This window comes from Oryctolagus cuniculus, chromosome 3 (assembly GCF_964237555.1).
Source record: "Oryctolagus cuniculus chromosome 3, mOryCun1.1, whole genome shotgun sequence".
NCBI classification, from domain to species: Eukaryota; Metazoa; Chordata; class Mammalia; order Lagomorpha; family Leporidae; genus Oryctolagus; species Oryctolagus cuniculus.
The window spans coordinates 178,350,209-178,494,387 of NC_091434.1; the positions used below are offsets into that span (position 1 = coordinate 178,350,209).

The 144,179-nt window shown below is 38.4% G+C and overlaps 1 pseudogene; it reads right to left on the reverse strand.

The window, feature by feature from the left end:
• Positions 1-26,524: 26,524 nt before the first annotated feature.
• LOC100355287 (septin-7-like) lies at positions 26,525-118,958 on the reverse strand (annotated as a pseudogene).
• Positions 118,959-144,179: the final 25,221 nt, after the last annotated feature.

Genomic DNA, 144,179 nt, shown 5'->3' on the forward strand with positions numbered 1-144,179 from the left:
CAATGGCCACACCAGTTTATAGTCTCACCAACAGTGAGTTAGGGTACCTTTTCTCCACATCCTCACCAGCATTTATTGTTTGTTGATTGCTGTATGAAAGCCATTCTAACTGGAGTGTGGTGAAACTTAATTGTGATTTTGATTTGCATTTCCCTGGTGACTAGTGATGCTGAGCATATTCTCAAGTGTCTGTTGGCCATTTGAATTTCCTCTTTTGCAAAATGCCTTTTCAAGTCCTTTGCCCATTACTTAACTGGATTTTTTGTTTTGTTATTGAATTTCTTGAGCTCTTTATAGATTCTTTATCAGTTGCATATATATATATATATTCTTTTTGAAACATTAATGGATATTGGTAATTGTCCAACATCTGAATCTATGAATTTATTGAGAAAAGGGTTCACATCATAATGCAGAGGCTAAAATAAGCAGTGAGTCTCCCTCTGTTTGCTTGTAGTAGTGGGGGTCCAGGACCTGAAATCACGCAACCTACCCAAACTAGGATTAAGTCTGGAGGATATCGAAGAATGATGCAGAAGTGTTCTTCCCGACTACCTCTTAAGGATTATCCATCCTTGGTTTGTCCCTACCTACTTTTGATGCAGGTTTCTTCTCCAGATTTCTGAAAGCTACAAAATATCTTTTCAGTGAATTAAATTATGTGAAACTTTCTTTGATTCAAATTTCTTTTTTCAATAAAGAACTGTAGCTGATTCAGGAACTGTAGAACATTAAAATGAAACAAAAATGAGCAATTATTTCTGTATTTGTACCAGAAGTCTAGTAATAAATATACAGTGATATATTTATATATATATTTATATATATATATGTACAGTTAGTACAGTTTCTCAGGGACATGGTTTCCCAGACTGTGTACAGTGGCCACTAATTTCTTTCCTATTTCTGGCTGAGGAAATTCAACAACTGTAGTTTCTGTAGGCTTTTTGTACTGAGAATCTGGGTCTCTTCTAGGCTAATCCTTGATCCTTCTAAATATGACCTAGATAACCACTTCAGTTCTGAGTTTCACTATGCTTTCTGGTTTTTTTTTTTTTTAAGATTTTATTTATTTATTTGACAGGTAGAGTTACAGACAGTGAGAAAGAGAGACAGAGAGAAAGGTCTTCCTTCTGTTGGTTCACTCCCCAAATGGCTGCAACAGCCAGAGCTGTGCCGATCCTGGTCTCCCATGTGGGTGCAGGGGCCAAAAGCACTTGGGCCATCCTCCACTGCTTTCCCAGACCACAGCAGAGAACTGGACTGGAATAGGAGCAACCGGGACTAGAACTGGTGCCCATATGGCATGCGGGTGCCGCAGGCGGAAGATTAACCTAGTGCGCCACAGCGCCGGGACCTCACTATGCTTTTTGAAATCTCTTGCTCTATCTAAAGGGATAAAGACACTTGGAGTCTCTTTAAAAAAAATCTAGTCCCCAAATATCAGTATTTTACCTCATACCACTTTATATTAAAATGAATTGTTTGGCATAGCATGTAGGACTCCACTTGGGACAATCACGTGCTGTATTAGAATGTCTGATTTGAGACTCTGATTTGAGTCCTGTCTACTCCACTTCTGATCCAGCTTCCTGATACCATGCACCTAGGAGGCAGTGGTGGTTTTGATTAGTTGGGCCACTGTTATCTACATGGGTGACCTGGAGTGTGTTCCTGACACCTGCTTACTGTCTGGCCCAGGCCTGGCTGTTGCTGGCAGTTGGGTAATGAACCAATGGATGAAACGTCTCCCTCTGTCTGTCTCTCTGCCCTTCAAATAAAATGAAAACAAAATTCAAAAACACATTCTGAATTTCCTAATTCTTTTCTGAATTATATCACTTCCCAGGCCTTGAGAAATTTAGTTTTCATTATCCAAATTGATTCTATATTTTCAGAGTTGTTTCATCTTGTTTAATCTCAGTTTAAGTCGTTTGATAGTTGATGATGGACACCAAGTTTCCAGAGGCCTTTACAAGAGGAAAACAAGATCTTTCAAACCTTGTGTTTAAGTCTTCAGTATATTCTGAGTTGGTTTTTGGGAATGAAGTAAGAAAAGTGCCTATTTTATTCAACTGTATATGGATTTTCAGTTTTCCAAACACTGTTTATTGAATAAATTATCTTTTCCCATTGTACAGTCTCGGCACTCTGGCCGAAGATCATTTGGCATTATGTATGAGAATTTATTTCTGGACTCTAAGTTCTGTTCCATTGGTCCATGTGTCTGTCTTTATGTAAATGCAATACTGATTTAGTTATTGTATCTGTATAATATGCTGTATTAACAGGAAATGGAAACATATAGTTTTATTCTTTTTTTAAAAAAATTATTTTTAACTTTTATTTAGTAAATATAAATTTCCAAAGTGCAGTTTATGGATTACAATGGCTTTTTCCCCCTCATAACTTCCCTCCAACCCTCAACCCTCACATCTCCCGCTCCCTCTCCCATTCCATTCACATCAAGATTCACTTTTCAATTATCTTTATATACAGAAGATCAATTTAGCATATATTAAGTAAAGCTTTCAACAGTTTGCACCCACACAGAAACACAAAGTGAAAAATACTGTTTGAGTACTAGTTATAGCATTAATTCACGTTGAACAACACATTAAAGACAGAGATCCTGCATGAGGAGTAAGTGCACAGTGACTCCTGTTATTGACTTAACAAATTGACACTCTTGTTTATGGCCTCAGTAATCACCCTAGGCTCTAGTCATGAGTTGCCAAGGCTATGGAAGCCCCCTGAGTTCACCGACTCTGATCATATTTAGACAAGGTCATGGTCAAAGTGGAAGTTCCCTCCTCCCTTCAGAGAAAGATACCTCCTTCTTTGATGGCCCATTCACTCTACTGTACTGGGATCTCACTCCCAGAGATCTTTATTTAGGTCATGTTTTGTTGTTGTTGTTTTGTTGTTGTTGTTGTTGTTTTGTTTGTTTGTTTGTTTGTTTTGCCAGAGTGTCTTGGCTTTCCATGCCCAAAATACTCTCATGGGCTTTTTAGCCAGATCCAAATGCCTTAAGGGCTGATTCTGAGGCCAGAGTGCTGTTTAGGACATCTGCAATCTATTTATTTATTTATTTATTTGAAAGTCAGTTAAAAAGAGAGAGAAGGAGAGGCAGAAAGATAGAGAGAGGTCTTCCATCCACTGATTCACTCCAAAATTGGCCACAATGGCTGGAGCTGTGCCAATCCAAAGCCAGAAGCCAGGAGCTTTTTCTGGGTCTCCCATGTGGGTGCAGGGAGCCCAAGTAGTTGGGTGATCTCTTGCTTTCCCAGGCGATAGCAGAGAACTGTATTGAAAGTAGAGCAGCCAGGACTCGAACCGACACCCATATGAGATGGTGGCACTGCAGGCGGAGGCTTTACCTGCTACACCACAACACTGGCCCCTAGTTTTATTCTTTTTCAAGATTGTTTTAGCTATTGGGAGTCACTTATAGTTGATATGAATTTTAAGACATTTTCTATTTTGGCAAAAAAAACAATGATTGCATTTAAATAGGAATGGCATTTACTCTGTAAATTATTTTGGGTAGTATGGATGTTCTAGCAATATTAGGTCTTCCAATCCATAAACACAGAATATACTTCCATATGTTGCTATCTTTTTTATTTCCTCTAACAGAGCTTTGTAGCTTTCAGCTTTAAGTCTTTCAGCTCAAGTTAATTCCTAAGTATTTTATTCTTATAGATGCTATTTTAACTGGTATAGGTGTCCTAATTTCCCTTTCAGATAATTTTTTAGATAATTTGTTTTTAATGCATAGAAACAACTAATTTTTGTATGATGACTTTTTATACTGAAATTTTACTGAATATAAGAGTTTTAATGGTTCTTCATAGGGTCTTCAGTGTGTATTACACTTGTCTGGGACAAGAGAGAGTTTTACTTTTTCACCTATGCTTTGGATGCTGTTTGTTCCTGATCTTGGAGGACGAAGCTTTGAGTTTTTCAACATTGAGGATGATGCTAGCTGTGGGGTCATCAGAAATGGCCTTTATTATGTGGAGATAAATTTCTTCTGTATATTGTGTGGGGAGAGTTTTATAATTGAATATGTTGAATTTTGTCAAATTCCTTTTTCTCATATATTGAGTTCATGTGATTTATATTTCCTTCTGTTAATGAGGTATATGACTTTTTTGATTTTGTGTATTTGAGATTATGCTTGCATCTCAGGTGTAAATCATACTTTTTCATGATACATTAGCTTTTTAATACGATGTTGGGTCCATTTTAGTAGTATCCTTTTAGGATTTTTATATCTTTATCCATCAGGGTTATTGGCCTGCAGTTATTGGTTATTGCAGTTTATTGGTCCAGTTCATTGAATTTTTGTTTGTGCATTTATTGGCATTGGTATCAGAGAAATGCTGGTCTCATAAAATAAGTTTGTAAATGTTTCATCTTTTTCAATTTTTGGAAGGGTTTAAGAAAGATTCCTGTTAAGTGTTGGTAGAGTTCTGCAGGGACGCCATCTGACCATTGACTTTTTTGTTGGAATGCTTAAAGTACTGAGTCACTTTCTTCCTTCATGATTGCTGTATTCAGATTTCTATGGCTTCATGACTCACTCTATAAGTTCTAAGTTTCTAGGAACTTACCCATTTCTTTTAGGCTATATAAGTTGGTTATTTACCATTGTACAGAATCTATATTTTAAGAAATATATGAGATATATGTTTTACAAGTATTTTCTCCTCTTCCTTAGGTCACTTCCCATTCTGTTGCTGGTTTCTTTGCTGTGCAGAAATTCTTTTCACTTTGATGTAGTGCCTTTTGTCTATTTTTGCTTTTTAGTTGTTTAATTTTTTTGCCTGTACTTTTGATATCATATACAAGAAATCATTTGTGAGGTGTGGGGATTGGGGGAAGACAAATGGGAAGTTTCTTTCTTTCTTTTTTTTTTTTTTTTTTTTTGACAGGCAGAGTTAGACAGTGAGAGAGAGAGACAGAGAGAAAGGTCTTCCTTCCATTGGTTCACCACCCCCAAATGGCCGCTACAGCCGGTGCACTGTGGCCGGCACGCTGCACCAATCTGAAACCAGGAGTCAGGCTTTTCCTCCTGGTCTCCCATGTGGTGCAGGGCCCAAGCACTTGGGCCATCCTCCACTGCACTCCCGGACCACAGCAGGGAGCTGGACTGGAAGAGGAGCAACTGGGACAGAATCCGGCGCCCCAACCAGGACTAGAACCCAGGGTGTCGGCACCACAGGCAGAGGATTAGCCAAGTGAGCCGCGGTGCGCCGGCCAGTTTCTTTTTAATAGGTAAAAAGTTTCGGTTATACAAGATGGATAATTCTATTTGCAGCACAATAAAGTATCTATAGTTAATGATAAATTATTGTGCTTTTAAAATTTTCTTAAAAAGATAGTCCTCATGCTACGCATTTTAACCACAAAACTGAATTTCTAAATCAGGCACAAGGAAAGTTTGGAGGTGATGGATGTGCTAATTACCTTGATTGTGGTGATGGTTTCACAGGTATAAGCGTATACCCAAGCTCATCCAATTATATGCATTAGATGTGTACAAGGGTTTTGGTTAATATCAATTAGATCTTAATAAAGCTGTTCAAAAGTAGAAAAGACTTAAAGAAGCAATAGAAAAACTATTGAAGTAGAAAAATAGAAAGACAAATAATAAGAATGACATATATAAAAAACAGCTACAGTGTATTTTTGGCTTCTCTATTAAGTAAAGACAGTTACATCCACTATTAGAAATTCTGTTTATATCTGTAGTAAAATTCTTTTTCTAAATCTGCAGAAGTTTAAAAGATAAGTAGACAAATAGACATGTCTATTCTAAAAACTTCTATTAAGGGGTGGGGAACGTCCAGGCTGCAGGTACTATAAGGCCCATGAACTCACTTGGTCTGGCCCTGCGAAGCCAACCATGGGCATTACTTGAAATTCAATTAATCTAGAGCAGGCTATTTTTTAAGGTGTTAACTTTGAGTGGTCCGCAAATGATATTATAAATACCCAAATGACTCTTGGCAGAAAAAAAGGTTATCCACCCTTGTTTGAAGAAATACACATTTACTTGTTTGTTTGCAGTGCAGAACTGTTTTTTTTTTTAAATATCAAAATGTATTTTATTCTGGACCTCTGTCTGGAATATCTAGGAACCAGCAATCACTACTAAAATGTCCCAAACTGGTATACAGGATATGGACATGGGTTCACACCTAGGCTCTCAATTTGCAGAGTGTGGATAGATCTTGGACTTGTACACAAGGTCTCTCAGTGTGTGGTACAGCAGGGTAAGAGGAAAGACAAGTATGCTGGGGTAGAGAGCCAGGAGCTGAAATCACTGTATTCTGGCACATCATTAAAAGAAACCTCTCTGAGAATTACAGATCTAACGCAGGCCTTTCAAGCTACAGTAGAAGATACTTGCCAAGATAAGAAAATTGTTTAATAACCTTATTTCAATCTTTTTTTTTTTTTTTTTTTTTTACAAAGTTCCATATTGCTACAATGGGAGGATAAAACAGGTAATGCTGGAGCCTGTCGCCCATATATTTTGGCTGCATTACTTGTTTTTTTTTTTTTTTTTAAATCTTTTATTTAATGAATATAAATTTCCAAAGTACGACTCATGTGTTACAATGGCTTCCCCCCCCATGCCGTCCCTCCCACCCACAACCCTCCCCTTTCCCACTCCCTCTCCCCTTCCATTCACATCAAGATTCATTTTCGATTATCTTAATATACAGAAGATCAGCTTAGTATACCTTAAGTAAGTATTTCAACAGTTTGCTCCCACACAGAAACATAAAGTGAAAAATAATAGATGATTTTTTTTAAATGATGATGAAATCAGATCAGACCTATTGTCATGTTTAATCCCAGTGAGAGTCAGTTGGGAATTGATAATTTCTTTATTTCTTTTTTTTTTTTTTTTTTTTTACAGAAGATCAGTTTAGTGTACATTAAGTAAAGATTTCAGTCGTTTGCACCCCCATAGAAACACAAAGTGAAATATACTGTTTGAGTACTCGTTATAGCATTAAGCCTCAGTGTACAGCACGTTAAGGACAGAGATCCTACATGAGGAGTAAGTGCACAGTGACTCCTGTTGTTGACTTTACCAAATTGACACTCCTGTTTATGGCATCAGTAATCTCCCTATGCACCAGTTATGAGTTTCCAAGGCTATGGAAGCCCCTTGAGTTCTCCGACTCTTATCTTGTTTAGACACGGTCATAGTCAAAGTGGAGGTTCTCTCCTCCCTTCAGAGAAAGGCACCTCCCTCTTTGAAGACCTGTTCTTTCCACTGGGATCTCACTCACAGAGATATTTTTGCCAGAGTGTCTTGGCTTTCCATGCCTGAAATACTCTCATGGGCTTTTCAGCCAGATCCGAGTGCCTTTAGGGCTGATTCTGAGGCCAGAGTGCTATTTAGGACATCCGCCATTCTATGAGTCTGCTGAGTATCTCACTTCCCATGTTGGATCAATCTTTAAAAATTCTATACATAAAATATTCACCTATTTGTACCCATGCTCCAGGCAAGTTTGTTGATCCCAGTAAATTCAAATCTGCTCTGGGTAAGTGTTTCAAGTCTTTAAAACATTTATGAAATATGAACTATAGTAGGAATGAATATATATTTTGTAGAAGTTGTACACAAGGATCTTAAGGGAATGATTTCATACATTTTCAAGACTGTCACTAAATTAATTACATTAGGGAAAATTTTCTAAACTTAAAAATAATATTCCGAGATTGTATGGTCTTCTCAGCTTCACATAGAATTTACATTTTTTTGTCATTTCTACCAGTCCCACCAACTTTCATAGTTTTTATCCATTTGCATTTGTTGACATTTCACACACAACATTAAATAAAATAGATGTGTCATGGATATAAACTCTTGTCGTAGGCAAGCAGAGCTGGGGCTGTAACCCAGGGCTTTCATGCAGCTGGTGCTTGGAAAACAGGGACTAGATATTAAAGAAGAATATAGGGGCCGGCTCTGTGGTTTAGCAGGTAAAGGCGCCACCTGCGGTGCTGGCATCCCTTATGGGCGCCAGTTCGAGTCCCGGCTGCTCCACTTCTGATCTAGCTCTCTGCTATGGCTGGGAAAGGCCCATTTCATTGGATCCCTGCACCAGCGTGGGAGACCTGAAAGAACATCTCTCCCTATCCCTCTCTCTCTCCCTCTCCCTGTCCCTCTTCCTCTCCCTCCCCCTCTCTGTAACTCTGACTTTCAAGTAATATAAATAAATATTTTTAAAAAATGAATATAGTTAATCAAAGACTTATGATATAAACTAAAAGACAACCTTAAAATAAAAGAGCTAAAATCAAGATAAGAAACAAAATTTGGCCACAAAATAAACAGGGTGTCACACAGAGGCCAGGAAATATGGAGGAAATACATCTAAAAAGGGGATCTTTATTAAATACAAGATAATAGAACACTTGTATTTGATAGAGGAGAGATGATTCAGGTATTTTAGGTGTGAATTTATATGCATGCAAACACTTCTGAGATGCAATTGCGAATGAGTAATCCAGTTCGTTAAACAGGGATGTGGAAGATGGTACTGTGGGATGGTGATGTTCCGTACAAAATCTTGACATTTAATCCAAAGGAAAGAAGAAGGCAAAGAAAAGGGGGAGAGAGAGAGAAGAAGAAAGGTGAGGAGGAAAAGCAGGGGCACGGGTATTCAAAAGGCAAGCCTGATCAGAACTTTCCTCGTAGACATGAGAACATGGCCAACAGGGGAAATGACACGAATCCCTCAGTTACTTGAAAGATGCAACTGAGCTGTAAAATCATGAAGTAAGGAAGATAAATCAGGTGGTAACGTTTAGGGCAGATTAGAACAGCAGAATGGAGGTGAGAAGAAAATTGGTATAGTCCAATAAACACCCATGTCAGATGGGCCAAGGTGACAGAGTGAGGTTTCAATGAAAGGAAGAAAGAAAAGGCAGAGAAAGAGACAAGGGGAGATCTTCCATCCACTGGTCCACTCCCCAGATGCCCACAACAACCAGGTTTCTGGCCAGGAGCCAGAAACTCCATCTTAATTTCCTACATCAGTGGCGAGAACTCAATTACTCAGGACATCACCAGCTCCCTTGCCAAAGAGCCAAAGGGAGCACACAAACAAGTCTAGTGTCTGCAAATACTAGCTGACAGAATAAAAAAGGGAGAGAACGATCCAACATGGGAAGCGAGATACACAGCAGACCCATAGAATGGCAGATGTCCTAAACAGCACTCTGGCCTCAGAATCAGCCCTTAAGACACGTGGATCTGGCTGAAAAGCCCATGGGAGTATTACAGGCATGGAAAGCCAAAACACTCTGGCAAAACAACAACAACAACAACAACAAACACCTAAATGAAAGATCTCCGTGAGTGAGATCCCAGTGGAAAGAACGGGTCATCAAAGAAGGAGGTACCTTTCTCTGAAGGGAGGAGACAACTTCCACTTTGACTATGATCTTGTCAAATATGATCATAGTCGGTGAACTCAAAAGGTTTCCTTAGCCTTGGCAACTCATGACAAGAGCCTAGGGTGATTACTGATGCCATAAACAAGAGTGTCAATTTGTTAAGTCAACAACAGGAGTCACTGTGCACTTACTCCTCATGTAGGATCTCTGTCCTTAATGTGCTGTACATTGTGATTTAATGCTATAACTAGTACTCAAACAGTATTTTTCACTTTGTGTTTCTATGTGGGTGCAAACTGTTGAAAGCTTTACTTAATGTATGCTAAACTGATCTTCTGTATATAAAGAGAATTGAAAATCTTGATATGAATGGAAGGGGTTGGGGAGGGAAAGGGGAGGTTGCGGGTGGGAAGGAAGCTATGAGGGGGAAAAAGCCATTGTAATCCATAAGCTGTACTTTGGAAATTTATATTCATTAAATAAAAGTTAAAAAAAAAAGGAAGAAAAAAAGGACACAGCATAGAGGTTAACTAAATAAGTGAAATTATCTTGACATGGACATGCACAACATAGTCCTGACATGGATGCTACTGAAATCTGACTGACGAGCAAACTCAGTGATTCAGAGAGTTGAGTGTCTCTTCTTTGCTGCTGCTTGTGCTGGGTGCCACCCAGAAAGTGATGACTATCCCTGACCTCATAGGCATCGTTGTGCCTGGTAACAAAGACTGATGAAAAAACGTTCACAGATGCATACATTAATACAAATTTAGGTGCTCAATTGCTAGTTTTAAAGGATGGAGTTATAAAAATATCTCAACATTAAAATAGAGATTTGGTGATAATCATCTCTGGAAACTAACATATAACATAGCATATGAAACAGAAAGGGAGAATTAGAAAAGCAGTGCAAAGTATGAGGGAGATTTCAAGCAAGAGAAAGAGAGGTCACCCAAAGAGGACTTTTGGGGTCTGAGTAACATCTGCTGGTTTGTATTAAGGACTTAGATTTTATTGTGCAGAACAAATACTCATTCTCAGTACAAATTAAGACCATATCAACATTTTTAAGTGTACAATAAAGATAGCAAATGGATATGTACTTCTAAAAATAAAGACGAGATGTGTTGAATTAAGTGCATTTCAACAACACACAGAGGTTATGAAAAAAAGATATGCACATATCTGAAAGAATATGAATCTTAAGGACACTCAAGTAGAGAAAACAGAAAATGTCAATAAGTAAAGAACATGTGTAACAAACATAAATTTAAGCTGTCCAAGCTCAGATGAAGACAAAAAAAAAAATGAAGATCAACAATAGATGTGACAGAAATGGCTGAAAGTATTAACTCAGAGGGACTATTTAAAAAAAAAAAAAAACTGTGTATAATGTATGAGAACATCAAAGATTCTGCAGTTCTGGATAGTTGTGTGCTTGGTAGTGCCAACTCTCATTCTCCACCGAAAGCTGAGGAGGCCCGGATGTCCCAGCAGATGAAAGCAGGAGATTTGGAAGCCTTCCCAGAGAAATTCTGGCAGCAAACCCTGATGAATTAAATCTAAATAAAATGAGTTTAATTCCACATTTTTGTATGTCAAATGAAACCTAGAATATGGCTTTTTATACTTAACTACTTATATTTTTTACATTAATTCTAATAAGATCTTGAGATATGATAAAGATCATCATTATTGTAATAGAAATTATTCTTACAAATGAGAAATAATGATGGGATATCTGAACTTAGAGTAAAAGACTATTGTCCCATTGCTAAATTCTTTATTCAAAAGAAGGCAGCACATTTCACCTTAGCTTCTCAAGCCTACATTTATTTTCTCATTGCAAGTTACTCCATTAATGTGCAAAAGCAACATGTACATAGGTTTTCAGGGCAGATGCTGTGTTTCTATCCTATCCACACTCTCCATTTGGCAACTTAGATAACATCACTGTGTCTTTTTCTTTAATTATTATTTATTTGACAGAGTTGAGTGTCTTCCTTCCATTAGTTCACCCTTGAAATGTCCACTATGGCCGGCGCTGTGCCAATCCGAAGCCAGGAGCCAGGTGCTACTTCCCGGTCTCCCATGCGGATGCAGGCACCCAAGCACTTGGGCCATCCTCCACTGCCTTCCTGGGCCACAGCAGAGAGCTGGGCTGGAAGAGGAGCAGCCAGGACTAGAACCTGGCACCTATATGGGATGCCGGCACTGTAGGCAGAGCATTAACCAAGTGAGCCATAGCGCCGGCCCAGCTTCACTGTGTCTTACTTCCTTATCCATGAAAGAGTCTACCTGACAGAGTTGCAGGAATTAAATCCTTCAAAATAGTGCCCAGAATACAGCACCAGAGCCAATGGATATTTTCATTCATGAATATCTTTTACATGAGGCCATGAATGTAAAAGCACTTAGAATTATAAGGTATAAGGCAAAGTACAAGGCATTATTAATTTATTAAGTGATATTCTTAGTTTCTGTAGTTCAAAGGGTATTGCAATGGAATGCAGATTTTTATGACATCCTAATATTATAGCTAATCATAACAGTTGCCACATAATATAAAATGAAATATCTGACTGCTTCTCTATGAAAATATGAATAAGCAGTCTGACATGGCTGTGCCCATGTTTCATTTCCCACTGCAGAGCCATTCTCTACCTTCTCCATCCTGCTGTGTGTCTCTGCATAGATCATTTCAACAAGACAACCATGGCCTCTCACTTCCTACTGGGCTCAGACAATGAAGAGTCCTACAACAGTCAGAGGAAAGGAAGGAGAGCAAGATCACTTAATTTCCTACCACACTCTGTTGTCTGCAGTCCAGTATCATTATATCGCAACCCATCTATTCCTCCGATTTGTTTTCCCGGACAGACCTCCTTAGGCGGGCTGTCTCTCTACCTAAGCCACTGCTCCACACAAGATCACCTGCTAAGTGTGACTCTCTTGCTCTAACCCCTTGCTTCTTTGGTCCTAAGGGTGGTAGCAACTGCACTGCTGTTATAGCAAGTTCCTGCATGAATATGGCTCACAAAAACTCTGCTGCACCTCTGTCACAAGATCCATCCCAGATAAGGCTTCCTTAAATGACATCAGTTCAATTCTTACTAGTTGGACTTTGACCAATACAGGGACTTTACCTTCTTCTTAACTTCATTCCATCTTTCACCTCATGCAATATATAAACTATGACACCACACAGCCCAAACAACTCAGTTTTGATCTGATGCTAAAAGTTCTGTAGGCATAGGACTATCCATTTCATAGAGCAGTACTAGGCAGCAGTCCTGATCAGAGGCTGAAACAAGTCTCAGAAAGAAGCCCAAGAGGTTGACCATCTTAACTAGTTAGTGTTGTAGCCTAGGGGCTGTCCTGAGGTACTAAAGGGAAAATTTTAAAACTTTTATTTACTAAATATAAATCTCCAAAGTACAACTTTTGAATTATAGTGGCTCTTCCCTCCCCATAACCTCCTCCCACCCACAACCATCCCATTTCCCACTCCCTCTACCATCCCATTTCTCATCACGATTCATTTTCAACTATTAAAGGGAAAATTTAAAAGAACTTGAGAGGCTGGCGCAGCGGGTTAAAACCCTGACCTGAAGCACTGGCTTCCCAACTGGGTGTCGGTTCTAGTCCGGACTGCTGCTCTTCCGATCCAGCTCTCTGCTGAATCCTGGGAAAGCAGTAGAAGATGGCCCAAGTCCTTGGGCCCCTGCACCCACGTGGGAGATCCAGAAGAAGCCCCTGGCTCCTGGCTTCGGATCGGCACAACTCTGGCCGTTGCGGTCATCTGGGGAGTGATGGAAGACCTCTCTCTCTGTCTCTACCTCTCTCTGTAACTCTGTCTTTCAAATAAAGAAAATCCTTAAAAAAAAAAAAAAAAAAAAAAAAAAAAACTTGAAAAGTAAGGTGTGACACTGTTAAAAAAGGAGTGTTAACTCACTCATATTTGGGCACATATATTATTGTGACTTTATTTGTACTTACAATCTGGTGATGTGTAATTACATTCAAAATAATAAAAATCTGGTAATTTAAAGAGATGAGTATGGAACTATATCCCAAAGTAGAAAATCCTACATAGGGAAATTATTTAAGCAAAATCATAGAAACGGGAATGAGTATCGCATCTGTGAGAGCCTGCAGAGGTATCAGCCCTACTAGAAAACAGGTTGGTTGTTTAGAAAGATAGGAAATAGTATTCAATAGGTAGAGTAGGACTACCCGATATACATTCTGGAATAGATACTGAGAAATTTAGCACTGATAAGAAAGGCAATGTTTGTTATTATGTTTATATAAGTTCTCAGCAGAATGATTTTAAAATATTAGAAATATTCTAACATCTTTTAACACTAAAATATAAAGTTACGAATACTGTTTGTTGGACCACACCCTAAATTGGTGGCACTAATATTGCCCATGGAGAAACAATCATCCAAGGCACATTTTCAGAAATGGTTGACCGCCTAGAGATTTCAGTCCAACCAACTCTTTAAAACAAAAATAAAGAAATCAGTGAAGGAAGGGGGAAAAGAAAGTAGAAGGAAAGAGTGGGGTAAAGGAGAGAGGAGAGGAAAGAAATGGAGAAGAGAGGAGAGAGAAGTGGAGGGGTGAGGAGGTAGGAGCAGGGAGAAAGGGGTAGGGAGAAGAGGAGGAAAAGAGGAGAGGAGAGGATGGGGAGGGGAGGGAGAAGAAGGTAACAGAAAGAGAGAAAAGAGAGATGGGAAGAGAAGAAGGAAACAAAAAGACCTTAACTAAATGGCTAATGAAATGAAGACAGAATCCTAATGACCTTTAAATATCCGAGCATCATCAGCCTAAAGATAATGGTTTGTTCTTCAGAAGAACGAGAGGCAGCATAATCCAAAAGAGTTTAAATTATGACTTAATTACACAAATAGCACATGGAAATTACTCATGCTATTTGACAGCTACTCCTAATAGGATGTGACTGAAGTGAAGGAAGAATTTTCAAGAGATTGCACAAAATGATCAAATGAAGCAGGAGTCAAGCGGTATGGCTTGCATAGAGAGGACTATTGTGTCAAGTTATAAATAAGTACACAGATGTTTTGGTCACTATTATATACAAACATCCAGCATAATGCCAGTAATATAGCAGGTTCTAATTTAATAATTGAGGAAATAAAGTTATTGTAGTGGACTGTAGTGAGCTAAGAAGAAAGGTGCAATGGAAACTTAAACTAACAAAGTAAATGACGCTGCAGTTCAAAGAAAAGGGAATAGTTGTGAGCTGGGTTGGGACAAAATTAGTATCTCAGGCTCTTGCCTTTACTTAGAGAAGAATTCCAAGCACAGGCTCAAGCAAGGCATGCGGCCATGGTAAGGTTTATTTAGAAAGTGAGAATATAGAGGCACATGAGGACTTCATTTAGGGAGAGGGGCCAGGAAAGATAGAAAGCGGATTTCATGCCCTGCTCTGTTCATCCTGGGTCCACAAGGTGAGGAGACAGGAAGAGTGTGCCCTCCCCTTCCCCAGCTTATTAGCTTCAAAAAGGAGAGGTGCTTGCATAGTACTGCCCCCAGGTCTCAGGTAAGGGTAGGTGCATCTTGGGGAGGGGTCATCTGATTGATGATAGGATTACATGTGGTGGGGTAGATATGGCCTCTAGCTCATTAACTTAATCTATCTCCCTGACTTTTAACACTTCATTCCCCACAGAGATTTCTGACCCTTCATCATAAGGGGATGTTGAAGGATATACACTCAACATATCTTCTGTATTTACTTTCTGCTGATCATGGACACACACCCTGCCTGTCTTGGGTCAAGAAATCTCTTCCTCCCGGTTGCCCCTCTTCCAGGCCAGCTCTCTGCTGTGGCCAGGGAGTGCAGTGGAGGATGGCCCAAGTGCTTGGGCCCTGCACCCCATGGGAGACCAGGAGAAGTACCTGACTCCTGCCATCGGATCAGCGCAGTGCGCCGGCCGCGGCGGCCATTGGAGGGTGAACCAACGGCAAAGGAAGAGCTTTCTCTCTGTCTCTCTCTCTCACTGTCCACTCTGCCTGTCCAAAAAAAAAAAAAAAAAAAAAAAAAAAAAAAAAAAAAAAGAAAAGAAAAAAGAAAAGAAAAGAAAAGGAAAAGAAATCTCTTCCTATCTTACCTAATGAGTCGGTTTCATGAGCTAGAGAATTTTCATTCACCACCAATGGCTATGTTCCTCACATTGTCATCATTACTTTCAGAAGCTTGGAATGCCTTTTGCCTTTGGAAGAGGTGTGTAGGATCTTGGACTGGCTCACAGAAGTAGGCAGACGTATCTGTCAAGTGCACCTGCAAAGACTCAATGGGTAGAAGTTTAATTGTTGACAAGTGCACCCAGCTTGGGATGCCCTATAGTGTCACTGGGGGAGGCATGCTCAGCAGCACCTGGCAGGGTACCTTCCATTTAGGCTGCAGCTGGTCTGATGGGGATTCTTCCTTCCAAGTGTTTAATAAAACTAAGTCTCCTGGGGCAATAGGCTGCGTATGAGTTTTAGGAACTGGCACTGGGAGAACTTTATTGTCATACTCTATCAGAGCTTTTGTACCTGGCCCAAATTGATAATATGCTTTATCTGATCTTGAATTTCAGAATCAAAGAGGGTGTCAGAGGTGAGGAAGGACCTACCATGTAGCATCTCATATGAACGCAACTTTAGGGCAATCTTGGGCGCTATTCTCATCCCGAGGAGAGCAGTAGGTAATAGTTTAAACCACAGTTCTGAAGTCCTTTGACAAAGCTTATCTAGAATTTTCTTAAGACTATGATTAGCCTTTTCAACTTTACCTGATGACTGGGGTCCCAAAGAGGCAAGGAGATGGTAAGAAACTCGTAGAGCAGCAGCTACCTGTTGAGTTATTTTAGACACAAATGAAGATCCATTGTCACTCTGGAGTGACTGTGGACATCCAAAGTGTGGTACAATGTCCTTCAGCAAGGCTTTGGTTACCTCTTGTGCCTTTAATGTTCAAACTGGAAAAGCTTGTATGCATCCTGTGAAAGTATCAATCAAACGTAGAAGATATTTGTAGTTATTTGATGAAGGCATACTAGTAAGTTCAATCTGCCAATCTTCACCTGGGTGTGTTCCACTCCTTTGTACAGGAGTTAGCAAAGGAGGTGGCTTAACATGACTACCAGAGTTATTTTGTAGGTGAATGTGATAACCACTACACTATAGAAAATCACTTGTGCTGCTTTATCTGCAAGTGTATTTCTCTTGCTAACGTACTTGTCTTCCTTCTGATGTCCCTTACAGTGAATGGCAGCCACTTCCGAAGGTTCCAATACTGCCTGAAGTAAAGCTAATATCTCCTTTCCATATTTAATGGGGGAATTCTTTGCAGTCAATAAATCTCTTTCTCTCCAAATTGCTGCATGTGCATGTAACACAAGGAAAAAAGCAAAGAGGGGAGGGAGGGAGAGTGTGAGGAAGGTGGAGAGAAAGAGAGAGAGAGAAAGAGAGAAGACATTGTAAACAAATACAGTATATTGCTGGATTGAATCCTGGGGAAAAAAGAATATTCATATAAATTCTGGAGTTCACTTAATAGTAAAAGATCAGTGTCAGTTTCTTGGTTTTGATAAATGAACCACAGTAACAGAAGATATTAACATTGTGAGAATCAGGATGAGGGGTACATGAGAACTCAGTATTATCTTGGCAACATTTTTCTAAGTATAAAATGATTACTCTGAACCAAAAGCTTATATTAAACTATTTTAAATAAAGAAAAAAATAGAGCAGTGCAAATAAATGAGGCAACAAAAGGAGAGAGAGTAATAGGTGTTGTTGAGGTTTTTATCATGGCTTCACAAGTTTGTGACAACCTGGTGACACACAGACTTTTGTGCTCAAATGCTCTCCAGAGTGGTTCAGACCTATTGGGTACTGGCACTAAAACAATCTTAGAGTTCTAATTTATTATTTGTTATGAAAGAAGAAGGAGTAGGAGAAAATTAATGATGTGCTAATCTTAATTATCTCCAAGCAAGTAAATTATAATAGAAATTGAATTTATTGAGCTCCAAAGCTCTCAAAGGCAATCCAGAAAGAATCCCATTTAGCCTTAAGAAAATTCAAAACAAAGATGGCACAAATCCTCTTCTATATTTTCTCAAACAATCTACCATGTTCCCTTTCACATTCTAAAGACATTGAAGTGAGTATTGATGAAGAACTCGTCTATTTCTGGAAACCTAGGTTTGTTGAACAACCTTCTGTAAAAGCTCCTATATTTTAGGGCTATTTCAAGATCTTTAAAAAATATTCAAAAAAAGTTGTGTTTAAAATACTTTTATTCCTTCCAAGCAGATAACTGTGTTCCTACTATGTGCAACAGTGGTTTATATACTAAACATAAAAAACATGAAAAGATATAAGGTGGGATGTGCCTAACATAAAAATATACTACAGTAACATGTTCTAAAGAAAACTATAAATTATTCAAGTCATGAATTCAAGTTTTGAAGAAAACAGTAATTGGCAGATTTACAAATTGTGTTGGAACTGACTCAAACGCCTGAGATAAAAGAAATAGTAAATAGCAAAATTCTGGGTTCTAACAGTGGGAAAATATTGCCAGAATTTATGATTTATGATTCTTGAGGATATGGCCAAAACAGCCCTATATAATACTTTTTTAGTAGTTTCACATTTTCTAAAATGGGACAAGTTCTACTGCACCCTAATTGCATTAAGACTGTAAATGATGTTCTCCATGTCCACAGCAATTGGTTCAAAGAGGGATCCATAAGACAATTAGTGTGGGTTAGAGAAGGTAGAAAAACTGTTTTCATTGATTACTGAAAAAGAATAATTTCCTCATTCACTGACATTACCAAAATAGGCTAGTCTCTTTTTACTTGACTGTGGTGTTTTTCAAGTTTTTATTTGTTTCTGTTTTTAAAAAAATGTGAAGTTTGAATCCCAAGAGAAAACCAAAGCAGGGGCTAATGTCCTCTTAAGGTCTAAATCAGGAATTCCACAAAGTCACTTCTGCTGCACCCTATCAGTCAAAGTCGTAAGACTAGTCCAGATTCAAGAGAATGGGAAATAGAGTTTACCTCTGGATGGGAGAAGTTTCATGCATTGACAGCAATGGGATAATTGTCTTACTTGGAAATAATATGCCACAGTGAAGAACATATTGAATAAAAGTTAGTCATCTATCCAAATAGCTAGAGAGACAGAATTTGAAGCAGAAACAATTTCAAGTTCAAGGAAATTGATAGGATACAAGTCAGTTGTGGTCATTGAAATAATAGGAAACTGGTATGATTGGGCATGCAAATTAGATTAGGTGAGAATGCAGGATTCTAAATTCATGGAGATGTAAGTGGAGAGCAGGGATTCTGTAAAAGGATTTGGTTAATTAAATATCAAAAGTAAACCAAGGTCTATATAGGCCTTGTTTTTCCTTCTGCCCCTCAATATTTTGACAAAGTGCATCTTCAACACATTGCCATTCTGATAAGGGAAAGAAAATCTGATATGTCATTGGAAATTCTAATGAAAATTGAATCTATTGCATCTTAAGAATATATTATTTTATTCAATAATTCATCCTGCTGAGACTCTTATTTCTCCTCTCCTCTCTAAGTACTTTGATTTATGATATCTCATTAATGGCATAGTACTTTAACATCAATAATCATTAAGCATTAGGAAAATGTGGATATTTATTCAGAATGATTTCCAAAAGGTTCATGCCATTAAGGTTTAAGTTTTTGAATGCTTCAAACTAAATAACTTAAGGCTATATTGAGAAAAAACTTTCCAGAGATAAAAAAAAATCACATAAGAGACATAAATAATGCCAACAAGCCTCTTGAGCAGATTTATAGGAAATACAATTGCATTTACAAACAATGGTTGTATTCTAAATATAATGATATTGTTCACCCAGGTGTGTAAAAATAACACCCTATTCAAAGATCATTATTTATTAAGATATTTCAAGCAGACACTGGTCTATGACACAATTTGATTAATTATAAAATAGGCTTATAGTTTTCATTTGTATTCTGTAACACAGAATAAAACAATTAACAAAATAACTTTGAGCTCAGAATTCCACAGTTTATTCAACAGGGATTATTTTGTAGTTGCCTTCTTTTTCAGATTTTTTTTTTTTTATCTTTTATTTAATGAATATAAATTTCCAAAGTACGTCTCATGGGTTACAATGGCTTTCCCCCCCATACCGTCCCTCCCACCCACCACCCTCCCCTTTCCCACTCCCTCTCCCCTTCCATTCACATCAAGATTCATTTTCGATTATCTTAGTATACAGAAGATCAGCTTAGTATACCTTAAGTAAGGATTTCAACAGTTTGTTCCCACACAGAAACATAAAGTGAAAAATAATAGATGATTTTTTTTTAAATGATGATGAAATCAGATCAGACCTATTGTCATGTTTAATCCCAGTGAGAATCAAGTTGGGAATTGATAGTTTGTTTTTTTTTTTTTTTAACAGAAGATCAGTTTAGTGTACATTAAGTAAAGATTTCAACAGTTTGCACCCCCATAGAAACACAAAGTGAAATATACTGTTTGAGTACTCGTTATAGCATTAAGCCTCAGTGTACAGCACATTAAGGACAGAGATCCTACATGAGGAGTAAGTGCACAGTGACTCCTGTTGTTGACTTTACAAATTGACACTCCTGTTTATGGCACCAGTAATCTCCCTATGCACCAGTCATGAGTTTCCAAGGCTATGGAAGCCCCTTGAGTTCTCCGACTCTTATCTTGTTTAGACAAGGTCATAGTCAAAGTGGAGGTTCTCTCCTCCCTTCAGAGAAAGGCACCTCCCTCTTTGAAGACCTGTTCTTTCCACTGGGATCTCACTCACAGAGATCTTTTTGCCAGAGTGTCTTGGCTTTCCATGCCTGAAATACTCTCATGGGCTTTTCAGCCAGATCCGAGTGCCTTTAGGGCTGATTCTGAGGCCAGAGTGCTATTTAGGACATCCGCCATTCTATGAGTCTGCTGAGTATCTCACTTCCCATGTTGGATCACTCTCCCCTTTATTTATTCTATCGGTTAGTGTTAGCAGATACTAGACTTGTTTATGTGCTCCCTTTGACTCTTAGTCCTTTCATTATGATCAATTGTGAACTGAAATTGATCACTTGGAATAGTGAGATGGCATTGGCACATGCCACCTTGATGGGATTGAATTGGAATCCCCTAGTATGTTTCCAACTCTACCAATTGGGGCAAGTCAGCCCGAGCATGCCCCAAATTATACATCTCTTCCCTCTCTTATTCCCACTTTTATGTTTAACAGGGATCACATTTCAGTTAATTTTCAACACTTAAGAATAACTGTGTGATAATTACAGAATTAAACCAGTCATATTAAGTAGAACAGACAAAAAAAAAATACTATGAGGGATAATGTATTAAGTTGTCCATTAGCAGTCAGGGCTATGCTGATCAAGTCACCATTTCTCATAGTGTCCATTTCACTTCAGGAGGTTTCCTTTTTGGTGTTCAGTCAGTTGTCACCGATCAGGGAGAACATATGGTATTTGTCCCTTTGGGACTGGCTTACTTCACTCAGCATGATGTGTTCCAGATTCCTCCATTTTGTTGCAAATGACTGGATTTCGTTGTTTCTTACTGCGGTATAGTATTCTAAAGAATACATATCCCATAATTTCTTTATCCAGTCTACCATTGATGGGCATTTAGGTTGGTTCCAGGTCTTGGCTATTGTGAATTGTGCTGCAATAAACATTAGGGTGCAGACCTCTTTTTTGTTTGCCAATTTAAATTCCTTTGGGTAAATTCCAAGGAGTGGGATGGCTGGGTCGAACGGTAGGGTTATATTCAGGTTTCTGAGGAATCTCCAGACTGATTTCCATAGTGGCTTGACCAGTTTGCATTCCCACCAACAGTGGGTTAGTGTCCCTTTTTCCCCACATCCTCGCCAGCATCTGTTGTTGGTAGATTTCTGTATGTGAGCCATTCTCACCGGGGTGAGGTGAAACCTCATTGTGGTTTTGATTTGCATTTCCCTGATTGCTAGTGACCTTGAACATTTTTTCATGTGCCTGTTGGCCATTTGGATTTCCTCTTTTGAAAAATGTCTATTGAAGTCCTTGGCCCATCTCTTAAGTGGGTTGTTGGTTTTGTTTTTGTGGAGTTTCTTGATCTCTTTGTAGATTCTGGTTATTAACCCTTTATCTGTTGCATAGTTTGCAAATATTTTTTCCCATTCTGTTGGTTGTCTCTTCACTCTCCTGACTGTTTCTTTTGCAGTACAGAAACTTCTCAATTTGATGCAATCCCAATAGTTGATTTTGGCTTTGACTGTCTGTGCCTCCCGGGTCTTTTCCAGAAATTCTTTGCCTGTGCCAATATCTTGAAGGGTTTCTCCAATGTTCTCTAATAACTTAATGGTGTCAGGACGTAGATTTAGGTCTTTAATCCACGTTGAGTGGATTTTTGTGTAAGGTGTAAGGTAGGGGTCTTGCTTCATGCTTCTGCACGTGGAAATCCAGTTTTCCCAGCACCATTTATTGAATAGACTGTCCTTGCTCCAGGAATTAGTTTTAGATCCTTGATCAAATATAAGTTGGCTGTAGATGTTTGGATTGATTTCTGGTGTTTCAATTCTGTTCCATTGGTCTATCCATCTGTTTCTGTACCAGTACCATGCTGTTTTGATTACAACTGCCCTGTAGTATGTCCTGAAATCTGGTATTGTGATGCCTCTGGCTTTGTTTTTGTTGTACAAGATTGCTTTAGCTATTCGAGGTCTCTTGTGCCTCCATATGAATTTCAGCATCATTTTTTCTAGATCTGCGAAGAATGTCTTTGGTATCTTGATTGGGATTGCATTGAATCTATAAATTGCTTTTGGGAGAATGGACATTTTGATGATGTTGATTCTTCCAATCCATGAGCATGGAAGATTTTTCCATTTTTTGGTATCCTCTTCTATTTCTTTCTTTAAGGTTTTGTAATTTTCATCGTAGAGATCTTTAACGTCCTTGGTTAAGTTTATTCCAAGGTATTTGATTGTTTTTGTAGCTATTGTGAATGGGATTGATCTTAGCAGTTCTTTCTCAGTCATGGCATTACTTGTGTATACAAAGGCTGTTGATTTTTGTGCATTGATTTTATATCCTGCCACTTTGCCAAACTCCTCTATGAGTTCCAATAGTCTCTTAGTAGAGTTCTTTGGATCCTCTAAGTACAGAATCATATCGTCTGCAAAGAGGGATAGTTTGACTTCTTCCTTCTTGATTTGTATTCCTTTGATTTCTTTTTCTTGTCTGATGGCTCTGGCTAAAACTTCCAGAACTATGTTAAATAGCAGTGGTGAGAGTGGGCATCCCTGCCTGGTGCCAGATTTCAGTGGAAATGCTTCCAACTTTTCCCCATTCAATAGGATGCTGGCTGTGGGTTTTTTATAAATTGCTTTGATTATATTGAGGAATGTTCCTTCTATACCCAATTTGCTTAGAGTTTTCATCATGAAAGGGTGTTGAATTTTATCAAATGCTTTCTCTGCATCAATTGAGATAATCATATGGTTTTTCTTCTGCAGTCTGTTAATGTGGTGAATCACATTGATTGATTTGCGAATGTTGAACCATCCCTGCATACCAGGGATGAATCCCACTTGGTCTGGGTGGATGATTTTCCTGATGTGTTGTTGTATTCTGTTGGCCAGAATTTTATTGAGGATTTTTGCATCTATGTTCATCAGGGATATTGGTCTGTAATTTTCTTTCAGTGCTGCATCTTTCTCTGGCTTAGGGATTAAGGTGATGCTGGCTTCATAGAAAGAATTTGGGAGGATTCCCTCTTCTTCGATTGTTCTGAATAGTTTGAGAAGAAATGGGATTAGTTCTTCTTTAAATGTCTGGTAGAATTCAGCAGTGAATCCATCTGGTCCTGGGCTTTTCTTTGTTGGGAGGGCCTTTATTACTGTTTCAATTTCTGTTTCAGTTATGGGTCTATTTAGGTTTTCGATGTCTTCATGGTTCAATTTTGGTAGATTGCATGTGTCCAGGAATCTATCCATTTCTGATAGGTTTTCCTGTTTGCAGGCATACAGGTCCTTGTAGTAATTTCTGATGATTCTTTTTATTTCTGTGGTGTCTGTTGTTACGTTTCCTTTTTCATCTCTGATTTTATTGATTTGGGTCTTTTCTCTTCTTTTTTTAGTTAGTTGGGCCAATGGGGTGTCAATTTTGTTTATTTTTTCAAAAAACCAGCTTCTCGCTTGGCTGATTTTTTGTAATGTTTTTTTGGATTCAATCCTGTTAATTTCTTCTCTGGTTTTAATTATTTCTCTTCTCCTACTAGATTTGGGTTTGGTTTGCTGCAGTTTTTCTAGGTCCTTGAGGTGCGCTGAAAGCTCATTTATTTGGTACCTTTCCAATTTCTTGATATAGGCACCTATTGCTATAAATTTGCCTCTCAATACTGCTTTTGCTGTATCCCATAAGTTTTGATATGTTGTGTTGTTGTCTTCATTTACTTCCAGAAAGTTTTTGATTTCTCTTTTGATTTCTTGAATGACCCAGTGTTCATTCAGGAGCATGTTGTTCAGTCTCCATGTGTTTGCATACTTTCTGGGGTTTCCTGAGTTGCTAATTTCCAGCTTCATCCCGCTGTGGTCTGAGAAGCTGCATGGTATGATTCTAATTCTTTTAAATTTGCTGAGACTTGCTTTATGGCCTAGTATGTGATCAATCCTAGAGAAGGTTCCATGCGCTGCTGAGAAGAATGTGAAGTCTGTAGATGTAGGGTTGAAAGTTCTGTAGATATCTGTTAGATCCATTTGGGCAATAGTGTCAATTAAATCTGCTGTTTCCTTGTTGATCTTCTGTCCGGATGATCTGTCTATTTCTGAGAGTGGAGTATTGAAGTCCCCCAGTACTATTGTATTGGAATCTAAATCTCCCTTTAAGTCCCTTAACATATCTTTTAAATAGACCGGTGCCCTGTAATTAGGTGCATATACATTTATAATAGTTACATCTTCCTGTTGAATTGAACCCTTAATCATTATATAGTGTCCCTCTTTGTCTCTCTTAACAGTTTTTGTATTAAAGTTTATTTTGTCTGATATTAATATGGCTACACCTGCTTTTTTTTGGTTTCTGTTGGCATGGAATATCTTTTTCCAACCTTTCACTTTCAGTCTGCATGCCTCTTTGTTAGAGAGATGTGTTTCTTGTAGGCAACAAATAGTTGGGTTGTGTTCTGTGAGCCAGTCAGCTAAACGGTGTCTTTTAACTGAAGAATTCAGACCATTAATGTTCAATGTGACAATTGATACGTAGTGACTTTGCCCTGCCATTTTCCCGGAAATATTTTCTAGTATATGCTTTGAGCTTCCCATGCTCTTTTACTGGTAGGTGTTCTTCCTTTCCCTTCTTTCATATTGATGGCCGTGTTTCTGTGTTTCTGAGTGTAGCACATCTTTAAGTATCTTTTGCAGGGCCGGACGAGTGGCCACAAAGTCTTTCAATTTCTGTTTGCTATGAAAGGTCTTTATTTCACCTTCATTCACAAATGAGAGCTTGGCAGGATATAATATTCTGGGCTGGCAATTTTTCTCTCTTAGCACCTGTGCTATGTCTCGCCATTCCCTCCTAGCTTGTAGGGTTTCTGATGAGAAGTCAGCTGTGAGTCTGATTGGAGATCCTCTGAGAGTAATCTGACGTTTCTCTCTTGCACATTTTAGGATCTTTTCTTTATGTTTCACTGTGGTAAGTTTAATTACCACGTGTCGTGGTGAGGATCTCTTTTGGTCATGTTTATTGGGGGTTCTATGAGCTTCCTGTACTAGGATATCTCTGTCCTTCTCCAAACCTGGAAAGTTCTCTGCTAGTATCTCACTAAAAAGGCCTTCCAATCCTTTCTCTCTCTCCATGCCTTCAGGAACTCCTAGAACTCGAATGTTGGTTTTTTTAATAGTATCCTGTAGATTCCCAACAATATTTTTCAGGTTTCTAATTTCCTCTTCTTTTCTTTGGTTTGACTGTATGTTTTCCTGTGCTCTATCTTCTAAGTCCGATATTCTCTCTTCTGCTTCACCCATTCTGTTTTTAAGGCTTTCTAATGTGTTTGTCATTTGATCTATTGAGCTCTTCATTTCATTTTGATTTCTCTTGACTATTACACTTTCCTGTTCTACTAGTTTCTGAGTTTCATTTTGACTCTTCCTTAAAATTTCATTTTCACGAGAAAGATTTTCAATCCTGTCCAATAAGGATTTCTGTAGTTCAAGGATTTGCTTTTGAAAACTTCTAAATGTTCTTATCATAAATTTTTTGAAATCCGTATCTTGCATTTCTTCTATCTCATCATCTTCATACTCTTGGCTTGGGGTGTTTTGCTTATTTGGAGGCATCATAGTGTCATCGTTGATCTTGCTCCCTCTATTTCTGTGTTTGTTACTCGGCATAGTTAATTCTTCTTGCGTCACTGTGCGCTTTTTTTTTTTCTTTTTTTTTTTTTTTTTTATACTGTGTCCATGTTAAGTGGACTGCCTGCTGTTGGAGGAGCCTTGGAGGCTTGAGATGGGTGGGGCCTGAGAGCTCTGCCTGGTTCTTCCAGGTTAAGGGTGTGCAAAGGTGACACCCTCAGGTTATGCGTGGTAAATCTCTCTCTTTTTATTTATTTATTTATTTTATTTATTCAGGGGGTAAGTAACACTGCAGGGCAGGGCTGTGCAGAATTGATGGTATTTAGCTTCCAGTCTTTGGCTCCTCTGGACTCCCACTGGGTTGCCTAGGCTACTGAATTGTAGTGACTCAGTTCCTTAACTCTCCCCCACTGATATGTAAATCCAAAGAGGAGGCCTGCTCTTTGTCTCTTGGGAATTCTTCAAGTCTTGCAGGCTTGTAACCTTTGCAAGGTTAGGGGGAAGAGAAACCCCAAAGCTTTTTTTTTTCCTTCTTTCCGGTAGTGAGTTTGCTGCACTTTCCGGCCCCCCTCTAGATTCTGACCCCTGTTTCCCCACCAATGTCTCGGGTTATTGAGCTCACCTCCCCTTCCAGCGCTGATGTGTGGACTCGGAGCCCTGAGCGTCTCAAGTCTCCCCGCTGTTTTCTGTGTGGCATGCACTCTCCTTGGAGCACTGTCGCGCAGACCCCGGGGCTTCTGTGGCTGGGTCCCGCGACTTTGCTTCCGTGTGGTGGGCGACCTTGTTCTCCCAGTAGGTCGTCTGATTCACGCCTGCTCCATTCAGAAGGGTTTCCCCTGCAATTTTTGTTTGGTTCTATTTTCTGCGGCTACCGTAACTCCCCTTTTATTAAACTAAATTTTCCCGGACTATCGGTGTGCGCCCTCACTATTCCGCCATCTTGGCTCCGCCCCCCTTCTTTTTCAGATTAATAGGTCCAGTGATACTTTAAAATATATAACAAGCCATGTATATGTTCTTCCAAACTGCTGCTTTCTTGCTAAGACTCTTGGTGCTCAAGGATATTTTGTGTTCTTTGGCATTCTATAGATGTAATTTCCTAAATTCTACTTTCATACTAAATAGCTTAGCTATGCTTACAGTCCAGGTGTTGGAACACTTCGTAATGTAGCCTAATGAAAGCCTGCCACTTCTTCCTTGGTTAAATTCCTTCAGAAGCCAAGAAAATCCTATTTAATACAGAACACTTCAACAGTAAACACTGGTCTAATGAGGTTTCTGTATTTTAAAAAGTCGATTTCACTTCCAGAGTTACTTTATGAGAATCAGGGAGTGGTAGAATTACAATATGAAGCGACTGTGACACAGCATTCTGTGGCAACTCTCTATTGCAATCTTCAAAAGCATTGCATTCATTTAGTTTAATGGTCTCTCACCAGGGGCCTCTGTAGACTGTTAGGCCTTTAATTTATGCTTTTTTATAACATATTAATTTTTCTATTTTTATGTTCCTATTAGTTTTAAGATATTTGCACTTGCTATATTCATCCTTGTGTTGTTTCTGAGTCTTCATATTACTTTATACATGTCAGAAGTTTATGACTGTTCATTTGGGAGTTATCTTTATATCTATACTTAAAACAAAATGCTGTTTGATGAATTGATTTCATACTAAGAGAAAATTGATTGTGGATTACTTTATGAATATCCCATCTTGAAATCCTTTTCCCTAACGTGTGAAGTGTACGTGTTGACGTGACTTTTCTTAATAGGTTTGTAAAATGAGTTGTGAACAATATTTCAGAAATAACAAAGTAGCAACTTCTAAAAATGAAGGAAGGAAAATAAAGAATTCAAGGACAGCTGAAAATACATAAGGCAGAAGAAATGCTGCACATTCAACGAGGACGGTTTACATTTTCCAGAATTAGAAGGAAAACAGACAAGCATAAAGTTTTTTTTTTATTTTCTTATACTTGCTGGAAAAAATGCACTCACAATTTTTCCAGTGATGGATAATTTGATGTGTTATGAAGTCAAGGAAACAACAAAGTGCAATAGAAGGCAGTGGCAAGAAAAAAATGGCTGGCCCAGTTTTCCGCCTCAGAAAAAAATGGCAAAAGATAATAGAGGCAAAGGTTGCTTTCATCACTTTCCTGACATACAGTACATTGTCACTTTCCTATGGGGAGTGTTTTTACTTGCATTAAGCATTACTAGGTGTTAAGTCCAGTTGTATGGAGGTTTTGACTAAGATTTTTTAAGCAAGATAGGTACTGATAAAGCAATATACTGTCCTAGGAGATCCAAGCATCCATGTGAAACTACAAAGGAGATATTGCATCAAGCAGGAAACAAATTTGACTTAGTGTGATCTTATGCAGAGTTTCTCAGGAGTATGCTAATGAGGAAATTTTTGTGAGAAAGCATTTATTCTCATAAAGCTATTGTGAGTACAGCTGTTAAGTGCATTAGCAACACCAATAAAATTAAGATGCTCTCCTCCTTATGTTTAAAAGCTAAAAAATATGCCCACCTGAGTTGGAATCCTAAGCATACAAAGTAAATTCAGTAAGCTACTCTTGTGCAATAATCAAAAATGATGTAATACAAATCATGCTCAGAGGCTGTACTTCTAAGTGCCCATTATAGTTAGTATAGAGCATTAAAAAGCAATGGGGTGTGTAGTACTGGCCCATTTATACTGTATACCCACTGTATACTCATGGTAGGCACCAAGAGTAATCCACCAGAATGCAGTAAGCTTGAGCTGTCACATGAAGGAATGGATGAATTGCAGGGTTTTTAGAACACAAATGGAGCTAGTCATGAGAGCCATAAAAGCAGGCATTGAGACCAAAAATCAATGTAGAGCAAACATTACTAAGTCACATCTAAGGAATCTCCCTGAGATAATTTATTGTTTATTCTCTTCTAGTTTTCTTTTATTTAAATATTGAGTATTGATATCCAAAGCACCACAGCATATCCCACATTTTACCTACTACTTCTGACAGCCATTAAGTCTGCCCTCAACTCTTCCCTCTATAAGATTAAGACTTCAGATAGGTCCAAAAAGATGGTGTCTAAAGGAGCTCAAGCAAACCCTCTATGAGTGTGCTGTGTACTTGACATTGTTTCATCATGGATCTAAAGCAAAAACCAAAATAAAAACCTAGATTGTGGTCCATATTCAAAACGTCCTATCTTCTGGCTGGAATATAATGGTGAGCATCCCTCAACAATTATACTACTTAAAATGCCATTAGGAAAGTGCATTAGATTTCCATGCAATACACCAAGTTTGAAAAGGATCACCAGACATTGGCTTGGACAGAATCAGAGCCTTGCTGTAGAGATAGGGACCCTTGAATTGTGTTGTGAGGATTGAGAGCCTGCCTGGAGCTTGGAGAGTCCATGCTCTCGTCTTCCTGTGTCTAATAATACAATCAAGAGATGTTGATAGAGATGAACCGAAAAGCAGGATGTATTGAAAGGCAGAATTGAACCCATCCAGGTTGGGGTCACCCTTTTGACATGGTAGGAGTGGTATTCTGGCAGGACCTGGTTGATGGTCCACAGGAGGCAGGTTTTCAGGTGGGCTGTGACACATATGGTGGCCTCCAGGAAGATGCCATGGCCTCTGAAGCATGTTGAAAATTGAAGATTAGCTACATGGTAATGAGTGGGCGTGCCACGTCTTCAGCCATGTTGAGTTGGTATGCAAGGTGATGGGATTTGAGCAGTGCCCATGGCTTGTGTGTCAGCAGTCCTTAGTTCCTTGTGACTCACTGAACCCCTGCCTAGCTTATATCATTGCTGCTGGGAAAGGAAGCTGGCAAAAATTCATGGAGTTGTCAAGGGTCCAATCAGGTGAAACTCAAATTCATGAAACTAGAAGTCTGTAGGAAACCATGAAGCAGCCCATAACTGGGAAAACACAGAGACAGCTTGGTAAACATAAGCGGACACAGAAGGTTCCAGAAATTTTTCTCAAATAAATTTCCTAGGGAAGCAAGATGAGTACTTGGCACATTAGTAATGATCATAGGATTCTACTTGTAAATCTGTTGCAGGTAGGCTATAAGGCTAATCCTCTGGAATCAAAATATTTATTCCTATGAACTGACATAAAATTGGGCATACTATCCTCTACTATCTTCTCTCCCTATTGTTAAATTTCCTTAGAAGCAAAACTTAACTATATCCTTCTAAAAAAGTTTTAGGTTGCTTCATTGTATAGGTATTAGAACTGCATTCACTTAAATAATGAATTATTTACTTTATGTATTTATATAAGTGTGGGAGCTCCTATCCACTGGTTCACTCCCAAAAATGCCCACAACAGCTGGGAGAGTAGGAGGCCTAGAGTAAGAGACCTAACCTGAGATCTTTGAACTCCATCAAGGTCTCCCAATGAATGACATGAACCCAACTACTTGAGCCATCACCACTGACTCCCAGAGTCTACATGAGTAAGAGACTGGAATCAGGAGTCAAAGCTGGGTATCAAAACCCAGCACAATAGATACACATTGATTTTATTTTTGAGACAAAAAGATATAGCTTTAAATGTGTGAATTCCCCTGAAGAATACATTCTATGGAAAAGTATATGGGGAAGGGCCCATGCTTCAGAGGTGGAGCTACTTCCATACCTCAACATACACAGACGGAAGTGTGAGCACCCACCTCCTCCAGGTTATCCACCCATTAATATCCATTGAACCTAAAAGCAAACATCTCCATGTTGCATTAGAAGAGAAAAAAAATGAGAGTTTCTGTATTTGGGAACTTCACTACTGTTGATTAGTACGTGAACTTAATAGATTTTTAAATTACTTATTAAAAATAAAAGTGCTTTAGGATACTGAACAATTATATTTGTTGTTACAGCAGTTAATAAAAAAGTAACTATAATTAGCAACAATTGGAGTTTATTTTTAAGTAAGTCAACTACAGTGCAAAGTTTATTTAATTGGAGAAATTTTTCTTTATTAAAAAATTAATTCTGAGGCTGATGCCGTGACATAGCAGGTAAATCCAGCAGCTGCAGCACGGCATCCCATATGAGCACTAGTTCAAGTCCCGGCTACTCTTCTTCTGATCCAGCTCTCTGCTATGGCCTGGGAAAGGAGTGGAAGATGGCCCAAGTGCTTGGATTCCTGCACATGTGTGAGAGACCTGGAAGAGTTCCTGGCTCCTGGCTTCAGATCGGCACAGCTCTGGTCATTGTGGCCATTTGGGGAGTGAACCAGTGGATAAAGATTCTCTCTCTCCCTCTCTCTCCCTCTCTCTCCCTCTCTCTCCCTCTCTCTCCCTCCCTCTCCCTCCCTCCCTCTCCCTCTGCCCCCTTAACTCTTCCTTTCAAATAAATAAATAAATATTTTAAAAATTCTAAAATAAATCAGTAAAGCTAGCATAAAATCTATTTCCTAGCATAAGATGAAACTATTATTTCAGTATCTGAACTGTCTTAGGATAAAATTCATTACTTTGGTGCTGTACAGCGAGCAAGGAAGGCATATTTCTATAAATTGTACTGTTTACCAACAAACTTTATAAATGGCGCATTTATTGTCATAGGCAGTTAGATTGCATCATTTGAACTGACCAAATCATTGTCACTGTATTTTTCATCCACATATCTGATGTCCACTATCATCCATTATATAAAATGAAAGGAGAAACATTAAGTTCAACTGGTCTCCTGGGACTAGCAATTGTAAAGGTGATTTGTCAATTCAGTTTAAAAACTACATAATTCCTAAGAGTAAAATAATGCAGAATGGTATATTTCACAGGATAGTATGTAGTCTCCAAAATATGTTTAAAAAAAGTTTTACATATTCTTCTACAATCAGAAAGTTTAAACTTAAATTTGTGTTCTGGAATTGTTTTTTTAAAAAATATGTCAAATGTACAGTTATCAAGTACATGGTCAAGCATTTGGGGATGCACAATGGTAACCCTAGTTTTAACCAAAGACATGAGGTAGGGCAGGGGCTGGGCTTTATAAGACTAAATATAACTTAACAGAGGAAATCATATTTTTCATAATGCTCCTTGAGAGTATAGAATTGCTATCATTCATTGGTAGGAGAAAAAATATAGCTTTACACAAGGAGAAAAAAAAAACTTAAGCGCTATTTAGGGAAACCATAAGATATGCCATGCATTTATCCAGAATCCATACAATTTTTCTTTCTTGCCTGCGACACTGGTCATTAATCTTTGCAAGCGGCCAAGTGGAAATCTAAGGTGTCATCCATGCATAGCACCATATTCATAGACTACTAGAAACACATTTTAAAGTTCAGCTTATTGAATCATTGAGCAACTTACTTTCTCTGAAAGAATTTCACTTTGATCCATATCTGTCAAACCAGTAATGATCAGAGATCTTTACTGAGTTACTTTTAGCAGCAGCATCATTTTTCAAAGCAAGAAAACACATGCATATGCTTTGATTGCAGCTGAAAATACATTGAAGGGCATCAAATGCGCACAGAAATAGCATCTTAAGTGTAATCAGAGTTTTAGAAAACTCAAGATTCAGCTTCTTTGTAAATCAGTTCCACTTCTTAATTTAGGTGTTGAACTGGTACAGGTCAGTCACCATGACAAAGATATCACAGAATCCCATCAAGTCAGTGGTATTCCAGGATCCTCACACACATTCCACTCCATGTGAAAGGCAAAAGTGCCTGAAGAAAACTTCCCTGAGCTCTACATGGCTTAAATATGTATGAATTATTATGCAAAAATAAACATTACATTATTAGAAACCCTAGGCATAAACTCAATCCCACCTTCTACTAGCTATGTGACCTTGGACTAAGAACAGGACCTCTCAAAACGTAAAGCTATCTACCTAGCAGATTATAATATGACTTGCTGTCACACCAAACCCCCATAAAGTTTGAATGAAATCAGGCATATGAATGTGACATTCAGGTTACAAATGCTATGCAAGAGAAGCCTTGATTATTATACTGCTATATTCGATGTCTTCACCTTCCTCTAGTTTTTTGGGATAAGATGGTCTGTTCACACTCCAGCTCCTGACTCTGTGGTGTGACTCTGTCTTGGTCATGAACTTGGGTGGTAACTCCCACCCAATTTGACCCACACTTCTCAGTGGAGGGGCACACTGTTTTTTCCACTTAGTTGTTCACATACCTAAGGCAAGGCTATGGTATCAGGCACAGGAGTATAGCACCCTGTGGTGGAGGAAATGAGATGCATTTTAAAACTATAGGAAGTTCCTCAGTTATTACAAGTTTACCACACAAACACTGACACACTTTCCTTTGGGTGTTGGCATCCATAGACTTTCCAGGTCAATTCCCACTTTACTTCTCCCTTCTAACGTACATACTCCAAATCCCCACTCAGCTCCTTGCCACCCATCCCAAAGTAAGCACTGAGCTACCTTTGCAGAACCCCTGCCCCTAACAATGAGTGGTAATCATTCAGGTAAAAGAACACCACCCTGTTCCAGACCTGGGCCCTTAACAAGTCATTCAGTTTTAGAAATATTTTTTAAACAGCATTAGTGTGAATGTGTGTTTTGGTGCTTGTTTTACAATCACTAAGGTTTTTTTTTTTTTTTAAGATTTATTTATTTGCAAGTCAGAGTTACACAGAGGGAGGAGAGGGAGGGAGAGAGGGAGGGAGGGAGGGGTCTTCCAACCAGTGGTTCACTCCCCAATTGGCCGCAGTGGCTGGAGCTGTGCCAATCCGAAGCCAGGAGCTAGGAGCCTCTTCTGGGTCTCCCACATGGGTGCAGGGGCTCAAGGACTTGGGCCATCTTCTACTGCTTTCCCAGGCCTTAGCAGAGAGCTGGATTGGAAGTGGAGCATCCGAGTCTCAAACCGGCGCCTATATGGGATGCCAGGGTCAGGCCAGGGCGTTAACCCACTGCGCCACAGCGCTGGCCCCAATCACTAAGGTTTTAAGTGGAGTTCTAATACATACAAAAAAGATGCAAACTAATAATAAACACTAATGCAAAAATACTTAATAAAATCTTACCAATCGAAAGTTATAGCATGTTAAAAGAGTAAAATCATGAATCTTCAGGGTTCATTCCCAGATATCAAGGATGCATCAATATTAGGAAATATATTAGAATTATTAACCATTATAATAAAGTAGATTATATGATTTTATAAATTTTGTAAAAATATTTGAAACGCTTTAAAACCCATTCTCCAAAGAAAGTATTTACTCATATAGGAAAAACTGGACATTTCATATATTTATTGACGTAATTATAAATATATAAATATATAAGTTAAATCATATAAAAAATATAAATATATTATAGATATTGCTATCAAAACCAGAAAAAAATCTCAAGAACTTCTGTAACTGCCTAGAATGTGCAATTAATGCTTTAGTCACAAACCAATACCATTAGAAATAAGAAATCAGTTAGAAATATCTAAATTCAGAAAGTATAATTATGTGGAAAATAAAAGAATACACTGAAAATTATTACTAAATATAAAGAATGCAGTAAATGCTAATACTAGCTGATAGAATCAAAAAGGGAGAGAACAATCCATCATGGGAAGCAGGATACACAGTAGACTCATAGAATGGCAGATGTCCTAAACAGCACTCTGGCCTCAGAATCAGCTCTTAAGGCATTCGGATATGGCTGAAGAGCCCATGAGAGTATTACAGGCATGGAAAGCCAAGACACCCTGGAAAAAAAAAAAAAAGAAGACCTAAATAGAAGATCTCTGTGAGTGAGATCCCAGTGGAAAGAATGGGGCCATCAAAGAAGGAGGTACCTTTCTCTGAAGGGAGGAGAGAATTTCCACTTTGACTATGACCCTGTCAGAATAAGATCGAAGTCGGTGAACTCAAAAGGCTTCCATAGCCTTGGCAACTCATGACTAGAGCCTAGGGAGATTCTGACACCATAAACAAGAGTGTCAATTTGTTAAGTCAACAACAGGAGTCACTGTGTACTTACTTCTCATGTGGGATCTCTGTCCTTAATGTGTTGTCCAATGTGAAGTAATGCTATAAGTAGTACTGAAACAGTTTTTTACACTTTGTGTTTCTGTGTGGGTGCAAACTGATGAAATCTTTACTTAATATATACTGAATTGATCTTCTGTATATAAAGATAATTGAAAATGAATCTTGATGTGAATGGAATGGGAGAGGGAGTGGGAGATGGGAGGGGTGTGAGTGGGAGGGAGATTATGGGAGGGAAGCCATTGTAATCCATTAACTGTACTTTGAAAATTTACATTTACTAAATAAAAAATAAAAAAAGAATGCAGTAAAGAATTTATAAAATTAATGTATAGAAATTAATAGCCCTCATATTAATGTATAAAAAATAAGAAAAAAGACAAAAAAAGACACAAAAGGAGAAAAGATTGCTCATTGCAGCAGCTAAAAACACATAATACAACCAGTAAAAATATTAACATGTTTTTATTTCAACACAGATGGAGACGTTTATTCTAAATTTTATTTATGAGTGTAAAAATACAAGTAAGCCGGTAACTCTGGACAATAAGTAGAGAAACAAGCCATGTCACAGGTTAAAACACATAACAGAATCTCAAAATTATCAATGATGGAATACTGGCATTTCACTAAACATAGTAATAAATAGAAGAGTATAAAAAAAACAGGAATAGAGGCAAATGTATATGATAATTTAGCATATGATTATGATGACATCGCAGATCACCTGCATAAAAATAGATCTGTCAATAAGAAGAGAACAACTGAGTACATGGAGAAAATTGGATTTATATTTCTTACCTTGCCTGAAGGAAGAGTTCCACATGCAACACATATTTAAATATAAAAATGAACAAGAATACATAGTAGTGAGAGCAGCATCAGGAGTACTGCAGACCTGCTCCTCGTGGAACTGATTTATCTATTTTTTTAAGAGCAGCCATTTGAAATCTCTGGAAATGACCCTATGAGATTACAGCAGATCATGAAATATTACAGTGGATCAGCTACAACCTGGGCATAGAAAAGGAAAACCAAGGCCAGAGCTGAGCAAGATGGTCTGGCAATTACCTCCCCAAGGAGACTGCCATCTGAACAATCCATGAACCAAGTCACCTTCACAAGAACTACAGTTGAGAGACCAACAGCTTCCTCCTAGTAGAATAAAGGAAAAGTCACAATGGGGAAAACAGAAAGGAAAGAGCTGCCCATGTCGCCCCTCTCCATGTTCCAACGAGCATATCATACAGAACAGCACTACCTGCTCATGATAGGCAGAAGGAACTGAATCCCAGTTCCAGGCCCACTGAGAAAAAATCAGATGCAGACTGATGATCTTTAGCCTCCATAGCAGGCAACCAGCCTCCACCACTCTCCCAAAAAACTGCTGGTAGAACATGGAACAAGAACGGCCCCTCCACCCCCACCCAGCCATTGCAAAGAGGGCAGGAGATGTGGCTTAATACCACACCTTGAAGCTTAAAGCTCTGCCTTCTCAGAAACCCAATAGCAGATAAAGCAGAAAGGCTTCTACCTGCAATGGGATGACTTAACTCATTTCATCATGTGTCACTGCCAGCCTCTGGTTGCCATGGTGTGCATCCGTGAGAATTTGCGGGGCCCAGCCACTATGAGACTCAGGTATGACGTTGTCTGTTGACAGTCTGAGCCACCAGGGGATTGTCTTTTTCACCTTCCTCCAACTTCAGGCAGATAGCAAAGAGCTATAGGACTGCATCTTGGAACACAGTCCAGGGCTGGTAAAGCTCAATGCTGAGCAGGTCATAATTTTTTCCATCCCTGTGCAAGAGCCAAGGGATGGAGCCTCTGAACTTGCCTAAGTATCAGTCATAGGCCTGTGCCCTGGTGAGATGGACTTGTTCTGGCATACATCACCACCAGTCTCACAAAGGGCCTGCTGTGAACCCTCAAGGTTACACAAGACCTAATGACTATGAGACCTAGCTGTGGCATATCTTGTACACAAGACCTAATGACTATGAGACCTAGCTGTGGCATATCTTGTACAAAGCTGTGCAGCTTTCATGACCTCTGCAACCTTGAATAGACTGCTTTGGAACTCAGTGTCAGACTGATAAAACCAACACTGAGCAGATATTCATTTTATTTGTCTTACGGCCAGTGACCACAGTCTCTGGACCTGCTTCACTGTTAAGTAGAGTTGTCTGGTCACAGTTCATCAGTCTTATGCCTCAGAACCACCAGGGCTGCTGGGAGCAAGACCAAGCAGTGAGTCCACTTTAGCTGCAGAGAGGTCACAGCTTTGGTCTTACCCTCATGCTGTACTGGATCTTGTGGGCAGTGGGTGCCCGGTGTAATCTGGCATCATGGCATGGTCTGGGTGAATACAAAATGAAGAGTCTGAACATACTACCTCCCCAGGAAGAGACTTGTAGTGATGTGTTACTGTTTAGGTACTTTCCTAGCTCATTCTAAACAATACAGAAACTGCAGATTTAGCACAAGTTTTTACATAGACAGTATTTTAGGATTGAGTCAGAAAAAAATACCAATGATTGGCCAAGAGCCGAACTTGACTTAGGGTGCTAGCCATTGCTGAAATGGTAGAAATATCATAGGCTCAGAGAAAATACATGTGTATAATTTCTAGGACATCCACAAATTGGCACAAATGGCATTGTACACCAACAAATGTCCAGAACTTCCAGGGAATGGCCATACCTAAAGAACAGAATAAGGTGCTACAAACAAACCATCTAGGAACTGAGATTTCTAAGTGCTCAGATGCATATTTCAAGACAGTTGTTTGGAAAAGGAGACTTAACAAATTTCAAGAGAACACAGAAAAATGATTTAATATTCTAACAGAGAGAATGGATAGAGAGATGGAAATAATTAACTCAAATTGAAATTCTTCAACTGAAAAATTCACTAAGTGAAATGAAAAATTTGTTAAAGAGAATCAATAGCAGAATACGTCAAACAGAAAAATCAGTGGGTGTGAAGACAGGGTAATTCAAAATATACATTTGGAGGAGAAAAATTAAAGACTACAGAAATTTTTGGATAGAATGTAAAGAAGAAATATCTTATTTAACTATAGTTTAAGAGGGATTTGAGAATTCTAAAGGGTATATATAGAAAGTATATTCAAAGTTATAGTAATACGAGCCGGCGCCGTGGCTCAATAGGCTAATCCTCCACCTTGCGGCGCCGGCACACCGGGTTCTAGTCCCGGTTGGGGCGCCGGATTCTGTCCCGGTTGCCCCTCTTCCAGGCCAGCTCTCTGCTATGGCCAGGGAGTGCAGTGGAGGATGGCCCAGGTGCTTGGGCCCTGCACCCCATGGGAGACCAGGAAAAAGCACCTGGCTCCTGGCTCCTGCCAGGATCAGCGCGGTGCGCCGGCTGCAGCGGCGGCCATTGGAGGGTGAACCAACGGCAAAGGAAGACCTTTCTCTCTCTGTCTCTCTCTCTCACTGTCCACTCTGCCTGTCAAAAAAAAAAAAAAAAAAAAAAAAAAAAAAAAAAAAAAAAAAAAAAAACAAAGTTATAGTAATAGAAAGCTCCCCAAATCTAGAGAACCATGCAATGATCCAGGTAGAAGAAGGTCAGAGATCACCACTTTCAACATAACCATCTCTACTCCAAGACATAGAATTTTAAAAGCTTCAAGAGAGAAGTAGCAAATTGCAAATAAAAGGGTTCCAAGTCACTTGACTACAGACATCTCAGCAGAAATCTTACAGCTTAGGAGGGATTAACAGGAGACTTTTCAGGTACTAAAGGAAAAAAAATGCCAGCTGAGAATACTTTACTCTACAAAGCTATCCTTCAGATATGAGGAAGAAGTAAAGACATTCCTAAACAAAAGATAAGAGTGTATCATCATCAGACCTGTGTTACAAGAAATGCTAAAGAGTTTTTCCAACTGATTCTAAGAAGCAAGAGGGAAATACCAAAAAATAGAAAACTCACTGGTTTGAGTAACTACAAATTCAGAAGGCTACAATATTACAAATATCATGCATAAGCCATACATATCTTTTGTGTGAAGACTAAAAATTTTTATAATTTCTACATTAAAATGTTAAGAGGTAAAAGGGAAAATCAAAAATTAAAAAGGTGTAAGGTATGGAGCAAAGGGTAAAGTTAATTATTCAGATTTCCTATCTCTGCTTTTGTTCATCTCTTTCCCTGTAGTTATAATCAGTGTTAAGTTATTATAATTTCAGGATAACTTATTATATCTAAAAGAATTTTTTTGCAAACCGCATGGTAACCACAAAGCAAAAATCTATAATAGACTTGCCCAAAATAGTATGCAAGAAATCAAAGTATACTACTAGAAAAAAATCACTTAAACATGAATAATAAAATGATATAAAAAAAAGAAAGTCACTACAATAAAAATACAAAACAAGTGTGAAAATGGCAGGAATAACACCTTACCTATCAACAGGGACCATAAATGTAATTGGAGTAAATTTTCCAATTAAAAGACATAGAGTGACTTAATAATCATGAAAACAGTAAGACCCACTATATGCTGCTTGTAAGAAACTGACTTCACCTCTTCACATAGACTGAAACTGAAAGAATAAGATAGTACATGCAAATGGAACCCAAAAGAAACTAGAGTAGCCTTGCTTTTATCAAATAAAGTAGATTTCAGGTTGAAAGCAACATATATAACAGAGTTCATTATATATTGATAAAGGGATCACCCCACTGAGAGGAACTAACAATTGTAAACATATATTGGAGTACCAAAAAATTAATACATTAGTATCAGAACTAAGAAGAGAAATTGACTCTAATATAATAATTATAGGGGATATTAACAACCCATTTTCAGAAATGGATAGATGATAGAGACAGAAAATTAACAAAGAAACAGCAAAGTTAAATTGCACACTAAATCTAGATGAAAATGGAAACATTGCAACTGATCCACAGAAACAGAAAGGAGTATTAGAATTTGTTGTGAATAATTTTACAGCAACAACTTTAATAACCTGGAAGTTAGAGACAAATTCCTGTACACATATGCCTTAACAATATTTGGATTGACTCATGATGGAATAGAATGCCTAAACAAACCGATAACAAGTAATGCAATTGAACCAATAATAAAGATTATCCCATCAGGAAAAAAGTCCAGGACCAGATGGCTTCACTGCTGAATTTTGTCAAACATTTAAAGAAAAATTACAACAATTTTTCCCACTATTTTAAAAATAGAAGGGGAGAGAATTCTTTCAAAATTATTCTATGAAGCTAACATTATATTGATACCAAAAATCAGTAGACACAATGAATAAAGGAAGCTACAGCCAGCCTCGTTAATATACTTGATGAATATATGCAAAAATCTACAGAAAATATTAGCAAATTGAGGGGCCAACATCATGAAAGGGTGAGTTCAGCTGCAGCACCCTTTTTTTGTTAACAGGCAGAGTTAGACAGTGAGAGAGAGACAGAGAGAAAGGTCTTCTCTCCATTGGTTCACCACCCAAATGGCCGCTACTGCTGGCGCGCTGCGCCGATCCGAAGCCAGGAGCCAGGTGCTTCCTCCTGATCTCTCATGTGGGTGCAGAGCCCAAGCACTTGGGCCATCGTCCACTGCACTCCTGGGCCCACCAAAGAGCTGGACTGGAAGAGGAGCAACCAGGACAGAATCTGGCGCCCCAACCAAGACTAGAACCTGGGGTATGCAGCACCCTTCTAATATGCCTAGGAAGACAGCTGAAGAGACCCATGTACCTGGGCTCTTGCCACCCATGTGGGAGACCAGGGTGGCATTTATGACTCCTGGCTTTGGCCTGGTCCAGCCCTTGCCATTGTAGCCATCTGGAAGTGCACTAGCAGATGAAAGATATTTCTTTCTGGTGCACGTTTCTCTCTCTCTCTCTCTCTCTCTCTCTCTCTCCCTCTCTCCCTCTCTCCCTCTCTCCCTCTCTCCCTCTCTCTCTCTCTCACACACATTTCCATGCCTGAAATGCTCTCATGGGCTTTTCATCCAGACCAGGGAACCTTAAGGGCTGATTCTGAGGTCAGAGTGTTACTTAAAGCAATTGTCATTCTATGAGTCAGCTGTGTGGACTGCTTCCCAATGTTGTTGGAACATTCTCTTGTTTTTATTTCTCTCTATTCTTATTACCAAACCCTTGACACTATTTATATTATCACTTTATCAATTAATCCTATCTATATGTTCACTTTAACACTTAATACAATCACTTTAACACTTAAGATGGCATTTTTACCTCCCAGCTAATGGGATTTGGGGTCCCATGATAAGTTTTTAAACTGAACCTTTAGAAGTAAGTCTGTAGGAATATATGTAGAACTATACAGCTTTTCAGTTACAAACTTCATCTTCCCTTTCTTATTCTCACTCTTATTATTTTCTGAGATCCATTCTCAATTGCCTTCATGCACATATGATTAACTCTATGTTAAGTAAAGAGTTCAATACTAGAAAGAAAATAGAAAACACAAACAAAAACAAAAAAATGAAACTGTTCCTCGACAGTTAAGACAAGGACAGCTTAAGTCATCCCTTTTCGAAAGTCAATTTCACTTCTACAGATTTCATTTTAAGTGCTCTATTAGTTATCACAGATCAGGTAGAATATATGGTATTTGTCCCTTTGGGACTGGCTTATTTCACTCAGTGTGATGTTTTCCAGGTTCTTTCATTTTATTTCAAATTACTGAATGTCATTTTTAACAATGTGTAGTATTCCATATAGTACATATCTCTTATTTATTTATCCATTCTTCAGTTGATGGGTTTGTTATAAAATGCCTTGATTGTGTTGAGGAATGTTTTTTCTATACCCAAAATGCTTAGAATTTTCATCATGAAAGGATGTTTTATTTACCAAATGTTTTCTCTGCATCAATTGAGATTATCTTATGGTTTTGTTGTTTGATTTGTAGATGGATGATTTTTCTGATGTGCTGTTGGATTTGATTGGCTAGAATGATGTTGATGATTTTTGTGTCTATGTTCATCAGGGAAATTGGTCTGTAGTTCTTTTTCTGTTGCATCTTTTTCAGGTATAGAAATTAAGATGATGCTGGTTTCATGGAAAGAATTGGAGGTAGTTCTTTAAATGTTGAGCAGAATTCAGCAGTGAAGCCATACAGTCTAGACCCTTTTTTTTGGGGGGGGGGTCTTTATTACTGATTCAATTTCCTTCTTGATTAAGGTTCCAATTAGGTTTCTATTTCTTCATGTTTCAATTTAGGTAGGATTATGTGTCCAGGAATCTATCCATTTCTTCTATGTTTCCCAGTTTGTTGGCATACACTCTTTGTAGTAATTTCTGATGATTCTTTTTATTTCTGTGGTGTCTGTTTACACATTTACTTTTTAATCTCTAATTTTATTGATTTGGGTCTTCTCTATCCTTTTTTTTGTTTAGTTTGGCCAATGGTGTGTCAATTTTGTTTACTATAAAAGAACAGCTCTTCATTTTGCTGATATTTTATATTTTGGGGGTTCAATTTTGTTGATTTATTCTATAATTTTAATTATTTCTTTTCTCCTGCTAGTTTTGGGTTTGGTTTTCTGTTCTTTTTCTAGATTCTTGAGATGCATTGAAACCTCATTTATTTGATGCCTTTCCAATTTCTTGAAGTAGGCACCTATTGCTATGAACGTCCCTCTGAACACTGCTTTTGCTGTATCCCATAAGTTTTGATATGTTGTTTTGTCATCTTCAATTGTTTTAAGAAATTTTTTTATTTCTCTTTTGATTTCTTTTATGACCCACTGTTTATTCAGGAGTGTGTTATTCAGTTTGGGGCCTGGTTTATTTCACTAAGGGTAATTGTCTCCACTTGCATCCATTTTGTTGCAGAAAATAGGATCTCATTCTTTCTTATGGCTGAGTAGAATTCTATCCTATATATATATATATATATATATATATATATATATACATATATATACACATATATATATATATATACACACTAAATTTTCATTATCCAGTTATCAACTGATGGGCATCTGGGTTGATTCCATGTCTTAGGTATTTTGAAATGAGCTTTTACAAAAGTGGGGATACGGGTAGTAATTTCATATGCTGAAATCATTTCCTTTGGGTATATTCCCAGGAGTAGGATGGCTGATCATGTGGTAGATCTATTTTTAGATATCTGTGTGGAATCTATATACTGTCTTCCATAATTGTTGTATTAGTTTACATTTCCACCAACAGTGTATTAGGGTACTTTTTCTCGATATCCTCACTAGCATTTGTTTTTAATTGACCTTTGGATGATAACCACTAACTGGGGTGAAGTAAAATCTCATTGTGGTTTATATTTGCATGTCCTAGATTACTAATGAGCCTGAGCATCTTTTCATGTGCTCATTGACCATTTATATTTCATCTTTGAAAAATGCCTGTTCGTTCCCCTTGCCCATTTCTTAATTGGATTATTTGCTTTATCGTGGTTGAGTTTCATGAAATAAGCCAGTTACAAAAAAAGACAAAAATCATGTTTTCTTTGATTTGTGGTAACTAATATGTAGAGTACAAAAAAAAAAAAAAAACACTCTGAATGTATCTAAGTGAAATTAACTTCTGATTTTATTATTATTTATATAGCCCTTGTCTATACTCCTGTAGAAGAGTGGTATTTTTACATATTATTGGTTGGAAAATATAATTTTTTTGACAGGCAGAGTGGACAGTGAGAGAGAGAGACAGAGAGAAAGGTCTTCCTTTGCCGTTGATTCACCCTCCAATGGCCGCCACGGCCGGTGCACTGCAGCCCGCGCACCACGCTGATCTGATGGCAAGAGCCAGGTACTTATCCTGGTCTCCCATGGGGTGCAGTACCCAAGTACTTGGGCCATCCTCCACTGTACTCCCTGGCCACAGCAGAGAGCTGGCCTGGAAGAGGGGCAACCGGGACAGAATCCGGTGCCCCAACCGGGACTAGAACCCATGTGCCAGCGTTGCAAGGCGGAGGATCAGCCTAGTGAGCCGCGGTGCCGGCCCGGAAAATATAATTATTATGGCAATAAGCCTGTGATTATAAAGTAAATTTAAATTATTGTGTCTCAAATATCAAATAAAAAAGAATTGAAGCAGAGGTAGGGTGATAGAAGTACTTTTATGTTCTTAGTATTCTATCTATGAAATACATGAAATCAATTCTGTTTATGTTAATATGAAATAAAAAAAATAATCTATGTATGGATTCCAAATAATTTTATACCAAATAAATTAACCTTTTGATTTAAAAAAAACACCTTGTTTTGCTTCAACTTTGATATGCTTACAAGTGTACTGGTCGTGATTGCAATAGCATCTTTCTCTTTATCATCATTCTTATGAACGAAACCTCTTCTGAGATAAGTCAAGATCTTCTTTTGACATATTGCAACTTACCTTTAAGGAAATGTGTCTGTGGTATCATGAGATGTTTTAATATTGCAGAATTGCTTATGGTAGCAGGTTATGGGGAACCAATGTCCATCTATATGTTATGATTCAAAACATAACAGAATGTTAACACAATAAGACTATAAAGTTGCAAAAAAATGAGAAATCTATAGGTTGCTATGGAAAAATCTTTAAAATGCATTACAAGGTAAAAAAAGCAAGGGACAGAACTGTTTACAAGATATGTGGTCTTGTGTGAAGAAAAGATTACAGTGATGATATATATTTGTGTTTGCTTATTATTTCAGAAAAGGACTCAGAAACAAAACAAAGTCACTTCAAGTGTAAAGCATAGAATGTAAATGAACAGAAGCCCTATGCTGTTTTTTATGTTGTCTGTATTTATGAACCATATGAATGTATTTCCTGTACTTCTGTTCCGGGAGTGAGCAGAATAGTGGACTGTACAGACCCATTGTTTCTTTGTGTTCCTGTCTTTTGGGTTGGAAGTGCTGGTCTTCTTCTTGAAGTAACAGAGAAACATCACCAGCTATGTACACTCTGCTCCAAATTAGCCATACAGCTCAGTCTTCTAACAGTTCAAAAGTTGGATATAGCATATAGAGAATCACACTTGGAATCACAGAGAACTAGAAGTCCTCAGAGTGAACTTCCGCTGCATTTTCCCACTCTCGTTTAAGCAATATCAATAAATGCAGATAGCATATCTGTGCAGGCTGTCACATGCTGCTTCTCCTACGATCATGTCAGGCAAATGTATATCACCACTTTATCCGAATTGTTGGAGACTCTAGGAGGTGGGAAAAGGAAATGCCCTATCAAAATATTGTTTCCTGTGCATAATTTACCAGAAGCAAAAGCTTACACCAATGAAATACTTATTGATAGGAATCATCCTTTGGTCTTCTTTATGTCTCTATCTCCTAAGATGATGCCTGTCTCATAATAGCATTTATGGAATGATTGATGGATTAATAAGTGGATGAATGATAAGTTATGTCATGTTTTAAAACATTGCAGAAATATCATAGTCTATCTAGCTAATTCTTCTATACCTTGCTTCCTATAAACTTAACTATATTTAAAGCATGAATAATTAGATTTATTATGTGATTCAACTGAATTGAACTCTTTGTCTCTAAATTCATGACGTAAAATTATTATCCCTTATGTTAAAATAGCAATACCAGCTTTTTCATGTCACTATTTGTAGCAAGAGTAATACCAAAAATAGCTTTAATTATATCATTGTTTATTTGTAATATTAATACCAAAAAAACTTTATTTGTGTTTCCATGGGCTTTACCTCAATTTTTCATTATTCATGTAGAACATATTGAATTGAAGCCAGCATCATGGCACAATGGGATAAACTGTCACGTGTCATGTCAGCATCTCATACAAGTGCTATGCATGTCCCACTTCTGATCCAGCTCCTTGATAATGCAAATGGGAAGGCAGTAGAGAATGACCCAAGTATCCTGGCCATTGCCAACCATGTGGGAAATGAGATGGAATCCTATACTCCTGGTCTAGCCTCTCCCAGCCCTAGCCATTGTGCTATTTGGAGAATGAACTAGAAGATCTGTGTGTGTCTGTCTGTCCCTCTATCTCTTTCTCTAACTCTGTCTTTCAAATAAATTTAAAAAATTTAAGAAAACCCATAGATTGAATTGTAAACCACACCTGTTTACATCCCTATAATAATCTCATGGAAATGGAACATGTGAGAGATCTTCAAATTGTTCATGGAAAAAATGTATATTTAAAAATGCATTAATTTCAATTTTTCATCAAAATAAACTTATTTTTAATTCTATATTCCTTGAACTTCTGGAAGTATCCTCATATATCCATGGAAATCACTCCAAAATTTCTGATTTAGTGGGCCTGAGATGGGGCCAGATAATTTATATTTGCAACAAATTACTTGACAATGCTGATGCTTTTGATTTAGATCACAATTTTAGAAACATTGTGTTATGCGTGTTCCTCTTGCAGAAGGCAGAGGCACAAGAAGGCAAGACCTATTATCATGCATGTTTTATGTTTCTGTTTTGCCTTGTGGCTCTCATAAAACTCATTGACCTAAGCAATTCACAGGATGAAGCTGAAAGTCTAGGCAAAGGGGTCTGTAAACACAGCAAGCAATCAGGTGATGTTGAAGCTAGTTCAGAAGCACATTCGGAGTAGCACTTGTTCTATCTCTGACGTTCTCTTTTCAATATCCAGCTTTCAAGTTGATTTTTCCAGATAAATTTTCATTTTTATCTTCCTTGCAGTATCCTCTTCTCTCTTCTTCTATGTTCAACCTGTTGGCAAATATAATTATTACATTTTTAATTTGGGTTATTATGCTATTACCTAAATTCTGTCTGCTATGTCATATTTATAAAATATTATAAATTTATAAAATATATATTATGCAAGTGTTATCTGATATTTATATATTTAAACAGAATAAGCAAATATTTTAAAATTTATATCTGACATTTGTAATGCATGTAGTCTTGCTAATACATATATTGATGATTCTGTTTTTAAATGTAGCTAGTCATTTTTGATTAAGAATCATCGGATTTGATCATATCCTGGGAGCTAGAATGCATGAGCCCTCTTTGAAAAATAATTTACTTGTGTTTTGAGCATGTGCACAAAGTCACTATAAGTTAGAGATCCCCTCAAATAAACTTCACAAGCTGAGATTCCTTTGTCACCCCTGGGTAAGCATATCTAGAGAGAAAAACAATGCAAAGGCAGGTCCTCAGGCACAAATTCTTATTTTCTCCTTTCTGTTTTGTTCTGCCTTGCTCGGAGCCATGATCGGCTTCTCTGAAATTTCAGGATGGTGTGTGAGAAGAGGGGGATTAAATCTAGGACACTATTATTCAACAGGCATGAAACTTAAAGTCCTCATTTTACGGTGAAAAGGGAATCCTGTAGAACTCTCAAACCAGACCAGGTCCCGAGTCTTACCTTCCATCTCTTGGACTGTGTCATGAAGTCAAATCAACGCCCAGGAGAGCTTGATCTGCGAATGTTCCCAAGGTAAAAGTACATTTAGTATTTATATCTCAGACAACATAATTTTTTACAGTTAGTCCTTGGAGTTCCCCCACTGTTTCTCTGACTCCTCATTGGATTATAAGATTTTAAAAAAATTCTTCTCATAATTGTTTTTAGTTGGAAGTTTAATCCAAGTAATCTTATTTTTCTTTACCAATCCATGGAGCTACCCTTCATCTTAAAATATGTGTTTCAGTGAGAATAGAGATAAGGTTGATAGACGCTAGCTTAGAGGATCTGCTAAAGGAACACCTTTTCCCAATCTACCTTAATTGGCTCTTTTCACTTGAATGATAATGACCCAACTGCGAAGCAATTTAGGCTGGCAGTTAGGTGGCTTTGCAATCAGAATTCTTAATTGTACAGTTAGTAAAAGGTTTTTATTCTATTTTATAATTGATGTTTTACTATAAGATTATGACCTTTTACTTACCAGAAACTGCAATAAATATGTTGTAAAAGAAAATCATAATTTCCAGATACTATAAGGGCAAATAAAATTTCCAACGAAGAAGCTTGCAGTGGGCCTACAGCACAGGGATTCAGACACCGCTGGGGTGCCTGATTCCAGTGCTGGATTGTCTGGGTTCAGTTCCTGGCTCTGCTTCTGATTGCAGTTTCCTGCTAATGTGCAGCCTATCATGGCAGATATCCTAGGTGTTGTGCCCCTGCTACCCATATGAGAGTCCTGAACTGAGTTCCAGGCTCCTGGCTTCAGCCTGACTCAGCCCCAGCTATTAAAGGCATTTGATGGCCAGCGCCGTGGCTCAATAGGCTAATCCTCCACCTTGCGGCGCCGGCACACCGGGTTCTAGTCCCGGTCAGGGCGCCGGATTCTGTCCCAGTTGCCCCTCTTCCAGGCCAGCTCTCTGCTATGGCCAGGGAGTGCAGTGGAGGATGGCCCAGGTGCTTGGGCCCTGCACCCCATGGGAGACCAGGAAAAGCACCTGGATCCTGGCTCCTGCCATCGGATCAGCACGGTGCGCCGGCTGCAGCGGCGGCCATTGGAGGGTGAACCAACGGCAAAGGAAGACCTTTCTCTCTGTCTCTCTCTCTCACTGTCCACTCTGCCTGTCAAAAATAAAAAAAAAAAATAAATAAATAAAATAAAAAATAAAGGCATTTGATGAGTGAATCAGTGGATGGAAGATTCATTCTCTCTCTCTCTCTCTCTCTTTCTCTCTCTCTCTCTCTCTCTTCCACTGTGTGGGTGTGTGTATTTGTTCTAACTTTCAAGTAAGCAAATAAAAGGACTTGGGAAACTCTTATTTGAATAATCAAGGAAATACAGTACCCCATCTCTCAGTTTCTAGGAAAAGAAAGGAGCCCAACTTCAGAGGCCTCTCTCCAAATTGCACAACTAGTACTATCCTACAGATATGAAAAGTTTATTTTTTCCTTTACATTGAGCCAGTAAATACAGATGATCACCTCAACTGCCAAGTAAATTTATAAGGAACAAATTATACTGTCAAGGTATTTTATTTGACATCTAGTTACTGTTTATCTCAAGGGCAAGCTCCAATACATGTATCTGCTTGGGTACATAATGGAGCACGATTCTTAACTTTCTTTGCAATCCCCTTAGTGTATTGTTTCTGACACACATCATGTTCTGGTTTCATACTTACTCAGTAGTAAGATTTTCGTTTTTTCTCCTAAGCTTATAGAGAAGTTTCCCAGGTTTATTTCCCCCATTAATGTCAAACTACTTTATTAAACTGCTACTAAGTATATAATAAAATAAATATTGAGAAATCCTTAGAGAAACTAGAACACATAAAAGAAAACTTGGGGGTAAACATTTAGTGTAGCACACAAGTCATCGGTTGGAATGCCTGCATTCCATATCAGAGTGCCTTGGTTTGAATTCGGGCTCTGCCACTGATTCTATTGTCCTGCCAACAAGCATCCTGGGGGCCATGTATGCTGGCTCACGTAACTGAGCTCCTGCCATCCACATGGGAACTGAGTTCCAGGCTTGATCGAGTTCTAGACTCCTGACGTGGGCCAGGTTCAGCCCTTATTTCCAGTATTTGAAGAGTGAACCAACACATGGGGGCTTTCTGTCTCTTTCCCTATTGGTCTCTCCACTGGCCTCTCAAATAAATAAATAATTTTTTAAGAAAACAAAATTTCCATTGACACCTAGCTAGACTACATACAACAATGGATAGACTTAAATATTTTAATCTAACTAGAAATGCTATGTTAGTATTCCTTAATAATAGATATACATTTTGAAATATTTAGAGCAATAATGTAACTACGCTAATAACTATCTATGTTTTATACTTTGAAGCATTGTAATTTATAAACCTGTTTTAGTTTATAATAGACTAACAATTTTAATACATAAAACAATTGATATTTTGTATGTTAAATATTGAATAATTATGTTAGACTCATACATATTCTACCAATTAATATTTAAGGAAAGGATCTGTCACTGTGGCATAGTAGGCTAAGCCTCCACCTGCAGTGCCAGCATCCCATTTGGGCTCTGTTTCATGTCCCAGCTGCTCCTCTTCCAAACCAGCTCCCCACTATGGCCTAGGCAAGCAATGGAGGATGCTTGGGCCCTTGCACCCATGTGGGAAACCCAAAAGAAGTTCCTGATTTCTGGCCTCAGATTGGCTCAGCTCTGGCTGTTACAGCCCTTTGGGAAATGAACCAGTGGATAGAAGACCTCTCTCTGTGTCTCTAGCTCTGTCTGTAACTATGCCTCTGAGATAAATAAATAAATCTTTAAAAAAAATTGAGGTTAAAATATTAGAAAGAGGACTGATTAGTACCATAATGCTAATCGATGACAAAATTAATTATTATTTCCATATACATCCCAACTGGCCATCTCCATTTCCAAAATCCGATTCAGACTCACACCATTCCATTTCTTAATTACTACAATACTTACCTAACCTATAAATATAACAAAAATAAATATTAGTGCCTCTACAAACTATGTGGATAAACTTCGAGCACTGGCAAATGCAGTGTCTGGTGAAGGCCTGTCTTGCCAACATCTGCTTTTTTGTTTTTGATAATAGCCATTATACCTGGGGTGAGGTGATACCTCATTGTGACATTTATTTGCATTTCCCTGATAGCAATCTTGAATATTGTTTCAGGTGTGTGTTAGGCATTTATATTTTATCCTTTGAAAAATATGCATTCCTGGGGCCAGTGCTGTGATGTAGCAGGTAAAGTCACCACCTGCAGTGCCGGCATCCCCTATGGGTGTCAGTTCAAGCCCCAGCTGCTCCTCTTCCAATCCAGTTCTCTGCTATGGCCTGGGAAAGCAGTAGAAGTTGGCCCAAGTCCTTGGGCCCCTGTACCTGCATGGGAGACTGGAGGAAGCTCCTGGCTCCTGGCTTCAGATCGACACAGCTCAATTCTCTTATGAGTTATAATAGTCTCTTTTTAGAGTCTTTTGGTTCTCTTCTATAAATGATCATGAATCTGCAAACAAGGGTAATTTAACTTATTCCTCTTTAATTTATACTCTTTGATTCCTTTTTCTTGCCTAATGGTTCTGACTAAAATTATATTGAATGATAGTGCTGAGAGTGCAATCCTTATTTGTTTCTGGATCTTAGTGGAAATGCTTCCAACTTTTCTCCATTCAATAAGAGGTTGAGACTGACTTTATCAGATTTTGGCTCTAATATTTTGGATATGTTCCTTTTATACCTAACTTTTAAAATATTTTTATCTTAAAGGATAATGTATTTTATCAATTGCTTTCTCTGCATCTATTAAGATAAACATAAGGTATTTATCTTTCATTTTGTTGACGTGATGTATCATATTTATTTACACATGTTGAACTATCCTTGCATCCTTAGCATCCTGAGATGAATCCCACTTGATCTGGATGGGTGACATTTTTTATGTATTATTGGATTAGATTGCTAGTATTCTGCTGAATATTGTATTCAAAGTTTTTCTTTTGTTATATCGTTGTCTGGTTTGGCAATTAAGGTAACACTGGTCTAATGGAATGAGTCTGGATGGGTTTTTCTGCCTTTCAGTTGTTTTGAATACTTTATGATTTAGGTTTAGATATTCCTTAGAAGTTGAGTAGAGTTCAGCAGTGAACACATCTGGTCCTGAACCTTTTCTTTGTTGAAAGGACCTTTATACTGATTCTATCTCTGACTTGGTTATGTCTTTGTGCCTCAGTTTGGTAAATTATATGTGTCCAGAAATGTATCTATTCCCTCTAGATTTTCCCGTTTGTTGGCATATAACTGTTTGTAGTAATTCCTAATGACTGTTTATATTTCTGTGGTATCATATGTACCATCTCCTTTTTCATATCTAATTTTTTTTATTTTTTAAAGATTTATTTACTTATTTGAAAGACTGAGTTACAGAGAGAGAGAGAGAGTAGGTGAGACAGAGAGAAATCTTCCATCTTCTGGTTCACTGCCCAAATGGCTGCAATGGCCGGAGCTGGAACAATCCAAAGCGGGAACCAGGAGCTTCCTCCGGATCTCCTACATGGGTGCAGGGGTCAAGTACTTGGACCATCTTCCACTGCTCTTCGAGGTGCACGAACAGGAAACTGGATCAGATGTGGAACAGCAAGGTCTTGAACTGGCACCCAAATGGGAAGCTGACAATGTCAAAGGTGGCTTAACCCACTATGCCATGGTGCTGGCCCCATCTCTAATTTTGTTAATATGGGTTTTCTCCCTGTTTTTTGCGGGTTGGGCCAATGGTTTCTCAATTTTGTTTATTCTTTTGAAAAAATCAGCTCTTCATTTCACTGATCTTTTGTATAGTTTTTTATTTCTATTTTCTTTATTTCTTATCTAGTTTTTTATTATTTTTTCCTTCTACTAATCTGAGGTTTGGTTTGTTCTTGTTTTTCTAAGATATTCAGGAATTTTGTGAGATCTTTTATTTGGCTCCTTTCCAGTTTTCTTAAGCAGGCACTTATTGCTATAAAATTTCCTCTTAGCAATACTTTTGCTGTCTCCCATAGATTTGTTATGTTTGTTTTCCTTTCCATTCAAGAATTATTTTTATTTCCTTTTGATTTCTCCTATGACCCACTGTGCATTCAGGAGTGTGTTTTTCAGTCTCCATGTGTTTGTATATTTTTCTAAAATTTCTTTCTGTTGCTAATTTCCAACTTCATTCCATTGTATTCAGAAAAGATACATGATGTGATTTCATTTATTTTTAGTTTGTTGAAGCCTGTTTTATAGTCTAGGATATGATGTGTCCTAGAGAACGTTCCATGAACATAAAATAATATGCATTCTGCAGGTGTGGGATGGAATGTTCTGTAGACACCATAGGTCCATTTGGTCCAGAGTGTAGATTAACTCTGTTGTTTCTTTGTTGAATTTATGTCTGGTTTATCTACCCATTGATGAAAGTGAGTTGTTCAAGTTTACCAGTATTATTGTATCGGAGTTTATATCTCTCTTTTTATCAATTAATATTTGTTTTCTAAAACTAGGCACCCTAGCTTTGCATACATATTCATATACATTGCATACATATACTGTATACTATAGTCATGTCTTCTTCTTGAATTAACCCCTTAATCAAAACATAATGACCTTCTCTGTCTCTTTAAAGAGTTTTTGTCTTAAGCTGTATTTTGTCTGATTATAGCTACTCCTGCTCACTTATGATTTCCATTTGCATGAAATATCATTTTTCATTCTTTCGGTTTCCATCTGTGTGTATCTTTATTGGTTAAATGTGTTTCTGTTAGGCAGCATGCAGATGGGTCTTTTTATATCCATTCAGACTGTCTGTATACTTTATTTGTGGAATTTAGTCCACTTATATTAAGGTTACTATTGATGAGTAATGACTTGGCCATGACTTTTTTCCATAAATATTTCTATCGCTTACTTTAAATCTCCTTTGTTCTTTTACTAGCAGGCTTTCTGCTTTCAATTCTTTCACAATGCTGATTATCTTTCTGTGTTTCTGTGTAGTACATCCTTAAGTATCATTCTTTCAATTTTTGCTTGTCTTGGAAAGTCTTTGTTACACCTTCACTTATGAATGAGACCTTCATTGGGTACAGTATTCTGAGTTGAAAGTTTTTTTTTTTTTCTTTTAGAACTTGGACTATAGCTCTACATTCTTTCCAGGTCTTTAGAGTTTCTCTTGAGAAATCTGCTGTTTGATGGGAATTCCTTTAAAAGCGACCTGGTGTTTCTATCTTGCAAATTTTAAGATATTATCTGTATGATTTACTTTGGAAACTTTGACTATCATGTGCTGTGGTAAGGATTTTTCTGATTGTACCATTTTGGGGTTCTATGTGCTTCCTGTATTTTGGATGCCCATATATTTCTGCAAATAGAAATTTTCCAGTTATTTCACTGAATATGTTACCTAAGGCATTCTTTTTCTATTCCTTCAGGAACTTCTAAGACTCATATATTTTGTCATTTGATAGTATCCTAATGATCACAAATACTGTTTTAATTCTAAGTTTCTTAATCTTTTTTCATTGTTACTGAGATATTTCAAAAGATGTGCCTTGTAGATCAGATGTCTGTCTTCTGCCATACAGGTCTGTTAGGATTTTTCTAGTGAATTTTTTATTTGACTTATTGAATACTTCATTTCTTATTTATGTTTGGTTGTTCTTCAATGTCTCTAACTCTTGCTGAATTTCCTTTCAAAGTCATGTATTGATTTACTAATTTTATTTAACACTTTGTATTATTGAGTAACTTTGCAATCATTCTTTTGAATTCTTTTTCAGGCATTTCATCAGTCTTCCTGTCTTCACAGTACAATAATAACTATTTTTTGTTCTGTTAGGGGAGTCTCTTCCTTATTCATTTTTCATTTGTGTGTGTGTTTCTACATTGAGGTTTTTTGTTTGTTTGTTTGCTTTTTGTTTGTTTGTTTGTTTTGACAGGCAGAGTGGACAGTGAGAGAGAGAGAGAAAGGTCTTCCTTTGCCATTGGTTCTACCCACAATGGCCACTGTGGCTGGCGCACCATGCTTATCCGAAGCCAGGAGCCGGGTGCTTCTCCTGGTCTCCCATGCGGGTGCATGGCCCAAGGACTTGGGCCATCCTCCACTGCACTCCCTGGCCACAGCAGAGAGCTGGCCTGGAAGAGTGGCAACCGAGACAGAATCTGGTGCCCCGACCGGGACTAGAACCCGACGTGCTGCCACCACAGGCAGAGGATTAGCCTATTGAGCCATGGCACCAGCCTCTACATTGAGTTTTGTACATCTGGGTGATCTTTTATTTCAAACTCTTTGTGAGAATGATTTTTGTGTGTGTGTTTGTTTTTGTTTTTCAATTGAAGGCTTTACTCTTGAAGTTGTACTCTTGGGATTCGACAGATAATTTAAGACTTACAGTTGAGTTAGAGGACTATGTCCTGGGTGGGGCTGGAGAGCTCCCACCACTATTTGTGGGTAGAGCAAGAATCTGAAGTGATACTCAAGATGGGCATGGCAAAGCACCTCTGGCTACAGACAATGTGGGTAGGATTGTTCAAGGTCCAGCTTTTCTCTGTGCCAGGTAAAACTATCTGATTCACAGCTTGGAGTGAGTTACAGTGCCAGCACACTGCACCCACCCAAGCATGTGCGCCATGCAGAGCAGTGACTTGCGCTATAATGTGTCCCCTGACCCCACCCTGAGATCTGTTCCCAGTGAGCAAGGAACTTTAATTCTCTGCCTACAGCCAGTGTAGGTGCATAGGAACCCAGCTAGAGCACTGTGATTTTTCTTAGCTCGGGGCTTATGCACAGAACTCCCACAGTCATGGGGTGCAGGGAGTCTGCCCTCTCCCTGTAAACTGCCCTGTCTTTGACCCTGCTGGCTTTCTGTAGCAGCACAACTGCTTGCTAATCACTGAGTGAGAACACAGGTCAGCAGCAACTCTACCCCAGAAAACTGAGTCCGGTACTTTGGTAGGGAAAGGGGAGGAAGGCACTGTAGCTGCTCCTTTCAGAGCAAAGCAGTCATTCAGACCACTGCCCGTTCTCCAGACTGGACTTGGGGTCAGGGGGACTGTGGGATTCTTCCTCAGTTAAAGCTTCCGGTGTAGGGGATATGACACACACTACTTACTTGACAAGATGGAATGTTGCGCCCAGGAGCCAGTTGCAGAGATGTGGGGGTGGCTAGCAGCACGGCCTTTGTGGTGACACGTATGTCCTCTCTCAATGCCTCCTGGAGTCTCAGTTCTGTTCTGTCACTCTCCACTGAGTATTCCTCTCAATCAGCCCCATAGGAATGCAGTCCTTCCTTTGTATTCCTGGTATATTTTCCAAGGCTGAGGTCAGTGCAGCTTCCCACTCTTCAGATGTCTTCTGGTGATCTCATGATATATTTAATCCTCCAACTGCACTATCTGGCTATTAGAAAATGTCAGTTCTTCCAGGCTTCCCCACCAACTATTTCCTCAGCTTGGAATGCTCTAATCTGTTTTCTAAGATTTAAACTATTCCTCATTCTGAGCTAAAGAGAGAGAGAGAGGAGAGAGAGAGAAGACAAAAAGAAAAATTCAAGGAATCATGTCAGAAGCAGGACAAATAGGGAAGAAAACCAAGATGATGGGAAGGTTTGCAGGTTCAGTCATGGCTGTTTCCAAGTTTCAAGTCAGCTTCTTTGTTACTGCCTCATCCTTCTATAATTTGGTAAATTACAAATTAACCGCAATTTGTACTATCCTTTGTTCCTCTCCTTGCACAAATATGCTTTACTCTAAGTGTATTTTTTTCTGAAAGGAGCCATATTTTTATTATCAAACATTCAACAATGCTTTTAAATGTACCTACAACACTCCACCCACTTCTTCACCTGAGTATTTCCCACTCAGATGTTGATGGCATGTATTTTTCTCCATGACACCATCTCAGACATCCCATGTGTTGTGTTGGACTTTTCCCATCCAGTTCCAGACTGTTCTAGCAGCACTCAGGAATTCCTCATTTATGATGCTTAATATTGATTGGAATTTCCCTATTAATTGGGGCTCTTTAGAGCCTTAGCATACAATAACATTCATTGAATTAAAGAAGGGATGAATAAATCAGGTGGCTTCCTTGTGATTTGGGGAGGCATATGGGAAAAACAATCCCAAAACAGACACCTACGTTGCAGAGATTGACAAGATGATGGGTTAATGACAGTAAAGTTAAGAGAGTGATTGAGGGATTCTGCTTCCTTTTAAGATGTAGAAATTCACAAAAGAATATCATTCCTATTCTGACAAGAACAAGCTGGATAACATAAAATCATGATTATTTTAAGCTTGTCACAGAGCTGATGTCACAAAATAACCAAATGAACTAAGCTCAAGGAAGGTGACAGCCCAGCCCCTAGAAGGAAAAATGAGACATAAAACTCTCTCACCTTTGGCGAGCTGACAGAGAAGGAAGTCACTAGACAAATAGGTAAAAGAAGAAACTGCTAAACATTTAATGCATGTGTAGAGGCCAGTTGTTACTGTCGCTCCCCGTCTTCGTGGAGGAACGACACAGGACCCTGCATTGTTCTTTCGTCTGCTCGGCCCTCCCCGGGTTTGCTGCTGGTTCTTCCCGGGTTGGCTACCATCCCTTCCACTTCCGTGGAAGGGCGGTTCCCCCTGCCACATTCCCCACTTCCGCGGGGGAGCGGCACACCACCGACCGGCTCTCTCGGGGGCTGCACAGGTGTTCCTTCAGATAGATGTTCTCTTTAGATGTTCCTGGTGCATGTTGTCTCTCTCCTCCTTTATAGTCCTCTTCCGCCAATCCCAACTCGGCTGCCCACACGCCGAGTATGCTGCTCTCCTCCAATCAGGAGCAAGTCCTACAGTTTATTGGTTGAACTGGAGGCAGCTGTGTAGAAGCTGTTTTTCTCCTCTCCCAGCGCCATATTGTGGGAGAGCAGATGCATAGAATAAGTCTTAATTCCAGTAACTTAGTCTAGTCCGGGTTGCTCCCCACAGATCCCCCTTTCTTTTTATTTTTGGCGTTGATACACGCCTGTCTTCGGTGCCCCACGGCACACACTCTGCTCTGCTTGCTAGAGTTGCCCACAGGTGCTTACAAGCCCTATCAATCAGGCAAACCGAATCCGGGTCCTCTCTTCGCCATGTTGTGAGGAGGTTTTTAGGCGCTGATGCGTGCCTGAGTTCGGTGCCCTGCAGTGCATGCTCTGCTCTGCTAGAACTGCCTGCAGGTGCTTACAAGCCCTATCAGGCAAACCGAATCCAAGCCTTCTCATTGCCGTATTGTGGGGAGATTTATTGGTGTTGATTCGTGCCTATCTTTGGTGACCTGCAGCTCATACTCTGGTCGAGCTGCCTGCTGGTGCTTATCGCCTCCCTAATCAGGCAGACCGAATCCAAGCTCTCTCATTGCCATGTTGAGGGGAGGCCTTATTTTTCTCTATTTCTCTATCTCCGGGCATTCCTATCTCTCCCATTTTACTTCTATCTTCCAGCATTCCTATTTCTCTCATTTTACTTCTAAATTTCTGTTTCTCTTATCCCTGCGGCTTCCCAGCGCCTGCCCCGAGGCTGCTTCTTGGCGCCTCGCCCCACGGCGGTGGCTTCCCGGCTCTGAGCTGCTTCAACCCGCGCTTCTCTCATCTGCGCGGCTTCCCGGCTTCGTGCGCCCGCACCACGGCCTCGCACTAGCCCCACGTTCCCTATCTATTCAGGCCCCGTGCTCTCTCTGCACGCGGTAGCTTCCACGAGTCACACAGCGTAGCTTACGTTTCCGCCACCACTGGTATTCAATCTAAGTTCCCCGGGCTAACCTGGAGAATTCAACCTAGCTCACGCATCTGCGCCTTTCAGTCTGGCTTCCCGTCCTTTGCTCCCCGGGCTAATCTGACGGATTCCAACCTGGCAGCCCATGTCTCTGCCTCTGGTTCCAGATTTTCGCCTTTTGCCCCCCGGGCTGACTTAAAGAATTCCAAACTGGCTTACGTTTCCGCCTCGGCCTGCCCCCCGCGGCTTCAATTTCCCTAACATTTTTCTCTACCCTGTATATTTCCCTAAGTTTTCTTCCAACAATATTCCTCCCTCATTTCTCCTGGCCTCTCCCCACAGTCCATATCCAAGTCTGTTTGTTCTAGCTTTCACTTTCGCTTTTGACCTTAGAGATTTCTCCCAGCTTCCCCCCGTAGTCCGTATCCGAGTCTATGCCTAGGCTTTCAATAGCTTCTTCCGGCACCTTTTTCGTCCGGCTTTCCCCTATGCTCTTTGCTAGTCTCTCTCTCCGGTATTTTCCACTTCTTCCCTCCTAGGCTTCCTATCCGAGCCACGGCACCATTATGTCGCTCCCCCTCTTCATGGAGGAACGACACTAAACCCTGCCTAGGCTTCATATCCGAGTCACGGCACCATTATGTCGCTCCCCGTCTTCGTGGAGGAACGACACAGGACCCGGCGCTGTTCTTTTATCTGCTCGGCCCTCCCCGGGTTTGCTGCTGGTTCTTCCCAGGTTGGCTACCGGCCCTTCCACGAAGGGTGGTTCCCCCTAGCCACTTTCCCCACTTCCACAGGGGAGCAGCACACCACCGACTGGCTCTCTCGGGGGCTGCACAGGTGTTCCTTCAGATAGATGTTCTCTTTAGATGTTCCTGGTGCATGTTGTCTCTCTCCTCCTTTATAGTCCTCTTCCGCCAATCCCAACTCGGCTGCCCACACGCCGAGTACGCTGCTCTCCTCCAATCAGGAGCAGGTCCTACAGTTTATTGGTTGAACTGGAGGCAGCTGTGTAGAAGCTGTTTCCTCCTCTCCCAGCGCCATATTGTGGGAGAGCAGATGCATAGAATAAGTCTTAATTCCAGTAACTTAGTCTAGTCCGGGTTGCTCCCCACAGTTACTGTGTCTGGCAGTGGAAAAGACTTAGGAATCCCAGAGAAGTGGGAATCTGCATCTAGCACTGATTTGTTTTTCTCCAAACGCTTCATGGTAAAGGTAGGGGAGAAACTAAAGAAAGATTTTAATGGAGCTACACAGCAATGTGAAGAGTAGTTATTACAAAATCCACCCAGAACTTTCTCCCTTATGAAGTAAAAGGCTCAGTTTACAGCAGAAAGGATATCACCCCAGGGCAGAGGTAAAATTTCATCCCAGCTCATAGAATGAAACTCCTCCAGCCCCAGTCTTCTGTCACACCTGAGGGAACTAAAATCTCCTCATCTCCAGTGGAGAGTACCTCTAGGACAAAGATGGAGATTTCATCAGAACACCAGCCTCGTGCTAACCAGTACAGCTGATAGAACTACATGGAGAGAAATCCGAAGGCAAATGGGGGAGAAGCTCACTGGAGAAATTTGTAGGTTCTGATGCTCACAGCTATAACTTCCTTCACACATAGCATAAATTCTGAGTAAATTAACATATATTGCCATATTAAAGATATACTTACTTAGTGTCTACTTCCCTGAAAATGTCCAACCACATATAATAAGGCACTCAAAAATTAAAAAAAAAAAAGGCAATCTGAAGAGACAAAGCAATCATCAGAACAAAACTCAGATATGGGACCAAGATATCCTAGTGATCAGATATGGAACTTAAGATAGCATGTTAAAAGCTATAATGGAAAAGGTGCACTACATGCAAAATTCTTGAAATTTTCATTAAATGTAATGGAATATTGGTATTCATTGACATTCATTCAACCACATGAGCTGAAGGACTCAAATTTGTATCTTGTTATTTCCTATGCTACTTTCTTTTGAATTCCTACATCATAGTATAGGTCAAAGAAAGATTCCTCCATCACTTCATTTTTTCTTCAAATGTTCAATTTTTAATTCCATTTCTTTCTAGGGAATGTTGTTAGCTAGAGAGTCCCTTTTATAAAAATTCTACAAGACACCATGGCCAGGTCTGGAGTCAAAACAAATCATTCTCCTAAATAAAATAAACAGAATGTGATTCTTCAGAAACACATAAAAAAGAATAGACCACAATTGTGTTTTATGATAAATACTTGTGAATTTTATGTAAATCCTCAAAAAACCCAAAATGACAAATATAATTTAGTAGAAAGTGAGCATGATCTTGATATTTTATTCACACAAAATAGAGTGGATTGACAGGCAATATTTAATTCTTATGATAATGCCTGATAGCTGAAAGTCAGAAATAAATCTGCTAATACTTGATAGTAATAAATAAAAACAGGTTGCAAATCCATCACATTATACAATGAATCTAGCCTTTCAATGAAATATCTCAGTTACTTATCAGAATCCAGGATGAATTACATTTTAAGGTATATTTTCAGCAATTTTTAAAAATTTTAAGATGAACAAATTCCATGCGTTTCATATAAATAGACTTAGGGGCATGGTGATATTTCCCTACTCTCCCTCAAACCACACTCCCATCTTCCACCCCTCCTTCCTTCCTTATTCTTTCTTTTAATTTTTTACAATTATTTATTTCTGTTTACTTGTTAATCATAAGATTAACCCTACACCAATAAAGATTTTAACAAATGGTAAAGAAAAAAATGCTGTTCCTCAACAGTAGAAATCTGGGCTGTAAATAATCATCAGACCTCAAATAGTTAGTTTCACCCATATAGATTACATGTTTTTGGTGATTTTTAGTTACTACAGATCAGAGAAAACATGTGGTATTTGTATTTTGGAGGCTGACATTTCATTAGGTATAACTGTTTCCTGTTGCATCCATTTGTTGCAGAAGACAATATTTCATTCTTTTTGTATGACTGAGTAGTATTTTATACTATATCTATATATATAAATATATATAAATATATAAATATATATATATATATATATCTCACAATTTCTTTAGCCAGTCATCAGCTGATGCACATCTGGGATGAAGGCATGACTTAGCTATTGTGAGTTGAGTTGCAACGAGAATGGGGGTACAGATAATTCTTTCATCTGATTTCATTTTGTTTGGGTAAATTCCCAGGTGTGGGATTGTTGGGTCACATGGTCTATCTATTTTCAGCTTTCTGAAATATCTCCAAACTGTCTTCCACATGGCTGTACTAGTTTACATTACCATCAGCAGTGGATTAGGGAAGCTTTTTCCCCGCATCCTTGCCAGCATTTACTGTTTGTCAATTTTTAACAGCCATTCTAACTGGAGTGAAGTGAAACCTCATTGTAGTTTTAATTTGCATTTTCCTAGTGGTTAGTGATCCTGAGCATTTTGTCATGTGTCTATTGGCCATTTGAATTTCCTCTTTTGAAAAAATGCCTTTTCAAGTCCGTTGCCCATTTCTTAACTGGATTGTTTTGTTGCTGTTGAGTCTCTCGAGCTCTTTATAGATGCCAGATATTAATCCTTTATCAGTTTCATAGTTTGCAAATACTTCATCCCATTCTGTCAGTTGCCTCTTCACTTTCCTGAGTGTTTCTTTTGCAGTCCAGAAGCTTCTCAATTTGATGTAATCTGATTTGCCTATTTTTGCTTTGATTGCCTGTGCTTCTGGGATCTTTTCCAAGGAGTCCTTGTATATGCTAATGTCTTGCCAAGTTTCCCTAATGCTCTCCTCTAGTAATTTGATCGTATCAGGTTGTAGATTTAGACTCTTGATCCATTTTGAGTTGATTTTTATATAAGGTATAAGGTAAGGGTCTTGTTTCATGCTTCTGCAAGAGGAGATCCAATTTTCCCAACACCATTCATTGAAGACACTGTCCTTTCTGCAGGGATTAATTTTTATATCCTGTGTCAAAGATTAGTTGTTTGTAGATTTGTGGATTGATTTTTGTGGTTTCTATTCTATTTCAAGGATCTGCATGTCTATTTTTGTGTCAATTCCAGGTTGTTTTGATTACAACTTCCCTGTAGTATATCTTCAAGTCTGATACTGTGTTGGCTTCAGCCCTGTTTTTGCTGTTTAAGATTGTTTAAATTAGTAAGAATATCCTGTATTTCCACACTCATTTTAGCATCATTGTTTCTAGATCTGAGAAGAATTTCATTGGTATTTTGATGGGGATTTCAATGAATCCATAAGTTGATTTGGGTAGTTTGAATATTTTGATTATATTAATTCTTCCAATCCACAAACATTTTTGTATGTCTGCTTCTATCTTTTTTTTCTTCAATGTTTGTAATTTTCATCATAGTGATTGTTGACATCCTTGGTTAAATTGATTCCAAGGCATTTAAACATTTTGTGGCTATTGTAAATGGAACTGATCTTACAATTTCTTTCTCAGGCATGACATTGTGTATACAAAGGCTGTTGATTTTTAAGTATTAATTTTGTATCCTGCAATTCCACCAAATTCTCTCATGAATTCTTTTTTTAAAAGATTTATTTTATTTATTTGAAAGAGAGAGTTACAGAGAGAGGTCTTCCATCCAGGGGTTCAGTCTCTAGATGGGCACAATGGCTGGAACTGGGCTGATCCGAAGCCAGGAGCCAGGAGCTTCTTCTGGGTCTCCCATGTGGGTGCAGGGACCCAAGGACTTGGGCCATCCTCCACTGCTTTCCTAGACCATAGCAGAGAGCTGGATTGGAAGAGGAGCAGCCGGGAATAGAACCGGAACCCATATGGGATGCCAGTGCTTCAGGCCATGGCTTTAACCCTCTGTGCCACAGCACTGGCCCCCTCTTGTGAATTCTAATAGCCTCCTAGTGTAATCTTTTGGTTTCTTCATATTTAGAATCATGTCATACACCAACAAAGATAACTTGGCTTCCTCCTTTCCAATTTGTATCCCTTTGATTTCTTTTTCTTGCCTAATGGCTCTGGCTAAAGTTACTAGAACTCTTTTGACTAAAAATGACTAAAGTGGGCATCCTTGGTGTCAGCACTTTGGTAGTGTGTAAAGCTGCCATGTGCAGTGCTGGCATCCCATGTGAGCACTGGTTTGAGTCCCAGCTGCTCCATTTCCAAACCAGCTCTCTGCTATGGCTTAGGAAAGCAGTTGAAGATGGCCTGGGTCCTTGGCCCCTGCACCTATGTGGGAGACCCAGAAGTAGCTCTTGGCTCCTAGCTTTGGATTGGGCCACCTCTGGCCATTTTGACCATTTGGGGAGTAAACCAGCAGATGCATAGTTTTTCTCTCTCTCTCTCCCTCCCTACCTCCCTCCCTTTCTATAACTCTGCCTTTCAAAAAAAAATCTTTAAAAAAATAAATTAAAGTGGCAATCCTTGTCTGATTCCAGATCTTAGTTGTAAATGCTTCCAACTTTTTCTCATTCAAAATGATGCTGGCTGTGGGTTTGTCATTTATTGCCTTGATTTGTGGTGAGGAATGTTTTTCCTATACCCAATTAGCTTCATGTTTTAATCATGAAAGGATGCTGTATTTTATCAAATGCTTTATCTACATCTATTTAGATAATCATATGGTTTTTATTCTTCACTTTGTTAATGTGATGTATCACATTTATTAATTTCCCAGTGTTGAATCATCCCTGTACACCAGGTATAAATTCCTCTTGGTCCAGGTGAATGATTGTTCTGGTGTGTTTTAGGGTTCAATTAGTCTAGTATGTTGTTGAGGATTTTTGAATCTATGTTCATCAGTGATATTGAACTACAGTTTTCTCTCTCTCTTTTGTAACTTTTTCTGGTTTTGGAGTTAAGGTGTTGGTGGCCTCATAGAAAAAGTTTTGGAGGATCCCCTCACTTTCAATTGCTTTCTATAGCTTGAGAATTGAAATTAATTCTTCTTTACAGTCTGGTAGAATGTGGAAGTGAAGTATCTGATCCTGGGCTTTTCTTTGTTGGCTGAGTTTTTATTACTGATTAAATTTCCACCTTGACTATTTGCTTAAGTTTTTTATATCTTCATAACTCAGTTTTGGTGAATTCTATGAGTCCAGAAATCTATTCATTTCTTTTAGATTCTCCAATTTGTCAGCATATAGCTGTTTGTAGTAACTTCTAATGATTTTTTTATTTCTTTGGGATTCCCTTGTTACATCTGCCTTTTCATCTCTGATTTTATTAATTTGGATCATCTCCCTCTTTTTTTTAAGATTTATTTACTTGAGCTGCAGAGTTACAGATAGAGAGAGGGAAAGAAACAGAGAGAAGTCTTCCATCTGCTGATTCACTCCCCAAATGGCTGCAACAACTGAGACTAGGCCAGGCCAAAGTTAGGAGACAGGAGCTTCTTCCAGGTTTTCAACATAGGTGCAGGGACTCAAGCACTTGGGACATCCTTCACTAATTTCCTAAGTTCATTATTAGGGAGCTGCATTGGAGTGGAGCAGCTGGGACTCAAGATGGTGCTCATATAAGATGATGGTGCTGTAGGCTGGGACACTAACCCACTGTTCCACAGTGCCAGCCCCTTCTCCCTTTTTTTCTTTCTTTCTTTCTTTTTTTTTTTTTTTTTTGGTTAGTTGGGTCAATGGTGTGTCTATTTTATTTATTTTTTCAAAAAAAACAGCTCTTCATTTCACTGATTTTCTTTTGTATTTTTTTTGTTTACTTTTCAATTTTGTTTATTTCTTCTCTAATTTTAATTATTTCTTTCCTCCTACTAATTTGGGGTTTGGTTTGTTGTTTTTCTAGGTCTTTGAGATGCATTGAAGACTCATTTATTTGGAACCTTTCCAATTTCTTCATGTAGGCACCTATTTCTATAAACTTCCTTCATAAGACTGCTTTTGCATCCATACCTTTTGATAATGAAGTATTGTCATCTTCATTCATTTCCAGGAATTTTTGATTCCTCTTTTGATTTCCTCTATAACACACTGTTCATTCAGAAACATATTGTTTAATATCCATGTGTTTCCATATGATCTAGGGATTCTTGATTGATGGTTTCCAGCTTCTTCCCATTGTGGTCAGAAAAGATGCATGGTCGGATTTTGAATTTTTTGAATTTGCTGAGACTTGGTAAATGGCTTAGCATATGGTCTATCCTAAGGAAAGTTACACACAATGATGAGAAAATGTGTATTCTGTAACTGTGGGCTAAAAAGTTTTGTAGATACCAGTTACATACATTTAGTCCATAGTACTGGTTAACTTTGTTGTTTCTTTGTTGATTTTCTGTCTAGTTGATTTGTCCATTGATGAAAATAGGGTCTTAAAGTCCACTATTATTATTTTATTGGGGTCTGTGTCTCCCTTGAGATCCATTAACATTTGTTTTACATAGCCAAGCACCCTGGCATTGGGTGCATACAAATTTATTATAGTCACGTCTTCCTGTTGAATTGATTTTTAATAATTACATGGTGCCTTTCTTCATTTCATTTAACAGTTTTTGTGTTAAAAGTCTATTTTATCTGAAATTAATATGGCTATACCTGCTCATTTATGCTTTCTGCTGGCATGGAATATATTTTTCCATCCTTTCACTTTCAGTCTGTATGCATCCTTGTTGGGGAGATGTGTTTCTTTAGGCAGAAAATAGATAGGTCTTATTGTTTATTCCATTTCGCCAGTCTGTATCCTTTTTAAAAAAGATTATTTTTTTGAAAGGCAGAGTTACAGAAAGGCAGAAGCAGGGAGATAGAGAGTTCTTCCAGACTCTGATCAGCTTTCCAGGTGGCCACAGTAGCTGGAGCTGTTCGGATCCAAAGCCAGGAGCCAGAAACTTCTTTCAGGTCTCCCACATGGGTGCAGGGACTCAAAGACTTGGGCCATCTTCTACTGCTTTCCCAGTCCATAGCGGAGAGCTGGATCAGCAGTGGAGCAGCCAGGAAACGAACAGCACCCATACTGGATGCAGGCACTGCATGCAGCAGCTTTACACACTGGTCCCCAGTCTGTGTCTTTAATTGGAGAATTTACTCCATTTATACTCAAGGTTTCTATTGATAAGTAACAACTGGAGCTGCCACTTACCTGCCATCCCACAATGCTGGCCCTGACATTTTTTTCAAGACTTGAACTATGTGTCTCCATTCTCTCCAAGCCTTTGTGGTTTTCACTAGCCGTCAGCCGTAAGTCTAATTGAAGATCCTTTGAAAGTAATCTGGCATTTCTCTAGTGCCCATTTGAAAATCTTTTTTTATGTTTTACTGTTGAAAGTTTGACTACAACGTGCCACGGTAATCTGGCATTTATTTAAGGTAAATGTGCAGCATTTAAAGAATATGTTTCAGGACTTCAAGTGAAAAGTAGTCTGTACTTTTCCTAATGCTACTATATCTGTTTATTTTTGTGTTAATGCATAAACCTGAGTTCACATTGTGTTATTACTTGCCTTCAAGTACTTCAACTGGTCTCTTCTGAAAATTAAAATCCTCAATTTGATTCACAGTATCTTTGTGGGTAATGAGCTTTTTCAGAGCAAGGACCTTGCACATATCCTTAAATGCTCACACAGAATAAACTTTACAAATATTCATTAAATTAATTATAAATTCTAGAAGTATTCAACACAACTTTATTGGTCAAATGGAGAACTGAGAACACTTGATTATAGAGAAATCACTCAATTTCATAGCTGTTTGATGGCAAAACTACAACTAATACTCTATTAATCATATTCCCATTTTAATGTGTTTTCAAAAATTCCAAGCTGTGGTATATAAGTTTAATAATAAATTTAACCATAAGTATTGTTAGCACACAAAAGGCATTTGGACAAAAAAACCTGGATGTAACAATAATCCTTGGTTAAGTCAGTTCCATTATTTTTCTCCAATGCAGCCCCTAATTGAGACAAGAGGTAGCATAGAGGGAACATTTTTTAAAAGTCTATACCTGGATTGAATGAAATCCATTTGAATTTTAAGAAACTCATGGCAATGAAGGGACCATGATTTCAGTCATCAGACCTTCAGTGTTAATAGATAATCAGCAAAAATTGATTCTGACTTTTCCTATTCTGGTAGTTGGTTCAGCTAACCATTGGATATTTTCAAATATATTTACAAAACTGAACTACAAATGTACAGCTTCATCTTTTCTGGGATAAAGTTCACATTGTGTTATTACTTGCCTTCAAGTACTTCAACTGGTCTCTTCTGAAAATTAAAATCCTCAATTTGATTCACAGTATCTTTGTGGGTAATGAGCTTTTTCAGAGCAAGGACCTTGCACATATCCTTAAATGCTCACACAGAATAAACTTTACAAATATTCATTAAATTAATTATAAATTCTAGAAGTATCTTTGCTGGAGACATCTGCATGATCAGATCCCAGAGGCATGCTCTTGTTCTTAGGGAGTATATAGAAATACTGAAGATTCAGGAACAATGAGACTTTAAAATCTGGGAATAATCGGGGCCGACACCATGGCTCACTTGGTTAATCCTCCACCTGCAGCACCGGCATCCGATATGGGTGCCAGGTTCTAGTCCCAGATGCTCCTCTTCCAGGCCAGCTCTCTGCTGTGGCCCAGGAAAGCAGTGGAGGATGGCTCAAGTGCTTGGGCCCCTGCACCCACATGGGAGACCAGGAGGAAGAGCCTGGCTCTTGGCTTCGGATCCGCGCAGTGTGCCTGTCACAGTGCACCGGCCATCGCAGCCATTTGGGAGTGAACCAACAGAAGGAAGACCTTTCTCTCTGTCTCTCTCTCTCTCACTGTCTATAACTCTACCTGTCAAATAAAAAAAAAAATCTGGGAATAATCTATGGTTAAAGACAAAAAAAAATATAAGTGTCATGAGAGAGAGAGAGAGAGCTCCTGACTTCACATTTTAGCTCTTATCTAACAGCTCTACCCTTGTTAGATCTCACGATTAGTTATTGCAACATTATCCTCTCCAGGACACTCAGCTCATGCATTCATCTTGTCAACCTACCAGCTAGCTATTTTCACTGCTCTCATTTCTGACTGCTGAGAAGAGATAGAAAAGATAAAAACAAACAAACAAAAAAACCATCAGGACACTCTGAGATACTCCACCACAAATTAGCCCTAAGTTATTTCAATATTTTATCTTTTCAGTCTTTGATTCCTTTATATGTCCTTGTTCTGCAAAAGTGAGCTTGAAATGGGGAATCCCGTTTCAAGATTTATTGGATTTAATGCCTTTAGGAGACAAATAGTGGAAAACAGGATAAAGAAGAGGAAAACATCCAACAAGAATGTGTATGCACCTGCAGGGCAACTTCGGTCTGATCCCACAGCAAAACCAGATTATTAATAGCACCCACAAATTGGTCTCACCTTGAGTCATGGATTATAACAATCTGTTTTTTAGCCTCTGGGGTTATGTAGAACATATGCTATCAAAGATAACTGTGTAAACACCAAATTCAGTCATATTTGCTCAGTTCAAACCTCCTATACAATATTCACCACTGTTGACTAACTCCTTTTCACATTTCTCCTATTGAGTGAAATCTAATGGAGAAAATTATAAATCATCTGATTTAAATTATTATGGAGAAAATGTCATTTCTTTCTGGATTGACCACTTTGATAAACCAATTAACAGCAAAATAGAGTCCTTTTAGGTAGGGGACATTCTGCTAATTGTCAGGGTGTTTGCTGGATTGAAAACTTAGATTCAGTAGGATGCTCATGTTTGGCTCCAGAGCAAGATGCTTCTGCCAAGAGAAGACAGAGAAACCAGCCACATGGACACTGCATGGAATAAGAATGCAAACAATTAGTAGTAGTAGATAAAAATCAGGAAAATTTTAAATGACAATGTTTATGTAGTATTTTTGTGAAATGCTGTATACTCTAGAACCAGATTGCTTTGGCTGACTCCATTAGTCAGAATTATAAAATGTGTGGTAGTTCTCAGTTTCTGATAGAAACAGGAATTTCTTGATGGACAGCAACCAGCACATGTGAGTAGAAAACAGATACAAGGGTTAATCTTGACTTGCGCAGCTCTACACTAGACTCTACTCTTCAATGACATTTACTGGTCATAGTAATAGTAAATACTGATGGTGGTGGCAGTAGTAGATTGACAACCGCAACTGTCATTGGTTACTTACAATTGGACAGGCACTATGAAGAGCATTGTGCATGGATTATCTTACTTAATACTCAGAATCAAGATGGAAGTTGATAATTCACCCTGTTTTTGAATGAACTGAGAGCTATAATTATAAATAACTTGTTGTAAATTTTTCTCTATCCTATGTTCTTTCATATAAGAAACATTCTTATTAGCTAGTTGCTGTATGTTTATTTATCTTTTTATCTCCACTTATCCCAAATATTTCTATAGTTTGCAAAATAGAAACCATATCTGATGTTTCATGGTATCCTTAATGCCTAGCAGAATTTATGAAACTGAGGATAACTATTCAGTACATGCCACTGAAACATAAAAAGTGCTTGAATAGATTCAAGACAAACAGAATAAGAGCTGTAGACTTAGTTTTTAAATGAGTTTTATGACTTTTTATTTAAAAAATTTTTATTGATCTTAAAATAATCCATGGACCATTCATTTAAATAGAAAATCCCTGGGAAAAATCACAGGCACAAACTCTGTGTGGGCAGGAACTATATCCGTTAAGTATATCATTAATTAATATATCCGCTGTCAGTAGTGATACAATTTTGGGTACTGATGAAGCACAACATTAAGACATTAAAACCAGTCAACAGAGATGCTGGAACACACACATGCAAACGTATTTACACACTGCACATGTTCAGTTCATTCAGGCCTAGTGCATGCTTCTCCATATGGGTGTTACTTCATAAACATTGAAATCTTTAAAAAAATAAATAGTGGAAGGAAGGAAGGAAGGAAGGACAGAAGGAAGGCATGTAGGCTTCCATAATTCTAAAATAACTGGCTGATATATAAATGCCCAAAGGAACAAAGCAGATAGCTTCCCTGAGTTTTCTTTTCAGGAATTAAAATATTTATACTGATTGCTATCATCAAAATTCTTGTCAAAAGTAGTTAAATTCTTTATAAAGATGCATACTGTTTCATCTACATTATAGAATTTGAGGTATAGACAGGCTGTTTTGATTTTGACTAAACATTTAGAAACATTGTTCACCCCAGAAGTGATACTTTAAGAGTGCAGATTTAGAAAAATCAGCTTCATCCCCTTTGAACACCCTCATCTGTGCTTCATTGTATATTAATTTCTTCTCTTTTAAGATATTTAAGTCAGTCTTCATTTTAATAATAGCATAACTTTTATCAACTCCTTAGTTAGAAAAATCACACACTCTTATGTATCAAAACTTAACAAATCCTCTGTGGAAGTCATGGTAAAGGACAAACAGACTCCCATAACACCATTTTTACCAACTCCCTTTTATGGTTACAGCTGAGTTTAAAAGGCAACATGACTGTCACTGATCCATCTTGGGATTCTGCCTGATCCTCCACGTAGTCAATCTTGCTGCTTTAAACCATCAGTATCTGTAGTGCAAGGATGTCAAGTCACAGGAATAGGGAGTTCAGCATTTCATTGGCTGTCTAAATCAATCATTTTGAACATGAATAAGTCATGCCTAAATGGATGGCTTCAGCCTACATTAGGAAGCGCTTGTGTGAAGAGAAGGTTGAAAAATAGAATAAATTCAGGTTTGGGAAAGCCACGATGCATCCTCTTCCACCAAAATGATAGATATGCAATCATTTTAATACAAATCCTGCTGAAACTTCATGGAGCAGCTTGTAATATTTTAGCACAGAACTCATCAAGGAAATTCAAGATTCTGAAATCAGAATAGCGTTGCTTCCTTTCAGAATATGAGATGATGGAAACCTCTTGCTATGTGTTTACCAGCAGACAGGTGTATTTCACTCTCTGGATGTTTTTCAGGATTGACTTCTCTCTTTATAATTACATCACCAATCTGTAATTCATTTCAGGCAGTGTTCTTTGCTGGGCATCTGTCTCTGAGTATTTCATCGGTATCCTTTGAAGTTCACACCTTTGTATTTTTCCTGTAGCAGAGCTGAGATTTTGCCAAGAGCAATGGCTACATGCAGAGATATCAACCTCGCTTCCCCAGCTTCTCATTTTTCCAAAGCCTGTTTCACACTTAGTTGCAAATAAATGCAAGAACACGGCACTGCATCCTCTTACCTCCATCCCACCAAGAAGCCTGAAAGATCAGGAATGTAGCTAATGATTGGAAATGAATAAGATATCCAGGCTGCAGTACATGCCCTAAACTAACCAACATAATGTTTAGGGGGATTTCCAGGATTCTCATTCAGTACTTAACCCTGCATTTTAGACCCACTGTCCATAAGTCTAGTTGTTGTATACTTTTCCATTCTGAATCAGATTACAGGCATCAAACCAGATAACCTATGAAAGAATGTCAGTAAATGCAGGGGAGGAAAATCTAGAGGCATTTACATTGGAGATAGTAGAAAGGAAACTAAGTGAAGTTCACAAAGGACATCACATTCCAATAATAGAATACTGCGTAGTAAGCAAACTGAAGGATCCAAAATGAGAATCAACAAACTTTTTCGGAAGACCAGTTTAATTATTTTAGTGTTTAGACCTTAAAGACCATACAGATTTTGTCATAACTGCTCGATTCCACTGCCATAGCAAAAAAGCAGTCATGGAGTATATGTAAGCCAAGCCATGTACCATGGTTAAGGTTTCAAACTTTAGTTACAAAATCAAGCAGTGGTTCAGATATAGGCTGTATACTGTAGTGTACTAAATCCTGATAGAGTCAGGTGAAGAAATATGGAAAAGTCTCAAAACATAATTTAGAATTCAAAAACAAGCTTGAGAATTTTATATATATATATGGATATCATGTTTTAAAATATGAAGCACATAAGTTTTTGAATCTACACGCATAATGGAAGAGAGAAATTTTGTGCAATGGGGCTGTCATCTATAACTAAAATGATTCTTTTTTCTAAATTCTCCATTGGCTACAAAGATGTTCATTGTATTATTCTCTGTACATTTTTGTAGACTGAAAATATGTCATAATCTAAAGGACAGGCATTTTAATTCAAGCAACAATGCATGCTTGGGCAATTTAATAGAGGCAAAAAATGAAGTAGGCAACTTAATGTCTGAGTTTATCAACATTTTGCATATAGCAAAAAATGTACATAAAAATAATTATAAACTTGAATGAAAATTAAAATTATGGGTAGTACAGACTTCTGTTGAGGAATTCCAACCGTTTTAAATATACTTTGGAGAACAAAAAAGTTAACACTTTGAGCTACAATGTATTGGTGCTTATAGTACTTTCTGTTATAGATAATTATATATGTGAACCATCTCATCTATGAAGATTTAAATAATAGAGTTTTTTGTTTTTTCTTTCTTTTTTTTAAAGATTTATTTATTTATTTATTTGAAAGTCAGAGTTGCACAGAGAGAAGGAGAGGCAGAGAGAGAGAGAGAAAGAGAGAGAGAGAAGGAGGGGTCCTCCATCTGCTGGTTCACTCCTCAAGTGTCCTCAATGGCCAGTGTTGTGCCAATCCGATGTCTGTAGCCAGGAGCTTCCTCTGGGTCTCCCATGCAGGTGCAGGGGCTCAAGGGCCTGGGCCATCCCCCACTGCTCTCCTAGGCCAGCGTAGAGAGCTGGATCAGAAGTGGAGCAGCCGGGTCTCAAACCAGCATCCATATGGATGCCAGCGCTATAGGTGGCAGCCTCACCTGCTACACCACAGTGCTGGTCCCAACTAATAGTTTTTACTCTATTGCAGTTTTTATTATCTAGCTAACCTTATTTGTAAAATTATGCATGTAGACATTCACACATGGATTTATAAATGTTTTGCACCAAATAAATTCAATCTTAAGTCTATTGTCCATGAACTTTTTTGAGGTTTCTTTGTATGTCTGTATTCTATAAAAACCTCAACTTTCAGGGAGTCCTCCCCTGACTATTCTATATAAAAATGTCCATATAAACAGCTGGACAATGCAAGCTCACTCACTTATTGTGGGTTCCACCTTTAGCAGATTTCAATCAAAAGAAAAAGTGATTTTCAAATCAAGGAAATTATAAAAGTTATACTATTTGGTATTAATTGCCCCAAGCGTGTCTTAGAAGACATTTCCAGGGGACCAGCACTTTGGCATAGTAGGTAAAGCTGCTGCCTGTGGCACTAGCATCCCATATGGGCACCGGTTCAAGTCCTGGCTGTTCCATTTCTGATCCAGCTCCCTGCTAATGTGTCTGGGAAGGCAGCAGAGGATGGTCCAAGTGCTTGAATTGCTGCTTCAACGTGGGAGAGCCAGGGGAAGTTCCCAGTTCGTGGCTTCAGCTCCACCCAGCTCTGGCCATTGCAGCCACTGGGGTTGAACCAGCAGATGTAAGATAACTTTCTCTCTCCCTCCCTCTCTCTCTCCCTCTCTCCCTCTCTCCCTCCCTCTCTCTCTCTCTCTCCCTACCTCTCCCCTCTCCCCTCTCCTTCTCTGTTTCTGTGACTCTGCCTTTCAAATACATAAATAAATCTTTAGAAAAAAAGCTTTCCAGGCCTGATAGTCTACAATCAAGCATTAATAAGGATAATACATGGCAAGGAAATTTGTTTCTTCTAAACATGCGATTTTAAGAATTGTTTCTGGGAGGTATAAAATATTCTGTCCAGGGGTTGGGGTTGTACCATAGCAGAAAAAACCACTGCTTGTGATTTCCATATGGATGCAGGTTCGTGTCCTGGCTGTTCCACTTCTGATCCCGCTCCTATCTAATGGCTTGGCAAAAGCAGGGGAAAATTAACCAAGTGGTTGGACCCCTCTCACCTGTGTGGGAGACTGGGATGAAGCTCCTGGCTTTGGACTGGCTAGCAGGTTGAACCCCTCTCACCTGTGTGGGAGACTGGGATGAAGCTCCTGGCTTTGGACTGGCTAGCAGGTTGAACCCCTCTCACCTGTGTGGGAGACTGGGATGAAGCTCCTGGCTTTGGACTGGCTAGCAGGTTGAAACTCTCTCTGTCTCTGCCTCTGCCTCTCCCTCTCTCTCTCTAACTAGGAATTCCAATTAAATAAATAAATCTTTTAAAAAATGCTATCCAGTTACTAGGAATCAGAACAACACATCTTTAGAGGAAGACAAAAAACAGCCAGTTTTCATATACATATATTTTCAGTAATCAATGTATGGACAGTATTTTAATTCCTGAAAAGGCAAATGTGTGCACAAACAAATCTACTCTGCCAGGTGAGAGAACTTGCAAGCAAACAACACACCCGTAGCCATCAGCACACCTGGCACCGGGAGCTGGGTTTCTATCACCACTGTCTAATAAAAGGAACCGAGACTCCAACCCTTAGAGAAATGCCTGAATCTGGACAAAGGATATAAAATAGATATTTTCAAAGGAAGAAACACAAATGACCAACAGACACATGAAAAAAATTCTCAGGATTACTAGACATCAGGAAAATCAAATAAAAACCGCAACGGGGTATCATCTCATCACAGCTTTGGGTTATTATCCAAAACTAAAAAAAAAAAATTATAAATGCTGGCAAGATTGTAAAGAAAAGGTACACTAATACATTGTTGGTGGGAATACAAATTAGTACAACCATTGTGGAAAATAGTATGGATATTCCTCAAAAAACTATAATTGGATCTGCCATATGACCCAACTATCCCAATTCTGGAACTATATCCAAAGGATGTGAAATAAGCATACAAAAGAGACACTTGTGTTCCATGATGATAGCAGCTTAATTCACAGTAGCAAAGATATGGAATCAACCTAGATGTCCCATCAAGTTATAACTGGAAAAAGAAAATGTGGTGTATATATACCTGAGGAAATACTACTCAGCCATAAAAAGAGTAAAATCCTGACATTTGCAACAAAGTGGATGAAACTTGAGATTGTTATGCTAAATGAAATGAGCCAGAAACAGAGAGAAAAATATCATGTTTCTCTTATATGTAAAAGTTACATGTAGAAGAGAAAGAGTGTAAAAACTGAATGGATGTCATATTACTTGGTGCATACTTGTAAATGTTATGTTCCCTGAAGCATGCCATTTACATAACAATACACCCTTCTTTACTCACATTGTGACCACTATCATGAATCCCATATTTTGAGATCTTAATGTCCCTGATTTCAAAACAATAGTATATATGTGTATGTATATAATATGTACATATGAAGTGAATATGGAAAATGTTAAAATTATTAAATCTTAACCTTAAAGATAAATAAATTAAAATTGGCTTTACAAGGAAAAAAGTCCAGCTTCCTCAAACTAGTAGATAAAGCCCCTGAAAAAAGCTAATCTTAGCTTTGCAGCTATTCCGAATCTAAACTATGCATCAGGTCAATTATACTTAGTTCCTTTCTTCAAACTCTTGCATTTCTCTCCTACTAAACATGACTCTCTTTTCCTCCCTCTACTTAATAGCTGTATTTCCTTTTCCCTTACAAATATTTTTCAACTTTTCTTAATGCCTATAGAGCAACTTGTCAATCCATTTCATATAGAAATCAGGTACTGCTTTGTAATCTTACTTGGTGTTTCTCTTGCTAATACTAAAGTTCTCATGTCTTGGTTTCCCAAAAATCAATGATGAATATATATAATACAAATTTAGAAAATACTTAATGCTAATAAGTGCCAACCATGACATAAGCTGAGAGAAGAACATTTTATTTTATTTTTTTCATCTTTTTAATTTATTAATATAAGAACAGCTTAAATTGATTAAATTACAGATGAATGTCTTAGAAACGTCATATGTGGTACTTAGAATAGTACTTATAACCTAGGTTCTATCTCTGATAGCAATTTCCTTTATAAGTCATTTTGCAGGCCTTTCATTAATTTATCCAGAAAAAAATACACGTAAGTCATCTTAGTATTATCTACAGCACCACAATATGAACATCAAAATTCACACACAGAAAAGGCTGCATGTAAATACAAAACATACTATGAAATTCTGTATGACCACAAGCACCAAATTAAGTAACTTTTTAAAGTGATAGTATCATTTATGCATTGTGACTAAAAAAAAACAAATGCATGGCTGGCGCCGTGGCTCACTTGGCTAATCCTCCGCCTGCAGCGCTGGCACCCCAGGTTCTAATCCCGTTTGGGGGGCTGAGTACTAGTCCCGGTTGCTCCTCTTCCAGTCTAGCTCTCTGCGATAGCCGGGGAGTGCAGCGGAGGATGGCCCAAGTGCTTGGGCTCTGCACCCCACGGGAGACCAGGAGAAGCACCTGACTCCTGGATTCAGATCAGCGCAGCACTGGCCCTAAGGCCATTAGGGGAGTGAACCAACAGAAGGAAGACCTTTCTCTCTGTCTCTCTCTCTCACTGTCTATAACTCTACCTGTCAAATAAAAATAAAATAAAATAAAATAAAAACAAATACATGATATTTTGCATACAATCCAATATAATCTGTCTAAATAGCATTACTCACGAAGGAACAATATTGTATTTGCATGGCTTAGCATCACATAGACATTCATGTCATACCCATAATTTATAATAAACTTTGATACAATTGTGCAAAGAATCTAGGAAAGTGAATCTATTGTTACACACTACTCTCAGACAACATATTCTCAACATTAAAATTTGCAGTTGTCTTTCATTTAAACTACAACTGAACAAATTAATTTTTTTAGTATTGTTAATCCACTTTGGCCATAGTAGCACTATTCTAATATATTCTCACAATTACAACAATGATGTGTTTCTAATAAAACAATGTATCATTATATATTATATATTATAATGTATTTATATATATATATTGCTTTAAGATCATTTCAGTAGTTCTATTAGAAAAAGTAATAACTATAGTGACACTTCTAGAATCTCAAGGAGAAATCTAAATGGGATTATAGAGAAGAAACATTACTTTTTAATATAATATCATCAACATAAAGAGCCTTTTTAAATTAAAAAATTCTGTGCTGGCAAACATCTTGATACTTCAGGCTAATCCCCGATAAACATATTATGGAAGATAGATGTTGACAGTAAGTGAGGATAACGCAGATCTCACCGTGGCGAGTCTCCCTCACAGAGCCACATTGCCTGTTGCTCAGAAGAAAGTCAGGAGTCAGGGATAGCATCATGGTATAGCAGGTTAAGCTGCCACCTCTGATGCCAACATCCCATATAAGTATTGGTTTGAGACTCTCCTGCTCCACTTTGGATTCAGTTTGCTGCAAATGTGCTTAGGAAAACAACAGAATAGGGACCAATGCTTGGACCCTGCCATCCATGTGGGAAACCAGGGTGGATTTCCAGGCTCCTGGCCCCATTGCAGCAATTTGTGCAGATGAAAGCTGGCTCTCACTCGCTCGCTCATTCTCTCTCTCTCCCTACCCTTCTTTGCTCCCTCCTTCTCTTCCTCCTCCTTCTTCATTCCACTCTCTCTATAATCCTGCCTTTCAAATAAATAAACACATCTTTATTTTTCCCCAGAGAAATCTTTTATTTACTGAGTACAGATTTCATAAGTACAACTTTATAAATATAGTGATTCTTCCCACCATATCCACCCTCCCATTCCCACACCACCTCCTCCACCCTCTCCCATTCCCAGTCCCATTCTCAATTAAAAAAAAAAAAAAAAAAAAAAACCTCCTGGACAGTCAAGACAAGCACTGTTCAAGTCATTGCTTCTCAAGTGTCAATTTCACTTCTACAGATTTCCTTTTACATGCTCTGTTAGTTATCACAGATCACGAAAACATATGCTATTTGTTCTTTTGGGACTAGTTTACTTCACTAATTATGATGTTTTCGAGATTTATCCATTTTGTTGCAAATGACCAGACTTCATTTTTTTTACTGCTGTGTAGTATTCCGTAGAGTTTGAATCCCATAATTTCTCCATCCAGTCATCAGTTGGCAGGCATTTAGGTTGATTCTATGTCAGCTGTTGTGAATTGAGCTGCAATTTGCTTATTTCGTTTCCCAGGAGTGGGATGGCTGGGTCATATGATGGGTTTATATTCAGATTTCTGAGGTATCTGCACACTGATTTCAATAGTGGCATTACCAGCTTACATTCCCACCAACAGTGGAGTAGGGTATCTTTTTCCCCACATCCTCACCAGCATTTGTTGTTTGTTGATTTCTGTATGAAACCATTCTAACTGGATGAGGTGAAACCTCATTGTGGTTTTGATTTGCATTTCTCTGAAGGCTAGTGATCCTGGGCATTTTTTCATATATCCATTGGCGATTTGGAATCTGTTTAAGTCCTTGGCCCATTTCTTAACTGGGTTGTGAGAAGAGCATTTTAAGCAGACAGTGGGTGAAAAGGCTCTCAGATAGAAAGGGGGTTTCTGAGTTGGAGAACCAGACAAGGAGAACAGAGTAGCTAGAAATCAATGGAGATGCAGAGTGGTAAATGATAAAAGTCAGAGAAGTGTAAAGACCATTAAAAGGCTTGAAAGACATTGAAGGTGTTTAAGCTTTTCCTCAGAGAAATGCAAGGTCAATGAATGGATTAACAAACAAGGCAGTCATATGCTTCCTTCTACTGTTGCATAAGCTCACTTTGGCTAATCTGCTGAAGAATGGGTGGGAGAAAGCCAAGAATAGAAACAGGAAGAAGAAATAGGGATTACAGGAGAGTTGAAATGGGACAATGGTTGAGGTCCCCTTTGTTTTACGACTAGAATATCTGGTAAAGCTCCATATTGGCAATTGAATATTAGTTGGAAATGAGAGAATCTGAATTTTCAGTAAGAGTGTGTATTTGAGGCCATGTAGAAAAATATCATCAAATATCCAAGTAGTTAAGAACAGAGGAATTAGGGTTAATCGCTGAAGATCCCAAATTTTAATGTTGTGATAGAAGAGTGACTAAGAAAAACCCTGATAAAGAGCAGGCAATAAGGAATGAGAGAGGCCAGGAGAGTGTACTGTCGCAACGGCCAGTAAAAGATTATTTAAAGAAAGATGGAATAGTGTTGTGGGCTGCGTTGACTATTACAGAGAAGACAGGTTTAAAAAAAAAAAAAGAAACAAAGTTATCATAAACTTTGGCAACATGCAGAATAGTTAAGAGGGAAAGTAATTTGAGGAGTTAGAGACAAATTTTCCTAGAAAATATGGAAAAATATGTGATTTGCAGCCTTGTCAGTGAAGTACATTCCTAATTGTCTGTATTAGCAAAAACCAAGGTCAACATAGATTCAACTTAGCATAGCACCAATTCCCATTCTGACCATGAACATCAATCTGCCCTATTTCAAATACTAATTTATTTTACATTCTTGACTGTTCGAAAAATATGAAATAGGGTCAATGTTGTGGTAGAGTGCATCAAGCCACCACCTGCAAAGCCAGCATCACTTAGGAGTATATGCCCTGGCTGCTCCACTTCCTTTCCAGCTCTCTGATAATGTGCCTGGGAAAGCAGCAGAAAATTGTCCAGGTACATGAGACCCTGCACCCACATGAGAGATCAGGATGAAGTCCCTGGCTCCTGGTTTCAGCCTGGCCCAGCCGTGGCTGTTGCAGATATTTCGGGAGTGAACTTAAAGATGGAAACTTTCTCTCTCTCTCGCTCTCTCTCTCTCTCTCTCTAACTCTGTCTTTAAATAAATGAATAAATATTTAAAAAAAAAAACAGGAAATATATGTAATGGCATGCATCCTGCATTTACCTGACAAAACTTTTCTGTATGACTCAGCACATGGACACATGTATAAGAGCACACACACGCATGCATGAATACTCATACAAAGATATATATTCAAACATATTTGTCAGTTTCCTTTCCATGATCTTTCCTTGGGTCTTTTTCAGATCAGGGTTGTACCAGATGAGATTAAATGACCAGAGAGAGGCAGAGCAACTAGTCCAATCAAGCCTAACACATGCCTGTCAGTGCTTGAACCCAAACAAGAGCTCAAGGATGAGAGTGAAGCTGAAGTCCAAGCACCACTACAGCTTCCTCAGAGGTAGCCAGAGAAGTCTGACTGTCCATCAGAATTGGATTCCCATCTTGTCTGCCTGAGACTCACAAGCTCTGTGAGCCTCGGTGCTTCAGGTCACCCCTCTGAGATTCAATAAAATGGCCAAACGACTAACCTATAAGGTTGTGAGTGCAAGCCCTGGAAAAATAACAACTAAAAAAAAAATCCTTGCTAGTACATCCTCACTTCCTTCATTCCATCTTCTAATCTACAAACATAATTGTTTAAATCAGGTAGCAACTCATTTATTAGAAACATAATTTTTTTGAGATTTTTTGACATCTTTATTTGCAAGTAGCAAAGACAGAATATGAATATAAATTTCGAAAGTACAGCTTATGGATTACAATGGCTTCCCCCCCATAACGTCCCTCCCACCCGCGACCCTCCCCTTTCCCACTCCCTCTCCCCTTCCATTCACATCAAGATTCATTTTCGATTCTCTTTATATACAGAAGATCAGTTTAGCATAGATTAAGTAAAGATTTCAACAGTTTGCTCCCACACAGAAACATAAAGTGAAAAATACTGTTTGAGTACTAGTTATAGCATTAAATCTCAATGTACAGCACACTAAGGACAAAGATCCTACATGAGGAGTAAGTAAACAGTGACTCCTGTTGTTGCCTTAACAAATTGACACTCTTGTTTATGGCATCAGTAATCACCCTAGGCTCTTGTCATGAGCTGCCAAGGCTATGGAAGCCCCCTGAGTTCACTGACTCTGATCATTTTTAGACAAGGCCATGGTCAAAGTGGAAGCTGTCTCCTCCCTTCAGAGAAAGGTACCTCCTTCTTTGATGACCCATTCTTTCCACTGGGATCTCTCTCACTCGTGGAGATCTTTCATTTAGGGTTTTTTTTTTCCCCCCAGAGTGTCTTGGCTTTCCATGCCTGAAATACTCTCATGGGCATTTCAGCCAGATCCACATGCCTTAAGGGCTGATTATGAGGCCAGAGTGCTGTTAGGACATTTGCCATTCTATGGGTCTGCTGTGTATCTCACTGCCCATGTTGGATCATTCTCTCCCTTTTTGATTCTATCAGCTAGTATTTGCAGACACTATTCTTGTTTATGTGATCCCTTTGGTTCTTAGTCCTATCATTACGATCAATTGTGAACAGAAATTGATCACTGGGACTAGTGAGATGGCATTGGTACATGCCACCTTGATGGGATTGAATTGGAATCCCCTGGTATGTTTCTAACTCTACCGTTTGAGGTAAGTCAGCTTGAGCATGTCCCAAATTGCACATCTCTTCCCTCTCTTATTCTCACACTTATATTTAACAGCAATCACTTTTCAGTTAAGTTTCAGCACTTAAGAAGAATTGTGTATTGATTACAGTATTCAACCAAAAGTAGTAAGTAGAACAAACAAAAAAAATACTAAGAGGGATAACATATCAAGTTGCTCATCAACAACAGGGTGAGGGCTGATCAAGTCACTGTTTCTCCTAGTGTTCATTTCACTTTAACAGGTTTCCTTTTTGGTGCTCAGTTAGTTGTCACCTATCAAGGAGAACAAGTGGTATTTGTCCCTTTGGGATTGGCTTATTTCACTCAGCATAATGTTTTCCAAATTCCTAACAGGGATCACTTTTCAGTTAAAATTTAAACACCCAAGAATAATTGTGTGTTAATTACAGAGTTCAACCAATGGTACTAGAACAACAACAAAAAAAAATACTAAGATGGATAAAGTATTACATTGTACATCAATCGTCAGGACAAGAGCTGATCAAGTCACTGTTTCTCATAGTGTCCATTTCACTTCAACAAGTTTCCCCTTTGGTGCTCAGTTAGTTGTCGCCGATCAGGGAGAAGAAACATAATTTTTCTAATATCTTGATGATTTTGAGCTTATCGCTCACAAAATTGAGACTTAGCAAACAACTACATGTTCTGAAGAACATATCCAGAATAGTCTTTCAAATGACTGCTTGAAATAAAAGCTTGTTGAATAAAATCAGTTACAGGGGAGGGCATGGCACAGAGCAGTCTATATGCTATTTGGGATACCTGTAAACCCCTATGGAGTGCCTGGACTGGTGTCCTGGCTCCACCTTTGATTCTAACTCCAGCCTTATGCTGATGTGCACCATGGGAAGCCACAGGAGATGGCTCAAGTATTTGGGCCTCTGCCACTCACCCACTCACGTGGGAGAACAGGAGTGAATTCTGGGCTCTTGACTTCAGTTTGGCCCAGCCCTGGGGGCTGCAGACATTTGAGAAGTGAGTTAGTGCGTGGTTTATCTCATTCTCTTTATCTCTCCCTCTTTTCCTCTTTCAACCTCCCAAACAGAAAAATAAGTAAAATGTAAAAAATAGCCTTTAAAAACTCACTTATACCATTATAATTAAGAATTAATTTTTAATACTCAATACTATTGGAGGGATGTTTACAATGTATCTTTTATGCTTTCCTAGTACAAAGATGTACTGCTTCACATTAAAAATAAAAAAGTAGCTTTGCATAATTAACTTTAAATCCCATTTTTATCTCAAGATAAGTGAGAATACACTGTAAAATTTTTAGTCACTAGCAAACCCTGTTTTTCTGCAGTGTTCTCATTGAAAAACTAATTTCCAGATCTTAAATCTGATAGATCTTTTTGCATTTATTATTACTTTATTTTAGATTTTTATAATTTTTAAGTCAATAACATGTTTTGGCTATATTAAACATGTAAAAATATAACATGTTTTGGTTACATATATTATATATGCTACATATATGCAAAGTAAATTTTTTTGCCTTTAGAAATATAAAGTTTATTATCAATACAAAGTGAAAAAATATTTTAAAAATAATAATAAATGAAGCTACTCTAAATTTTGTGAAGATGATTTTTAAAATGGTTTTAAAAATGCCAGTAAAGAAAAGCAAAGATAGACTGTGTGTGTTTCCATACCTCAATGATTTTTGAAAACCAAATTAATTTTTCAAAATCATTTTGGAGTTTGACTCATTTTCATAAACTTGCCGCTACCGTTCTTTGATTATCCGGGGGAAAAATCACATAACTACTTTAATGGTGCTTAATTAAGTTGTATCCCTTTGTATCTCGGTTTTAAAATTTTTAATTATGTTGTTATATAATACTTGTAGATATACCTATAATAAAAAATGAAATTTTTTTAAAACCCACATTTTACTGCTTCCCAAATACTAAGGTTGGGGAAAAACCAGTTTCTTATATATACCAGCTACCCCGAGGTGGTTGGTTACAGTAACAGGCATTCTAATGAAAATGGGGACCATGCCGTATGGTTAGCCTGCAACAAGTTCTGGGCTGCACACTGGACAGATCAGAATTTGAAAAGGTAAATCAATTTTGTCTTGGAAAAATAATTTTTCCCTTCTCACTACAATGTGCAAATTTTACTCAGAGGCTTGAGGGCTCAAAGAATGAAGATCTGAAAATCATAAATTCTCTGAATTATTTTTGGTATTGTCACAATAGCAAGTTCGAGGAAAAATGGCTAACCGAGGTTGTGCTGACCTAGAGAATGTTATCAATAGTTTGGCCAAAATTACTTATTTCCCTGTGTCTGGTTGCTATTCATCATAGAAGATAAGAGGTGAAGAATTAGACCCCATACACGTGACTCAGTTGTGGAGAGTGGAGAACTGAAGAGCGCCTATATCACAGAACAGGAAACACAACTATTGTTTGTATTATGAAGAAGTTAATTCTCCGGAGTTTAAGTGTCTTACACACACACACACACACACACACACACTGATGAATGAAAGTCCATATGTTCTCTACAAGATAATACCTTTTCCAAATTATTTGACGATTCTACCAAATTTACATTTATATTTCCGTGATGTCTTTCCTTTCAAATTAAGGTGACATAAGTCTCTGTTTATTGTTCATCTGCATTTTCTATCCGAAGTTGTATCTAAGAAGTTTTCCTGAAAACTACTCAATAGTGAGGACCCTGGTAACAGGCACTAGAGACTGACAGACCCTGCTCCTCACGTGGAGTCCCTGGAGCCCTCATTGTTTCCGTCTTGGTTGCAGTTAAGAGAATAACCCTCCCTTTCCTCACAGATGTTCTTGTAGCAATTGCACATGCGGTAGAGTTTGCTTCTTAAAATTAATACATACCTACAATTACTACTTCTGATCACAAAGATAGTAATTCATGACTATCATTAGAGATCTGGGAAGGAACAGGAAAGAATAGCAATCAATCGCAATCCACTGTGGTGGGAAATTTTGGCTTGCTTTCTCAGAATCCACTGCTACTTCCTATCAAGCCTCAGCTTTATTTTTGAATCCACATATGTTTCTGGGAAAGCAAATCCCGTGGGGTATCCAATCGATATGCATTCCACGTCCAAACCCACAGTCATAGTTTGGAGAAAATTGTCTCCTAATCCAAGTGTAAAAATGCCTTGTATCATGTTTTTTCCTAATATTTCCCCATCTGTTTTTATTTTGTAATTTTTATATTTGACATAATGTTTGAAAAATTATAACATTGTAGATATACTATTTCTTTTGGAATTTTGTCACTGCTTTTATGCTTAAAAGTCTAATAATTCCTTCTAAAATTGAGCCATATCCACTTATATTTTTTATGAGGTTTACAGTTTACTCTTAGAAGTTTCAATAGCAGTTCTAAAAGTAGTTGAGAAATTGTAGGAAGTATTTCCTGCCCAGAGAGTGCTGAGATTACTTGTTTTTTCCATGTTATATTAATTCCCAAAATATTTAGCATTTACCCAAAATATGGTATTGAGTTCACACTGAATATTACAAATAATGGCAGGTACAAAAGAGTTAGGGGTAGGCATTATGGCAAAGCAGTTTAAGCACCTCTTGGGACACCTGTATCCCATCTCAGAGTGCTGGTTCAAATTCCAGCATTTCTGCTTCTGATCTAGCTCCCTGCTAGTGCATCGTCAGTGGCAGCAGGTAATGCATGCGGGTCCCTGCCACCCATGTTGAAGACCCAGATGGAGTTCTTGGTCCTGCTGTAGGCATTTGGGGAATAACCAGCAAATGATGGCTCTTGCTCTTGCTCACTCTCTCTCTCTCAAGTGTATGAAAATAATTTTTAAATAAAAATCAGAATATAACAGATGTCACCAAAATGTATTATGGAGTATTGTGGGAGAGAATTGTCCTATTCCACCATGCTTGTGGTTTTGTGAAGGGCTCTGTGAGAGGGTGTCTGAGCAAAGGGACAGAGAGGACTTTGAAGTTGGAAATTCAAAAATATACTGGCTTCAACCACAGGAAAAGGAGGGAAGGAGTAGTAACAGGAAAATTAGTTGCCTTTGCTGGAACTTAGGATACCTGGTGGAAAGTAGTTGAAAATAAAGAGATGGACATCACACAATGCAAAGGCCTTACAAGCTAGGCAAAGGAAATCACATGATTAGCCTGAGGAATTTATGAATATATTATATTCTCAGGGTCACAGCAAATGCATCATGATCACAACACAATTCGCATCATGTGTCCTGTTAATGTGATAGTTATACAGAGAACAGATTCAATGCAGTTCATAGATACATTTCTTTTTTAAAAAAAGATTTATTGCATACTAAACTGATCCTCTGTAAAAAAAAAAAAAAAAAAAAAAAAAAAAAAGAAAAGAATAGAAACTATCAACTCCCAACTTGACTCTCACTGGGATTAAACATGACAATAGGTCTGATCTGATTTCATCATCATTAAAAAAAATCATCTATTATTTTTCACTTTATGTTTCTGTGTGGGAGCAAACTGTTGAAATCCTTACTTAATGTATACTAAGCTGATCTTCTGTATATTAAGATAATCGAAAATGAATCTTGATGTGAATGGAAGGGGAGAGGGAGTGGGAAAGGGGAGGGTTGTGGGTGGGAGGGACGGTATGGGGGGGAAGCCATAGTAATCCATTATTCGTACTTTGGAAACGTATATTCATTAAATAAAAGTTAAAAAAAAAAAAAAAAGAACAAGAAAAAAAAAAAAAAGATTTATTTATTTATTTGAAAGTGAGAGTTACAGAGAGAGAGAAGAAGAGACAGAGAGAGAGAGAGGTCTTCCATCCGCTGGTTCACTCCCCAAATGGCCGCAACAGCCGGAGCTGTGCTGATCCAAAGCCAGGAGCGCTTCTTCCTGGTCTCCCACGTGGGTGCAGAGAGCTGGATCAGAAGTGGAACATCTGGGGCTCGAGCTGGTACCCATCTAGGATGCCGGCACTGCAGGCAGTGGTTTTACCTGCTACACCACAGTGCCAGCCCTGCATAGATACATGTCTAAGAATATAATAATACTTCCTTCCCTCATTCCCTCATTCCCTCCTTCCCTCCTTCCTTCCTACCTTCTTTCCTTTCCTTCCATCCTTCTTTCATTCCTTGTATTATAATTTTTGAGATATAATTTACATTTAATTTTTAATTTATATTATAGTCAAAGGTTTAATGCTGTACGAGAGTTTTCAACAAGTAAAAAGTAAAAAGACCATAGTTCAGTAGAGATATAGCCAAGGCCTATAAACAATAATTAAATGAAAAGATGTCCATTTCACTTATGTACAGTAAGTTTTAAAATAATCACAGATCATTAAAGCCATAGTAGTGTATCATTCTTAACCATTGGTTTGACAAAGACATAAAGTTTAACAAAAGTGTATTTGAAGCAGTACTGATACACAATGGTATTTCTTTGGTTTGTTTTGTGTTTGTGTTATGATTTCTTCTTTTTTTTAAATTTTACCTCACACGCATAAGAAAGAACATGTGTATTAATTACAGAATTAAACCAGTCATATTAAGTAGAACAGACAAAAAAACTACTAAGAGGGATAATGTATTAAGTTGTTCATTAACAGTCAGGGCTATGCTGATCAAGTCACCGTTTCCCATAGTGTCCGTTTCACTTCAGGAGGTTTCCTTTTTGGTGTTCAGTCACTTGTCACCAATCAGGGAGAACATATGGTATTTGTCCCTTTGGGACTGGCTTATTTCACTCAGCATGATGTGTTCCAGATTCCTCCATTTTGTTGCAAATGACTGGATTTCGTTGTTTCTTACTGCGGTATAGTATTCTAAAGAGTACATATCCCATAATTTCTTTATCCAGTCTACAGTTGATGGGCATTTAGGTTGGTTCCAGGTCTTAGCTATTGTGAATTGAGCTGCAATAAACATTAGGCTGCAGACCGCTTTTTTGTTTGCCAATTTAAATTCCTTTGGGTAAATTCCAAGGAGTGGGATGGCTGGGTCGAACGGTAGGGTTATCTTCAGGTTTCTGAGGAATCTCCAGACTGACTTCCATAGTGGCTGAATCAGTTTGCATTCCCACCAACAGTGGGTTAGTGTCCCTTTTTCCCCACATCCTCGCCAGCATCTGTTGTTGGTAGATTTCTGAATGAGAGCCATTCTCACCGGGGTGAGGTGAAACCTCATTGTGGTTTTGATTTGCATTTCCCTGATTGCTAGTGACCTTGAACATTTTTTCATGTGCCTGTTGGCCATTTAGATTTCCTCTTTTGAAAAATGTCTATTGAGGTCCTTGGCCCATCTCTTAAGTGGGTTGTTGGTTTTGTTTTTGTGGAGTTTCTTGATCTCTTTGTAGATTCTGGTTATTAACCCTTTATCTGTTGCATAGTTTGCAAATATTTTTTCCCATTCTGTGGGTTGTCTCTTCACTCTCCTGTTTCTTTTGCAATACAGAAACTTCTCAATTTGATGCAATCCCAATAGTTGATTTTGGCTTTGACTGCCTGTGCCTCCTGGGTCTTTTCCAGAAATTCTTTGCCTGTGCCAATATCTTGAAGGGTTTCTCCAATGTTCTCTAGTAACTTGATGGTGTCAGGTCGTAGATTTAGGTCTTTAATCCATGTTGAGTGGATTTTTGTGTAAGGTAGGGGTCTTGCTTCATGCTTCTGCACGTGGAAATCCAATTTTCCCAGCACCATTTATTGAATAGACTGTCCTTGCTCCAGGAATTAGTTTTAGATCCTTGATCAAATATAAGTTGGCTGTAGATGTTTGGGTTGATTTCTGGTGTTTCAATTCTGTTCCATTGGTCTATCCATCTGTTTCTGTACCGGTACCATGCTGTTTTGATTACAACTGCCCTGTAGTATGTCCTGAAATCTCGTATTGTGATGCCTCTGGCTTTGTTTTTGTTGTACAAGATTGCTTTAGCTATTCCAGGTCTCTTGTGCCTCCATATAAATTTCAGCACCATTTTTTCCAGATATGAGAAGAAGGTCTTCGGTATCTTGATTGGTATTGCATTGAATCTATAAATTGCTTTTGGGAGAATGGACATTTGACTGGTTTAATTCTGTAATTAATACACAGTTATTCTTAAGTGTTGAAATTTAACTGAAATGTGATCCCTGTTAAACATAAGAGTAGGAATAAGAGAGGGAAGAGATGTACAATTTGGGACATGCTCAAGCTGACTTGCCCCAAATAGTAGAGTTAGAAACATACCAGGGGACTCCAATTTAATCCCATCAAGGTGGCATGTACCAATGCCATCTCACCAGTCCAAGTGATCAATTTCAGTTCACATTGATCATAATGAAAGGACTAAGAGTCAAAGGAAGCACATAAACAAGTCTAGTACCTGCTAATACTAACTGATAGAATAAATAAAGGGGAGAGTGATCCAACATGGGAAGCGAGATACTCAGCAGACTCATAGAATGGTGGATGTCCTAAACAGCACTCTGGCCTCAGAATCACCCCTAAAGTCATTCGAATCTAGCTGAAAAGCCCATGAGAGTATTTCAAGCATGGAAAGCCAAGACACTCTGGCAAAAAAAAAAAAAAAAAAAAAAAAAAAAAAAAAAAACACCTAAATGAAAGATCTCTGTAAGTAAGTGAGATCCCAGTGGAAAGAACAGGTCTTCAAAGAAGGAGGTACCTTTCTCTGAAGGGAGGAGAGAACCTCCACTTTGAATATGACCTTGTCTAAACAAGATAAGAGTCCGTGAACTCAAAAGGCTTCCATAGCCTTGGAAACTCATGACTGGTGCATAGGGAGATTACTGATGCCATAGACAGGAGTGTCAATTTGTAAAGTCAACAATAGGAGTCACTGTGCACTTACTCCTCATGTAGGATCTCGGTCCTTAATGTGCTGTACATTGAGACTTAATGCTATAATGAGTACTCAAACAGTATATTTCGCTTTGTGTTTCTATGGGGGTGCAAACTGTTGAAATCTTTACTTAATGTATACTAAACTGATCTTCTGTAAAAAAAAAAAAAAAAAAAAGAAGAAATTATCAATTCCCAACTGACTCTCACTGGGATTAAACATGACAATAGGTCTGATCTGATTTCATCATCATTTAAAAAATCATCTATTATTTTTCACTTTATGTTTGTGTGGGAGCAAACTGTTGAAATCTTTACTTAATATATGCTAAACTGATCTTCTGTATATTAAGATAATCAAAAATGAATCTTGATGTGAATGGAAGGGGAGAGGGAGTGGGAAAGGGGGGGGATGCGGGTGGGAGAGACGATATGGGGGGGAAGCCATTGTAATCCATAAGCCGTACTTTGGAAATTTATATTCATTAAATAAAAGTTAAAAAAAAAAAGAAAGAACATGTGTAATTGTCATTCTATGTCTGACTTACTTCACTCAACATGAGATCCACCAGTTGTATCCATTGTGATTAAAATAGCAGAATTTCATTCTTTTAATTTTTTATTTATATAAGGTGAACAAACTTCATGTATTTCATAGATAGATTTAGGAGCACTGTGATACCTCCCACCCTACCTCCCTGCCACCCATGCTCACACCCTCCCTCCTCCTTCCTCTCTCATTCTTTTAATTTTTACAATGACATACTTTCTTTATTTTATGATCACAAGCTTAACCCTCCAAGTAAAGAACTCAAAAAATAGTAAAAAAAAAAAAAGAAGAAAAAATACTTTTCTTTAGCAGTACAAACAAGAACTGAAACAATAATCAAATAATAGATCTCAAATGTCAATTTTGCTCAAATACATTATATTTTTGTACTCTATTAATTACCACAGGTCATGGAAAATATATAATATTTTTCTTTTGGGGACTTGCTTATTTCACTAAATATAATGGTTTTACTGCATAAAGATGTGATATATATGCACTATGTAATACTGCTCAGTCCTAAAACAAAACAAAACAAAAATGAAATCCTGTCTTTGCAACAAAATGGATGCAACCACAACAGGAATTTCATTCTTTTTATAGCTGAATAATATTCCATTTTCTTTATCCATTCATCTGATGAGGGACACTTGGTTGACTGCATCTATTTTCTATTATAAACATCGTTGTCATCAACATGGTGGTGTAAGTGTCTCCTGGATACAACCTGTTCATGTTTTTTGGGTATATACCCAGTAGTGGGATTGCTGAATCCTATGGCAAGTCTATTTATAGGTTTTTTTTTGTTTGTTTGCTTTTTAAGAAATCTCCATGTTGTTTCTCATATTGGCTGTACTAGTTTACATTCCCACCAACAGTGTATAAGAATTCCCCTTTCTCAACATCCTCACCAGCACTTGGATTTAGCCATTCTGTCTGTCCTTTGGGTAATAACAATTATGACAATATTGAGGAAATACCTCATTATGATTTTGATTTGCATTTTTCTGATGTCTAGTGATATTGAGCATATTTCATGTATTTTGGGCCATTTGCATTTCTTCTTTTGAGTACTGCCTATTGAAGTTCTTTGCCCATTTTTTACTAATTGGTTGGATTTATTTGTTGTTGTTGTTGAGTTTTTGAGTTGATGATATATTCTGGATACTAATCCTTTGTCAGGTAGCTTGCAAATATTTTCCCCTTTTGCTGGATGTCTCTTCACCCTATTGATCATTTCTTTTGCTGTGCAGAAGCTTCTGAGTTTGATAGAATCCCACTTGTGTAGTTTTTCTTTGGTTGCCTGTGCTTTGGCAGTCTGATCCTGGAGTCATCACCTACATCAATGTCATGCAGTGATTTTCCTACATTTTCTTCTAGCAACCTCAGTCTCAGGTCTTAAATTGAGATCCTTGATCCATTGTGAGTTGATTTTTGTATATTTTGTAAAAGGATCTAATTTCATTCTTCTACATATATAAAGTAAGATTTTTTGAAGGAATATGCCACTGACATTTATTGAAAGGACTGTCTTTCTTCAGTGAATAGTTTGGGCATTTTTGTCAACAACAAGTTGGCTATATGTACATGGATTAAATTCTGGACCCTCTATTTCTGTTCCATTGATTTATGTGTCAGTTTTTATTTCAGTACCATGCTGCTTTAATTACTATAGCTTTGTAGTATGGTTTTTTTTGTTTTTTGTTTTTTGTTTTTTGTGTTTTTTTTTTTTGCCAGCCTGAGTTACACAGTGTGAGAGAGAGACAGAAACAGAGTTATAGACAGTGAGAGAGAGACAGAGAGAAAGGTCTGCCTTCCATTGGTTCACTCCCCTAATGGCCTTAGGGCCAGTGCTGCACCAATCCGAAGCCAGGAGCTGGGTACTTCCTCCCAGTCTCCCACGTGGGTGCAGGAACCCAAGCACTTGGGCTATCCTCCTCTGCCCTCCCAGGCCACAGCAGAGAGCTGGACTGCAAGAGGAGCAACCAGGACTAGTACCCGGCACCCCAACTGGGACTAGAACCCTGGGTGCCGGCGCCGGAGGCAGAAGATTAGCCAAGTGAGCCATGGTGCTAGCCTGTAGAATGTTTTAAAGTCAGGTATTGTGATGCCTTCAACTTGATTTTTTTTTCCCCTTCAGGATTGCTTTGGCTGTTCAGGGTCATATTTCCATTTGGTTTACGATTACATTTTCTAATTCTGTAAGAATGTCATTGGTATTTTGATAAGAACTATATTGAATTTGTATGTTGCTTTAGGTGGTATAGACATTTTAATAATATTCATTCTTCCAATCCATGAGCAAGGAATACCTTTCCTTTTATTAATCTTGATGACTTCTTTCATCAGTGTTTTATAACTTTGATAGTACATACCTTTCACTTATTATATTTATTACTAAATATTTTAATTTTATTGCTATTATGAAAGATTTCTTTCTTGATTTCTCTTCCAGTGAGTCCATCATTACCAAACATAAAAGCTACTATTTTTGTACATTTATTTTGTAACCTACAATTTTACTGAATTGGCTTATCAGTTTGAAAAGCTTTTTGGTAGAATGTTTAGGTTTCTCCATTAACAACAAGATGTCATCTGCAGACATGGATATTTTGATTTCCTCTTTTCCAGTTTATATGCCCTTTATTTCTTTTTCCTACCAAATTACTCTTGCTAATAATCCCAGTACTATATTGAATAAGAGTGTTGAAATAGACAGCCTTATCTTATTCCAGATCTGAGGGGAAATGCTTTCAACTGTTCCCCATTTACTATGATACTAGCTGTTGGTTTGTTGTATATTGGCCTTCTGCTAATTTTGAGGGTTTTTTTTTTCTTGTTTTTCTATTTTTCAAGATACATTGTTAGAATATTTGAGACATTTCTCTCTTTTAAATGTAAGTAGTTAATGCTATAAACTTCCTTCTTAATACTGCTTTTGCTGTATCCCATGGGTTTGGAAACATTTCATTTCATTTCATTTATTTCAAGAAAGTTTTTTTAATTTTCTTTTTAATTTCTTTAGTGACCTGTTGGTCATTCAGTAGCAAGTTGTTTAATTTCCATGTATTTTTAAATGATCTGTTGTTCTTGTTGTTGATTTCTAGTTTCATTCCAATTATGCTCTGAGAAGATACATAGTATGATTTTAATCTTTTTAAACTTATAGAGACTTGATTTGTGGGAATTGTTCATAATTAAAAAGAGAAGGGTTTTAGGAAACAAAAAGTTGCATGCACTGTATTTTTGAAAAGGCACTGACAATTACATATTGCTAAACTTTGATACTAAAAATGTAATTTTTTATTTAATGGCATTTTTATTATATAGACATTTTAATGAAATTTAATGACATATTTTAATAGTCAAAGTATTGGTATGGTAGCAGATAAACTGAATCACACCTATATTTTTTAATCTCAAAAACAACAAAGATCAATCACTAATTTAGACTACAAAACAGCCCTAAATGCAGCAACTCTAGTCCCTCCTACACCCTGTTAGAAGCCCAGAGTCGCAAAAAAGAAGTCTCCTAAAATTCTCATGAGGTATTAGTCAAATACAAACAAGAAGAGTAGGTGGGTATAGTTTTGTCTGCCATTTAGGTCCCTAGAGATTTGCAAATATTGCATTTAACTTTAATATGAATACTGCTCTTCCTTTACATTTTAAACAATGCCTTATCCTCCTAGTTTTATCTCTGGAGAAATCAACAGTCACATTTCAGTCACCATGGATGTCTGATCTCTACTCACACACTGGACTCTTTGCGACTGTGAAGCTCAATTTGAGCTTAAAATGGAATTTTTCCCCTGCTGCATTAATTCTGTCTACCACACACAGCATAGTTCAGATCACATTGCTCTTCTCAGTTTCTCCTGGGGGCAAAGTGAACTTCATAGAGCCAATTTATGCCCCCCTAGCAATTTTATGAGCCAAAAAGTATCGAGCCATCCATGTGTGATTTTCATGTACCTAGGAGAATCACATTCAGACATAATAGAATTAATCTTTATATTATTTTCCTTGAAATGCTGGTATTCATTTTGTTGTTCTACGTATAATGCCTGGAAATAATTTACCTTAATGCATTATGTATTGACAATTAAAAGAGTTCTACACTGATCAAATTCAGACTGAGCAAGATGCCCAAATATAAGAAAGATCTTTATTTGAACTAAATCCAGGTACAGAGTGCTATTATAAATGTGACCCCTAGTTTTTTATGGCCAGGCTATAGTTTGAGTGAAAAATCACCTCATTTAAACATAGTTTCAGGTAATGTTTTTCTTGACTTTTATACAATGGAGTGTTTTACTGCAGCTGCTGGTGGATAAGGCACAAATTTTCGAATCAATGTACTCAGCGCTTTTGGAGAAACTAATTCACTTTTCATAGAGCTAAAATCATATAAATTTATACTCAAGCGTTAAATTCCTAGAAATGTCTATTTCATGACAATTTCCTACCACAGTAAATGAGTACTTTGGTTCCAATTCAATCATTTGTACATTGTGGTTATATTTTTATAATATAAAAAACAAAATGCTCAAAAGAGATAATTGTTAAAATATTTTAATAACATGATAGAAACAACTCAAACTGTGTGTCATGGTTGAGTAAACATGTGTAGGCAGTGTTTGATTATGCATTAGTGTATAATTAAGCAAATTTCTGCATAAAATGAGCCATTTTATAACTAAGTAAACATTTATGAAACTTTCCCTATAAAAGCTCAGTTCTAAACTTCAGAAAAACAATATGCATACATTGAAACAAACACCTGTGTAGATAGTATCTAAGCAAGTGATTTGATTATATGAGTGAAAGCTTAATAACAAAAGGTAAATTATCAATCAAAAGAAGATATTCAGAAAAAGTTACATGCTGGTTAGTGATTATAAAGAAGTTACTGAGAGGGTACCTGATAGGAGGTGTGAGAAAATAAAAAGCAGGCCATCTACAAAAAGTTTAAAAGCAAACCTTAAAGGGACCACACTATTTAAATACAAATAATAATGTATACAGGGTATTCCTCAACGTGTTTACATATGAAGTACTTGACAACAATAGTGAAAAAAAAGAAAGGGGAAAATGGAATTATATTTGCTGCAAATGTATGACACTCTGTAAAGTGGCACACTATTATGTGGAGATAGACTTAGAAGTTAAAGGTATATACTGAAACCCCTAATGAAACCACAATATTCTAAATGAAAAAAATGAGGTATAATCAGTAAGACACAAAATGGAAATAAATGGACTCAAAGACAGAAAAAAAATAAATCAAGAGAAGACAGAGAAGAGTATAGTTGGAACAAAAAGAATATGGAGCATATTTAAAACTAATAATAAACTGGTAGACTTAATTCAAATCATATTAATAATTATATTAAATATAAACAGTATAAATGAATAAAGATCTGAAATTTTCAGTTTGAATTAAAAAACTAAAAGGAACTATCTTTGTCTACAATAAATGAAATTTAAATATAGGGACATAATTTAGATAAAGTAAAAGATGTGGGAGCAGAAGTTTAGCCTAGCAGTTAAACTGAGTGCTGGGCTTGAGTTCCAGATCCACTCCTAATTCTAGCTTCTTGCTGATGCTAACAGAAGGCAATGAGAGGCGCAGGTGAGAGGTCAAGCAGTTGGGTCCTTGCCATCCAGGTATGAGACCTAGACAGGTTCCTGGCTCTTAGCTTCAGTGTGGTCCAGCCTGGTCACTGTGGCCTTTGAGGAGCTAATCAAGCATGGGAGATCTCTCTGCTCTCTCTCTCTCTCTCTCTCTCCCTCCCCCTCTCCCTCCCCCTCTCCCTCTCCCTCCCCCTCCCCCTCTCCCTCTCCCTCTCCCTCTCCCTCTCCCTCTCCCTCTCCCTCTCCCTGTCTCTCTCCCTCCCTCTCCTTCTCCCTCTCCCTCTCTTCCTTTCCTCCCTCCCTCCTCCTTTCATTCATTCATAAATAAAAGCATGTGGTAAAATGAATAACTAATATAGTATAAGGTTTTGTTTCTTTTTTTAAATTTTATTTAAGGTGTACAAATTTCAAGTTTTTCCTATATGCAGATTTGGTAACACAGTGATACTTCCCACCCTACCCTCCATCCCGCACACGCTCCCACACTTCTTTCTCCTCTCTCTCCTATTTCCACTCTTATTTTTACAAAAATCTATTTTCAGTTAACTTTACACTCATAAGATTAACCCTGCACTAAGTATAGAGTTCAACAAATAGTATGAAGAAAAAACACTGTTTCTCAACAATGGAGACAAGGACTATAAACAATCATTGAATCTCAAAATGCCGATTTCACTCCAATACCTCACCTTTTAGGTACTCGATTAGCTACTGCAGATAAGGGAAAACATATTGTATTTGTCTTTTGGGGATTGCCTTATTTCACCAAGTATAATGGCTTTCAGGGGATCCATTCTGTTGCATAAGATAGAATTTCATTTTTTACTGCTGTGTAGTATTCCATGGTGTATATAAACAATAAGGTTTTTTAAAAGTAAATTACCAGAGATAGACATTTAGTAAAGACAAAGGAATTAATTCATTAAGAGGATATAAAAGTCACAAATTTATATGTACCCCCTAAAAAAGTTTCAAAATAAATGAAACAAAAATATTGAAGAACATTGATGGAACTTAAAAGAGAAATAGAAAAGTCAACAATTTTAGTTGGAAATTTCAACACGGTTCTCTTAGTGGTTGATAGAAAAAGTAGAGAAGTTACCACTAAGTATGAGGGAGTTTTCAAATAGTTCATGGAAGTATGCATTGTTTAAAAAGAAAAGTATGGTTTCAAATTTTGCAACAAAATAAATATATTTTTAAAGATTTATTTTTATTTATTTGAAAGTCAGAGTTATAGAGAGAAGTAGTGCTAGAGAGAAAGAGAGAGAGAGAGAGTCTTCCATCCACTGGTTCACTCTTCAAATGACTGAACCTGCCAGAGCTGAGCTGATCTGAAGCCAGGAGCCAGGAGCTTCTTCCAGGTCTCCCATGTGGGTGCAGGGGCCCAAGGACTTGGGCTATCTTCAACTGCTTTGTCAGGCCATAGCAGAGAGCTAGATCGGAAGCAGAGCAGCCAGGATTCAAACCGGCTCCCATATGGGATACCGGCACTGCAGGCCGCGGCTTTAACCCGCTGCACCACAGCGCCACCCCCCAAAATAAATATTTTTTAATTCACCTTTCCACAGACTTTTTGAAGTTCTCTCATATAAAAGGCCTTAGTAACACTATCAATTTAACCCAGTTACTACATGGAGATCTCTCACACCACCCAGAAATCCCTGATCACAACTTTTAAGCATACTTAAAACTTTCTCCAAAATAGAAAAAATACTGGACCATACAACCAATCTCAAAAACTTAAGAAGACTTAAAATATAAAAAGTGTGCTGTCTAGTCAAAATGAAATTAAACATTAGATCAATGACAAGAAGAAGTAAAATCAGCCGGCGCCGTGGCTTACTTGGCTAATCCTCCACCTACGGCACCGGCACACCGGGTTCTAGTCCCCGTTGGGGCGCCAGATTCTGTCCCGGTTGCCCCTCTTCCAGGCCAGCTCTCTGCTGTGGCCCAGGAGTGCAGTGGAGGATGGCCCAAGTGCTTGGGCCCTGCACCCGCATGGGAGACCAGGAGAAGTACCTGGCTCCTGGCTTCGGGTTGGCGCAGCGCACAGGCCATGGCAGCCATTTGGGGGGTGAACCAACCAACGGAAGGAAGACCTTTCTCTCTCTCTCTCTCTCTCTCTCTCTCTAACTCTGCCTATCAAATAAAAAATAAGTAAAATCCCAAATGTATAGAAAATAAAGAACATAATTCTAAATTACACATGAACCATAGAAGAAAGTCAAGATCTGAAAAATATATCTAAAAGATTAGATTAATTTGAAAAAAAAATAAAGGAAGACTTTACAGTGCTCATATCACGAATGAAGAAAGGGACCTGTGGACCCTTCCTGCGAATTCCGCACAGCTGGGGAGAGCGGGGCCACGCTGTGCTTCCACAAGAGTTCTAGGGACAGACTTGAGTGAGCATGTCTGCTTCATTCACAGCTAGGTACACTGTCAAAGGGCAGGCAGAAGGGGCGTAACCAACTCAGGGCAACACTAACTCTATAGGACAGAACCGACACTGGCGTCATTATGCCTCTCCAATCAGCTTGAAGGTCACATAGCTAGGGTAGCTTTCCAGGTGGGCCTGGGCCACACCCAGGAGCAGTTTACCTGATTGGCAGAAGACGGAGGTGGGGAAAATGTGCCTGGGGTTCCCACCGCCTCCCAGCAGCCAGGCTAACTGTAGGGGCTAGGCAGGCAGCCTCACATGATCGCCCACAGGGATCGTTTCAGATTACATAGACATTAAAAACAAAAATATTATGAGCAAATGTATCCCAATAAATTTGAAAGACCTTAAAACATTATTTGAAAGATACAAACCTTCCCAGCTTATTTTATAAGAGCAACATTAACTTTATCTAAATCACAGGGAAGAAAATTAAACTGCAGATTACCCTTCATAATGAAAATATTCACAAAATCCTTAATGAAGCTTTAGTAAATTAAATTAGAAACAATTCTTTTAAAAACATATTGGGATGGGTATTTGGATGTTTCTTATCATTTTCTGCCTTACAACAGGGGAAATTTTCCTAAGATTGCTCAATATTGAATAAATAAATGTTTGCCACATGAGAATAATCCCAAGTACTAGGACGATTCTCCACAATGCTTTCAAATCTCAACTGGTTTCTCTTGCCGGCTCCTCATTGTCTAATCTGACTGGCTATTTAACTAGCTGAAGTTTCCCAGAGAAACAGAAGTAATAGCAAATGTATATATGGACATAGGAATATGGGAAGAAATTTACAATGGAATTGTCAATGGCAGATTGAGAGGCCCCTGGATTGGTCATCTGCTAGCTGGAGAACCAACAAACCTAGTGATGTAATTCAGTCCCAGTTCAAAGGGCTAAGAAAGTGGAGCTGCTCCCAGTGGGAAGTGGAACAGCATCGATCCTGGAGTATGAAGGACTGAGAAACAAGAACCAGGATATGTAAGAGCAGGAGAGAAAGCATGCTGTCTCAACCAGGAAGACAGACCGCCTTCCTCCACCTTTGTGTTCTATTTGGGTCCTCAAGACACTGAATGATGCCCACCTATGTGGAGAGGATGAACTTCCTCCATCTATGGATTCCAAGTGCTAATCTCATCTAGAAACACTCTCACAGACACACCCAAAAACAATGTTTTAACAGAAATCTGGACACCCTTTGACCTGATTAAGTTGACACATGCAATCAACATCATAACTAGTGTCTGAGATATTTGATGCAACATTTTACCAATGAATTTTACATTCCATTGTATTTATTCTTATAGTAGAATAGGCTTCATTCTCCAAAAGCTGTTTTTGACTATGTTCATCATATGTGTTCTTGATGCACTCAAACATAACACAGAGAAATTTTAACTTTGGAAGTAGTGTCAATAAAGAGTATGCATTATCTGGGGCCAGCATGGTGGCATAGCGGGTAAAGTAAAGCTGCCGCCTGCAGTGCTGGGATCCCATATGGGAATTTGAGATCTGGCTGCTTCACTTCTGATCCAACTCTCTGCTGTGGCCTGGGAAGGCAATGGAGGATGGCCCAAGCCCTTGGGCCCCTGCACCCACATGGGAGACCCAAAAGAAAATACTGGGTTAGTTGGGGGGTGAACCAGTGGATGGAGGACCTCTACCTCTCTGTCTCTGTCTCTCTCTCTCTCTCTCTTCTCTACCTCTTCTTCTCTCTGTGTGTAACTCTGACTTTCAGGTAAATAAATCTTAAAAAAAAAGAGTATGCATGGTCATATTTCATATGCATTCCTTCTTTTTAAGATTTATTTTTAAAACAGGGGAGTTACAGAGAGAGATAGAGAGACACAGAGAAAGATCTTCCAACTTCTTGGTCACTCCCCAGATTGCCACAACAGCCAGAACTGGGCCAGTCCAAAGCAAGGAGCCAGGAGCTTTTTCCAAGTCTCTCATGTGGGTGCAGTGGTCCACGGACTTGGGCCATTCTCTTCTGCTTTCCCAGGTACATTAGCATGGAGCTGGATCAAAAGTGGAGCAGCTTGGACTTGAACCAGCACCCATATGGGATGCCGTTGGCTTTACCCACTACACCACCGCACCAGCCCCATGTATTCTTTCTGAACAAACACAAATGCATACAGATGTGTGCATACTAGTTAAATATAGACATGACCAGATGCCACTGAATATCATTCCACAGGCTAGCAGTATGTAATCCAACATTAAATTTCCAGAATCCTAGTTATTGGTGAGGGCCTTTGGCACCTGAGTTAAGATACCTTTTGGGACACCCACATCCTTTGTTGGAGGGCCTAGTTTGAGTTTCAACTCTTCCACTTCTAATACAGCTTCTTGCCAATAGACACCCTGGGAAACAGGTGGTGATGCTTAAGCCTTGTGGGAAACCCAGATTGAGTTCCAGGCTTCTGGCTTCAACCTGACTCAGTCCTAGCTGTTTTGGACTTTTTCCTTGTGACCCAGCAGATGGAAGAACTCAGTCTCTCTCTCCTTGTCTCTGCCTTTCAAATAAATTGAAAGTAAATTATAGCTTTAAAAATAAAATCCCTGTTATTAGAAGTATATATTCTCCCTTTTTGTTTTAAATGAAATTTCTTTTTTTTTTTAAACTTTTATTTAATGAATATAAGTTTCCAAAGTACGAATAATGGATTGCTATGGCTTCCCCCCCATACCGTCCCTCCCACCCACAACCCTCCCCTTTCCCACTCCCTCTCCCCTTCCATTCACATCAAGATTCATTTTCGATTATCTTAATATACAGAAGATCAACTTAGTATACCTTAAGTAAGGATTTCAACAGTTTGCTCCCACACAGAAACATAAAGTGAAAAATAATAGATGATTTTTTTTAAATGATGATGAAATCAGATCAGACCTATTGTCATGTTTAATCCCAGTGAGAGTCAAGTTGGGAGTTGATAGTTTCTTTTCTTTTCTTTTTCTTTTTTTTTTTTCTTTTTTTTTTTTTTTTTTTTACAGAGGATCAGTTTAGTATGCATTAAGTAAAGATTTCAACAGTTTGCACCCCCATAGAAACACAAAGTGAAATATATTGTTTGAGTACTCGTTATAGCATTAAATCTCAATGCACAGCACATTAAGGACAGAGATCCTACATGAGGAGTAAGTGCACAGTGACTCCTGTTGTTGACTTTACCAATTGACACTCCTGTCTATGGCGTCAGCAATCCCCCTATGCACCAGTCATGAGTTTCCAAGGCTATGGAAGCCCCTTGAGTTCTCCGACTCTTATCTTGTTTAGACAAGGTCATAGTCAAAGTGGAGGTTCTCTCCTCCCTTCAGAGAAAGGTACCTCCTTCTTTGAAGACCTGTTTTTTCCACTGAGATCTCACTCACAGAGATCTTTTGCCAGAGTGTCTTGGCTTTCCATGCCTGAAATACTCTCATGGGCTTTTCAGCCAGATCCGAATGCCTTTAGGGCTGATTCTGAGGCCAGAGTGCTATTTAGGACATCTGCCATTCTATGAGTCTGCTGAGTATCTCACTTCCCATGTTGGATCACTCTCCCCTTTATTTATTCTATCGGTTAGTGTTAGCAGGTACTAGACTTGCTATGGGAAATGGTGACTTGATCAGCATAGCCCTGACTGTTAATGAACAACTTAATACATTATCCCTCTTAGTATTTTTTTTGTCTGTTCTACTTAATATGACTGGTTTAATTCTGTAATTAATACACAGTTATTCTTAAGTGTTGAAATTTAACTGAAATGTGATCCCTGTTAAACATAAGAGTAGGAATAAGAGAGGGAAGAGATATATAATTTGGGACATGCTCAAGCTGACTTGCCCCAAATGGTAGAGTTAGAAACATACCAGGGGACTCCAATTTAATCCCATCAAGGTGGCATGTACCAATGCCATCTCACTAGTCCAAGTGATCAATTTCAGTTCACAATTGATCATAATGAAAGGACTAAGAGTCAAAGGGAGCACATAAGCAAGTCTAGTACCTGTTTTAAATGAAATTTCTATCACAAAAGTTTTAAATGTATAGAAAAGTCAGAGATCATGCACAGAGTTCCAAGACCCCTCACACCGAGTTTCCCTGTATGTTACTATATGTTCCCTATATGTAACTATAAGTTCCCTATATGTTACTGTGGTGCATCTGTTGGAATTAATGAGCCAATAAAGATACATTGTTACTATCAAAAGCCACATATTATTCATATATTATTTGTATTGTGTTTTTTTTTTTACCTAATATCCTTTTTCTATTCCAGGACCATACCCAGAATATCACTCTTGTAGTTAGTTGTTAATTCTCTTTAAATTCTGTTGAATGTAACAATTTCCCACATTCCCTTTTTTTTAATGGACTTTTAAATTTTTTTACGTATATAAATGGAACATGCTTCATGCATACAGTTTCAAGAACCTAATGATACTTCTCACCCTCCCCCACTCCCTCCTCCTTCCTTTCTTATTTTTCTTTCATTTTTTGCTATGACATGCTTTCAATTTACTTCATAATCACAAGCGTAATCCTCCAGTAATAAAGAATGCAACTTGTGATAAGTAGCAAGACCACTTTCCTCAGTATAGACCAGGGCTGTCAATAGTAATCAAATACCAGGATGCCAATTCATTTATATACATTGTTTTGATAGTATTCCATAGATTAGTTACCACAAATCAGAGAAAACATTGTATTTGTCTTTTAGAGACTAAGCTGCTCATACTTGTTTAAAAACCTATCACTATTTCTAAATTTTTTACAGGATGTATATTTCTGTGGGGAGCAACTCAGACTAGACTAAGTTACTCGAATTAAGACTTATTCTATGCATCTGCTCTCCCACAATATGGCGCTGGGAGAGGAGGAAACAGCTTCTACACAGCTGCCTCCAGTTCAACCAATAAACTGTAGGACCTGCTCCTGATTGGAGGAAAGCAGCGTACTCGGCATGTGGGTAGCAGAGTTGGGATTGGTGGAAGAGGACTATAAAGGAGGAGAGAGACAACATGCACCAGGAACATCTATCTGAAGGAACACCTGTGCAGCCCCCGAGAGAGCCGGCCGGCGGTGTGCCGCTCCCCCGCGGAAGTGGGGAAAGTGGCAGGGGGAACCGCCCTTTCACGGAGGTGGAAGGGTTGGTAGCCAACCCTGGAAGAACCAGCAGCAAACCCGGGAAGAACCGAGCAGACAAAAGAACAGCGCAGGGTCCTGTGTCGTTCCTCCGCGAAGGGGGGAGCGACATAATGGTGCCATGACTCGGATAGGAAGCCTAGGAGCGACATATTTCTATTTTTAATACTCACTTCTTTTTGTATTAGGATGCATTCAAAGTGATTCATGCATAGACTGAACTAAAATTAAGATTCCAAGGTCACATAGAAATTGCTGAAATCAGTGATAATGATTTATATTAATCTATGGGCATATTCATGTCTATTGGGAGATAATTTTTTCATAACAATTGAAATTCTACTTAAGTATCTTTGTATCTCTTGATACTCTCAGGAAAGAACATTATTGCTCACCGTTCTATCATCCTTAATAAAAGAAAACCTCTTAAAACTTAGAAATAAAGAAGATGAATAGATACACCTGGTTTTGTATTTGAGAAGTCAACAGGAGGGGAGGACAAGGAAGTCTTGCTGTCCATTTTCAAATCTAGCTCATTGGTCCTCTCAGACTTCAGGAGAGTGGAGAGCGGAGGAAGGAGGGCTTTGGGGTTGGGGAGCAGCTTGATTGACTCAGGCACCTGGTGTGGGCAGAAATCCACAAAAGCACTGGAGCCTCCCCACCTCCCAGGGCAGCCTGCATTCTGGGCAGCCTCAGGGCTCACTGATCTGAGTCGCTTTTCCAAAGCTGTCCCAGTCGTCCTGTCCCTGCTCATCCCAGCAGACGTTCATGGCACTGTGGAATAAAGCAGGATATTGAGAATGACTGCAGCAGACACTGTCACTGGGGCAGATCTTATAAGAATAAAAAGCAAGAGAATTAGCAAACACGGAAGTGTGATTTCAGCACAGAAATGAGTGTAGAAAGCCAAATGGGAGTGGTTCTGAGTGAAAGTTAAAGATGAGGTCAAGTTTGCAATTCTCCTACATTGTCCTTCCTGAGTAAACACAACAGCATGTTCCTCAAAACCTTTACTGCTGTAAGAAACTAGGAGCACATTTCAAAAAAATTCATGGAAAATGGAAGCAGAAGATAAGCCCTGTGGCACAGTCTTTTAAGCTGCAGCTTCAATGCTGGCATGCCAGATGAGTGCTGGTTCAAGTCCCAGATGCTCCACTTCCGATCAAGCTCCGTATTAATGAGCCTAGGAAAGCAGCAGAAGACAGCCCAAGTGCTTGGGCCCCTGCCACCCACATGGGAGAACCAGATGCAGTTCCAGGCTTATGGCTTCAGTTTCAAATAAATAAATAAATCTTCAATGAAAAAAGTTTATTTGGATGCAAAAAAAATGGAATGCACGCATAGTAGGGGTCCATGAAAAATTCATTCAAATGTGTATTGTAAAAAAATTAATGGATTTAAAATATTTTTACACCAAAATAAACTTAATTTTCCATGCAATTTTGAAGTTCTCTCATATGTAATCTATACACACTAACATCTGTGAGCATTTAGATGTTCCTAATGTACCCATGGATATCAGGGTGCCATGTGAAAGCAGTGAAGTGATGTACGAAAGACATTTCCAATTACATTTCAAAAGAATATGCATTATCAGAATGATAATAAAAAACAAAGGAAACCATTCTTGTCAGAATATCTCCATTTTCTCGCATTAATCCCACATACACATGCAGTACCTTCATGAAGCGAGCTGGCGAAATCAGTACTGTAAATGAAATATCATTGGCAGCTTCTTCTCATCTCAGCTGTGTGAGTGAAGCGCAGTAATGCCTCGATAAATAATGCGAGATCCAGTCTCTTTACCTTCATTTCAAACAGATGAGCGATTTCTGAGAAGCAACTGTGGAAGATGCACTTTTACCTCTTCATCAAAAACATAAAAATGAAATATACTGGGATATTTATTACCATGTGTATTATAAACCACCATGGCGATCCAGTACGAATGGCTTTTTTCTCTGTGGCACCGACCTTCAAAAGTGATGATGTGCAAAGCCCTAAACTTTATGACAACTTAACTAGAAATGCATTACAGCTGCTATATTAATATGTAGTTGTGGCTTTGCTATAAAGTTTGAATATGAAAAGAAACTGAACCTGCGCTGTGCTATAAACTTTAAATATGCAGAAAAATATCTTCATGAAGATAGCGAGAGGAGGTTGAGATAATGTTTATAGGAAAAGATGCCTCTCCTTAGTATCTAAACTTCATGTTAGTTTTTGCATTCTGTAAATTTAATGCAAATAATAGAATGACCTGCATTGTCTTTAAAATAGGAAATTAGAAAAGCCAGCCACAGTATGAAGATACACATATCACTTCACGATTGATAGTAATGCCTTTAGATTCCTGGGTATGGTGACATGGGAATCTTTAAGTATAGACATATATAAGCTCCATATTAAATCGTTAAGTATGTATCAGTGACCAAATGCTGAGTCACAGAAAAACTGATAAGCATTAGAATATCACTTTGGAAGTAAAAGGTATTTCCCCTGTATATCTTCAAAGTATTTGCATATGCATATATTTCTCTACACTGTGTTTTTAGTGGTTGAATACCTTTAATCATTCAATATGTTTCTCTTTAGTGACCCCGATTTTTCCTGACATGCTAACGATGCCATGACATACACAAACTACACTTCATAGGCTCTCAGAGTGATCTGCAAACATTCCCAAACAGACATAGAATGTATTCTTTTCTGATGGTGAAGGCAGGCATGAGATATGCTTAAAAATGTGCCCTCAGATTGAGCCACACATCGGAGGATCTAATTCTCCTCTGTCAGTGTTAATAGCTTCATCTGCTTCTGCAAATCATCTGAACTGCAGGAATGGGAAAGAAACATGTTGGGGCCGGTGCTGTGGCACAGTGGGTTAATGCCCTGGCCTGAAGCGCCAGCATCCCATATTGGTGCTGGTTCGAGACCCGGCTGCTTCACTTCCTGTCCAGCTCTCTGCTATGGCCTGGGAAAGCAGTAGAAGATGGCCCAAGTCCTTGGGCCCCTGCACCCATGTGGGAGACTGGGAAGAAGTTCCTGGCTCCTGGCTTCTGGCTTCGGATCCGCGCAGCTCCAACCATTGCAGCCAACTGGGGAGTGAACCATCGAATGGAAAACCTGTCTGTCTGTCTGTCTCTCTCTGCCTCTCCTCTCTCTGTGTAACTCTGACTTTCAAATAAATGAATAAATCTTTTAAAAGAAAAGGGAAAAGAAACGAAACATGTTAGGTTCATTTTTATATTATTCAATATTTTTAAATGGTTTTGTACAAAGTGAGCATTTGGTGTCTTGGAGGGTTACGTTGTTTGTTTTCAACAATAAATTTCCATAACTTATCCTTGAAAGAATTCTCAGAGACCGAAAGGGCAAGGAAGGTGTGGGGAGCAACTGAGACTAGACTAAGTTACTGGAATTAAGACTTATTCTATGCATCTGCTCTCCCACAATATGGCCCTGGGGAGGAGTAAACTTCTACGCAGCTGCCTCTCGCCAACTTGACTGATAAACTGCAGGAGCTGATCCTGCTCCTGATTGGAGGAGAGCAGCGTACTCGGCGTGTGGGTAGCAGAGTTGGGATTGGTGGAAGAGGACTATAAAGGAGGAGAGAGACAACATGCACCAGGAACATCTGAAGGAACACCTGAGCAGCCCCCGAGAGAGCCGGCCGGCCGTGTGCCACTCCTCCGCGGAAGCCGGGAAAGTGGCAGGGGGAACCGCCCTTCCACAGAGGTGGAGGGGTTGGCAGCTAACCCAGGACGGCGTCGTTCCTCCGCAAGTGAGGGACCAGCAGCTAACCCGGGAAAGAGCCAAGCAAACAGAAGAACAGTGTAGGGTCTAGTGTCGTTCCTCAGCGAATGGGGGAGCGACAGGAAGGTCCAGGTTGTCAGTTTGGGACATGATTTACAATAGTGTGAAATGACACTAAAATTATGAGTTTAGGATGAAGGGGAAAAGCAAATGATGTGCCATACCCAATGGTGAGCATGTTAAGCCTATTATTTCAGTTACTCCCCAAAACTTTTCAAAGAAAGATAAAAGTAACATTAGCCTCGTTTTGCCTATGAAGAAGTAACTTGCCCAAAGGTAAAACCACTGATAGTTGTGGAGCTCAGAATCGAACCTCAGCCTGCGGAGCTTCAGAGGGAGGAGAGCAGATAGTTCCCGAGCTCTTTAAAGACTCAGAAAGAAATGGAGAGCCGGCTGTATTTTTTAATGAAAGTGCTAAGTGTGCCAGAATAAAAAAATTTACGGTAATCTGAGAATGACGTTTGAGACGAAAGAGGTTGAGATAATAATTCTGCACAATTTAAATAATTTAGTCTGTTTTTTTTCTCCTGTGTGCTTTAGAGCTGATTATTTTATTTGTTCTTTGAAGTTACATTGTTAAAAAAGCTTTATTTTAATCATCACTAGCCTATGCCAGGATGACTAGAATCGTCATGCATGCCAGGGTCAGTTTCTACCTGTTCAGTGCACTAGCCACTAAGCAGATGCGGCTATTTTAATTGAAATTTAAGTAATGTAGAATACAATTTAAAATTTAGTTCCATGGTCACATTGGCCACATGTGGCTAATGGCTTTTATATTTGGAAGCACAGGTAAACAACATTTCTATCCTGCATAAGGTTCTATTAAACAACACTGCTCCAGAGTAAGGATTAGCAAACTGTGCCCTGTGGGCCAAAGCCTGACTGTCACGGGTCACTGCATGCACACTTTTATTGGAACGCAGGCACATTGATTCACATGTTGCCAGTGGCTGCTTTTGTGCTAACACAGCTTTGTCGAGTAGTTGGAAGAGATTGCGTATGCCCTACAATGTCTAACATATTTACTGTCTAGGCCTTTACAGAAAAATTAGTTGCTGGCAACCCCTGCTCTTGAAGGTGGATTTCATGAGTCCTCATAGCTCAGGTGAACATCCTGTGACTTGAATTGCCAGAAAGTAATTTGTCTAAGCATTGTTTTACAAAACTAGAATTATAAAAATACCAATCATACATATTCATACTACATATCTCACAGAGTTTGGGTGAATAAACTATGAGAATGCATTTAAAACAGCACAGTGATTGATATATTGTAAGTCCTCAAAAATATTCATCATTAAGTTTTCATTATTTTTATTAATAGTATTCTTGCAACTGGCAAAAATGTGCAAATCTCAAATCAGAGTAATAACTAAGGAAGCCGCACATTGGGATGTGCATGCAGCCTCGTGGGTTAGATGCCAGTGTCCAGCATCAGAGTGCCCGGGCTCGGTTTCTGACTCCAGGTCCTGATTCCAACTTCTTGCTGTTGTGTACCCTGGGAGGCAGCAGTGATGGCTCAAGTGGTTGGGTTCCTGCCACCCACATAGGGTATTTAAATTGAGTTCCTAGCTCTTGGGTTCCCAGCTATGTCAGGCATTTGGGGGAGTGAACTAGCAGTTGGGAGTGACTGTTCACTCTTTCTCTCCCTCCCTCTCTTGCTGTCACACAATTTTTTTAAAAAAAGCACTTTTAAAAGTGACAAAGGCACAAGGACCCAATTTTTCTAGGTATGATTGCTACCCTAGTTTTGTAATTTACTTCAGACAACATATATGTATTTTTAGCAAGTGCACCAGACATGTAAATACTTCTGAAATATTTTATACCTATGAACAAATAAGCTTAGCTGTATCTGGTGCTCTTTTGGTTTGTGCATTCTGTGTAAAGCTGTGGATAAGTTAAATCAGACATCCAAGTTTGATAACATCCTAATCTTCAATTATTTTATACTCAGGGGAAGCCAGTTCAACTGCTTGGCTTACTTGTAATGGCCATAGACAGTTTCAGTGCTAACACTTTCTTTATAGAAGTCTGCCACCTAACAATAGCCCATTCTGTAAAAAGATGAGGGGGTAGTGAAGTAAATACTTACAGGATTTCGCCAGTGAGAGAGTCACCTACAAAGGTGGAATCAGCCTTTGGCACATCACGAGCAAGCTGAGAAGCTGCAGAGGAAGCTATTCCAGCGAATGTATCTCTCACCTCTCTTAATTTGGATGCTTCTTAGATCCCTTGAAGCCCACCTGGACCAATGAGCTCCCTGCTCTCATGAGATCCCCTCCGCCATGGCCTGGAGATCTTCCACCCAGGTATTATCCTCAGAGAGAGGCCCCATGCATATATGGGCTAGTAGATGCTAGATCAAAGTGAGCTCTAGAAAGATCACAACACAGTAGGCTACTCTCAATTTTATCTTTTCCTGCATTCATTTGTTGTCCACCCAAGTTGAGGGTCCACTTCTTGGTGAGTAGAAATCAAAGTCTTTTCCAGAATCAGTTGGCACAAAAAAAATTCATTTGCAGCAAATGAGGGGACCATGTGAATCACCTGCCTGGCTCCCCAAGACAGAGCAAGGTGTATCTTTTATCTTAGGGGAAGCAAATACGCACTAGGAAAAGTACTTCCCTTCCTATGTGCAAGTGGATACAGCCACATGGAGGTGCACTTGGGAACTGTCCTCAGATGTATGTATATTGCATGTTATGGTAACAAGGCTTAAGCTTCTTCTGGGCAAGGAATTTAGCATTAACATTAGGGAGACATTAGACCTCAGTTAATTCTTGGACATTTGCATTTGCTCAGTTTGTCAAGGCTGTGGTCATGACTGGTTCCAGCTAGATTCTCAGGTTGATTGAAGCAATTTTCCTTGTTTGAAGCCACCTGATTCCTCTATCTGGCCCTGAAAAACAACTTTTGATGAAATATTACCTTTTGCCTGGCTACCCCCTGGAAAGGGTTCCATTCATGTGTGTTCCCTAGGTTACTGTTTCTCACCTATCATGAAGGATGTTAAATAACATTTATGCAGCAATGTTTATCATCCATTGCATGGATTCACCCTCTTTACTAAAATATTTTGCATCAAAGTTATTTCCAAATGAGTTTTCAAGTAAAAAGAAAACAGGGGAAGGCAGTGGGGGATGGAATGCTTGTACAAAGAAAGGATAGAATATAAAAATAAATTTTTGTTGAATTTGTTTTATAGCTGACATACCGGGCAATTTATAAATGGTAATAACTAGTTTTGTCAACACATATCTGAGATAGTTCTTAAAAATTAACTTTTATTATTGGCCAGCACTGCGGCTCATTTGGCTAATCCTCCGCCTGCAGCGCCAGCACTCCAGGTTCTAGTCCAGGTTGGGGTGCCGGATTCTGTCCTGGTTGCTCCTCTTCCAGGCCAGCTCTCTGCTGTGGCCTGGGAAGGCAGTGGAGGATGGCCCAAGTGCTTGGGCCCTGCACCCGCATGAGAGATCAGGAGGAAGAACCTGGCTCCTGGCTTCGGATCTGCACAATGCGCCAGCCATAGCAGCCATTTGGGGGGTGAAGCAACGGAAGGAAGACCTTTCTCTCTGTCTCTCTCTCTCTCTCTCTCTCACTGTCTAACTCTGCCTGTCAAAAAAAAAAAAAAAAAAAAAAAAAAAAAAAAAGCTTTTATTACTGAAAAAGCTCAGGTTCAAAAAAGTATTTTGCTAGAGTTAGGATTCAAATTGAGTTTGTCTGATTTCAGAATTCATTTCCTTTCACCTTAAGTGTATCATTTGTTATTATTTAAAGTAATCTGAAGTGCAAACCGTTTTATATGGTAGAATTCTTTTATAAGTGAAAAATTATCCTGCAATTCACCTTTTGTAAATTTGGAATAAAGCACAAATTTGGCATGCAAATAGATAGTCATAAATCCTAACAGTGGATTTGAACTACAGAAGACACATATAATTCTTTAAACAACTCAATTTCCATTTGAAGGCCTTGTCTAAGTAGTAGCTGGTGGAGCTCCTGTTTAGGTTCATTGCCTGGCACTGCATCTGTGTATGACATCTGGCCTGGTCTTTCTGAAATACTTGCTTCTTAGAGACCCCCAGGGGTTGTCATAATTTGGAGCACCTGGAAATAAGTGGGTCCCCAGCACTATCCACCAGATGAAACTTGGCCTTGTGGATGATTGCTCACGACTTGAGATCAGATCTCTCCTAGTAATCATCTTGGCAGGTGATTTCAGACTGCTGCTTTTTGTACTTAGGGAAAAAGTATTAAAAAATATTTTGGATGTTTTGTTTGTGAAGAGCATTAACTTTAAAATTCTGCTCTGTCAGAACTTAATGAAGCTGGAGGTTGGTGACCTGCAGAACATTTCACATTCTAACTTGAACATCCTTTCTAGGTTGCAGCAACTGAATCCCCAACGCGGTCCCGGAGGAACCTGAGTCAGATATGGCTGGTAAGTACTGCAGCTGCGGCTGCGCTGCTGCTGTGGCTACTTCCGCTTGATAGCTCAGGCTGCCCTCATGAGTCTGCCATGCGTATTGCTAAGAAGTTCGTGCATTGATTAAACAGCATGAGAACTCTGAGATACCCATGTCATTTTTCCCACTTTACCAATCAGTAAACAGAGATTAAGAGAGTTCAAGTAACAGTAACAATAGATGTTGTCTTAGTACCATTGGGCTGCTATAACAAAAACACCATAAATGGTAGCTGAAAACAACAGAGATTTCTTTCTCACAGTTCAAGATCAAGGTGCTGGCAGAGTCAATCATTGATGATGACTTTTTTTTAAGATTTATTTACTTGTTTGAAAGCCAGAGTTATAGAGAAGCAGAGACAGACAGAGACAGAGACAGAGACAGAGACAGAGACAGAGAGGTCTTTCATCCACTGGTTCCCTCCTCATGTGGATGCATGGGCAAAGCTGGGCCGATCAGAAGCCAGCAGCCAGGAGCTTGGGTGCAGGGCCAATGGATATAAAATATCAAATTCTCTAGAATTTTCAGAGTTGAATTACTAGAATCCACATCATTGTCTGCTGATATTGCCATAGACCCGTCCTCTATTCACCAAAATCCTTGTGAAGCTCTGTGTGTCCTGACAAAGTAGATAGGAGGTTTAGCAAGTATTTTGTAGAGCTGCTCTACAAAATACTTGAAGAATAAATGAAGCTATTCTGATATTCATTTGTTCATCATAGTTGCAATGAAGCATTTCAAATGCTACTCGCCTTTCAAAAAAGCAAATTTTATTGGTAAAAAGTTTTCACCCAGAAAGATCATGATTCTTCTTAAACAAAAAGAACAATCAATGCAACAAATCTGGAATTCATTGGCTCAAGGTAGTGTCAATGCCAGCACGAGAAATTTCTGTTTTACAAAGTAAATCGGACTTGAGTGAATTAAGACCAAAGAACAAAATCACTTGGAGTTTTATAGAGCTAACTTGGGGAGGTGCAAGTCATTTTAAAATAGATCCTTAGCAAATACTAAAATATCTACCACTAGGACAGCAGTACCCTCCCAAAATTATTTTTTTAAAGATTTTATTTATTTTATTTGAGAGAGGAGTTAAAAAACAGTGAAAGGGAGAGACAGAGAGAAAGGTCTTCCTTCCGTCGGTTCACTCCTCAAATGGCCACAACAGCTGATCTGAAGCCAGGAGCCACAAGCCTCCTCCAGGTCTCCCACATAGGTGCAGGGGCCCAAGCACTTGGGCCATCTTCTACTGCTTTCCCAGGCCATAGCAGAGAGCTGGACTGGAAGTGGAGCATCCAGGACTAGAACCGACACCCATTTGGGATGCTGGCTCTGCAGGTGGAGGATTAACCAACCCACTATGCCATGGCACTGGCCCCCCTCCCAAAATTCTTAATCACTGTAGGTTATTACACATATCTTCTGGAGAATTCAGTTGACAAGGTCCAAGAAGGAATAGTGCACCCTTAGTAAGTCAGTGACTCACTGAGAAAATTCAAAGTTTCTACTCAGAGGTGTGGGAAACTCATATACATCAAATAAATTCTCACTTCATGGGAAAAGTATTAAAGCAATCTGAATATAGATAACCTCAAAGTAGTTAAGGAAAACCACAGGCACCTTTAGGAGACCACTAGAAGTCTGTAGGAACATTATACATAAATTGCATGACCCTGTGTGTGAGCCGTAAACATCCACTTTTTCTGCCCATTTTTATTACATTCCTGAGCCAGATTGAAATATCAACAAAATCTAGGTTTAAAAAAACAAAATCCCACAGCCTTTCAGCATGAGCAAGACTTAGCTATTGACGTCTAATTAAAGCTACTGTCCCAAGTACTTTGTAAAACATGAATTCAACAAGTGAATTCACATAACAGATCTCGAAGACTCGCTCATGGGGCCTTTCATTTCAGCCCAGAGAGTAAAGATTCCCCCAGACTGGATTTAGACACAGGTAAAAACTTGATGCACACACGCATTGGCAGCACACTGGAGAGTTTACCCCTATTTTGTCCCTAAAAAAAACACCAATATTTGGTTCAGTCTACCACCAGACATTCTAAAATTTAATTGGTATAAAAATATGACCTGGCATTTGGAGTTTTTAAAGATTCCTAGGTGATTCCAATATCTGCCAAAGACTGGGAATCACTGTGTTGGACTAAGTGGGTCTGCTATTCGTGGATGAGTTTCTGATTCTTGTTAAAAACTCCTACTATGGGGCCAGCTCTGTGGCCTGGTGGATAAAGCCACTGCATGCAGTGCCAGCATCCCATATGGGCACCAGTTCGAGTCCTGGCTGCTCCACTTCTGATCCAGCTTTCTGCTATGGCCTGGGAAAGTAGTAGAAGATGGCCCAAGTGCCCTAGAAGAAACTCCTGGCTCCTGCTTTTGGATCAGCCCAGCTCCGCCCATTTGTGGCCAAATCGGGAGTGAATTAGCAGATGGAGACGTCTCTCTCTCTGCCTCTGCCTCTCAAATATAAATAAATATTAAAAAAAAAAAAACTCCTGGTCTTTGTAAAACAGTAATTCTGGCCTCATTTCTTGTTCACTTCCTTCTAACTTCTTATCATCTGCCCCACATCACCTCCCTCTTTGTGACTGAACTTTACTTTGGCCCCTGAATCACATACCAAAAGCAACGATTAACTAAGTTCACAATAATTTGGGAGACTCTAGCACCTGGAAGCCACTGGTAACAAGTTTCTTCCTGAGTCGTAGATTTTGCAAGGATTTTAAGTAGTTGAGGATAATTTTATTTCCTACTGGTTCATTGAGCTTCTTTAACATGGTAGCAAAGCCACATTCCATCACAAGATATCATTATCAAGAGAGGCACAATTGGAAGCTTTCGGATTTTCTTCAAAGGGGGTACCGTGTGATACCTGCTGTCAGCATTGGGAGTTCTTTATATTCTGTGATCTAAAGCCCATTAGCTAATTTGTAAATGTCCATGTGGTCCCAAGTCACCCCTGACATCCAGGTACTGGCCCATATACCACTTTAAGTCATTGTATATTCTCACTCAGTGTTCTGGCATCTTGCATCATAAGTCGTTAATTGCATAAATTATATACGATGGTTAACAAAATAGAGCCCTTGCCCATAAATTATCAGTGTTATCTAACATATAAGCAAATCCCCTCGATGAAAGTTAGAGGGAAAATGCATGAAGTGTTATTTTTTCATCATAAAAGCTCCTAACCAGGAAAGCAAAGTGAAATTCTGCTACTAGACCTTCAGGTAAGTTCTCCACCCTTCATAATTATAATCAGAAAACCAACAGAAAATTTAGGTAAATGTAAAAATCTGTAACCAGTCATCTTCATTCATTCAGTTGCACTTACATATTGGCATGTATTCAATTGTTGAAACCAGACTATTATTTTGAGATTAATAAAACATGTAAGTCATAGTCAAGTAAAAGAGGGGAGAGCACATTAAGTACTCATGTCAAAAATAAGAAAGATGATTTTTTTTCAGATTCTGCTCACAAATAAAGATTTAAATGACAATTTTTAGAGTTTTTGTGCCAGTAATTGACAACTTATATGAAACAAAAAATCCTTAATATATATTGCCAAACTAAATCAAGAAAAAATATGTAATGTGAATCATTCCATAGCTATTTTAAAAGTTATTTCAAGGAATAAATATTTGTGGAAAAGTAGAAAATTGTATAGATGAATGATGCTAGAAAATTAGGATATCTATATGTGACAAAATGAACTATGAGCTAAGCTTAACATTATGCTTTATGGAATAAATGAATTCACTGTAGCTTATGGACTTAATTAAGTCAAATGCAATAGATAAATCTTTTTGATGCTGAGTTAGGTAAAAATTTAGGTATAACAACAAAAGAATAAACAATAAATTGATATAGAAGGCTTCACCAATTTTAATAATTTCTGTTCTTCAAGAGGTTTTGTTAATATAATGAAAAGACAACACACAGACTTGGAGAAAATATTTATAAATCAAATATCTGACCAAACCATACTACCTCTAGGTATTTTCCCAAGAAAAATAAAAAGCATGTATCTATTCAAAACTTGCATATATGTATTCATAGCAGCTTTGTTAATAACAGCTAAATAATTGAATTAATCTAAATATTTATGGACAGGTGAATGGCTAAGCAAACTGTAATAAATTCCTTCACTGGAACATCATTCAGCAATAAAAGCATGAAATATTGATATATACTTCATATAAATGAATCTCAAAATAATCTTGCTCATTTGAAAAAAAAAGATAGACATCCTTACCCCAAAAAATATACACTGCATTACTCTATTAATATAAAATCCCAGCAAATTCAAACTAATCCACAGTGACAAAAAGGCATGAATCTTCTTTTGGAAGTAATAGAAATGATCAGTATGTGGATTGTGTTTATGATTTCACATGTATGCATGTTTTTGTGTGAGGGATAAACTCATTAGTCTGTAGATTTTAAGTATGTGTAGTGTATTGTAAATAAATTTTAACAGAACAGGTGTAAAATGGATAATTTTCTCAGAGGAAAAATGAGAATAAATTAATGAACTCCCTAGAATAATTTCTGAATGGAAGATCAAAGAAAAATTCCAAACAGGACTACAAAGGTTGATAAATTAATTAAGATATAAAGGAATAATTATGATGCTAACAGCTAATATGCATGATTCAGTTAACATGTAAGTGGTGTTTTATTTATGTTTTATATCACAACATTGTTTATTATGTGAAATTTTTTTTACAATAAAAGCCAAAAAATAGAAAAAGGTAATATAGATATATAGCTAAATGCTTAATGATGGCTTTTTTTTCTCTTCAAGAGACCATTTTCCCCAAAGCTAGTCAAATAAACAGTGCATATATGTAAAAATAGATCATCATTAGCTTCACATTTTGCCCAGAAATGATCTATAAATGCGTTTCTGCTATGCTTCTTACCATAAAGTGTAAAAATAAAGTAAAAGGAGAATTTCCTTGTTGGTTCCTACAGTTTGAAAGATGCTACTTCCTAATTTACAGGGCCAATACATGGAAAATACCTAAATTAAATATTATTTCAGGAATGAGCTTTAATGAGATGCTGGCAAAAGAGGGCTGTAAATGAGGATAACATGTTTAAAGAATCAAAGGAAAGAAAGATTTTTATACAAAAGCTGTAGGTGCACTGTAAACACATGGACTTTTTTTCGATGTGTATTTTAAACACTGGAAGTGTCAATAAATGGAGTGAACTATGGTAGACTAAATTACACTGTTGTATATGCTGCACTAATTATCAGAGAGAAGTGTAGTTTGCGTCAGATTATGCCAATTAATCCTCAGTGAAAATTTTCCAGAATCCTTTCATTTTGGAATATCCTGTCAACAATCAAACTACCAGAAGATGATTGTACAACAGTAAAATATTCTCTTGCATTAAATTGAAGATATCTGTTTAATTTTAAAAATAAAAAACAAAGGTACTTATTTAAGGTACTTTAATTTTCATCAAGAACAGCAAAAGAAAATTTTTGTCCTGTTAAATCTATCGTTGTGTTTAAAACTTGCAAACTGTTCAGACAGATCCAATCAACACTGATGTCCAAGCGGAGATATTCACAACTAATACCTCAGTGGTTGTCAGCAGAGTTAGAAAGATCTTCATTGTCTTCTTGTTCTTTTCCAAGGTTCCTGAAGAGTTCTGTTCGAAAACATGTTGTTGAGCTCCCTGTTTTCTTTCTCATCCTCAAACTGACATTTTTCCTCTAATTCTTTTTCATCTGCTCACGAGTTGATGAAGCTCAGCTTCAGGGTCCTCCAGTCTAAATTTTTTCTTTGACTTTCGTTTCAGACACCCGCTTCATCTCCATCTCTGCTTTCTTCATCTTAGCTACAGGCCCCTTCTTTCTTCTCCCACTTGTGCCAGAAGTCTCTTAGTAAGCTGCCCTTTATTCTTGTTGTTATCAACGCCACTGTAAGCCACAGCTGCCACTTTTATGCTTCTGTAATTCTCATAATGAACATTATTAGTAACATATTTCAAGTCTTTTATCACCATATTTCTTAGAATAGTAAAATCACAGTGTTTGTGATTTTCAACTTTAGCAACAGCCCAAGGACACTGCCTTCCTCTGACCTTTTAACTTCAATGATAGAACTACTGCCTACAGGGCCAGCGCTGTGGAACAGTAGGTTAACGCCCTGGCCTGAAGCGCCGGCATCCCATAAGGGTGCCAGTTTGAGGCCTGGCTGCTCCACTTCCAGTCCAGCTCTCTGCTATGGCCTGGGAAAGCAGTGGAGGATGGCCTGTGTCCTTGGGCCCCTGTACCCACGTGGGAGACCCAGAAGAAGCTCCTGGCTCCTGGCTTCGGATCGGTGCAGCTCCTGCCATTGTGGCCAACTGGGGAGTGAACCATTGGATGGAAGACCTCTCTCTCTCTCTCTCTCTCTCTCTCTCTCTCTCTCTGCCTCTCTGCCTCTCTGCCTCTCCTCTCACTGTGTAACTCTGACTTTCAAATAAATAAATAAATCTTTAAAAAAAGAATCACCGCCTACCACAGCAAGAGGTAAATGGTCATTTATATTTTAACAAGCTTATCAAGCTTATTTTCTCCTTCAGCATGTGCTTCTGGAAATTCATATATTTAATTTTTTGTTCTTGGATTTCTTTCATTATCTGCCTTTTATACTGTTGGCATTTCTCTGGTGTGAGTGTGTCTGCTTTGGCAATACATGGGATGATGTTCCCTTTTTCAAGCAAATATGTCCTAAACAAGGTATCCAATGGCTTCAGTCCATGCCCTGAAGGAACAAGGAAGGAACAATGAAGGACAAACAACAGTGAGCCCTGTTATCAGGCATCTGGCTTCTGTTCAGAGATTCTTCCTTTAGATTGTCTTCAGATTTACTATCAGTGTAGTTGAAAACAGGCGGCCAGCAATGACTGTTATCCACTGCATCTCCAGATCCTGGGGTATCAACTATTGTGGGCAGCAACGGAACACCACCTTCTTGGATTAAAACTTTGGATTGTTCCTCCTGTGCAGGTTATTGTTTTTATTCTGTGAGAAGGACCTGGATACTCTGGAGAATAAAAATCTGTGAGGAGGGCCGACGCCGCAGCTCAATAGGTTAATCCTCCGCCTTGCGGCGCCGGCACACCAGGTTCTAGTCCCGGTCAGGGCGCTGGATTCTGTCCCGGTTGCCCCTCTTCCAGGCCAGCTCTCTGCTGTAACCAGGGAGTACAGTGGAGGATGGCCCAAGTGCTTGGGCCCTGCACCCCATGGGAGACCAGGAGAAGCACCTGGCTCCTGCCTTCAGATCAGCGCAGTGCGCCGGCCACAGCGCGCTGGCCGCAGCGGCCATTGGAGGGTGAATCAATGGCAAAGGAAGACCTTTCTCTGTGTCTCTCTGTCTCACTGTCCACTCTGCCTGTCAAAAAAAAAAAATCTGTGAGGAATAACGGGTTGATTAATGTGGAATTTCCCAGTCCAAATTCACTGTAGTTTATATCTCAAAGTGAGGATTCAGCTCATAAGGAATAGCCTGCAGTTTTTAAGTCAAAAATATTAAAGCAAGATCGGTTTTAGTGTTCTTGGATTTGTGGACAGTGCAGCTATATTCAGCCTAATGTCTACTGCCATGAGGGTGGATTCAAACTCTCTCTTCACTGATTTTCTGTACAGTTGATTTGGGAGATAGACAAATCCCACATGGCCTTCAAGGTTCCTCTGTTGAGCTACCATGGTGCTGCTGTTGATGGAAGCAGGGTTTTAACAATCATTGTAGTGAACACTGTTGTGACAACAGTGTTGACAGCTGAAGTTGAGTCCTTCTCCAGTATTGTTCTCAATCCCGGAAGGTTGCCCAACAAGGCTATGCCTCCCTCCTGGGGCATTTCCTACATCCAATGGCTGATTGGTCTAGGCAACAGTGCAAAAAACTTCCTCTTTCTTTGATGGAGACACCTTAGGATATCCAGTCCAATGCTCCTTGTACAATCTTTTGCTTCTTGTGTTTCACTTGTTGAGCTGTTAGCTTTCCCTCTACCTAGCTTTCACTCTGTGAAAGTGAGCCACAATCTCCATAGATGTTGATTCTCAGGAAGTTTTCCAATTTACCTCATGCATGCAAATCTCAGAAGCTAAGAATCAGTTTCCCAAGGAACCAGATCTGAGACAGCGATTATGCTATTTCATCTGCCAAACAACTTTCTGAGGTATGTTCTTTAGTTTTTATGTTTTACAAGTGAAGAAAGAATTTAGGTTAGGAAATGTAAGTGAGTAACTTGTCCAAGCTGCTTGGACATATGAGCATAGTTGAAGGACTTGATGAACAAACAAAGGCCTTTGTAGTGTGAACTGTACATCCTCCAGGAGATGGTTTTGTTATAAATGAATCTTAATATCTATTTTAAACATTTTTAGTTTGGCAGATTATATAAATCTTAAAGACATAGTTTATGTATCAAAGTATCTCTAAGAATAGCTCTATAAGGTAAAGTGAGATTTACAAATTATATCACAGTTAGTTAGCTAGTTGAATCTCTGTACCCAATAAGTTGATTAATAGGGCCATGTGAAACTATCCTGTGCATTTTTTAAGGACAACATATTGCTAATACCTACCTAAGACTGCCATATATTTAGCACTGATAAACGTTTGTGGAGTTTAATTGAAGCTCTAGGGAGTCCATGATGGATTGCCATCAAGCCCTATCATTGAGCTTGTCTTCTATGATATTTGTATCAGTGGATTGAATGGAGCCTGTAATCATAATTATAAAATCTGCTCTAAGTGTTCCATTAAAATAGGACTGACAAATTACATATTCAAAGAAAATTCAGATGTCTAATTCATCAATATTTATTCTAAAAACATTTATTGAGCAGCCAGTATTAACTGGACCCTCTTCTATACACTGAAGCAACAAAAATTATTAAAATGTTTTTATTATCTGTTACAAGATGACATCTAATAGATTTTGTGTGGAATGCTAGATTTATTTTTTAAAGGAACTGCACAATTTAGAATAACTGGTCAAGATGTTGGGTTTGCATTGGGACAAATACACATTTTTGAAAAACCTAAAAATATGATCCTGTTATCAATGTTATCTGAATCAAATTTATGTAGCATTCATAGAAACATAATGTCTAGACAAATCAAAGGCAGAATCACCACCTCTCTTCTGACCTTGTCAGTATATATCCATGGTACTATATTCAGTCTGAGCAGCGCATTAAAATGGGGGTCATTAGCCTTAAGAAATGAAAGCTAGCAAAAGGCATGGTACACTCCCTGACAGTTTTGCCAAGAAACTGGAGGCTTGCTCTTTGATGCTTCATAAAGAAAAGTATAAGGAAATTGCAAAGAAATGAATTTGGGCTTTACCTGTGAAAGAACTTTGTAACAGCTATGCTAACTTTGACAGAGGAATATTCTCTCTCAGGACATGTGAGTTTTTTCTTTAATGAAGTGTGTTTTTGAGAGTAGCTGAATATTATTTGTTGAGCTCAATAACTTCTAAACTTTCTTTTAAAGAACAGAGACTTTTTGCCTTGAGATAAACCACTTAATGGGATAGAATGGCATGATTTTATAATAGAGTCCCTATATGCTGAAAAGAATTGAGTATATTCTATTTCCTATAATTATTTGTTTGATCTCAAAATATAGCCAAATAAACTTACTGAGGAAAATGAAATTCAAAATTCAGACATCCTTGTGGAATAAATTCTAACAAATGGACTCTCTACATTATTCTATATATCTGAAAAACTCACGTTATTAACAATACCATCAAAATAATTCCCTATAACATAAAACAAGGATGTTAATCATTTGTCATATTACTTCACTCTGCCTTATATTTTATAGTGTCAATTCAACTCATAGGGGAGTCTCTATGTATCATTAGTATGGTGTGTGTGTGTTAATTTAATAAATTCTAGCAATAACCAAAACATTTTTTCAATGTATATCATAGATATAATTTACAAACAAGTGGTAGATTGATCAATAGCAGTTACTGGACAATTCCAAAGCAAAGGCAGATTATCCATGGCCTCCATTGGTATAGTGGCCTCTTTAAATGAAGAAATTTCTTTTTATATAGTTCTATTTGTTTATTTGAAAGGCAGACAGAGATCTTACATCTACTGGTTCACTGTCCAAATGGCCGCAATGGCTGGGGCTGGGCCAGGCCAAAGCCAGGAACCAGGAACCTCTTTTGGGTCTCTCACATCAGTGCAGGGGTCCATGTATTTGGGGCATCTGCTGCTGCTTTCCCAGGTGCATTAGCAGGGAGATGAAGTGGAAGTGGAGCAACCAGGACTGTAAACGGTGCCTGTATGGGATGCCAGCACTTCAGGTGGAGGCTTAACTTTCTATGCCCCAGCTCCAGCCCTGAAGAAATTTCTTAAAAGAGCGATAGAAAACATAGAATGCCAGGACAAGAATCGTGGACATCGTTTTATTCTGCATGCAATAACATTTTTTGGACAAGGAAATGTATTTTGGAAAGACAAGTTCACAAATATATAAGAGAACTTCTGGAAACTCAAGGTAAAATTAACAAGCTAAATTGAATTCCTGGACAATTCTTCCAGGAATGTATACAGAACCATGAAACATCATGTTTTGAAAAAAATAAAAAGAATGTGTTTTAAATAGGAGGACTGAAGAGAGAGTCACCTTAGATATGTGCTGGAGCATTTCATTACTCCAGACCTCATTTAGAACTGGCAACTTAATGGGTTACACCAGGTAAATGGCTCACAACAGTGCACCCGACCATAGTATGTGTTGCCTTCAGAAGGAAGCATTAGCTGTTGGTTTTAAGTTGACATTGATCTTCAAAGATTCAACATATGACATTGGCTTTCAGAGTGGGGATGTTAAAAGATCACATGTACTGGGAGCTTATAAGTAGTCTGTCTTACAGTGAGTCCAGTGTTGCTGAAGGGCCACCTTGAGCTTCTAGAATTTCAAACACACTATCTAATTGTCCATCTCCATGCAGTTTGTGTTTGGGAAGTGGGGTTCTCTTAGTAGAAATGACCAAGAACAACGTCCTATACCAGAATTCAAAACAACAAACAACATAATATAATTTGTATTATATATATAATATATACATACATATGTATAATATGTAATATGTATTATATATAATATATTTCTGGAGGATTTTAAAAAATCAGTGCCAAAAGTAGAGAAATTTGGGTGTTAATTCCTATCATATGCCTGTATAAACTCAAATCTTTGGCTTATACAAGGATTTAATGGATCTTGGAGGGTGACGACAGATTATCATCAACTTCATCAAAGAATATTGTGAATAACAGCTTCAATTGCAGATACAATCTCTTTACACATGCAATTTATTGGAGGTCCTTGCACTTGGTATACATTTGTGTACCTTTTAAGCTAGTAAATGCTTTTTTCTCACTGCCAATTAATACAAATAAATAAAAAGATATTGACCAATGACCTTTATCTTGCAGAATCAACAGCACAGGATTTCTGTCTATGTCAGGGTTGCCTATATTCTCCTTATCTTTGTCACAGTATTGTCTTCAGAGACCTCATGTATCCCAGAGTAGCATCATAGCCTTTAGCATGATCACATTGTGCTGATTAGACTTGGTGAAGTAGTATTCTGTTAGTAAGACTTAGCAATACACATATAGGTCAGTAGGTGATAGATAAATCTGAGGAAGAATCAGGGGCTTATCTTATCAATACATTTGCTAGGGCTCACTCTTCTAAAACATATCAAAATAATCCCTGTGACAGTCAAGTAGCAGAACTTTCTGGTCTCCTAAACATAAAGATTAACTCCAAAATTCCCATCTCACCAAAATTTGTAACAACTGTCTTTATGGCAAAGAAGTCAGCAAACTCTTCTTGTGAGAGTCAGATGGTAAGTATTTTATATTTACACACCATATTCTTTTGCAATTTCAACTCTGCCATTGTAGCATTGAAGCAGCCCTGAGCAAAAAATAATGAATGGTGTAGCTGTGTTCCACTTAACTTTATTGGTAGGTAAAAGCCATATTCCACCTGGGGGCCATAGTTAATTGAATTTTCATTTATGATATGCCAGGAAATTCCAGCACCCCAAGATTATTGATTATAGGATCTACATTTACATAAATCTAACCCCCCACAGGGAGCCAACCGACTGCAGCAAAATTGGCAATATGGTCCCTAGAAAGCAGTCTCTGTCATATGGTAGATTTTTTTTTTTTCAGATTTCTGAGGAATCTCTATACTGTCTTGCATAATGGTAGAACTAGCTTAAATTCTAACCAACTGAGTATTAGGGTACCTTTTCCCCAACATCCTTCCCAGTATTTGTTATATTTTGATTTTTGAGTGATGGTCATTCTATTTGGGGTTATGGTTTTTACTTGCCTTCCCCTATGCCTCGTGATCCTGAGCATCTCTTCATGTGACGGTTGGCAATTTGTATTTCACCCTTTGAAAAATGCCTGTTCATATCGTTAGCCCATTTCTTATTGTTTATAGCTCTTTGTCTATCTTCTTGAAGAACAGTGGTTTTTCTTGCTATTTGAATCATTTACTTAGTGGAAGGTTAAGCTTGTGATTATAAAGTAAACTTAAAGTATATCATTGTAGAAACTAAAAGAGAAATAACAAAGGGATGAGGAGGAGGATGGGAATAAGAAAGGGAGTATAGAGTTGGAAATATCATTTTGCTTTTAAAAATATATATATGAAATACATGAAATTTGTTCCCTTTATCTAAATTTTGTTTAAATTTTAAAAAACAATCTCTCTGGTCTCACCCAAATGAGTGACCATGAAAGCATTTAGAAACTACATCTAATACTTAATACTCTGTGAGCACTGTGTATCTTCTAAGACTTTTCAGGTGTAATGTTCTTACAGTATAGAGCACACACACACACATAGGCATACTACACTATTCAACATTGAGGAATACACTTCTAAAATATTTCCTCCAAATTTCTCTGCTTCTTGCTTTATGGTAGATTGACAGTTTTTAATGAACCGTATTTCTAGAGATGGATACTATAAAATTTGCTGTTGCCTTGGAAAGGTAGTAGATTTCTCTTCAATTTTAAGATCTATGCATGCAACATTTCTGATCCTTCTTGCCCTCACCACCATCCAAATGAATTTTTTTCATATATAATGTTAATAGTTAAGCAGTCACCTTTAATGAGTATTTAGTTGACTGTATTTCTTTCATTATCTTGCTTATCAGTGTTGATCATCTTAAAGTGTAAGGATAGGTCATAGATCATAGGGATATTATTTGTTTGTATCCCACTGAACAAAATCCCATATCTAAAACAATACTGAGAGATTATTAGCACAGGCCTCAATGACTGTGATTTTCTGTGGCAGGGACCTCTTGACATGACAAAAGGGGAATAAAAGGTCATCATTCAACTTCTAGACAGATCTCATAATACTTCAGTCATTCCCAGACAGGTAACTGATTCCTTTCACTGTTTCTGCTGGGGATTAGGTGAGTTGCTTATTACTGCCCTTTTAAAGGCAATTGATTTTTTATGCACTCCTTGTCATCATTACTGTCTGAGTAATGTTAATGAATGCTCATTATTATAAACTATTATCTTTGCTTTAATGATTTTTTCCAAAGAAGTATTGAGAATCAGGAATCTTTAACTCTTGTCCCTACTCTTCCATTTTCTGTTTGTGTGACTTCAGTCAAATTATTTACCATTCCAAGGTCTTAGTTTCTCATTTATAAAAGGAATAGATGGTTGCAATTATTCAAGCTATGATACTTTCTAAATTCATGAAATCTCTTCACTAGTGTCAAATTACTTGCTCTTCTATGAAAAGATTAACATGTCTGCTTGTAAAGTGAGAATAATTTTTTAAAATTTGTGATTAACTTAAATGTTAACTCCTATTTTATCTTATGCTTTTCAAAGATATTCCATATATATTGCATTGTACTCTGATTTTTTAAATACTATGAAGACTTGTTTGACAAAGACCATTTCACCCTTTTGCACTTCTTTGATTTCTCTATTATACTATATTTCTAGCCACCCCTTTTCTAAATCTCCTTCTTTGCTCCCCACCTTGCTTTCCCCACCACGCCTGCATTCTTCAAAACTCAGGCCTAGGTTTTCTTTTCTGGTGACTCTATACATCCTCTTGGACAGGGTGTGCACACAGATATTTGGAATGTTGTCTGTACATTGATGACTGCTAATCTACATCTCTAGTCCACATACTGCCTTCAGCTCTCCAATCAGATATGCTACAATAACCTCAACCGCTGTATGCTGATGCTGAATCCATCGCCTCTCTCCAGGAGTCTACCTCTCCTCTGTTTTGCCTGTTATTACATATCACCATCACTCATCCAGTTGCTCAGAAACCAGGAAATCAACTTTGAACCTTCACACTCTCAATTTCTACATCAGTGAATCTCTCTGAAGAGTATGACAGTATAAGAAGTTAAAAATTAGACAATTTGACTTTTCATACAGCATAACAGACCCCTGTGGACAAAACCCCAGCCCAAACAGAGAGCACAAAGCCTTGGCTATGGAAGATCAAGCACAGAATTCACTTTATAAAGGTGGAATTAACTTTTAAACTGTAAATTCCTCTCTGAATTTGAAATTACCTCCAGGCTAAAATTAGTGAAATGATCTGAGTGAATTTTCATGCTCTAATTGGCTATTTTTTTTTTAGTTAGTTTAATATGGAAATATTTCAACCCAGAAGTAAAAGTTCTTTTACTTTTATTCAGGTTAAAACAATATATATCTTGGTACAATTATTCTTTTTTGGAAAAGAAATCTTAAAAGAGATCCTATGACATTAATTATTTTTTTGCTGAATAAGAGAATTATGAAAAAATCTGCTTCTTATTAATGTAGTACACTCTGTTTCCTTCATATAAATAAGGTTAAGGATTTGTTACAGTGATCTGCTCCATCTCAAGTTACCAGAAAACTACATAACTTTTATATACGCAAAGCTTTGAACTGTGACACATGCAGACTATCCAGCTGTATGGCACATGTGTTTCATTGCAATGCCAGAACCCCAACATTGTGTGAAATCAGATTTCAAACTCAAAGTGCACATGCTATATTTCTTGGGAAATTTTCAGGATATTTGACTTATTTTACATGAATTCTTAGAAGAACAGTAGTGAGCTATAAAAGTATTCACAACCTATATGCAAGGCTTCTGTTTACTATTAGGCAAAGGAGAAATGGTTTTCGTGCTACTCAAATATTAGTTTCTAGAAGATGTATTTCTGACTTAAATTTAACTGCAACAAGATCAGGGTGAGATTCAGAGAACAGAAGATTGTTTAGAAGTGGCTCTAGACGTAACAGCACTAGATAAGAAATGTAGTTGAGGTTTAAAAAACAGAAACGTAGAATGGATTATATTAACAATTCACATAGAAAGCTGCCACATATGGAAAATGTTTGTAGGCAGAACCTGCCTAGGTGGCTTTAAATAAATTTGACAATATTTTCATAAACATCAGTTGTGTTTGGATGTTTTGGGAAAGACATCCAACAAGAGCTTGCATAAAAGAAATGTTTTTAACATATGCTCTTAATGTTGACATAGCCCCAATCCAAGAATCTCAAGGACAATGTTTCAAGTTGGGACAACGTTTCTGTCTTTTTAATATAATTTTTTTAAATTTATTTGAAATGGAGAGAAGAGATCTTTCATCTGCTGGTATACTCTCCAAACACCTAGAACAGTCAGGGCTGGGCCAGGCTGAAGCCAGCAGCTGGGGACTCCCTGGGCCTCCACACTGGTGGCAGGGATTTAGCCATTGGAGCCATCACCTGGTACTTCTCAGAATGGCATCAGCAAGAAACTTGATCAGAAGCAGAAGAGCAGAGGCTTGAACCGGCACTTGGATATGGGATTGGCCATCCCAAATGGTGGCTTAACCTGCTATGCCACAATGCCTGTCCCCATTATTTCTGATTCTTAAATAGTCATTTGATATTTCTCAAGGTTCAGGAGGTAGGATTATTTTGTAAAATTTAGGCAAAGCCACCATTTAATTAATTTTGTTAATAATAGACTGTTGTTAATAATACACTGTGGGAAGCAAATTGGTGAAATATAATTACACATGTTTAAAATCGACAAAACTAATCATAAAATGTAAGCTAAAAATATCACATCTCTACTGTTTAGCCTACAAAGTTTGTACAAATTAAAAAGATACAATTATATGACTCTTATTTACATTCAGAGACGAACATACAATTTCATTGTTAATTTCATCTTTGTGAAATGAATCAAGTACTTGATTCACATGGACCAAATTTTTGTTCTGTTTGGGCTGGGGTTTTGTCCACAGGGGTCTATTATACTATGAAATGGCAAATTTGCTTATTTTTCCTAAATCAAGTCAGCTAAAATTAGTATTTCCAGTATTTCTTCTCTAATGAACAAATTTTAGTGTCAAATTTAGCTCATTCAGTTCCTTTCTGAGGGTACCTTGTGATTGATGGGTAAGACCAAATTCTTTGGCCATTCTTAGCATCTCCCCATTGTCATCTTCTAAGTGTTATCCCTGTAATTCCTACAGCTGCTTTACACACAAAAAATGCTAGGCAATTTATTTTTCCATATGTGTAAGATCCTCAGAACAATGGAAAAGGTTCACAAATAAATCAACATTGTCAATCTCACAATGCCAAATTAATAAACTCCATTTAATATAACTAAACTCAGAGGTAAATTTAACTAAAACATAATCTGTGGAGAGTTTAAAAATACATACTTACTTTTTTCAATATTGTTGCCCATTGAGAACTTTTTGGATTATCATTAAATAAGTCTATCTACAACATCTTTACCAGTTATTAGTCATTCTTCTTTTACATAACTGATCACTTAAGATGGATCACTCTGAAAGCATGCTCTTAGGTCATCTAATCTTACATTTCCTTAATACTCCCTCCAAGAATGCTTGGCACATTGTAGACTGTGAATGTACAAAAATAAGTTTACTCAATCCAGTATCGACTAAGCTTGTGGTATAGACCTGACCCACTTTATGGTATAGGACCACTGACATGGCTCTGCCTTCGAAGAGCTGTCTAATAGAAGACATCAATATAGTATAATAGATTTTCCACAGGAGTAGGCACAAATTCCTGAAAGAACACATAGAAGCTGCACCACCTAAGAGGAGAAGGTGGTACCCTGAAAATATTTAGCTTATGTGACAAAGACAATGAACAAAGAGCAACATTTTCAATGTTACTGAGCACGAAGAGAATAAAGTTCAAGATTTCAAGTAAATTAATAACTGAAGGATAGAGTATGAAACGGCAAGAGCTGGGCTTGGGGTTACTGAGGAGGAACAGTAAGAGACTGAAGCAACAGATCCAGGAACATTTTGAACAGTTTTTAAGGGCTTGGGTTCTATCAGAAGCCTAGGTGAGCTGCCTTGTATCTATTAAGCCGTGAAACAATGGGATTGTCTGGAATTTTGGAAATAACAGCAATGTCCAGACTGAATCCAGGGGAATTGGAGGATACTGTAATGACTCAGGAAAAAGTAACCATGGCCAAAATTAAAGCAACGGCCATAAAAAAGGATAAAGAACACTGTAAGAGGTACTGTGGAAATAGAATATATAGGACATCAAACTGGTTATGAGAGAATGGAAAAGCCAGTATGTCTCCCAGGATTCTGACCTGGTCAGCTGTGTAGATTCTGGTACCATTCACCAAGACAAAGGATATGAGAGGAAGAATACATTTAGTGAAAGATGAGAGAAATAGCAAAAATTGATACTTGAATGTGCTGAGTTTTGTTGTACTTTTGTAACATTTGGAATGGTGGAACAGAATAAAACAGTGGTTAAGAAAACATTCTGTCAAAGGCGATGATTATAACAGTTCATGTCCTATAGTGATAATATGAGCGGCAAATTCATCAGTGTATGAAAAGCACATAATACATGGCCTGATGTATAAAGGGTGTCCAATAATAATTTTCATTATTACCTAACAGGAGGAACCCATGCAGTTGAAAATAGGTTCTGAAATTCAATAGAAAAATATGGGTCAAAGAAAGAAATTTTGGAATCATCATCTCTTCGGACAGTGTTTCTCAACACTGCTGTGTGTTAGAATCATCCAGAACATCAGACAGTGCCCTTCCCAGGAGCTTTCCCCTGGTGTCTGTCACGAAGAGCCAGCAGTGGGAGCATAGGTCAGTAAGAGGCAGAAGACAGAATCACACACGGCATGAGAACTCCCAGCAAGAGTGGGCAGAATGAGGCAAGGCCTTAATGTTCGAGTTTTCCAGACCCAAATCATTTTTCTGAAGATCTGTTCTTTCCCCAGATGCTATAACTTTATTTGTCATAAATAAAACTCAGACTGTGTGCCAATGTGAATTAGAGCATCATAGAGAAATGTAAAGATGCTACTCTTCAGAATGGGCCTTGGGACCTGTGCTTAAGACACTAGTTGAGTTGTCTGTATTCCGTATCATAGGACGGGGGTTCAAATCCTGGATCTGCTGATGGTAGCTTCCTGCTGAGGCCCATCCTGAGAGGCAGCAGTGATGACTCAAGTAGATGGCTTCCTGCCACCCACACAAGGAACCTGGATTGAGTTCTGGGCACCTGATTTTGGCTTGGCCAAATCCCAGTCTTGGCAGGCATTTGAGGAGTAAATCAGTGGCGGCAAACTCTCACTATCTCCCTCTCCTTCATTTTTTTCTATCCCCCCATCCCCTTCTCAAATGAAAATAAAAATAAACTAGAATTCATTGTTTTGTACTACCTGCCCCTGTAACGTATCATATAATTTTGTGGGCTCTAGGGATCTAATAGTCAAGAAAAGCAGCAAAGTTGTTGCCACCATGAGACTTAAATTCAAGTAGAAAGGCAGAGAATGAACCAAGTTACATTCATAGTTAGTCTTGAGGTGACAATGCTGTAAAGAAATACAAAGAGGCTGATGGTGGAGGAGGAGGCATGCTGTGTTCTAGGATGTAATTTCATGTGGATGGCCTCTCTGATACAACCCCCTCTCAACAAGACCCCAAGGCAAGGAGGAAGGTGAGCTGTGGAGACATCTAGAAGAGCAGGGAGAAGAAGCGAAAAGGCCCAGTGACCCAAAGAGGCAGCCATGCCCTTTATTTCCCTGAGTCTGACATGCTGGCTGCCAACGCCTTTCTCTTACATGAATGCCTACATTATTTACTACAGGGTTTGTCCTTTTGTTTTGTTTTGGTTTGGATATATAGGATTTTTCACAACATGGGGTCTTTGAGAAGAATAAAAAGGAACAGAAATTCTCTCTATCCTCTTTGTCCTCTGGAAAGATTAGAGCCAAAATAACTGTTTAACAAATCTACCACCACCGCTCCTGTCTCCAAAGCCTTACTATCATTTTTTAGCACACCAATTTTCTCTTTTATTGTCTGTCGACTGAGGATATATGGGAGCAGCCCTTTATTGTCATAGGAAACATTCCCTGCAATTTCGGAAGGCCGAGTTTTCTTTTTGCACTTCTAATTATGAAAGGGAACCTGGACACAGCACGATGGAGGATATCAAACGGCTGAAGAGAACTTTTCTCCGATGCTTTTGATTCATTAAAAAACATTTTGTTCCTTTCTGAGTAATCATGCCTTAGAATTTCTGTAACACAATGATATTCTGGCCAGTTTGGTAAAATCATCCATGTGAAACTTGATTTTCTTAGTATTTTGAACAGAGGCACAAAGTTACATGACTTTCTGGATGTTTTAGAGGACACAAAACACCTCAGAGAAAACTGTTTCTTAGTTCTAAGTTATGGTTTCTGTGAAGCTAGTAAGAGTTCCAAGTTTACTTGTGTTTTACAAATTGGAAATATTAGAAGTTTGATTGTTTTTCTCCTCATGTCATTGTGGGTCTTGCTCTCTTGATACTACCTAAATTCAATCTAACTGCAGTCCAACAAACACTTCACGGCTTTTAGCTCTCTTGAAAACAAAGGGCTATCTGGGCGTAACTACCATGGTGGACCATCCTTCTAGCCTCTGATGACATAAGTTTCTAGAGGACATAAAAATGGCAGAATCAAAGAGAAAATATGGTCTTGAATTCAACTTTGATTGACCCTATTACTGAAATTGAAACAAGGCTGTCTTTAAACCATGACAGTGTTGGTAAGATAAGGTCTTGTTGTATGATATGACATACAACACACCAGAAAGTCCCCTGCCTAAAATATTATCCTTAACTGACACTCCATTAGTAATCCTTTCCTTTGGATTAAAATGATCCTTTATCCCTACAACTTACTTTAAAAAGTGTTTATGGAAGGATGCAGGTGTAAAACATTGGGGTCTTTTGACAATTGATTCTGTGCTTTCGTGTTCTTGAGTAATGAGGATATGGGAATATAAAGGTAAGAGTAGGAAGGGACATTTACGGTGCAAGGCAATGATGGTGAAACCACACCAAATCCATTTATCCTAGAGGCAGCCCTACACCAATAGCAGAAGTTGCTGCTCTAGGGGCGGGCATGAGGTGTGGCAGTGTAATACAACTCTTGGGACTCCTGCATTCCAAATCTCCCATATTAGAGTTCCTGGAGTGGAGCACCTGGATGCGAGTTCCAGCTCCACTTTTGATGCCAGCTTCCTTCCAGTGCACATCCTGGGGTGCAGCTGATGATGGCTCAAGCGGCTGCTTGCCTGCTGCGAATGTGGAAGACCCAGATAGAGTCCCCAGCTCCTGCTTCAGCCTGGCCCAGCCCTTCTTGTTGTGAGCAACTGGGGAGTGAACCACAGATGGAAGATCTCGGTGTGTCTGTCTCCATCTCTCTGCCTTTCAATTAAAAAAATAGCCATTCAACAATCTTAGCATAACCACAGAGGGTGGGGAAGACCACTGAAGTTCCTAGTGAATGAGCTCCTCTGATTAGAGAATGTAAACAGGAAACATTCCCATTTTCACCAAGTTAAATCTGAAAGGACACCCACCTGGATGGTCTCTAGTAATTTTAAGGGCATGTTTTATGTCTTCTACAACACAAAAGAGCACTGTAATAAAAAGGTGACTATCTGTCACTTATAGGCAAGTGAACAGTGGGAAATTACTGCAACTTGGCAGAATAGGTTTTTTGAAAATAATGTTGGGATTACCGCCTTTAAGGAAGCAACAATTTGAGGGTCTAAGTCCCCCAAAATAAGAGATAAACTGTGCAATAGAAACGTCATAAAATATTTGCACATAACCACACACATCTCCATAGCATTAAAAAAAGAAAAAAACCTTCCTTTGCTTTTTGCTTTGCCCACATCAAGTGTTGGCAAGAGATAGATTATTATTGTCATTATTTCTGTAGCCTTCTTCATTATCCAAATGCCTTATAGACATTCATTAGTTAACTCTTCTACAAGCCCTGCCATAAAGGTCAGTATGATTAACCCAAAGGTAGAGCCAGAGAGCCCCGAGGTCAAGTGATTCATCCTTTCCTCCAGGATCAGGGGAGGGCAGATCTAAACTCTGCAGTGCCTGGTGTGAAGCCGCTCCTATCCTTGCTGACACATCTAACAATGAAAATGCTTCCCTAATACAACTGATGCAGAGAAAATAGTGTTGGACATACTCATTAATAAATAATAGCATTCTATCCTTTGTGAGATAAAATACAAGTGACCTTCAAAGAGGTAATAGAAAATGTATATTATGAAAAAGCTTTGCATGATTTCAAAACTGTTTTGCAAAAAAATAAACATCACCCCTTTTTTCCATTTTTCCATGAACTTTTTGAAGTATTTTCATACTCTTGGGGAAAAAAAATTCAATCTGTGGCTAGCGTGTTGTAGAACCACAGATAAAACCTGGGTTTGTTCAGTATATGTGCAACTGTTATAGGCTAACTTAAGCCAAAATTTCATATTTCGGGTTCTTGCTGTTTACTTAAATAAAAGTTCTAAGCACCGGCTCTAACAAGACAGCAACATGGTGAAGTTTAGAGTTTATTTAGAAAGGGAAATACACAGGAACATGAGTGCTTTATTAAGGGAGCGTGGTCAGAAAGAGTAAACAGGGAGTTCCATACCAGTCATTCCCAGGGAACCGGCCAGAGGCTGCAAGGGAGAGGGTGTGCAGGTCAGAGAGCAGGCAGGAGAAGCACAGGCCCAACGCTGCCAGGCCTCTTATTCACTTCCCAAAGGGGAGTGGTTATAGTCTGATTGACAGGTAGGCAGATACAGGTGAGATCACTTAGGGGTAAGAGGTGTGGCCGACAGCTCATCAATCTTATCCTATCTCCCTGACTAGTTCCATATCACAACAAGCCAATCACTGACATTGGGATAATGGGGAAAGTAGGTGTTAATTTTGCCAAGTACACAGCAAGGAGTTTAGGCAGTTTGTCATTCAGTTCCTGAACTCCCTAAGACATTAACGGCAATGAATCATAGATTTAAGCTGAGGTTGAAACGTGCATGACCCATGACCAGCTTATATGCAATTCTCTGGTTGGTCCAAAACACTCATTGTTTTCCTTTGAATGGTCAGCAGTAAGATGGCCTGCATGTTCTTCTGCAAAATGCTGTAATGTCATAGGGGGCTTTGATCAGTCTGTGGTCAAAAGGTAGCTGGCTATTACTTTGCTTGAGAAGGATCTGGGGTTTCTATGAAGCATCTCAAAATGAGGTCTTGCATTAGGAGAACTCATAAGTAGGATAAATTATAATTAGGATAACTATAGAGGTGATTACTGAATTATATCTTGTGACCTGGGATCTTGTGGGGCTCTCCTGACCTATGTACGACTCCCTTAATAGAGTGAGTTTATCTTTGGTAAGAAGTTGCAATCATCAAAGTGGAGACAGGACTGAAAGCTAAGGGGGTGGGGGTGGGGGGCTAACAGTCATTAGGAACAGGGACTCAGCTTCCAGTGGAGACGTTTCAAATTCAGTTTGTCCTTTTTCCATTTATCAAGGTTGCTGTCAATCACCGTCTAGGATCCTGGGGTATTGAAAATGAATCTGAGAGCTAATATCCCATTTCCATGATGCTTACATTCTCATGGGGTGAGGGCAGCAATAAAATCGTTAGAGAATCAAGAATAACAAATAGTGATATGGACAAGGAGAGAATTATCCTAGCATCTTGAAGAAAGAGATGACTGAGGATCTGTAAGACTGAGTAACCCAGGAAACTCTCTGAGAAGATGACATTGACAGTGAATGACAAGGAGACAGCCAGTGGAAAGGAAGGCAAAGAATGTTCTGGACAAAGCTAAAAGCTAAGCCAGCAGTAATCAAATAGAAGTCCCAGAGTAGAAATGCCCTTGGTATGGCCAGGAACCTGCAAGAAATTCACTGGGGATAGAGGATAGTGAAAATTGAGAGGGTGAAATAGTTTAAGGTAAAAAAAAAAAAATAGTTTAAGGTAAAAAAAATAAGCCAGGCCAGAGTGTGTAAGTCAGAAAGTAGCTTGGAGTTTAAGTGACTTTACAAACCACTGGAAAGTTGTAAGTGGTGATGTAACAAAATTTTATTCTTATTTGCTAGAATTGCTTTATTACTAGGGGGTTGCAGTGGGGGAAAACAACAGGAAAGGAGCCAGTAAACAGACTATTGCACGACCAGGTGATAGAAAAGGGTGACCTGTGTAGGGACAGTAGCAGTGAGCTAGAGATAATTGCTTGAATTTAATATGGATTTTGAGGGTTCAGGTGACAAGACTTAGTAATAAATGTGGTGCATGTGGACAATGAAAAATGAAAGACGACTCTTCTTCAGATGGAAGACATGGAAGAAAATTAGTAGTAAGTGTTTGGAGTCTAAAGATTTTATCAATGCATTTTAACTCAGAGCTTAGAGATCCTTGTCCTATTAGTTCTAATCAAATCAAGCACAGGATTAAAAATATTTCAAATATATTGATGATGGCAATGGGAGTGAGGCTTCTGATTCTTCACTACAGTAGATGGAATAAAGTCAACTGGTAGATGAGATGCACCATTGTTTAAGAACATCTTAGAACTATAACTGTTTTAACCCACTTAATGTATGAAATGGATTTAAGTAAATTTTATGAACAAGCATTTATTAAACATTTATTTATATTGCAAAGTATAAAGGTATTTTAGTAGAAACATAGGGGTAACTCTAGACTTCATGAGAGCTACATTTTAATGTGATAAAATTAGCAATAGACAATTATGACAATTGATTGTTTAATTATAATTGTTATGAAGGGAACAAGGGGAAATTGTATCACACGGACCTGACCTGTCTAGAAGATCATCAATGAATTCTTTAGAAAGTGACAATAAACTAAGGTCTGAAGGACTTAGCTGGAAAGATGCTGTGACAAGCATTGGTATACGAAGTCATAACTCACAGATCACAATTTACTGATTATAGCCACTAGGTAGCCTTCAAGTCCTGGAGGCAGAGGGTCTGGACAATTGATTGTCTGGCCTTAGGGCAAGTGTCCGTTCCTGACTTCATTGCAGTGTGGGAATGAGGGTGTATCTGAGGGTACAGGGTGTGTGGTCTCCAAGGCCTAAGTGGCAGGCTGTTAAGCTGGGAGAAAAGCTAGGTATGACAGCAAATTAACTGATATTTCTAATGTAAGCCTTTGTTCACCTTTGCATTCCTAGAACTCCACAGAGTACCAGGCATACAGGAAGCATTCAAAGTCGAGTGATGAGTTGAATGAATAAACGTAATTAAAGATGGAGTGGAAAGCAATTCTTGGCTCCTATTAAGTACTAAGGATGTCTATGCATCAGATCAATCATGGCCCTCTCCCAATAGACTATAGCCACCATACTCATCATCACTGGAACAGTGCACTGCTAATAAACTTGCTAATAAATTTAGACTGGGAAAATTTTGGTTATTATTGACTTTTTTTTCAAATGTAGATTCAGTGTTTCTCAGACTCAACAAAGTATAAAAATCCCCTGGTAGTATGTGTTAAAATGCAAAATCCTATATTTCACTCATTGCAGTACAGACAGAAGATAATCCTAGAACATGAATTCTAACAGACCCCAAGTGAAAAACATGTACATAACTGAACCTATTGTGAGAAATTGTCCAGTAGCCAGTTTCTTCCCAGATCCCATCTATTGCATATCTAAATGTTCTGGAATTCTCTTTGCCTTCCATTATCATCATCAATGATGATTTAGACTTTTTCACTTACCAGTTAGATTCCAATAGCCATGTATCTGTTCCTTTTCCTACACCAGTCTCTCTATCACTGTCCATCTTACACTTTCAGCCAATGCTATCTTCCCAAAACAGTGATTTCTGGGTGGAAAATATCAAATGACTACAAAAAGTGGCAGAATCTAGTATGTATATCTTAAAACTGCAAACTTGAATTCTGTCATTTCTGTATGGTAACATCCTTGAACTTAAAGTCTTTTACTTCATATGACTACAAAAAAAGTTCCATTTGTTTGCATCACCAAATATTTCTTTGTTTCATGTGACCTTATACTCCCTAAAAGGCAATAAAAAATGAGAATAACTGAGAAGCCTGATTTTAATTAAGTCTTTTTCACAAACTAGATGGGATCATGTGAGCAGTTTCCTTAGTTTCTCTGGGACCCCTATGTTCCATCTGCAGTGGGAGATAACTGGTTTAGACCAGAGGCATTCACACATGTTGATGGCCCACCCACTGTAAAAGAATTTTGCATTGTAATCCATGCCCATGAAGTTTCATTAAACCCTTACTGCCTGTGAAGAATTCTGATATTTTATCATTTATCCATTCTTTTGGCTGCATTTTTAAATGCTTGTGGCAACACTCTAAATTGATTTCCCAACACTCTCTTAGATCATGGCCACAGCTTGAAAAACAATGTTGGAGATGATCTTTATGGTAATATTCTATGATAATGAATAAACATGGATGTTCTTTGCATATTTGTGAATTTCCTTATTTATAAATTATCTCTTTATGATAAATTCCTGTGAAAGAAGCAGTTTTCCTAAAATTATCTGACAACTCTGATAAAATAGCATAGACTCATATTATAATTTTATGAATTTATAACATAAAACATTTATTTAATGATATAAGCCTGTGGAAAATAAATTAGATTTCTTTTCTCATTTTCCCACTGAGCAAAATCTAAATTGCATCCCAAACATTTTTCTTATCATGGTTGAGGAAAAGGCACAAAGAGAAACCCAATATACCTTTGTGTCTTGTCTAAATCAGTGGTTTAAATCACTTGATTCTCAACCCTGATTTTACTTTAAAATTACCTGGGGAATTAAACAATTACCTGACCTTTTCTATAACTATAAATTTAAAGTATAAAAGAAGGATCTGAATTTTAATGTTTTCAATCCTTCTAGGTGAAGACTGAGAACAACTAGACTAGTGGACTGCCACAAAAGACAAAGTACTCCAGCCACTCAATTAACCTAAAAACAGAACCATCAAGGACCACACCAGCCACTTTCCCTTTTTATTTCTTTGCCCCAACTTTCCTTCTAAACTTCCTGCTAATTCTCCTTCCCCTCCTTCCTTCATTATCCATAACTGAGAACTGCTACCTGCTATCATTTAAGCAAGAAAGCTTTTTGACTCTGGACTATCCTCGATGGGTCCTGCTACTGTGTCTTACAGTCCCTGAGTGCAAATGGCACAGGAGAAGTGTAACTATAAACAGTTGATCCTTTCCTGTCAGTTCTCCAACTCACTCTGAGGGGACATAGTTGTAAACATCTTGTATGTGTGTCATTTTGAAGAACTGACAGCTGAAAGTAGGGGAGGAGTAGGAATCACAACCATCTCTCATCACCCAGGTAAGCATTGTGAAAGGTGGACTAAAGACGCCAGAAACCTTGGAATACAAACAGGCAGACAAAACAGCCACACACACACAGACTAAAAGGAGTTAGAACTAATGATTTGGCTTTAATATAAAAAAAAAAAAAACTTAACTTTTGGATTAACACATTGAAAAGCAGTTCACTGAAGAGAAAATATGGAGATCAGGGGCAATGTATGAAAATAAGTTAAGTAAAATAACAACAGATGTTTGTTTTGAGGGGTTCTGGTCCTTTTGGTTCTTACTCTGCAGTCTTAATGTTGTTACAGTTATTAGTTTTCCTTAATCAAATTAGAAGGGTAATTTAAAAAAAAAATCGATTTCTTTTAGAGGAAAGCTACTAGCATTTATATGCTTCCTTATCGCCACCTGGTGTGTGTTAAAATAATGCAAGGGAAAGATAGTGTAGTAGAACTAATTTATCAATGGAAGATCAAGGCCGGAGACTAAGTTATTTATTAACAGACAAATACCCTAGATGTGGCTCAATAAGCTCCCGATCTAATGTGAGAGCTGCTCAGTTCATTATTGTGGCTTTCTTTGAACTGCAGAGACTGGTGACAGGGAGAACTTTAGCTTTGAGATTATCATATATTCATGATGATACAGTATATTTTAATATACAATTATAAATAATAAGTACATAAATTAGAATAAATATAAGTAAGTTGGAAATTTAATAAATACTACAAATATGATCATCTATATGATCATCTTTTAGTTCATTATGGATTTTTGGTTGTTTGTTTGTACTCGAGAGGCAGAGACAGAGTTCTTCTATCTGCTGGTTGACTGCCCAAATACCTTCAATAGCTAAGCCTACTGGACCAGGCCAAAGAGAAGAACCAGGAATTCCATTTGAATCTCTCACATGTGTGGCAGGGGCCAACTACGTGAGCCATCACTTGCTACCTCCCAGGGTGTGCATTTGCAGGAAATTGGAATCCGAAGAGGAGCCAGGATTTAAACGTAAGCATTTGGATACAAAATGTGGGAATCCCAAGCAATGTCTAACCACTGTGTCAAATGCTCACCTGTGTCACTATGCTTTGATTCTCTTACTTGACAAAAACAAAATTAGGACAGGAGATGAGCCTTCCTGTATGAGAGTAAGAAATGCCATTAGAGATTCCTGGGTACCACTTCTTGCCTAGTCCCTCTCCTCTCTCCTCTGCTCAAACCGAGCTGGGGTAAGTCTGGACCTCTGGCATCTCCTTAATAAAAGTGCCCAGATGGACAGTGTAACTGCTTCTTGGATGGTGATAGAAATGCAGCAATAGGCTTTGTGACAAAGCAAGAATTGAGCCTCTCGCAAATCTGAGAAGTCCCTGTCATCCTGGAAAGTATCACCAGCAGGCACACGCTCCACAGAGAATGAATGGATACGAGGGAAGCTTTACTGAAATTTGAAACTGCCTCTTGCCTATTGATTTCTGTACAGTGGCTCAACAGTTCAGGGTCATGCAGCTTATGTGTTTGAGTGGGTACGTGAGTGTGTGTCCGTGTTCTCTTCCCAGCATTCCAACACTGAACTGACAGCTCCATTTTACAGCCACCATTTTTTCCTTTCACTTTTCCACTTTTTTGTTGTTTGTGAAATGTAACTGGAGGGGCCGGCGCTGTGGCTCACTTGGTTAATCCTCCACCTGTGGCGCCGGTATCCCATATGGGCGCCGGTTCTAGTCCTGGCTGCTCCTCTTCCTGTCCAGCTCTCTGCTGTAGCCCAGGAAGGCAGTGGAGGATGGCCCAGGTGCTTGGGCCCCTGCACCTGCATGGGAGACTGGGAGGAGGCACCTGGCTTCTGGCTTTGGATCCGCGTAGTTCCAGCTGTAGCGGCCATTTTGGGGGTGAACCAATGGAAGGAAGACTTTTCTCTCTGTCTTGCTCTCTCACTGTCAAACTCTGTCAAATAAGCAAAAAAAAAAAAAAAAAGTAACTGGAAAATAAAATCAATCATCTGTGAACTCTTTATACAGTTAATAAAAATAGCAGGAAGCAGGAGGAGTGAACTTTTCGAAACTCTTACTCTCTTTGGTCTCTTACTAACAGGAGCATAAATAAGAAACACAGAGGATAGGCCAGCACAACCCAGTGGATGGTGGGCAAGAGGGGTTCATGAGGACTGGGGTATACGTTACACAAATTTGGCAAGAGAAGTTGAAATTAAAGCCCAAGACTAGGATTCATGTCACAATTTTGCATAAGACCTGTGCCTGACCTTTAGTGTACAATAATCTGTGAGTACAGGATTTTGGGCAGATTTCCTCAGCAAGACACAAATTTTGAAAATAAAAACCTTAGATAACAGAGACACAGGTAACGAAACCTGGCTCATAGCCTTTAGGTTTTATACGATAGGGTCACGTATACCTCTTAGCTTTCGTCCAGTGAGGCATCCATCATGAGGTTGTTGGGGTGTTTCCCCCCTTCACATTTTCCTTTAAGCAATATCATAGTAAAAACTTACAGAAAAAATTTAAATGTAGTTTGTAAAACTCTTTAAAAATATACCTGCTTATAAAAAATTGCCTTAATTCTGTTCAAGACATCAATTTTAAACTTCTCTGGTTTTTCAAGAGATTCTTATTCTCTCTGTCAAATATTTGTCTGTTGTTGCCAGAATTCTGACAGCCTCCGAAGCTTCTTTAGCAAAGCTTACCTACTTGGTTTATATCAGTCAATGCTTCTCTAACTCAACTAGATCAGAATCCCGCTGCCAAAATTAACCTGGTTAGCATAGAACTATCTCTCTCTATCTGCAACTGTCATTACTCCCAGATCACAGCACTCAGACTGTCAGTCTCTTCTTTCCTCTTCCCACAAAGCCTGAGATCCATGGAGCTTGTACAGTTTCTGGCATTTTATAACACTAGGGTCATTGAAAAGGCCAGATACATATTTGCTCAAATTTAGTGTAAGATGTTCCAAGTAGAGTGTTTTAATCTAATAGAGTTATAGCAATTATCCCATTTTTAGCCCTAGTAATATTTATTTCAGGTTGTGTCTTTTAAATGAATAGTTACTATATTTGAGTAAAACAGAAAGGGAAGTTATTATTACATTCTTCCAGTGGGTCTGTCTTTCTTTTTTGGCACTGACTCAATCACTGGAAAGAGAAAAGTAGCATGCGTGGAAAGCAGTAACAGTACTTCCTTATTCTGTAATCACTGAAGAGTGGGAAATTGTATATTACATGAGTCTTTATTAACACTTGTAAAGGCAATATGTCAAATCTGAATACTTTTTTACATTTGTACCAAATTAGATTCTTGTTGCTTTTTTTAGGTATGCTGGCTTATAAAGCACAAGTTGTATCTGTAGAATGAGCAGTTAAGTGTTTTATTGATGAGAAAAATTTAAGTTGGAATGAAGATACATTCCTTAGAACCATAAAAGGACTGAGCTGGGAGATGAATTAAAGATGGTACACTCTAATGCTCATTTTGAGTCTTTGTTTTCTTGTTTTGCATTTGAGGAAACTGAGTCTCCATGAACTGCTTAACTCCACAGCTCTAATCAGTAGAGGAGGGAGAAATATGCTTTATTTTTCAAAGAAGCCAGTGATATACATTGTCTTAGATTAGATGATAAACAGAATTTAATTTCAAACTCTAAATAATAGGACTATTCAGCATATGTCTAGTGTTTAGCAAGTTATTTCCTATGGACTTAGTATTATAAAATTCCTTATGGAGTAAATTGATAATAGATGGAATCATTTACATTATTGAGTTCTTCAGAGATATTTATAGTAGAATGAGATCAATATTTTCAAAATTAGTATTACTTGGATTGGCTGTACTTTGTGTTGCTGAATAGATTTTGAATAAGTAATTGACATTTGAGATAAAGCCATATTTAATCTAAACCTAACACAGGCAGAAATACATAGGAATCTCTAGGACCAAGAAGAAAAAAACCTTCAAACTTGAATCCCATAGGAAAAACAATGCCAGACCAAAGCATTTAAGGTGACCTACCTATTTTTCAGAAGAGAAATACCCTAACTTCTAGCTCATATCTTGTAAAGGAAATGTTAGATCTATGTCAATCTTGAGCAAACTGCTGTTTTCTGTAGCTTCAGGCTTTATTGTCCCCGAGAATGGCCCTTGAGAACTGTCACAACACTTATCACTTGGCCTTTTTCCTAGAAGTTTTCCATCTTCCATACTAACTTCATCATGTAGTACAACTCAGTGTCTGTTTTCCTGTAGATAAAACAAACTTCACCAACTTGTATTAATAAAATACAAGTTGAGATTAATCCTGGACTTTTGTTTCACAAACAAAACTTTCTTTTAAAGGACAGAAAGTAAAACATAGTCAACAGAAGCCAGTGTTGTTGTGTGGAAGGTTAAATCACTGCTTGTGACACCAGCATCTAATATCCAAGTGCTGATTTGAGTACCAGCTATTCCACTTCTGATCCAGCTCCCTGCTAATGTGCCTGGAAAGGTAGTCGAAAATCGCCCAGGTACTTGGGACACTGCACCCACATGGGAGACCCAGGTGGAGTTCTTGGCTCCTGGTTTCAGCCTGGCCCAGTTGCAGCCATTTCAGAAGTGAACCAGCAAATTTAAGATATCTCTCTCTCTCTTTCTTTCTCTTTCTCTCCCTCCCCTCCCTCCCTCTCCCTTTCTCTCTCTTACTGTCTCTCTGTTGCTTTCCCTATCATTCTCATTTTCTTTTCTTTTCTTTTCTTTTCTTTTCTTTTCTTTTCTTTTTATTTTGACAGGCAGAGTTAGACAGTGAGAGAGAGAAAGGTCTTCCTTCCGTTGGTTCACCCCCCAAATGGCTGCTACAACTGGTGCGCTGCACCGATCCAAATCCAGGAGCCAGGTTCTTCCTCCTGGTCTCCCACGAGGGTGCAGGGACCAAGCACCTGGGCCATCCTCCACTGCCTTCCCAGGCCACAGCAGAGAGCTGGACTGGAAGAGGAGCAACCTGGACAGAATCCGGCGCACCAAGCAGGGCTAGAACCCTGGGTGCCGGCGCCGCAGGTGGAGGATTAGCCAAGTGAGCCGCAGTGCTGGCCCTGCTTTTCAAATAAATTAAATCTTTTTAAAAATCATTTTAATGTTCAAAAATATTCCTTGTAATCTCTCCAGCAACTGAATAGCTTACAAAAAGAAGACCCCTTTTTTCCATGTCCTCTTTTCCTGGAGTTCTTGGGTTTGTTTCAAAGTGAGCTGCTTCCTAACTTGATGTCCAGCTGCCATGATCTTTTCCTTAAGAGCAGGGAGGAAGGTGCCTGATGCCTGCCACCATAGAGACATTTTTTTCTCAGGAAGTATCCATTTGTGCCTTGCCTTGCATCAAGTTTCTATCAGATGTGCCAAGTCCAGTATACCTTTCAACAAGCAAGGTTGTACAGCCATCAACAGGAATCCAAAAGAAAAACAAGAGATGATGCGGCTTTTCTAAAGAGAAACCCTAGTTTAAGTAATTGAACCCGAACAAAGCCAAAAGCAAATGAAAAGCATTGCTTTCCCCATTATTGCCTGCACTTTCTTACCCAACACTGATGAACAAGGATCTCGAGTCACTATCATTGGGTTTCACAAATCGGCCACGAGCTGAAGTTATGGTCATTTTTAGTGAAAGGTAGATTCTAAGGAAATCTGGAAGATTTTTACCGAGAAAATTTTTAATTGACCTGGGAATGCCCTTGGGAAAATAATGTTTCATAGACCCTGTTGGACCCTTCAGACTGACTTTTCCCTGAAAAGGAAAGGAAAAAATGTAATTCAATTGCACGACAAATTCAACTAAAAGTAATAAGATTTTAAAGCCCACTCTCATGTATTTGGAGTTTTCATGTATTTGAGTTTTCAAATCTGCTGTTGATCTTTTAGTTCATAGTCACATAGTATTTAATATCTTTTCTAATAATAGAGTATGTCAGAAGAATAAGAAATCAGAAGTTGTACTGAAATTGAAATGTGATGAAACATTTTAGCTTCTTTTTCCTTAGAGATTCTCAAATGTATTAGTGCATTCAATCAATTTAAGGCTATTTATTAATTAGTTCTACAAATACTGTCTGAAAATTCATGCCTGACAGCACTGTAGGCTCTGGTCCACGGCTGTGGTCAACATGGACA